The sequence below is a fragment of the Camelina sativa genome, chromosome 15, assembly GCF_030686135.1.
Source record: "Camelina sativa cultivar CO46 ecotype springtype chromosome 15, ASM3068613v1".
Lineage (NCBI taxonomy): Eukaryota > Viridiplantae > Streptophyta > Magnoliopsida > Brassicales > Brassicaceae > Camelina > Camelina sativa.
Window position 1 is genome coordinate 13,283,137 of NC_141894.1, and position 144,179 is coordinate 13,427,315.

Consider the following 144,179-nt stretch of genomic DNA (forward strand, 5'->3'; position numbering starts at 1 on the left):
CAGTGTGTAACTTACCACTAGTGATGGATACTCAAGGGAGAGTGTTATAAAATTAGTGTGATTATCCATCACAACAAGTGTCTTCATTCATGCATTGCATATAACACTTGTACACCACTTGTCACCAACTTCTCTACCCTTGTCTTTGTCTCCTCCCTCTATAAATAGGAGTCATGTAGAAGAGAAAAATAGTGAAAAGTCTTTGTATCTCTCTAAATTTTTTTCTAGCTTCTCTCTAGTTTTCTCTCTCAAATCCATACACTCATCTCTCTAGATATCTTCTCCTTTGATTCATCTTTTAATAAACATCTTGTTGCCTACAAGTTTAAAATATAGTTTACAACATTATATGATTTGCCCCTGTATATTGGACCAAACGAAAATATTCATATAATCACAGTGACAGAAAGAATTGTTATAATATATTTTGGTTATAATTGAAAACCTTTTTCACCTTGACAGATTAAAGAAAGAAAATAATCAGAGCATTGCTCCAAAATTGAAAATTCAGTGTGAAGGTAAGTAAGAAGAAGGGTAAAAAGAGATCACAGTCACAAAAGGTAAATTTACGGACCACGACCAGAGACAAAACAGAAACAACCAGGTCTCTGATCTTCCGGGATCATTCCGCCACCTTTAGAGGTGTCAACAGCTTCAAGCATCCTCACCACTTCCTCCATTTCCGGACGCTTCTCCGGGTTTGCTTCCCAACATCTCTTCATTATGGTGGCGAATGATGTTGGACAACATCTTGGAATGTCCGGTCTCAAATTCTGTTTAAGACAACAACTTTACAAATTGAGAAACCAACATGGATTACAAATGAGCAATTTAATACGTCTCCCTTGTTAGTTTAAAACCAATAAAACCAAAAAAAAAAAAACTGAACCGAATTAAATCGGATTAAAAATTCCTCTGAACACTTCCAAATGCCATAATTTTCCAAATTTCATAAATTTGAAAGATTGAGATCCACTGACCTGACGAACAACAGCAGAAGAGACATCAGCAAAGCTGAGATCAGGATAAGGCATGTCACAACAATAAATCTCCCACAAGCATATCCCAAAGCTGTAAACATCGCATCTTCTGTTGTATGGCTTACCATCAAGAACCTAATCAGAGTAATTTTATATTAGACTTTGAAACCAAAACTAATTAATACCCACATTTTGTGAACAATGTGACCTCTGTTTTTGTGTACCTCAGGAGCCATGTATCCAAGAGTTCCAGTTTCTCCAGTCATATCCTTTGGATTCTGAGCTTCAACTCTAGCTACCCCAAAATCAGCAATTTTTAAATTCCTCTGATAATCCAAAAGCATATTCTCTGTTTTCACATCGCGATGAACAATCCTCTCCGAATGCAAATAACTTAGCCTACAGAAAATGTGATCATCATCATTATTAATTTAAATCATAAGTTTCTTTCTTGGAGTTGAAGAATGAGTTCTATAACATTCATACCCTCGGGCAAGATCGAGAGCGAGTTGAATCACGATTTTAAAAGCGAGTTTCTTTCGCCTGTTTCGGAACAAATACTGCTTAAGAGTTCCTCCAGGAAGATACTCCACAACAACACAACAAGCTCGCTGAGGCAACGAGTTCTGTGTCTCAGCTGATGAAGGTATCTTCAAATTCGTTGTTCCCATCGATGCTCCCACAAACTGTTGTTATTATCCATATAGACTCATTCAATACATACAAACACGCAAAAAAAAGATCACTAAAAGGAGGTTATTACTATTACCTTTGTGACATTAGGATGGTCAAGTTTGTGCCAAACCGCAACTTCTTGACGGAATGAAGCACGAAGAGCAGAAGTCTCAGCCGCTGTAGCGTAACCATCTTCTCCCCAATCAAGCACTTTCACTGCCATTTTAATACAAAGCAAACACTAAAACAGTTACACAGAAAGTACAAAAAATATTCTCATTCATAATCAAAAAAGTCTTCAGATTCTCACCTGCAACATCTTGGCCATCATAGATGCCTTTGTAGACAATACCATAAGCACCACGAGCAATAACATTCCTCATCTCCAATTTAGCCAACTCGATTTCCCACTCTTCTTTAGGCTTAGGGTTCTTCTCAATGCTTCTTGACCAAACCCTACTGAGATGTTTCTCAAGCTGGATGTCCAAATTCTTCAAATCGATCTTGTCAGCTCGGAAAATCATGTCTTTCTTGCTGTTGTTCCCAACAGCTCCTCCTCTGTTTCTGAGGTTGTTTTCCGGTGAAGCTTTTGTCTCGTTTCTTGTTTCCATCTCTGTTTTGCTTCCTTGTGAAACAATCTCCAAACACACAGAGACACAACTCAAAGCAACCCCTAAAAATTCAATCAGACTTCTTGGTTCAAGTAATCACCAAACACAACCCCAGAACTAATTAAAATTTTCATCATCATCAATTTCGTTTTTCCTAAAAGAGAATTTAGCAAATCTGTTAAACAATGATTAAACACAAAAAATGATCAGAGAGGCTAATTTTTTTTTTTTTTTTGTAAGAATTTTTTAAATAAAACTATTACACCAACCCCAGCACACGTTCTTCTGACACTATAGATTCTAGTATGACATGAATACTTTTTAAAAAAATTCCACAAGCTAAAAATTCTCTTCAATTATAGCGTTGAAATTCAAATTTTTTTTAGAAAATCGAATACCAAAATGTGAAAGGCCAATAATTCAACAAGAAAATTTATATTAGAAAAAAAAAGTAAACCCTAAGACACCGACGCGTTGGCCACTATTATCATTTGACCCAAATAATTTATAAAATTTTCTATATTATCGTACCCAGAAAACGTCACAATAAAAATAACACTAAAATTTCAGAAAAGAAACGTTATCATCATCCACTAGACCATGCAAAAACACACAAAACCTAAGAAAAACAAAATCTGAGAATTTTTGGTATAGAAGAGGAGATTTGAAAGAAGGGTTTTTACACGATTCCTTCTCCGAAAAACAACCTCAGAGAATATATTAAAACAGAGGATCAATGAAAGGAGAGATCTGAGGAAGAGAAAAAGGAAAAAAAGAATCTAAAGAGAGAGCCGAAGAAAAAAAGGAGTTTTAGGAAACGAAGAAGGAGAGGCTGAGAGTGAAAGACGGGAAAGAAAGAAATGGTTTAATTTTGAGTCAAGCTTGTTTTAAGGAGACGTATTTTGCTAATTGTTGACCAAAAAAAAACACAACATATACAGAGAGAAATTGACCTAATTAGGCAAAAATAAATACATATACAGAAACAATTTGTGGAAAAAAAAAAAAAAAAGATTTATTCGTTTCTATAATTGCAATTTTTCAAAACCGTTGAAAGTTTTATTGATTTTATTTGTAGTCCAAATAAGTCTGTTAGTGGGAACGGTAAGATTTTTTCTTTCCTTTTTTTTAATTGAGAATTTATTTGTATTTTAATATGGGGTGCAAATAACGAACCTTTAATTCTTGGAATGTCTTAACCAAATTTTTAAATTAAGTTTAGAATGGTTCCTACGGATTGAGAGCTTTGCACTAGAATAGTGGAACAAATGCTTTGTATGGACTATATAGAAAGTCTACACAATAATGGAAGTCATACAGTACAACTTTAACAACCATTTTTACTGCATTTTCTATTGCTGTTTTATCAACTTAAATTTGCAGCATACTGTTCTTTTTTTGTGGGGACCTTTTTATGTCCTAGTTAAGCTGTATAAAGTTTACAAAAAAAATCAACAGAAATTACAGAAAATATTAGTTCATAACTTCATACCGTGTTTGTTTTCTGTTCAAGTACTCTATAAATATATTTATATACTAGTGCGACTGTAAAAGTTAAAAGTGGCTATTGATGTAATTGAAAATATATATTTGTATTTTTCTCTTGATAATTATATGGAATCAACTTCTCTAAAATTAAACCATTAATTGGCAAAGAAAAATTAACATTAAAATATGATCTCCTCGATTCTTCAAAAAAAAAAACAAAATAGAGAAAGAATACAAAATCTACATTAAAAATCACAATTACAATACTAGAGCAAGACGAACAGAGATATATGTGTCAATGTAGCTTATACTCTACTGAATATCATGATTTTTGGCTTAATTTTAGGATTCTTCTTAACTACTGAATGGACTTGTGACAAGTTACAACAGTAATGCGGTGTAATACTAAAATTTCACGCTCAAGAACCATTTTCTACAACAATTATTTTATAGCATAATAGTTTTTTACAATATGAATAAGTCAAATTTGTTTACTTTTTTGAATTAAACGCTTTATAGTTCCTAACTTTCTATTATACCTATTTTCTTTTATCTCACATACTCATAGATATACTAGATTAGACCCGCATATTAACACGGATATAAGAAAAATATGTGAATTTATAAGAAAAATATTTGATTTTTTTTTAACTGGATTTAGAGTTCATACATTCCATATTTCATATTGCAATACAATTTCTTTGTATACTAGGAGATATCCCGTGCTTAAAGCACGGGTCTACATTTTAAAAAAAAATTATAATATATTAAAAATTATTGTTCTCTTTCTTAAAAAAAAATTATTGTATATGAGATCATATTTTTAATTGTTCTATAAATCTATATATGTATTTTTTAATACTAATTTTTTAGAATATTATAGTATTTTAGTTTTTGAAATATGTATATTACAGTTTATATTGTTTGTTTATTGTATTTGCATAGATATTTTGTGAAATATGAAGTAGTAATTTTAATATTTTATCAACTATATAAATTTAGTTTTACCAACCCACCTATGTGGATTAAAACACACATTTTTCCATATATTGAGTAAGATATATATTCGTTTATAAAAATTCAAATCACAACATATGCAGAAAAAATTATGCATATTTATTAATCATAAGTATTATATGAAAATTCCAAACAATTTGTAAATAAAATAAAAGAAAAATGATAGGAAAATCATAATTTGAAATCTTAATAAAATCTTTGAAATCTAGTTATTAAAAATAATTTTATTGTCTACTTGGATATAAAATCTTAGTTTTTGAAATTGTGATTGCTTTATATTTTTAAAAAAATATTTAGTAATTTTTGTCCATAATTTTATTAGAGAGAAAAAATAATTTTTTAACTAATAATTATATGTATTTTTAAACTAATAATTATATTTGATTTCTCAGCATTTTTATTTTTTTATTAATCATATTTATGTCATTTATTTATTAATCTTAATAAAGTTTTTCTAATGGCAATTGAATGTAATTTTTTACACATTTTAAGGTTAGTTTCATATTTGTACTTCTCAATTAATATAGTAGGATTACATGATAATAATTTAGATTTTAATTCTACGCACTCAATCCCAATGAGTAACATTTATAGTTTTCATATAAAAAAATGTGCATTGTATCAAATTTATATCTTACTTATTATTTTTCTAAAAACTAAAAATTAGTAAAACATAATTCTCAAAGAAAAAACTGAAAACTAATTTTATCTCATATTTGAAAAAGTAACAATATCTTAAATATATTTGTTTCATATTTTGGAATCTCATACATAGTAGTTTTACTTTTTCTCCAACTAATTTTAAATAAAATTATACTATCATTATCATAAATTAATCAAAAATTCAAAAATGTTTTTATGAGAAAATTATTTGTTTATAAAAAGGTTAGTATCTAAAATCCTGTTTCTTTTAGGATTAGTAATTGACAGTAAAATTTATTTAATTATGGTATTATAGTAATTAATAGTAATTAATTGTATAATTTTCTTAATTCTTTTTCTTATAGAATTAGTAATTTAAAATTAGAATTAGTATTATTTTATATATATATGAACTATCTTTTATATTTATTAAATTTTTTAAATTTTTAGTTTTTTTATAATTTACAAATATGTTAAAACAAAGTTTTTTATATATAACACATGAAAAAATCTTTAATTGTTAAAATTGACACGTGTCGCGATCACATGAGTTACTAACTTTGAAAACCAAAGTTTATATGATAACATAATATTGAATACACTATCAAATCATTCACCGATTGAAAAACTTAAGAAAATTACATTAATTTTAAATTACATTAGTTTTTAATTTTACTTGGAAACAACTAAAGCAATAATGTTGTGAGCTTTAGAATTGGTAGACTAACAAAACAAAACTTGATTGACAATGTGTTCTTGATGTAACCGGTTCAAAAAGGAAGATTTGATTACATCTTTGTTCAAATGGGAAGATTATTTGCTAGTGTTTTTTTTTTTTGGGCAAACTATTTGCTAGTGTTTATTGTCAGGATTTGACATATAAATAGTAAACTTTGTGAAATTAGATATTTATGAATCGTCTAGAAAAACTAAAACTATACGTACTCTAATACAATAATAAATGTGTCTTGCTCACATTCAAAAATAAGATAAACGTACAAATTTACCACATAGTTATATATTATACCACAACTATATGCGTGCAAGATATTACTATCAATTTTTAAAAATATAATATATTAGTTAAAGTTTACTAGTGGAATTTCTTCATAAATAAGTATAAGTCATACACTACAAATTTTCAATTTAACAAAAGATATAGCAAAAATATTAGAATAAATCTCCAGATTATACTAATATTTTTGGCTAATTTAGTGATTTTACTAGCACTCATAATAGCTTATCTTATTATATAAATCTTAGTATTTAAAGTTAGTAATTCATATAATCGCGACATGTGTCAAGTATATCAATAGTATTTTGATATGTGTGAAAAAAAATTTTTTTAATAATTATAGGAAAATTAAAAAAAAATCCTAAAAATAAAAGGATTACAATTAATATTTTTGAAAAGTATATAAAACCAAAAGTAATCTATTATATAGGAAAGTTATCTATTAAATTACTAATTTCAATAGGAAAATATGTGCAATTAATAAGGAAAATATTTACAATTTAATTACAATTAATAAGGAAAATATTTGCAATTTAATTGCAATTATTATTTATTATAATCATATAGTAAAAAGAAATTTATACAGAAAAGTATTAAAGTATAAAAATGTTTAATGTGTTAAAATTAGTGATTAACATAATATAAAGAAAATAAGATAATCAAAATAAGACATTAATGTAATTTTCTTAAGTTTTTCAATCGGTGAATGATTTAATAGCGTATTCAATATTGAAAAACTAATGTAGTTGTCTCCTCTAGTCTTTTCAAGGCTTTTTCCGCTGCATCAACACGCTTCTTTGCTTTCTTCTCCCAAATAATTGTTTCATCAAGCCTAATGACATCAACAATAGAACTTTCATCAGTGACGCCCTCAATAAACGTTCTAATACATGTGGCTGACTCAAGTTCAGAATCATAAGCGCTCTTTAATATCATTAGCATTTTTAAAGTGAGATGCCTTCGGTAGATACAAGGCAATTGAGAGTTTCCTGTTTCTTCATATGGCTCTGCTTCGACTGCATACTCATCTAGATTTTTGTGATCATCAACCACATACTTTTCATTCATCACAATTAACTTCCCACCTCCCTGGTTTGTTTTTGGGATCTGAAGGTCTAAATGTGTCACAATCCAATGCATTTGACTAATTATAAGAGTTAGAGATAGATTAGGAGTGTTTAGACAATACTTATACCTATTTTGTCCTAAAACAAGTTAAAAACGATAAAACAGCCTAAAGCCGACAAAACATTGTTTAGAATCAGTAAACAACTTTGTTAGTGTTTCTAAGGTCAAAACGTGTCACAATAGAATTATGAGTGGTTAGAAGCCACCTATACCCATTAAAAATCACAATTACAATACTAGAGCAAGACGAATAGAGATATATGTGTCAATGTAGCTTAATACTCTACCGAATATCATGATTTTTGGCTTAATTTTAGGATTCTTCTTAACTACTGAATCGACTTGTTACAACAGTAATGCTGTGTAATACTAATGTTTCACGCTCAAGAACCATTTTCTACAAAAATTACTGTATAGAATAATAGATTTTTGAATTTTTTTTTAAAAAAATATTCTACTTAAATAGCAATATGAATAAGTCAAATTTGTTTATATTTTTGAATTAAATTATTAGTATATTGCTTTATAGTTTCTATTGTACTTTTTTTTATCTCACATACTCAAAGATGTATAAGCTATTATGAGTGTTAGTAAAATCACGAAATTATCCAAAAAGATTAGTATAATCTGGAGATTCATTATAATATTTTCATTATTCCCGACTGGTTGGTTATGTTGCATTTGATATATATTTTCTTTACACTCTTTAAGTTAATTCTTTTTCAATTTTCTCATTTCCTAGGCTACTGATTTTTCATTTTTTTGTCAAAAATTTTAATTGATTTACACCATCGTGTTACAAGGAAAAACTATCAAAAACATATATATATATATATATATATATATCAGTATATAAATACAATAAATAGTAATTTAAGCTAACAAAAATTAAAATGCTCAAAAACATCATATTTCTATTAAAGATGACATCATATTATTTTTTTAGAAAGTCTGATTAAATGTCATAGGTAGGTCCATATATTTGCCTCTTGTAAAAAAAAAGTATAAAGAAGAAGAAGTGAAAGAGTACGATACGTACAAGGTTAGGTACCATCTTAATATTCGTTGGTTCGTGTTTGTGTTTTGTCGTGAAACGAATGAGATAAGGTTTGACATCTTTGTGTATCTATTTGCGAATTTACGACTTTGTCGCCTCTTTCATATATTATTTTTATGCTTTACAGATAAGATTTTCAATTTAAAATCAACAATGGGTTCCCTTCTTAAAAATATTCGCAATCACAGTGATGATTACTAATAATAATACAGTTATGTCGGACGTACATGAATCCAGCTTAAAATCCAGTTCCTCCATTTTCTAAGTTATGTATTTTAGAACTTTACATATATAAATGTTAGTATTTTTGTCGTTGTCCACTAATAAATTGTCCACTAATAAATTAAAAATTAATTTATGAGTTTTTTCTAGTGAAACTGCTTTAAGCTAGATTTTGTTTCTTATTACAACTTTTCGTTGACAACTGTTGTCTAGATAATGGTAAATAATCACTAAAGATTGTATAAAATGTTTTGCCTTACATATGTTTTGTCCACTCGTACGTAAACAATAAAGCTTTGTTTGACGTCTGAGTTTATACGTTAATAGTCTAAAGGCCCATGCAATGTTCACTTCAAAGTCCAGATTATGAAATGGGCTTTTCTTTGTAATATCAAAACTGTATTTCTTTTTGTCAATCTTAACTATTGAGTTATCAAAACCACATCCTCTTCTCTTGTGTTTAAAATAAATACTTTATCAAATTTACCTAGGAGAGTCTAGTGTGCAGAAAATAGTATTATGGATAACAAAGTTGGCCAAGTACCATGACTAGTATATAAGATACATTCTATTCACTTACTACGAATTAATTTTGGGTTGGAAGTTGGAACCCAAACTCAAATTTAACAAATATGACATCTTTTGTTTCGAAATTTTCCGTTCCCACTTAGTCTCGTCATTGTTTCATTTTGGTCTCACCCCTTAAAATGGGACAAAAATATGCCAATTATATTCAGAATAATTACGTCCCAAATTTTCGCTTGCCCACTTCTAACTACTAAAATCTTGTACGAGGTGTGGAGGCAGGAAAAGACAATGGTATGATTGTTCCAAAAGATAAATATGAAACCAAGCTTTGTTTGTTTAAGTATACTTCGCAAGTACATAAGTCAAAAGATATAAGACTTGCTTTTCAATTGTTAGTGTTTTACTTACGAAAAACAAAAAAAAACAAACAGAAAGAGGGCGAGAGTTGCAGTCTTGCAGAAGTGCACCACATAAAAGTATAAAAGGTTTAGTTTATGCACACTAATAAGTGATGTAAGTAGCCTAGTGGTCAATAGTTCGCCCCATGAAATTTGAGGTAAAAGGTTCAAATCCCCAATTGAACACTATTGGGTTTTTTTTGCACCCCCTCAAAAGATTTGCTGGATCCGCCACTGGTCAGAACCCCAAGGTCAACCAAAACAGTCAATAATTATTTAAGCAATGCATAAAAATGAAAAATGGGAAAAATATATGAAAAAAGAAAAACTGTATACAACTTAGATATTAAGAGAAATGGACATACAAATAAGTATATGCAATAAGATGAAAGAAATGAATTTGTCGTCTCATACTTGTCCCAAGTCCAATTATTATGGCTCAAGAGAAAAACCAAATAACAAGAGCACAAATTCATTCTGAAAATCCAAACAACGTCGTTTGTTCTGTTTTTTGTTTTTAACGTTTGTTATGAGTTGTACACTTTCTCCTTGTAATATTCGGTGTTGACATCCTACAAAATGCTTAGAATCGAATATGAATTATATATGGAGTATATAATTAGAAAATATTGGGATACAATCCAAGTCCTACATCTGAAGTTTGAAGGGACTATCATTAATATATAAAGGGTTATGATCAATCTACTAATTGCCAATTAGTTTTTAGTTAGAAGCGCAAGATAGACCCAAATTTAACATGGTATCAGAGCCCAAGGTTAAAATTCTGGTGGACCTAGAAAAGTGGATACGGACATACCTCTTGTTAACCTGAGTAATGGGGCCCAAGAAGGGGTTTGTTATCGGTCCAAGTGAGATCGGTTCGAGATGGAGTTATCATCTCGAGGAGGCGTGTTAATATCCCACATGTGGTCTTTGGTTTGAAGGGGAGATTGTTGGGATACAATCCAAATCCCACATCTGAAGTTTGAAGGGACTATCACTAATATATAAAGGGTTAGGGTCAATCTACTAATTGTCAATTGGTTTTTAGTTAGAAGCCCAAAATAAGCCCAAATTTAAATAAAATATATAGATTTCAACAATATATATATAGCTAGTGCTAGTCTCTTGAGTGCTAAAAGTTAGATTGACTAGTTACCCCCAAACGTAACACTAAACATGGGATCAAATATTTACCGATTTGTACATCATAGGACGATATGTCATCATTTGAACATGTTTACCAAGTTCACGATTTAAAAAAGCAACAATGATTTAAAGTGATTGTATAATTCAGTTGGTTTTACCAAATTGATCTAAGCCCTGAATTGACTGACTCTCACTACATACAATTTCTAAGCTATAGCTAGTCTTGATTTTGACATTAAAAGAGCAATTGATCATTCAAAAATAAAAATATTACATAGGCATAGATGTGATTGAAGGATCGTACATCGGATACTTCTTGAATTTAAAGTTATATAATCCGGATTTAAATGAATTTATATGTATAATAGATGCGTGAAAGATAACAAAAAGAATGAGGAGATTCTATGGTACAAACACAAAGGCTAAATGATGACTTTGGTAAATTGGCTTTGCTTATGGCCATTTGTAGTAAGCAAGAGAATCTTTACATTTAAATTCATTAAAAACTAATAGTTGTTATCTTAATTAATATCTGAATATTCCGTTAATAAACAACCTGACATGCACAAACAGTTCATGGAACAGCTTTCCCAATCTCTTTTAACACCTGATTTAGTATACTGTATACTCAGATAATATTTAAAGACTGACAAAAAATACATAGAGATATCAATCAAAATGGTACGTATGGCCTATATATTAAGAAAAGAATCCTGAAAAATGCATAGTTTTATGTTTTTGATATCACTTGATGTGTCATGTGGCACGTGACAGTGAAGTAGCAGCTTGAATGAAGAATGGTCGACATTATGATTATCGCATGGAGCCCTTTTTGGCAGAGGAATTGCTTTTGGTTCTATCCGTATCAATACTCCGAGACTTATATATATTATATAGTTTACTTTCCTCTGCCATAAGTTGTTAGTATTTGTTATACTCAGTAGACTGATATTTTCTAGCTAAGTTCTTCACATCATTTAATCTGGCCGGTGAAAAATATTTAAGTATCACCTATAAGTCTATAACTGATCAATCTCTATACAACAAGTCTACAACAGTCAGCTGCTTGTTAATTTGATCTACGTACGTAAAGTGGAACTTGCATAATTACATTAGGGAAAATGTTCAAAGTGACCCATAGCTTAAACGGACAAAAAAATGAAATATATTGTATACATCAACTAGCCGAGTCATCTAGTGACTCATGGCTCGACCTAGTATTTGAGTATGTCTAGAAATAGAATGAAAGAAATACCATCATCTAAGAAAGATGTGAGATCGATGTTACCGAGAAGAGATCTAGACTGGACGTCCGAAGGTTGAACCTTGTTTGGGTCCAGATACATAAATGGTCTGAACCTGAAATTTAATCTTCATTGTCTTTTTATCGTGCAAAATGAAAGGTTTTCTAAAGAAATTATATGATCCAAATATGTATTATGCATGAAGTAATGGCTAAGGGTCGGATATTGGCTTAATGTCAACAGTTTTGATTTGGTTGAATAACGTTTGGGCGTTACATCTATTCGATAACATTGATTGCTCACTGAATCATTTTAATTTTAACTTAGCTATGTCTTAATTAATAATATGCGCACTTATATGAATAGTTAGAATATGAGTTCGAAGATAGTTTTTTGGTATCTAAGTAAGTACATATATAAAATCGCTTCCTAGAACTTATAGATACAAAATCCTTTCTAGTTATGAGAAAAACTCGGCTATTTTGTATTTATAAACTTCATTTGATGGCTAAAATTATACGCAACGTTACATAATCATTATTTAGCTAAAATTATACGCAACGTTAGTCGTGAATTAAAATGAATAAGCAAGTAAAATATCATTTTTCCATCATTCAAAAGATAATTTTTGTGGTTCCATAGATTTCCTTTCTATATATCTTACTCACGTCCACGTACAAATGAAATGGACCCCCTGCTGCGAACGTTTGGAGCATTCGCTTTATGGCGTCACGGGTAAGACATTTTTTTTTCTGGCTATGAGAAATAAATAGCTAAAACTATTTTTTTTTCAGAATATAGCTCTATATATATACACGCTCTCATTCACAGTTCAGAATCGGTGCGTAATAACTGTAATCACAATTCATCATGTATACTAGTTATTATTATATAAGAGGTGACATTAACTTTTTCAACAACTCTTTTACACGTAGACGTACGTTAAAATAGTTTCGTTCCAAGTTGTTGTTAGTTACCAACATACTTGGACGTTGAGGCCATTCACTGTTCCTACTATATTAAATTTACATGGTACATTGAGGCCATTCATTGTTAAACATGCAATTATATATCATACACTATGCAACGATTTTTCTTTTTCTTAACGATTTTATAAGTTGTTTGAACTATAGGTTAGAAAACGGGAAAGATATTATATGTTATGATAATATTCCATGCAATTTAAAAGGCTTGAATATCTGCGAACGTTACATACAAATATATAATTCAAAAGAAAGAGATGTTACTATTGAATCATTATCACTACTATTACTTCGAATAATTGACCAATTAATTTCAAAAAATTTTAAGTATCATGATGATTACACATAAGTGCTTTCTCGTGATTACCAGATTAAGCGGCAATAACTTTAATTAAATTACAAATCTCCAAGCCTTGTAAGTTGTAATCTTCATCTCTGTAACGTGTGTTTTCTTTTCATTCCGTTCTAGAATTCTTGTTTAGTCCAACACTTAGTAGTATATCATTTATTAATTATCACACTTGTGTATTCTCACGAGATCCTTATAATCATTTGTTTATTTACCACCATTACATTAATCGAGCACACTAATTATTAGTATTTTTTTCTTTTCACAGTACGATATGTTGACACCGTTAGATGATAGTAGTATTTGGAAAAGAGAAATATAAAACGTGACAAAGTCAAATGATGTGATAATAAAACCTTAATTTCGATTAGGTATCTCAACAAATCACACTGTTGATACGGTCAAAATATATTAAATGTATTATCATGCAAAACAAAAAAGATTAATTTAAGTATGTTTATCAACAATGACAAGTAGTCAACGAAGTTAGTAACACCACATATATAGAGATACAAAAAAACGAACAAATAAAACAAGAGGAATTTATCTTTATTCTTTTCTTTATTCATTCATCTTTGTAATGCAAACAAAACAGAAGCAACGAAAAGGAACTGTGTAATTATTGCAGTTTCTTATTTTATTCCTTTTATTTTTTCTTTACAATCAAAGAAGAAAAAAAAAAAGCAAACATCAAGGTGATGTCCGTTACTTTATTAAAGACCCAAAAAAAAAAAAAATCGATACGATATTTTTTTTTTACAGAGAGACCATTGATTCTCAAAGAGACGTGTACGTAGAGAGAGGTGTATATATTAGAAGAACAAAACATAAAGAAAGAGAAAGAGAAAGAGAGAGAGAGACAAGTAGTGACCTTTTTTGGTTTTGTGTTTGGTTTTGGTGGCCTTTGTTGGATTTGGTTTGGACTATCTTCACGAGATACTCCTCATTTTCCCGCCTCTACTCTCCTTTGAATCTCTTCTCTTCTTCCTTACCCTTTTAAGTGTAGATAGAGAGAGATAAGAAAGTGAGTGAGAGGCGGGACTCCAAGAAGTAATGTGTATGTGAGTGATTGTTTTGTTGTTAAGAGACAAATAAAAAAAAAATGGATACACCGGAAAAGAGTATTACCCAGATCGGGACTCCAGTTTCTAAACTCAAATCCGAGGTTTTTAATTCAATACCCATCTCAAAGTTTCATGCTTTCATTGTTTATCTGGTTGCTCCTCTGTTTCTGTGATGGTTTTGGTGTGTCTGTTCGACTTTGTAACAATACCCATCTCAAAGTTTCATGCTTTCATTGTTTATCTCGTTGCTCCTCTGTTTCTGTGATGGTGTTTTGGTGTCTGTTCGACTTTGTAACAATACCCATCTCTTAGTTTAGTCAAAGATTCAGTTTTTATGTTACAATCGTAATCGGTTACTAGAATCTTAAAAACGGTTTTCTTATGATTTGGTTGTTTGATGATTTTGAAGATGCGTTTTTTTGAGATCAAAAGTGTGTGTTTTTGTGTTAATGATGCAGGATTCGCCAGTGTTTAATTATATATGTAATCTCTCTCCAATCAAGACTCTCAAATCAATCCCAATCGCTCAAACTTTAAGCTCTCTCAATTTCACATCTCCACCTTCTGTTTTCACTTCTCCTCATGCTGTTTCTCACAAAGAGTCTCGTTTCAGAAGGTTATAATCAAAGTCTATGTCTCCTTTGAGTTATTCTTAGTAGTTTTATACTCTTTTTCAAAATTCTTGATTTGGAATGTTTTTTTTGGTTTGCAGTCAAATTAACAAAGATGTGGTTGCTTCCGTTGGAGAAGAAGTAAAAGAAGAAGCTTTAACTGGAAACGAACCGTCACAGAACGTTAAGAATGATTTTAGTACTCCTAAGGTGAGTAATGATGTGAGAGGAGGAGGCAATGGTAGTTGTGAAGATGGTGGAATGGATCTGCTGAAGATGTGTGACAATGTCAAGAAGAAAAGTGATACTCCAGATTGGGAAACTCTTATTGCTGCTACGACAGAACTGATCTATGGCTCACCTAGTGAGTCTGAGGCTTTTAGTTGCTTGATGAAGAGAAGATCTAACTCTGGAGCTCGTGTACGTGGTGGTGGTGGTACAAAGTCAACGTTGGAGGAGCCAGTTTCAAGTACTGTTGTAGCCAATAATGAAACTGAGTCCTTTGATGTGAGTAAAGGTGGTGTTGATATTGTATTAGCTTTTGGTTCTTGATTGATCATTTGTCTCTGAAAATGTGTTTCTCTTCTTTGTGTGTGTGTGTGTCAGGCAAATTCGATCTTGCATCGAGGCGTGAGAAGACGGTGTCTAGACTTTGAGGTTCCAGGGAATAATCAGCAAACATTGGGTGAATCTTCATCAAGTTGTGTAGTACCTAGCATTGGTCTGCATCTAAACGCTATTGCAATGTCCTCTAAGGACAACAATGTTGCTAATGAGTACTCATTGTCCGGTAACATTAAAGTCGGTTTGCAAAGTTCTACCTCTCCGGTTCTTCACTCGCAGCAAGATGCAGGTCAAGCTGTAGAAGAGTTTCCAATATCTTCAGCTTTAGTTGAAATAAATCCAATAAGTGCCAAGAAGAAAAGGCAAGTTTGTTCTGAAACTTGTTACAAACAGATTAATGGTAAATCTTTTTTACTTTTTTCTTAACAATCTGTTGGCACTATACTGTGCAGGCGTAAGTCTGAACAATCAGGAGAAGGCGAGGCGTCGTGTAAACGGTGCAACTGCAAAAAATCTAAGTGCTTGAAGCTGTAAGCTGAATACCCACAAATCCTATTTTAATCTTTTGTTTTCTTGAAATAGTTTAATCTTTTTTTGGCTGAGTCTCTTTTGATGTTATCACTGTAGTTACTGTGAATGTTTTGCTGCTGGAGTTTATTGCATAGAGCCATGTTCATGTATAGATTGCTTCAATAAACCTATCCATGAAGATGTTGTCTTGGCTACTCGCAAACAGATCGAATCCCGCAATCCACTTGCATTTGCTCCTAAAGTCATAAGAAACTCAGATTCCATCATTGAAGTTGGTGTAAGTGTTTCTCATTTTCATTTTTCTTATCAAAATCCATTTATTTCTTTGAAAAGGTTATAAAAAATGTGCATTGGTTCACAGGATGATACAAGCAAAACTCCAGCTTCAGCGCGACACAAACGAGGCTGTAACTGCAAGAAATCAAACTGTCTGAAGAAATATTGTGAATGCTATCAGGTAATGTCATTAAATTCATACACATGTGTGTAAGACTTGTTTCATTGGGTTAGTTCTGAGTTTTGATATATTGATCCTATAGGGTGGAGTTGGCTGTTCCATAAACTGTAGATGTGAAGGATGTAAAAATGCATTTGGCAGAAAAGATGGTTAGTCTTTTTATTCTTTACCTCTAGACCTGAAGGCTCTTGATCTTTAATGATTTGACAAAGTTTACACAATCCCTGCAGGATCTTTGTTCGAACAAGATGAGGAAAACGAAGTTTCTGCCAAAAGGGTAACTGCGAAAACACAACAGAATGTTGAGTTGTTCAATCCTGTTGTTCCACCTTCAACACCAATACCATTTAGGTAAAGAAACGATCTCAAAACAATCAATGTGTGATCCTAATTAGCTTTATCATTAACCTTTGAATTTTAATGCAGGCAACCACTGTCTCAACTTCCCATCTCATCCAACAATAGACTACTTCCTCCAGTAGAACATTTTCATCATGGAGCTTCTGGATCATCTTCTTCCGGGATATACAACATCAGAAAACAAGACATGAGTATGGTTTCTCATTCAAGGATTGAGATAATCTCAGAAGACATTGATGATGACATGCCTGAGAATCTTCTAAACCATTCTCCAATGACCAACATGAAAGCTGTAGTGTCTCCCAACAGAAAAAGGGTGTCTTTGCCTCATCTTGATTCATCGGAGGAGACACCATGGAGAAGAAATGGTGGGAGGAAGCTGATACACTCGATCCCAACGTTTCCTTCTCTTACTCCACACCATTAGAAGAATTCTTTGAATCTTTAAAAATTTTGTGTGAAGAATGTCAACGTCTAGTTGGTAGTTTAATTTAAACTGTTACCCACAACATACGCAAACTTTTGATAGATTAACACTAGCGCGCAGTTACGTTTGTTTCGTTGTGGAACAAAAATGTGAAATTATTTTTCTTTTTCAATATGTTCACAACATTCGTCAACCATAATCATATGTATAAAAATAGAAACAACAATATCTTTAGGCTTACATTCAACATCGATTTTTTAAATTTTGTATATTAATATTTATTATCCGATTTTATCTTTTACAGAAACCATAATTTTCACTCAAAATTTCAATTCATTTTAATTTTTAAAAAAAATCTTTTAATCGAAATTTTATATTTGGCACATTATAATGTTGCACAAAATCCTAAAACATAGCAAATAAAAAATAACTAAAACACACTACTATTTAATTGGATATTCCTTAGTTATGTAAAGATTAAATCTTGTGAATTCTTTTATAATATTCATCATTTAAAAGATTTTTTTATCTTGCTAAACAATATTTACTCGATTTGATATGACACCTAATTCTATCATCACCCATTTATACAAGACACAAACCCATTTTTGAGCACAAACTCCAACCTCTTTACGAACTTGGAGATGACATGTTTCACCAACCTGAAAATTCGAAAGTGAAACTTAAGTTAGGGCGATTGGTTGCGACTCCTATTTGTAGCTGTAGAAATTTTGATGGTGAAGACTTTGACTATAAGAAATTTGGCTGCATAGATTTTGATTGTAGGTATTTTGACTGTTAAAATTTGATTGTTAATAAAAAAAATTTTAATAGCTCAGACTATTATTTTTTTATTAGTATAGTATGATATATCATGATAAATATTAATCGGTATGTAACATAATGACAATTTTTTTATATATAAATAAAAAACTGTAAGGAAATACAGTGGTGATGATTAAACTAATAATTTTGTAAAGAGAAATGAATGTCTAAAGGAAAAAAATGATGACAATTAATCTATAAAAAAAATTTGTGAAAAATATATGTAAATTTGAAGACAGTTTTTAATTATTATGGGGAGAAGAAAAAATGATTTTTAAAATTTGTTGGTTTTAAAGCGTTGATTTTGGTGTTTTAAACAAAAAGGGAGAATAAGGAGTGAAAAACATAAAGTGGCTGAGAGAATTAAAAAAAAACAATTAAAGTCATAAAAACTTAATTAGCAAAAATAAAACTGTTAAGACTTTAACATAATTTTAAAGCATTAAAAGTTACTACCAATCAGCCTCTTAGTCACCAAATCATAGTTAATTAACAGTTTTGGTATATCTATAATAATCTGATTTTGGTTCAACTCCTTGTTTTCTAACATTTTAACGGTTTTCCAAAGTCAGCACTCTTCTCGGAATGGTTAAAAAAAAACACAATCACATACAACCGTCTGAAGTCTAGGGTTTTAATAATATGAACCCTCTATATTCCATGTACAGTATCAAATCCATATAAAACAATTATAACATAGTTCTTATATAAATAGATTAAATTTGTTTTCTAAAATGGTCGTTTCACCATAGTATGCAATAGGTAGTAAAAAACTATACATTTTCACATCTTCGTATTTACATCTATCGATGCATATATAATACCACTTTCCAATGTATGATATACGCACCAGTCTTGTACATTTTGATATTTTTAAACGTGAGATATAAGCAAATATAACATGGAAGTGTCTTAAACACCCTTTTGATAGGTAAACTTTGTTATTTAAATCAACATTTTTGGTTTTGAAATATTTTTCTTTCGTTATTTTGAATCCTCATATATGATTTTTAATTATATTTGTTTGATTTAAGATCAATGAAATTTTTTTTAAAAACTCATACATGAAATTTAATCATTTCCCAAAGTATAACCACGCTCAACCGCTTTCTCGTGTGGAACAGGGCCTGGGCCTGGGCCTGGGCCTAGTACTGGGCCTGGGCCTGAGTGTTAAAGAAGGTGCAGGTAAGGGTAAAGATGACGTCATATAGTGGACTAAAAAAAGAGTGATACTGATATAATTTGGACTTTTATCATTTTTCCCACACAGTGTTTATACGCTCTTCGTACTGTTTCGCACCGGCGCGGACATTTTTTTTTTTTTTTTGTTCGAATATCCAACAACAACCCTAGATATATTATAACAAGAGAAAAAAAAAAGAGAAAAACCAAAATCAGTGTCTTTATTGAGGCAATGTAGATTTGATTCTTGCTGGAAAATGGACAAACCCCAGAAGAATCCTACTTCTTCCCAGATCGGAACTTCAACTCCCAAATCCAAATTCGAGGTTTTTTTTTTCCTCTCCTTCTCTGCTCAAAGTTCACTCCTTTCGTTGTCTTGCATTTTTCTAGTTACGAAGATAGTGTTGTGTTTTCTGGGTTTTTGTTTCAGGGTTTTGCAATTGTTTCGTTGGGTTTTGTCAAATTTCATGAATTGACCCTAAAAAAGTTCTCTTTTTTGTTTCCGAAATATCAGAGATTTTGTCTTTTTTTTTTTTTTTTGGGAAAATGCAATTTTTTTTGTTGTGGTTTGCTAATTTTGTCTTGAGTCTAACTGTATGGAATTGGGGTCTTCTAATGTAGGATTCTCCAGTGTTCAACTACATAAGCAATCTCTCTCCCATTGAGTCGGTCAAATCCATTTCCACTGCTCAGACGTTTAGCTCTTTAAGTTTCACTTCTCCTCCTCCTGTTTTCACCTCTCCTCATGTCAATTCTTATAGAGAATCCAGATTTTTCAGATGGTAAGTAATCGTTTTTCTTTGAATAACAGAAGCTCTTGTTGTTGTTTTAGTAGGATATGTTGTTTACTGTATTGTTGTTGTTGCAGTCATAACTCTATTGATCGTACAAAGCCTTTGGAAGATCTAAATGGATCTGTTTTTAAAGAAGAAGCTGTAGTACCGGTAATTGAAGATCTAAACAAAGAAGCTCCTTTCGAAGATGAAGAAGAAGAAACTTCTGTTGAAACGTCTTCTGAGCTGCCACAGATCCTGAAGTCTGACAGTCAAACTCCTGATCGTAGTGATTCACCTTGCACTGATGATGTTACCTTGGAAGCTCCGTCTGACAATCCTCGGGGAGAAGGTGGTTCGTCTTCCGAGGATGTCAAGATGGGTCTTGAGAAGATGCTTGATGTTCGGGAAGCGAATGACACTCCTAACTGTGGACGTTTGATCTCAGATGCAACTGAGCTTTTAGTGTTTCGGTCTCCGAATGATTCTGAGGCTTTTAGGTGCTTGGTGGATAAAATATCAAGTTCGGAAAGACGTTTCTGTGCTGGTGTCAAGTCGACAAAGCGGCCTGATATCAACAAAGATGTTCCAGCTAATGGATCCAGTAATGAAAATGAGCCTTCGGCTGTGCTTCCCAATGAGGTAAATGCAGGACTACATTTCGAAATGGATCTCAGATGTGAGTGTTTAAGTATCTTTGGGATCTTGATTATACTGAATTGGTTATTTTGCGTTGTGTTTTGTTTGTGCTAGTCTGTCTTTAGCTTGAACCGTGGTGGCATGCGAAGACGCTGCTTGGACTTTGAGATGCCAGGGAAGCGGAAGAAGGAGATAGCTGATGATCAACAATCTGTGTGTGACAATAAGGAGGCTGGTGAATCTTCCTCGAGTTGTGTTGTACCTGGTATTGGTCTTCATCTAAACTCTGTTGCATTGTCCGCAAGGGACAGTAACATCAATGTCGTACATGACTATTCCATATCTGGAGAGATTCAAAAGAGTTTTTCAGGCTCTACCACTCCAATTCAATCCCAGGACACTGTGCAAGAAACTTCGGACCAAGCAGAAAATGAACCTGTCGAAGAAGTTCCCAGAGCATTGGTGTTCCCAGAGTTGAATTCTGGCAGCCTTAAGAAAAAGAAGCAAGTTATTTTTTTTTAACAAAAGTTACATAACAGATTTGTATATCTTCTTTTTTTTGTTTTTCTTATCAGTTGGCATAAATGTGCAGGCGTGTGTCTGAACAAGCTGGAGAGGGTGAGTCATGTAAGCGATGCAACTGCAAAAAGTCAAAATGTTTGAAGCTGTAAGCTGCATACCCCTAGCTTAATTCTTGCCTGTTTCAAATATTTAAACTGAATTGCCTTGAAGTAGTTAACCAATTGTTTGAGTCTCTTCTCTCTCTGCAGTTACTGTGAATGCTTTGCTGCTGGAGTTTATTGTATAGAGCCATGTTCATGTATAGATTGCTTTAATAAACCTATCCATGAAGAAACTGTCCTGGCTACCCGTAAACAGATTGAATCCCGAAATCCACTTGCATTTGCTCCTAAAGTCATCAGAAGCGCAGATTCCATCATGGAAGCTGGTGTAAGAGCTCTTTATTCCATCTTCTTATTCCCTTCTCCCCCTCTCCTCTCTGTCCTCCATTAATCTGAGTGATGACACTTTTATCTTGCACAGGATGATGCAAGTAAAACTCCAGCTTCTGCACGGCACAAACGCGGCTGCAACTGCAAGAAATCAAACTGTCTGAAGAAATACTGTGAATGCTATCAGGTTTTTTTCATCATCTATTCATCATTGTTCTTAATATTCATTTGTGTAGGTTATATTCCCATGATCTGATTTAGATACTTGGTTCCTGATAATCTTATAGGGTGGAGTCGGATGTTCCATAAACTGTAGATGTGAAGGATGCAAAAATGTATACGGCAGAAAAGAAGGTAAGCTTCCTTGCTCAACTTTTAATTACTGTCTATTTACAAAGTCTTTGATTTGACATAATTACAATCTCAGGGTCTTTACTTGTTATCATGGAGAGCAAACAAGAGGAGGATCAGGAGACATATGAGAAAAGAAGAGCAAAAATCCAACACAAGATCGAGGTGTCAAGAGAAGTGGAGCAGAACCCAAGTTCTGATCAACCTTCAACACCACTGCCACCATACAGGTAATTAATTGTATCGAGGTTTCAAACAATATACAAACAAGACAGCTCCTGAATTGCTGTAACATTTGTTTTGCAGACATTTGGTGGTTCATCAGCCGTTCTTGTCTAAGAACAGGCTGCCTCCCACACAGTTTTTTATTGGAATGGGTTCTTCCTCTTTCAGAAAACAAGACAGTGATTTGACGCAGTCACATAATGAGAAGAAGCCTATTGATCCCGTGACTGAAGATAAAACAGAGATTATGCCTGAGATTCTCCTCAATTCCCCTATAGCTAACATCAAGGCCATCTCTCCCAACAGTAAGAGAGTTTCTCCCCCTCAGCTCGGCTCTTCGGAATCTGGCTCAAACCTAAGGAGGAGAGGTAATGGCCGGAAGCTGATACTACGGTCTATTCCAGCATTTCCTTCTCTCAACCCAAATCAGTGAATCAAAACTATTTGGTTAAGCTATGGAAAAAATTCTTTGTATCTTTGTAATGTACCAGATCGTGTTAGCCTACATGCCTGTTTCCATAACATAAGTAACGTTCTTGTAAGATACTTTATTCCAGTAGGTAGTATATTATCACATTCTAGTTCATAATCTTCCATAAAGAGTATCTAAAAAATAGACTTTGAGAAACACTAAGTTTGAAACATTAAAGAGTCAAACCAGATACGTACACATTAGCAGAAGCTACAAGGTTTTACTAATTTGCTCTAATAAATATTTCAGAAACCATTCCACAAGTACTCCTAGAGTCAGTTCCATGATTAAAGTGAAAAATAGATAGTGACTAGATAGATGCTGTTACGTTATTATCCACCCTACTCTTCATTACCCGACGATCTCATACAGCCGCAGAAACGATTTTTCTTCTTTCTTGCTGTCCTTTTGCCACCTTTATGGATAATGTCTCTCAAGAGTATCACTGTCCTACTCTCAGAGAATTTTTTCCTTCCTTTACTCTTTGATGCTCCCTCTTCAAGCTTTAGCACTGTTCGCTCAATGTTCTGCATTTCTTGCTGCAACTGCTCAATCTTCTCAGACCCATTCTTTGACTTCTCTATAACCACTTTTCTATATATATCTCTGGCATCTCCGGTCTCCTCAATTTCATTCGAAAGAATCTCATTTGTGTTTGTTAGCTGAAAGATGGCTTCCTCCATTTCTTTCAGCTGTTTCTTCACTCTAGCAATATCAGGGTTAGTGAACTTGCCTGGCTTCTCGTTCATCTCCAGCTTGGTTTTAAGATCTCTTAGGCTGATTCTGAGGCTTGCCAATCTTCGAGAATCAGACAAAAGTCTCTCCAAAATCTTTGCATTGTCCTCAGTGCTTCTAGATAACTCTAGTTTGTCAACAACTCCAACCATTTTCTCAGACTGTGATTCAATGGAGGGGTTCCTGCTTCTGCGATGAAGACGGGGGATGAGAGGCTTCTTTGAGTTTTTATTGGTGATCAGAGACTTAATGCTGGATTCTGGTTCAGCAGATTCTTCCCATAATTCAAGCATCTGGTCACTAGAACCACGACTAGTTCTCCGGCTTCTTCCATAGAACGTCGAGTCTGCAACTTGATCAAGGGGAATGTCTTTCATCAATGAACCATTTTTCAACTCAGTCATCGCAGGTGATCTAGGCTGTCTGATTTCACCTGAGAATTGGTCCTCAAGTTCAATCTCTTCATACAGCTTGCGGTCTCTGCTTCTGTGAGAAGAGTTTCGTCTTCTCAGCTTACCACGCCTCTTTTTTTCCTCAGCAACTGCTTTCTTAATGGTTTTGATTCTTGTTTTCATGTCCTGCAAAAGCACAAATCCACTGTCTAGGTTGGTACTGCTATGTCCTTCTTCTTGAGAGACTGCTGCTTCTGGATGTTCATCATTCTGAACGCCCTGAGAAAATTGGAAGATATTAAGAGGTGCATACATGCAAAAAGGCACAGTTTCAACAAATGGAAGCCACTAACGTGGTCAGTAAAATCAGTCAATTAGTAAAGGTAATCAAGTTTCATGAACCGGTAAGATGTCATATAGAAGGAATGGGAATAAGTTTACCTCGCTGTGACGATCAGCTGGTGCAGGGAGTTTCAACAAAGACAGGGCATTTTGCTCAAGAGACCTGACATCTTCTGCCAGAGATGCTACCACAGGATCATAGGCAGACAATTGATTCTTCAGCTCAGTCACTTCATATTCCAAGAATCCAACTGTTTCTTTTATTTGTGTTATCTCTGTGGTCTTTGTAACAGCTTCATCTTTGAGATTTTCACAAACTCCAGTGAGTTCTTTAACTTTGTTCTCAAGCAAGACTTCACGGACAGCTGAAATCTGTAGATCAAAGTAAAAAGATGTTGCTTCCGCATCCCAAAGTCCAAACTCATTGCTTTTCTCCTGCAGCTCTGAACTCAAGAACTCCTCTCGTACTCTGTGTTCTTGGATTTCTTTGTGTAACAACTCTACCTCCGACTCCAAATTCTCCTTCAAACTGCGAAGGTTTTTAATCTCTTCATCCTGTCTCCCAGTAAGGTCACACAGTTCAGTAATCCGCCTCTCTAAATTTCCCCTCACTTTCCTAGATTCTTTACAGTCTTTCCTGAGCTCTTCAACTGCTTCATACAGTTCAGCATTTACAATATGTGTAGCCTTGAGCATCTCTTCAGCTTCTTGGAGCTCCATCGCCTTCTGTCTCAAGATTTCATCTTTATCTAAAATTTGATGATCTAAGAGATCATTTAGCTCACTGGCTTCTTCGAGGCTTTCCTGTAACTTTTCCAGCTTGCTATTAAGCTCCTGACTGTCCACCTCTTTCCCTTTTAACTTCTCCTCCAGTGTCTCAATCTTCTGCTTCAGGCCAATATTGATGTCTTGTAAACTAGACAAGTTTTCAGCAAAAGCGTCAACCTGTTCAACTTTTTCAGACCCAAAGGACTGGTAAACCACAGACATGCTGTTCAAGGCAAGAGCTTCCTGAAGAACTGCAACGTTTTCTTCTTCAAGTATACACATCTCACCTTTAAGTTCTGAGAATTTCAGAAGCAAAGTTTGGTTTTTGTTGAGAGCATTTGAGTGATCTTGATGCAAAGCTATGTATGACTCATGCAGACTCTCAAACTTTAAATGCTCAGTTTGTAGTTCAGCTCTTAACTCTAGCTCCCGCTGCTCTCTGTCGACCAGTTCTGATTTCAACTGCCGGTTCATCTCCAATAGCTCGAGCCTATCCTTTTTCAGCATTCCATAGCGATGTACTATCGTCTCCAGATCTTTCTCTACAACACGTTTCTCTGATTCCACTTTCATGCCATCTGATTGGAACTGTCCAAGTAGAGATAAGAGCACAGAGTTCTCAATCACAAGTCGCTGCGTCTCATATTCAGCGCTAGAGAGTGAACATTTTAGTTCTTTAATGTCACCCAAGACACGTGAAACGGGGATTCTCTCTTTTGCAACCTTCTGGTCAGCTGTCTTACAATCTGCTTCAACTTGAAGTGCCTTAAACACTTGATAAATTGCACCCCTGAAGTTATCAATCTCATGCACCAAAAACTCTGCTTCCATCTGTTGCTCAAGATTCTCGCTTTCCAGCTCAGCAATGAGTTTCTCTGAAAATGTTGATGCCTCAGCATATTTCTGGCACTCAATCAGGAGAGAAAAGTTCTTCTGCTCCAAGTCTTCTATAAACTTTTGCAAGATGAAGATCTCGACTTGCGCATTTACAGCTTTGTCAAGCTCTTCCTCAAACTCCTTTTTCCTTGAGCGACATTCTTCTCGAAGAAAACTCACGTTGCTCTGAAGATCAGCCAATCTGCTGTCAGTTGATCTTTCGTAACTAGCACGCTCTTGCTTCTCAGTGGCAAGTGAGACTCTTAACTCTTCCACTTGATGATTCTTGAATTGTTTTTCCCTCTGCAGATCAGCATATTTTCCTTCCAATTCAGTGTACTTCTTCTCCAAAACTCCTAGCTTCTCCTTAACTGCATTTAACTGAGAGAGAAGAGAATCTCTATCTTTTATAAGCTCGGCCTTATCGTTTTTGAGCAACTGGAAGAACTCTTCAAAGCATTTTGATTTCTCTCTAACACCTTGTAGCTCAATGTTTGCACCAGAAAGGGATGTCTCCAATAACGAGTTCTTTTCCAAGAGCTTCTGCATATTCTCAGTCATGATTTGCAATTGAGAAAGCAGATTAGCTCTCTCAGCAATAAACTCAGATTTCTCTCGTCGTAAAGACTCACATCTTTCTTGCAGATCCTTCGTCTTCTCCCTAGAACCATCTAGTTTGGTGTTTGATTCCAGAAGCAATTTCTCCAAAGAAACATTCTTCCTTAGAATGCTATCCATTTCACGCAGCTTCTCAGTAAGAGCATCTTTATCATCTCTCTGGTGGTTACATAACTCAGTCAGCTTTGAGTTCTCGTCTTGTAGTTTCCTCACAGAGCAGGCAAGTGATTCGGGATCAAATCCTGCGAGCTTCACTTGCTCCATTATCGTTTGATACCTCCTATTCAAGCTATCAATTTCATCCTTCAGACGACAGACCTCTTCTTGAAAGGCACTGCTTTGGTTAGTCTGTCTTGCAACTTCTTCCTCAAGTTTTTCTTTTATCTCCTTCAAGCTATGGATCTCACCTTGCTGACTCTCCAGGGTGATCATAGAAGAATCATTTAGTTTGCTTAAGTTTAGATTTTCTTCTTCGACTGAGCTGATATCCCCTTCCAACTTTTGATTACGAGTCTCTAAGTCCTTCAACATGCCGATTCTGCTTTGAAGTTCTGAAGTGAGAACCTTTTGTTCCTCTTGGGACTGAGAATACACGCTTTGCAAACTCTTAAGGCTGGCTTCGATTTCTATAAATCGAGAATGCTCATCTTGGATTAACGATTGAAACTTCTCAAGCTCGTTTTGCTTCTGAAAAATCTCTTGATCCTTAGCTGCTAATTTGTGTGTTAAACCATCTGCTTCTAGCTTCAAAGTTTCATTTGAGCTCTCCAAAAGAATACACTGGTCCTCTACAGTCTTCAGTTTTGCAGCTCCAGCCAAAACTTCACTACTCAGTCTTTTGGCATTGTCTTGAGCATGAGAAACTTCTTTCTCTAGCATAGATATGGTTTCCAGACACTGATGGTACCGAAGACTCAAACCATCCTTCGCTTCATTCACCTTCATAAGTTCATGTCTCAACGCTTTAATGTCATCTTCTGCTTTTGCAGCCTTATCACTAAACATCTGAGCATTCTCTTCGGCCTCTCTAACCTTCTTCTCTAGCGCAGATATCATCTCTAGGCATCGATTATATTGAGCTAAGCCAGCCTCCTTCTCAGAATGCAATCTACAATGCTCTTTCTTGAGACTCTGCACTTCTGTTTCTGCTTTAGTTGCTCGGTTGGTGAACCCCTTCACATCTTCTTGTACTTGAGCAAAATATTCCTCCAAATCCGCTATTTTCTGCATGGATTGATTACATCGGAGAAGCGCAGCATCCCTCTCGGCTTCAAGTTTTGCAAGGGCTTCTGAAAGTATCTTAGTCTCAATCTCAGCTTTGCTAGAACGTTCATCAAGTCCATTAACATCTTTTTGAGCAACCTCAAGGTCTTTCTCCAGTTTGGATAATTTGTTCAAGCTCAGCTGATACTGAAGATTCAAGGCCTCCTTCTCAGCCCCAAGCTCAACCAATGTTCTCTTCAAGCTTTCAACTTCTGTTTCAGAACTTCCTAAGTACTCAGTCAGCTGACTTAACCCCCTTTTACTCGTGGCACTGTCCTTTTGCAGGTCTTCAGAGTCGTAAAATGGCTGGTTTCGTGGTGGCATTTTCTCAGGTGTACGTGGCTCAGAACAAGACGATGAAGCAGAATCCTCAAGCATGTCGAAAGGCACTTGGTTAGGGAACGCCTCAGCCATGGTTTTATGTGCATGGCGGAGCTCCACAGTCGCATGATCGTACCTCTCTGCTAACGCACGATAAGCTCTGTAGAACTCTTCCACCAGTTTCATTAGCTCTGGACGTTTCTTGTAGTACATCTCTGCCCTTCTTGCAAAAGAATCTGCATCTTCTTCGATGAGTTTGATCATTGCCTTCACTTTGGAATCCATATCTGCATCATGCAAAAGTTCAATTCTTTTTACCGTTAAATAACCGTTTAAGGAACAAATCAATCACCAAAAACTTTGAGGAAGAGAGAGAGAGAGGCACCTGAAAGATTCTGTTGAATCCATTTAGAGTTTTTGGGAATGTGACTATCCCACCACCAGGAGTATAACCGCCTGGACTCAGAGTGCAACACAGTAGCCATGACACCGGCTGCTAGAAGCACAAAGAGTGGTTTAGACTTCACCCAAGGGTGGTCAAGTCCAAGGTAAGGATTCCAGGCCAGAATCAATCTCTACTAAATTATATTCCAAACTGAAGAGCTCTTTTATCTCTGTCTACCTCAGGCTTTCACCTACAAAACTGAAGCAAACAATGCCACATTATAAGAGGAATCAATAGAACAAAACAATGCCACACTATAAGGGTCAACAGAAGCAGACTCAAGATCTCTAACTTATTATGGTCTTTAGAATAAGGACTACAAACACTGAATCTTGAGAGAAAGCAAACAAAAATTACATTCCAACACATACAGATACAAAGAATCTCCAAAAAAAAAAAAAGTATTAGTCAAAAATACTAAATCAAGAGATCACTTAACAACAATGTAGTAATAAACAAAGCATCCAAGTAAAACCAGAAAAATCAAACAACAGAGGAAAAAAAAACCAAGACTTTTTTTGGTTTAGTGAAAGAAAAATAAAAATAGAAAACTAGAATCAGACTAGACACCAACCGCAACGTTTGTAAGAGGCTCAAAACTGCAGATTTAACACACACAAATAAAAAAAATGTAACACTGAAGAACCAAAAAAAGTATAACTTGTCGAGTTTTTTTTTCAGATCAAATTTACCAGAAAAGAGCAAATGGGTAGCTACAGAAACTCAAAAAGATGGAGTCTTTCTTAGAGAGTAGAGACAGATAGACAAAATGACTCGCTGAGTAGATTGGATCCAAAATGTACAAATCGGAAACGAGACCAAACAAGTATCTTACAAGTGAAGTGTCAGAACAAAGAAGAGATATCGAAGTAAGAACAAATTCTAATAGTACGAAAAATGCAAAGCCGAGAGAGAAGAAGAAGAAACATACCGAAGGAAGAGATTGAGAGAATGGCTGCAAAATGATAGTGAAAGTCATCTCATTGTCTTCTCTCTTTCACACTCCAACAGCTCTCTTTCTCTCTCTCTCTCTTTGTGTCTTCTGCAATTATATTCTTTTTAGATTTGGAAAACTCTTTTTTGTGCGACAAAAATAAAAGATGAGAATGATTTGACGCACAACAGTAGTTTAGTTTCTTTTCTTTTTTTTTTTACTACTATATAAAAATAGTTTTCTTACCCTTTTTAAAATCCTCTTTTTAGCTTAATAATGAATGAGATTTGTTTTGGAAATTGCAACGTTGAATAGTAATGATATTAATGAGAATTAATTAGGGGTAGAAAACTTATTTTTTTTTTTTTTTTTTTTTGTCCATAAAAAAGTGACTTGCAACGTCAACAGAACCATAAAAAGTGAATATAATGTAAACATGGAAAGGAAACCAAAAAACAAAAACAAGATCACACTTGATACTGAGGTCAATCGACCCTCCAAGTGGAAGCCACAAAGACAGAGAAGACTGTGTAGCTGCGGTCCTTAGTCGCTCTCTCCAATATCTCTTCTAACTTGGTCATGGAGCCAAGCTGGTCCTCCCAAAGAAAGATATGACTGAACCATTCCCTCTCTTGTCACACTCTTGGCGATAGCCATAGCAACCTTATTCGCCGAAACCGCCACATGATGACACTCCCAATATTCAAAGCTGGACAAGAGTTGTGTGATATCCTGCAATATGATGTTATACCGTGGCCACTCCCAGGATTATTTATCGCCTCAATCACTGCAGTATTGTCCATCACCATTTCAACCCGAGGAATCTGTAAAATCTGCAGAGCCTCCAAAACCCACCTAGCAACTTTCAATCCTGCTAAAAGCGTAGTTTCTGTCTGTTCTAGAGCCGTTCGCGCATGGAACATGACTTGACCTTGACTATCGCGAACAATCCAAGCTCCTCCCACCGCATTAAATTTTTTTCCCCAGGAGACCGCTATATTGCATTTCAGAAGACCTATCCTCGGTTTTCTCCATTTAACTTCGATAGCCTACTGGTTAACACTCGGCCGATCACTTAACTTATTTTCTATAGTCTGAGCCGCAAACCAGTGTGATGAGTTCATGAACGCTTTATCCACCATCTCCCGAATATCACCATGTTTCCCCTGGAAGATCACGGTGTTCCTCCATTTCCAGATTTCCCACAGCAACCAGGGGATCATTCGTTTAATTTCCTCGGGCACTTTGTCATCCTGGAAAAGGGATGATAGATATTCCCAGTTCTGCACCAAGTTATTCTCAGAGAAGCCCGCAGCCGGCATAGGAACATTTGCAAGCGCAAAGGCCTGGCGAGCAACAGGACACACAAACAACAAATGGCAGATTGTCTCCTCATTATGGCCACAGACTGCACATCGAATATCCACGGCCAATCCCCGTGATGCGATGCGTTCAGAGACAGCTAGGGCACCAGAGAGCATTCTCCACAGGAAGGTCCTAATCTTCGGAACCGTTTTGATTCTCCATAGCTTTGCCTTCAATGTTATTAGTTTGGTCATGTCTTCCGTTTTAGGCTCATACAGAGAAGGCAAAGTACGAACCAACCAATAACCACTTTTGACCGTATATGCTCCTGACGGAACATAAGGCCAAATGTAACTATCCCTCTTTGTCATTGCAGTCTCCATAGCGAGAATTTGCTTAGCATCGTCAGGTGGGAAAAGAGCTTGGATCTTTGCAGTATCCCATTGGTCACCATCAGGATTCCTCAGCTCTGCTACCTTAAGATTGACATTGAAAAAGGTCTCCAGCCTATAAGGAGCTCGAGGGTGCTTATCAAATATCCACTTATCCTTCCAAACAAAAGTATCCATGCCATCTCCAATCGTCTTCATGAGTCCTTGTTTCAGGAGATGACGACCATGTATTATGCTCCGCCATGCATATGATGGTCTAGACCCTGATCCGCATTCTAAGAACGTTGAACGTCGGAAGTACCTACTCTTGTAGAAACGAGAGACGAGGGATTCCGGATTGTTGAGGATTCGCCAAGCCTGTTTTGCGAGAAGCGCTTGGTTAAAATCTCCCAAGTCTTTGAAACCTAGCCCACCATCACTCTTAGACTTGCACATTGTAGACCAGGCTACCCATGCTATTTTTCTTTGTCCCTGACAGCTACTCCACCAGAACTCGCGCATTGCACTAGTAATCTTTCGGCAAAGGTGTTTACTCAGTCTGAAGCACGACATGGCGTATACCGGCAAAGCCATTGCTATGGACTTGAGTAAAACTTCTTTTCCCCCTAATGACAAGGACTTAGCATACCATCCATGCAATCTTTTCTGAAGCTTATCACCAATAAAGGCTAGGAGAGCCGTTTTAGAGCCGCTAAAACACTCCGGGAGCCCCAGGTACGATCCGGAGCCACCCTCTGTTGCAATCCCCAATGTCTGTTGGACCATCGCCTTGGTAGCGTCTGGTGTTTTACTACCAAAGGTTATCGCAGACTTCTCGAAATTGATCTGCTGACCAGACGCTTTACCATATAGATGCAAGCACCCCAGGATTTCCTCACATTCTTCCTTTCTTGCACGACAGAATAGAAGGCTGTCATCAGCAAATAGTAAGTGTTGAACGACAGGGCAATCAACATTGAAGCTGAAACCTGTGAGCTTCCCCTGTGATCGCTTTCGGTCCATGATGTGGATCAAAGCCTCGGCACACAGTATAAACAGAAAGGGCGACAGAGGGTCACCTTGCCTAATGCCTCGTTCTGGTGAAACAAAACCGAAAGCACTTCCATTGATTAACACCGAATAACTAACCGTACGGACACACATCATGATCCATTGTATCCACTGAGTACTGAAGCCCATGCGAAAGAGAAGGTGCTCAAGGAAATCCCACTCAACTCTGTCGTAGGCCTTCGACATGTCTGTTTTAATTGCAATGTGATCCGAATGAAAACTAGCATGCGTACGCAAAGCATGTACCATTTCATGTGCGAGGAGAATGTTATCGGAGATCAGTCTCCCAGATACAAAGGCTCCCTGAGTTTCAGAAACCAGAACTGGAAGGAAGCGTTTAAGTCTGGTGCACAATACCTTTGATACAATCTTGTAAAGGACTGAACAGAGGCTAATCGGACGCATATCCTTCATCTGATTGGCATTGTCTTTCTTAGGGATCAGACATATCTGAGTGTGGTTCCAGTCCTGAGGAAGCACACCAGAATCAAAGAAGGCTTTAATTTCTGTAACAATATCCGCTCCAACTACTGACCAGTACTTCCTGAAAAAAGCCCCTGTCCAGCCATCAGCACCCGGAGCACTGTCTCCTTTTATATTAAAGGCCGCTTGCTTGATCTCTTGAGCTGTCACTGGAGCCACCAATTGTTGATTCATCTCGTCCGACACACGAGGCTCCATACCCTCCAGTAGCTCCTCAAAATTACCCGGGGACGACGAGGCAAACAAGTCTGTAAAATATTCCGCGGCTATACTACCCTTGGATCCTTCTTCATAGCACTCAAACCCATTCTTGTCAAGTAAGGAATTCAGCCGGTTCTTTAGACGTTTGTACTTAACACTTCTGTGGAAGAAAGCCGTGTTCTTATCACCTGATTGAAGCCATGACTCCCGACTTTTCGACCTCCAATAAGTCTCTTCTTCTCTGAATGCCACCGAAAGTGCCCATTTAAGCTGACGCAACTTCTGGAAGTTTGGATGCACCTTCGTAGCTTCCTCTTCTAAATCTCGCCGCAACAATTGAATCTGAGTTTCTGAATTAGTCACATGAGTCCTTTTCCACCTAGATAAGGCTTTTCTACAGCGAGTCAGACCACTGAGTACGGATTTACCCTGAGAGTCACCTTCCCGAGACCATTGTTCACGAATAATCTTCATTGTTTCAGGCTTGTCGATCCATCTCTTGTCAAAAATGAATCTTCCTCTATAGGTGTTATTAGCTCCTACCAGTCTTGTTATTATCGGTCGATGATCTGAACCCAGCAGGTCTAGATACTCCGTTATAACACGAGGGAAGAGGTTGAACCAACCACTATTCCCAAAGCTTCTATCCAGACGACACTGGACCCACACACTATCTCTTCTACCACCCCATGAGAGTTTATTCCCACAACTTGGGATCTCCTTTACCCGACTGTTTCTCGCCATAGTTCTAAAAGGGTAAAAAGAACTTTCTGGTCGTCTCGGGCCTCCTAATTTCTCTGAATTATCCATGATTTCATTAAAATCACCTGTAAGCATCCATGGATCATCACGTTGCAAACCAATACGCGTAAGACGCTCCCAAACCTCCTCTCTCAAATGTCGAACTAGATCACCATAGACGAAAGTTATATAGAAAACCCTTGTCCCTTGACTTATCCTTGTATCAATCAACCGGGCATCAGACTGTAAAATCTCCACTCGATACAAATCTTTCCAGAACAAAGCCAAACCACCACTTAACCCAACAGGATCCACTATGTGAACTTTGTCATAACCCATCCAGTCCTTCACCCCCATCACATGATCACTGGAGTTTTTAGTCTCCAGGAGGAACAAAAAGTCCGGATAATGCTCTCTACGCATTTCCTTCAGACGTCGAACTGCCGAGGTGCTCCCCATGCCTTGGCAGTTCCAACTGAGTACACTCATTGAGTACTGGGTGGTTTCTGGAAAACCACCAAACCCGATTTCTCAGCAACAAGCTTCACCTCCGTACCTGCAATCACATTCCCCAAACTCGGTGAAGAAGCACCCTCCGCCACTCCAGAAGGCTTTCCTTCTGTTGGCGTATTCACCACTGATACGGTCTTAAGCAATTTGGAAGACACTTCCCCATCCTCTATTGCTTTCCTTTTAGAGATAGGACCACACATCTGCTCTTGGCCTCCCTCCTGCGGTCTACTAGACGAAATACTCCCGGAAGTGGTCTTCTCATTCTTGGACCGCCGCTTCCAGGAAGACTGCTTTTTCTGGGATTGCCGTTTATTAACATTAAGGGAGTTGGTTATACCCGCCAGTAAACCCATATGGAATCCCGTGACTCCAGCTTGCTCCATCCCCAATGTGTGATTATTCATAGCCACCGGGTTAACATTACCAGCGTGAGTATCACTCACTCCCAGTTGTAATCCTGAAGCACCCGTTTGTTCCCCCATCATGTTGGCACTCTGCAAGGCCACCGAGCTCACAATGCCATTCTGACTATCCGTCACTGCAGTGTTCCCCATCTTACCAGGTGCTTGCGGCGTTGCGTTTCCATCTCCTACATGTTGATACCCGAAAACCAGCCCTTTCCCTTTACTGATCTCCGGTGTTAAACGAGGTGGGGCTTCCAAGCGAAGCATTGACCTCTGAGCCCGAGTGTCTGAGGCTATAGCATCCAGAGTAGCCCTTAGAGTCTGTTCCCGTTGACTTGCCAAAGCAGGATCCCCTGATACCAAGAATTTCCTCATCTCCGCGAGAACCTCTGGGACAACCACATTTGACCGGATCTCTACAGCTGTTTGCAGAGGTGACTGAAGCATAGGCATAATCGTGTTTGCCAGATCTTTGGGATACAGGTTATCCCGTGTCGAGGCTTTCCGAGAAACCTCCAGTGCAGTTTGCGACCCTTGCTTCTCCTTTTGTAGGAAAGGGCACCTACTTTTATCATTTGTAAGACGCAGACAGTGGAAACAAGATTTACGGGCCCTTTCGTACTCAATACTCACCCACACAATCTCTCCCTTGGGCAACTGGACTGATTTCATCTTGATCAAAGGGTTCGAGGCATCAAAGATTATCTTAACCCTCACGAAAGCGTTGTACTGAGACCGCTCCGGGTCAAACGCCACTTCCTTCACATACCCAATCCTTCCTGCTATCGCCTCAATGGTCTTAGGAGTGAGAAAGTTGACTGGAATGTTACTTAACCAAATCCAGACCGGAAAAGTTCCGAGGAAATTCGCCGGAGGAGATTCGACCCATCGCTCCAAAATCATCCCCCACTCATCAAAAGTCCAGAAACCCTTTCCCAGAACCCTTTCCATATCACTTTCTAATTGAAAGATGAATTGGAAAGTATCGTGGGAGAGAGCAATACCACGAACTCTCTCATAAACTCCCCACACTCGCGGCATCTTCATAATCATCTTCGCCATTTTCTGACACTCTGGGTTCAACAGCCTCCCTAACAAACTCAGCTTACTCTCAATCGCCACTCCGAAATCTCCTTCTTCTGTAAGAACAACTGGTGAGTCATCCGCAATCGACATCGATCCCATAGCTAGATTTAGGCTTGCCTCCATTAGCAGAAGAAAAACTCCAATCACTGAACGTGTAGAGAGCCAATAATGTAGATCTTGTACTATCCACGATGAATGAAAGAAAAACCCTAAATCTGCCGATGCAAATTTGGGAATATTGCGAGGATATTCTCTCAATATCCATCGAAGCTTAAAGATTATGGAAATCTTCCGATATCCCACACAAATCGCAACCCTTTGTTGCCTTTTTCCGGCTAAAATAATATTTTTCCGGCTGGAAAACCTCTCAATTAGGGTTAAGTGAAAGACTCTTAAAGAAACCGAGGGTCCTAAGCGAAAAACCATTTTGAAATAATTCTAGAAAACTTACTTCAGAGATTTGAATATTTTTTAAAAAAAAATTGGTGTAATCAATGCAATTAAGAGAAAATGATACGGTCGTTGTGGAGTTTTTTTTTAAAAAAAATTTTGGAGTTTTTTTTAATTTTACTTATTGCAATCGTAATCGGAGATTTGGGGATTGTGTCGAAGTTTGTTAACTTGTGATTATCATTATTCAAAATTTCAAAGTTATTAGTAATCTTTTTTTTTTTTGTGGAAATGACTTTTGTAATAGCGGATTAGTTTGTATCGTCTAGTGATTTGTGCAACGAAAGATTAGGTGACATTAAAATGTAGGTTGAAAAATTAGAGATCTGAATCATGAACGTAAATGACAAGTCTGTCCTTTAATCAAATTTGTGTTTTTTCTTGGGTTTTACAAAAGGTTGGTCCTTTAACCTGTCTTCTTCTGCTGAATTTGACTGTGAATTAGTTTTAAGAAAATACTATAGTTTTAGGAAGGTAAAATTGTTTTAGTTTATGCATAATCTTTTGTTTAGTCATACACACTTAAGTAGATATTAGAATAGAACACATTTACACAGGATTGTGAAGACGAAGTCTTCTCTACCGTTTACTAGATTGGATCCATGAAAAAGATCTCTCTATTAAAATGTTTTTTTTTTGTTAATTTATAAATTTGGAAAGAGTACAATCATTTCAAAGCTTGTGACCCCATGAGATATGTTCTGAAAATAGCATGATTAAAATTTGTGCATACATTAAATAAATAAATCCCTCAAAAGAAATTAGTGTCTTGATATTTCTTTAAATATATCCACATGTATAATAGTTATGGAAAGCCACCCTTTATAAAAATAGTAGTACAATTAATAACGTTTCTTATTTATTAATTGAAATACATTTGGTAAGTATGATGACGTACTATTTTGATTATTATTACAGTAGTACGTATTAAAAACAATAGAGAAGTTAATAAAAAAAAGTAGAGAAATATAAAAATATGTGACCGACATCTATTTAACATGCCGATGATATATATAGAATGCAATCTTCCATCTAATTTAATTATAATTCTCATCTATTAAAATCTCTTTATTAATTATAGAGTACTACTTTTCATAAATTAGCTAGTTAACGTCAAGCCACTTTTATAAAAAGAGACACGTTGAAGAACTCTTAAGTTCGTGTTGTTCACGTGTATTAGCTTTTGATATATTCTTAATAAATCCATTAGCGAAGATGTAAGTAACCGATCAAATAAGCAATGTTGTATCTAATGTTTCCAACTAATTTAATTACTACTGTCAAAGTGAACTTTCATCGCATGCATAATGATATACCGGTCCATGATGTTTTGCTGCGTGTGTTTTTGCTTCCAAACGAATTCTTAATAAACTTTCTTACATTATTACTACACTGTTCTCACATGCTATTGCTAACCATACAATATAGTCGCTCAAAACAATGGAAATAGAATACTAACTAGTACTTAGTAGTATTGTTACGGCCTAACCAGATACAATAAGAAAGACATAAATTATTTGTCAATTTCTTACGAAATGGACAAAAGAGTAACACCTATAGTAATATTTCTGAATAGCAATGAGAAATCACGATAGCTTTTTGGTTAATTAGATGAAAGGATGATTAATTAATATATATTGCATGATATTTGGGGGTGGTATGGGCATGATATTGTTCATTTACCATTTATTTATATATTTTATTTATATATTTGGTTTAAGTATACAATTGGATTTTATTTATATTATTTATAGTTCTTCTTACTAGCAAAGTCGGAACTTTCCTTTTAACGACATAGCTGAATTAATAATATCTAAGAAAATAATAATTTGTCATATATACATGCTTAAACCAATGAAAGATCATTGTTTGGTTACCGCAATAAACATGCCATGTTAGTAAATTCAATAATGCCATGTCATTTTCATTCTAAGAAGCCAAATCCCACAAACATGATGTTGATATATATCGTGTGTTTTACGTGGGAATGCAAAAGAATTAAATCTCTTAGATACTTGTTTAAAACAATCAACAAACGTATGTATCAATAGTGAAAAAAAAAAAAACAAATAGTATTCGTAAACCCGTGTGTATTGGCTCATCCATCCACTGCTCGCAAACTCTGTGTATGGACCATATTGGTCGTTTGGATTTTGGCTTTATTCATGATGGATTTGCGATAAACTTTGTATCAATACATTTTTTTCACCCTTGAGATTAATCGGGTGTTTCACCAAATACTAATTTTTGTTTTTTTTAAAGGATTTGTATAGTGATGTTGGCCTATATATGATAATAAGATGGATTTTTGTTGATAAAAGATGTTCTATCTTCACTTGTGGTCCAAACCTAGCTACCACGTTTATATAAAGATAAATCCCAAGTTCCCAACTCTCTAAACTCGGTTAATCTTTTTTGCACGCACATTATAAGCCCACCAACAAACATCAATAGCAATATCTTCAAAATCACAAAAGAGGATAACCAAAGGGGTCATCAAAATCTCCTAAAACAAAAGGAAAAAGAAAAAGGAGTCACCTGAAAGAATGAAAAGGTGAGATGTCTTCAAAGTGTCCTACGTTAGAAGCAAATATATTGTTTTTTTTTTTTCCTCTTTTTGGTTGTTAAAAGAATGCTCCCAACATTTGCAACTCTATAATTCTGTAAAGTCCTCTTATAACAAAAAGAAAAATAAAAAAGGCAGAAAGATTATGGGGCCAATGCATGATATATTAACATCCTATAATGATTATTGACATCCACATGAGATATTTAAAATATATTTGTGCATATGTTGTATATGTATCTAATAATATGATGAAGTTACAAATTAGGAAGGCAATCTGTCTGTAAAGAGTATATAACCGGTGGGTGAATGGTCAATGTTTTAAGATTGATGGTGAAGTGTCATGGTTTAAAGGTCGCGTTGTCGGTTTGGTAACAACACATCAACTTCGCAGTTTGCAGTTTCCACCAGTTTTGTCTCCTTGAATCACTCTTCTTCATTTCCGGTTTATTATGAACCATTCCCGGTTTTGGTTTCAGAACCAATACCAAATTGCTTAGCTAGATTATTGGGTTTCCGTTGGTTAGTCCAAACTCCAAATCAATACCAAATTGCTTAGCCAAAGCCCAATAAGGAAATTTCACTTTTTATGGTTGTACGTAGCAATGAATTTTCTTTAGTTTACTCAAATGGTTGTTACTGATTCCACCAGAAACACGGTTTACAAACTTTTGTCAACCATTGGCACATTTCCCAAATATGATTTTATTTGTTTGTAATATGAAAATGAAGGCACATTTCATTAATTAATTATATTCTATCTAATTTAAAAGTAGAATAATTTGTAAACTTTTGTCAGCCATTGGCACATTGCCCGAATGTGTTGTTTTACTAATTGTTTGTAGGATGAAAATGAACGAACGGCATGTTAGTTAATTCCATCTATAAAGTACATCTATAAAGAAAATTTTATCTAAAAGATCATGGGTTTTTATATTTAAAAAAATACACAATTAATTCATATAAAATTTAACAATCTCCTTACTAACATACTACCGATAAACTTGGTCTAAGTTCGGAAAAGTCATTGACTCATGGCAATATAATGGTTTAAGAATTTACCATTTATGGTTCGAGTTTTTACTGTGATATCAGATATGGTTAATCAATGTTAACGTTTTTTAATAACAAGTGCATTTGGTTGGTTGTCAAAAAAAAAAAAAAGTGCGTTTGGTTCTTTCACATATTATATTAAGTTTTTCTAAAACCTGACATTGGAATTCCCAATTATAGGAAAAGAATCATACGTTTGGAACTTAAATTATCCTTTAAGATGTGCGCTTATAAAACAAATAATCACATGCAAAGATAAAAGTAACAATTCGGAATGAGAAACCACGGATTGGGCATAACAAACCTCTTTACCGATGGGCGATGGCCATGTTAGTGTTTTAGTTTTAAATGCTTTAAAAAGTAGGCTTTGCAAAAGCGGTTTCAAATGAGTTAAACCCACGAGGACAACGGATAGACCAACAATGAGGGTTACGGAAGGGGTTTCCTAAATTGCTTTAACGTCTTAAGGGGAGAGAAAAAAAAAACACCTAACTCAAGGGGACCGTTTGGGATTCTTGGTGAAAATTAAATGTACAATGGGACATGCAATTACTAGAGACATGATTTCTTGTATTGTCGGATTGAGGAGACTTAGCTACTAGTACGAGAATGTAACCGATGGGAAAGAGAAAGAAGCGACTCGTGATCATATTTGAAATAGTAAATGTACTACTATTTAATAAACTTGTCGTCTCGCCAGGTCAAATTACAAATATATCTCACCTCAATTTTCATTTAACTAAAATATTTTTTAACAACACAAACAATTGAAGCTCATTCAACTTTTTGAGAATTAAATTCTAAAGAAAATAAATAATAAAACAAGAACAATTAAATGAACACTAGCGTTACATAACGTAGAACACAACACCTAAACAGATGGCAGTTTCAACTTTCAACTATTGCATCCCACTAGGTCAAAAGAAGCCTTAGTCATGCACCGCCGCGTGGAAGATCAACAAGGAGGCGGTGGGTACACATACGGAGGCGGTGGCGATGGTGACCGATACACATATGGTGGCGGTGGTGGTGGAGGCCGATACACATATGGTGGCGGTGATGGTGGGGGAAGATACACGTATGGCGGCGGCGGTGATGGTGGCGGCGGTGATGGTGGTGGTGGTGGCGGAGGTGATGGTGGTGGAGGTGATGGTGGCGGCGGTGATGGCGGTGGAGGTGGAGGAGACGGTGGTGGAGGCGGTGGACTAGGTGGAGAGCAGCCGAAAGATCCACAATCAATAGGATGAGAAGCAAAAGATTTGCATTCAGCGGGAGACCGTTGCATTGGCCTTGAAGGTAAACAATTTTGACGATCATCAAACTCTTGAAGCCTTAGACAAACCGGTGGCTCACCGGAGAAGAAGTTATACGAGTAAGTGAAGTTCTCGAGTCTTGGTAACCGACAGATACTCTCCGGAATGTAGCCGGAGAATTTGTTATGAGCTATGTTCAACTGCTCCAAACTCTTCATATTACCAATCGTCTCCGGCAAAGAACCCACCAAGTTGTTGTAACTCACGTCGAAAACCGTCAACTGGTTAAGCAAACCGATTTCCCGGTTTAAACAACCGGTTAGCTGTGAGTTCGAGAGAATGACCTCGTGCAGCGTCTTCCCCATATTGTAGAAACTTGGAGGTACACAAGATCCTTGGAGATCGTTGTTGGCCAAGACAAGAACCGAAACTGGAGAGTTACCTATGTTTCTCGGTAACCTAAACCGGAATTTGTTGTCGTTAATGAAGAGAGCGTCGAGGTTTAGGTCAAAAAGTTGGCTAGGAACATCTCCTTCGAACTCATTGAACCTAATGTCGAGAAACTTCAAAGAAGGTAAGGAGAAGATCACGGAAGGAAACTCACCGCAGAGTTTATTGTTGCTGACGTCAAGCTCATGGAGAAGCTGGAGACATTTTAGAGTTTTGGGGAGTTGACCTTCGAAACGGTTTGAATTGATATGGAACAAGGCAAGATCGGTTAAGAGACCAAGCTCTATAGGGAGATAACCGGCGATATTAGCATGGTTTAAGTCTATACCAGCGACGGTTAAGACGTAAGGGTTATCTAGAGCCGGTGCACAAAACACGCCTGTGTAGTTACAAACATGAGGACCACACCAGTTAGAAGTGAAGCCGTTTGGGTCAGAGGTTATGGTGAACTTCCAAGCTTGAAGAGCTGCGAAAGCTTTTAAGAGCCTTGGGTTTCCGATTGGAGGAAGGAAAGGAGCGTGTGGGAAGCACGGGTAGATCGGATGAGTGATGTAAGTGAAAGCTTGAGGAAGAAGGAAGAGGAAAATGAGACCAGAGGCCAAGAACCGCCGCCGGAAAAAGAAGGTTTCTTCTTTCATGAGTGATGGATGATGACTAATGAGAGAGTTTTTGTGAGATGGGTATTGTGTTTTTGGAAATGGGACTATGAGGTTGCATATGTATACACAATTTGGGGTGTAACCACTTCCCTTTGAAAAGTTATATTTTGATATGTTGGAAAAATAATTGTAGATGAGAGACATGAGAGAATGGTTATTATTGAAGAGTCGGTCTTTGTTTACATGTGTGTTCAATTCTTATTAATATTTTATAACGATGATTAATTCAACTGTGATGATTGATAAGTTTTTGATATAAAGAAAATAGATATATTGGGTGACAGGGGAGCATTGATTTGACTTTCGTTGGTTTGGTAGAGAAGGTCAGAATTAGCAAAGAATGTTCTTTATAATACCTTAATCATGCATCATCAGATCATCTACTTACATAGTTACATTGTCTAACCTGTGTGTATACATACGTATCTAACCAATTCGACTTCTCTCATATATCAAATTCGATTAAGTATAAACACTTCTACAGTATAAGTTCTACTATGCAAAGGTTAAATTGAATTCTCCCAAAACTTTTTTCTTACATTTTTGTGGATATAAGATAGAGTCCAAGGTCGAACCTGCGAGCGAAAACTCTTTAAAATTGAGGTTACCTGCTGCTGGCCCCCATGGATCTAACAGCTTTCATGGCTCGTTTTATTATATTGTTTTTTTGTTTGTTTTATGAAAAAAACAAATAAAGATTGGTTTATTGAAAGAAAATAAAATAAAGTTGCTTTTGCAAAAAAAAAAAAAAATTAAATTAAATTTAAAGCCAGAAATCATTGTAACTCCTGAATAAACCATTAATGACAATATTGGCATATGCACTCTTGAGCTACATGTGTTAGAAGAACTGTTGAACAGTAAACAAATTTGAAATTAACAAATACTAAGTTTTTATCAAAATAAAGAAAAGGCTCTTAATCATATAATAAGTAGGTCTACGACAATTGCCTTGTTTCTTCGACACAAGCTTTACTCCGTTAACACAATCCAGCATACAAAGCATATGTAACTATATTATGTATACATTCATAGTTTCATTCGATGCATTAAGTAAAATAATCGGATGGTTGTTACTTGTTAATTACCACCAGAAACACGGTTTCGATAGCTTTTAGACCATTCTCTATATTGTCTATATAGTATTAATTTTCCTAAAAAGCATGAACACAAACCAAATGTTGATACTGTGGATTGGGACAGAAACAAAATCTCCTCCTTGATCTTTACTTTAATTAAGACAACTTGATGGTCGTCTCTAAGACTATCTTCTTTACTACTTGTGATCTATGTTAAGAAATCCATACAATTTTAACTAAGAAAAGTTATTTAAATAATTTAATATAAGCTCATTCACATGATTAATAATCACCTCAGGATCGTAATGTTTTTAGGTTTCATGTACTGAAATTATTTTGAGGGTTGGCGTGTAGTTTAATATCGAAGCTTTTGACTTCCGTAAATACGTATGTATACGCAACTATTATTTATATTTTAGTTACCAAGCCACTTGAGATTTTTTGCTTATCCGAATATTTCTTTAAAATCAAGTTCGATGGCTAAGCTAGGTCAAACATTTAATTATCACAATATTTGATTAACTACCAAAGATTCATACTGACATCACATTAATCTATAACACAAGTGTATTTGATATAATCATATAATCTCCACTTGTTTTTTTTTTGATCAAAATCATATAATCTCCACTTGTTTGTGGCAAAATTTAATTTTGTCGCTACAAACTAAACCTAAGAAGTAAGAAAAGTTGTAACGTTTTCAGCGATAGATTTTTGGTTTTTGTCAGCTCACTAAATATGCATAGTAGTTGATCATTCTCAAAATAATTGCTTCAGAACCCATATGTAAAACAAACCATGCGCTAATTTTAGATGACAGTAACTGTCTTAATAATTGACTCGTTTTGTAGTTGTCAACAACATACTATAGAAATAACAGTAAATTACGTTGATTAAATTAGTTTTGTAGTTGTTGTCAACTATACTTTTTTTTAACAACTGATCGCTAATTTGAAAAAAAAATAAAAAATGCTGAACTTTAACTCAACCAAATGAATAGCCGAAATATATATGTTGGCCAGCTAGTAACCCTAAAACAAATCACCGAGTTAACGTACGACTTTGTAGGTCATTGGGTGATAAGCTGCATGTCACCTCGATGCTTTTAAGATCACAAAGATCAACGATGGTGATATAAGAAAGCTCTAATTAAGGCCATGAGAACTTCTAATTAGAAGCATGAGACGCGCTCCGAGCCATGTGCTTCTCTAAGTGCTCAATGGCTTGAACTTTACTCTCTTCTCTAAGTGCATGATCTTCCACACCACCGACGTACTCAATATACACAGATTTAAGTGACTAACTGACTATGACGTCGTTTTTTTATCCCCACTCACTACAAGATTGGGATGATATAGTTTCAAAATTTGTTATGCAAATAATCTGTAGCAAATATTTGTGACGGTTACTTACTAATTAGTGACAAAAATTAAAATAAACTATTTTGTAACAAATTTGTAATTTTTTTTTGTAGGATATAGTGACAATTTAGCTACAAATAAAGTTTATAGTAAATTGTTACTAAAATGTAACAATGTTTGTGAAACAAATATACTCACAAACAATATATCCTAACAAAATTTGTAGTAATTAGTTACTAATTATTCTCACAAATTATAATGTAGAAATACTTTTAATTTTAAATTCTTTTAAGTTTGCAACTATTAATTATTGTAACAAATGATACAAATTGTTACACAATAATTATGATAATTAGACATATTTAGCATCATTTTATTAAATGATGTGATTATTAAATTTTAGCATCATTTATTTTTGGTTAATATCATTTGTGTTAATTTTAGCATCATTTACTAAATGATGTCAAATAAGTTGGGATTGATTTCACTGGAGATCTGCCGGATGAGTGTTTCAGTTTGTCGGAGCTGGAGATCAAAAGCGAAATCACAGATCTGGGAATGGAAGAGTTCGCTCGGAACTATCCCCGACTGGATCTGTTCCTCTCTCTCGCCGAACTATCACTGTAAGTTCACTTCTTCGCTCTGATTCTCAGATTCAATTTGGATGTCTCACTTCTCAATGTTGTTTGGTTTCCTAATTAGGTTGAATTTGGTGAAATATTCTCAGTTTGATGAAGCTTAAATAATCAGAATTAGGAAAATCTTTTGTGGTTATACTTTCGATTCTTGTTTGATGGCTAGCTAATTTTCTCACTAATCAATGTCTTGCGGAACGTTTTATGAAAGAATTAGATTATTTTCTTTGCTGTTAAAGTCCATATATGTGCTTCTCTCTCTATGTAGTTAGTTCATATATCAGTGGTTCATATCAAAGATATGACAGGATACTCTAGAATATCTGATTGACTTATATTAGGAATGTATAGTTATTGTCTAACCTAGAGTCTCTTTCTCATCTCTTGTATATAAACGTCCTCTGTATCACCTTGTGAATATATCAATCAAGTATTCTCAACATGGTATCAAGAGCCTAAATTTTTTTTTTTTTTTTTACGCCTCCCCTCCTCAAATTCTCTTCTCTCTACATTCCTTCTCTTCCTTTCATATTTCTTTTCTCTTATTCCTCTCCTTACCATGGCTGCTGCCGAAACAGTTGATGCCACTCAGTCCCCTCTTAATATCAACATGTCCAACATCAACAAGCTTACTTCCGTCAATTACATGACCTGGAGTCTCCAGATCCATTCACTGCTTGATGGCTATGGTCTTGCAGGCCATCTCGATGGGTCCTCTGTTCCACCAGATTCAACAACCACTGTCAACACTCAGGTCATGATTAATCCTGACTATACGAAATGGTGTCGTCAAGACAAACTTATTTACAGCGGACTCCTCGGCACACTTTCCCCATCGATCCAATCAGTTGTTTCCAAAACCAAATCTGCCTCTGAGATGTGGAATATGGTCGGGATTATACAGAAACATTTAGCCCAGTTGTAAAGGCTACCACAATTCGTCTGGTCCTTGATGTCGCAGTTTCTCGAGATTGGCCAATTCAACAATTAGATGTCAACAATGCCTTCCTTCAAGGCACTCTCACTGAAGAAGTTTACATGGAGCAACCCCCTGGCTTCATTGATTCTGACAATCCTTCCCATGTATGTCGCCTCCGCAAAGCAATTTATGGACTGAAACAGGCTCCGCGTGCCTGGTACACAGAGTTACGAACCTTCTTACTAAGTCTTGGTTTTCAAAACTCTCTGTCTGATACATCGTTGTTCACTCTCAAACAAGGTTCCCAGTTCGTCTACTTACTGGTCTATGTAGATGATATTTTAATCACAGGCAACAGTAAACCTGGTATTGCTCGTATTCTCAAGCTTCTTGCTGATAGGTTTTCGGTTAAGGATCCAGAAGACCTGAATTATTTCCTTGGCTTGGAGGCACATCGGTCTGCTCATGGTCTTCATCTCTCCCAACGAAAGTACACTATCGACCTGCTTCATCGCTATAATATGCAGAACGCTAAACCCGTCTGTACACCCATGGCATCAAGTCCCAAGCTTACGCTTCGCTCTGGTCAATTCCTCAAGGATCCGACATCCTATCGACAACTAGTGGGAAGCTTACAATACCTTGCTTTTACGCGACTTAATATAGCTTATGCGGTTAACCGTCTCTCACAGTTCATGCACCAACCAACAGAGGCTCACTGGCAAGCTGCAAAACGGATTCTACGATACCTTGCCGGCACTCCAACTCATGGTATATACTTCTCGGCAAAGAATCCACTCACTCTCCATGCCTTCTCAGATGCGGACTGGGCCGGCGATTCAGATGATTACACTTCCACTAATGCCTACATCATCTATATTGGAAGTCATCCAGTCTCTTGGACAGCCAAGAAGCAGAAAGGCGTTGCGCGTTCCTCAACGGAGGCAGAATATAGAGCCGTGGCTAATACAGCAGCTGAGCTCAGCTGGGTTTGCAACGTTCTCACTGAGCTAGGGATACCGATACCTCAGAAACCGGTTGTGTATTGTGACAATATTGGAGCCACTTTCCTCTGTGCAAACCCGGTTTTTCACTCCCGAATGAAGCATATCGCAGTCGACTACCACTTTGTCCGTGGCCAGATACAACAAGGAGCTCTTCGGGTCGCTCATGTCAACACACGTGACCAACTTGCCGATGCACTAACAAAACCTCTACCACGTCCCCGTTTCTTGGACCTCCAACACAAGATTGGCGTGGTCAAGACCCCTTCATCTTGAGGGGGCGTATCAAAGATATGACAGGATACTCTAGAATATCTGATTGACTTATATTAGGAATGTATAGTTATTGTCTAACCTAGAGTCTCCTTCTCATCTCTTGTATATAAACGTCCTCTGTATCACCTTGTGAATATATCAATCAAGTATTCTCAACAGTTCATTTGGTTATTTTTCTTGTTTTTGGATCCAAATATGAGCAATTTCAGAGAGATGGGAAACTCTTAGAGGTAACTGTGTCATTCTACTTTTTTTTTTTTCTCGGCTTTGAGAGTTCATCAAACGTCTTACAATATTAGTCCCTTGCCTTCTTATTGTGCTCTTTTGTTTAATTGCCCAGTGAATGGTTCATAAGCGGATCAACGAATGCAAAGGTAAGAGAACACATCTTTTATCATTATCTTCATGCCTAGAACACATTTGGAGCATATGCATATGAGCTATATATATTTTTCTCTGAGAAGTTTGTGTAAGTGGCAGGTACTTCAAGAAAAGGGTATCCGTATATGGGATGGGAATGCGTCGAGAGCCTATCTTGATGGGTAAACCGTTCGGCCTTTTTTCTTTCAGAAGTTGAAATTTTTTGGCCATCACACTGATATATTGAACACTTTTTTTATATCAGTATTGGACTGACTGAGAGAGAGAGGAAGGTGACTTTGGACCCGTTTATGGATTTCAATGGAGACACTTTGGTGCTAACTGAGAGAGAGAGAGTGATAACGTTCAAATTTTCACTACAAAAGAGCAAATTTATGATTTCGAACGTCAGTCATCATCTATTGATATTTTGTTGACATTATGCAGATCTTGTTCCTGGTGATTTTATTCATGTGATTGGAGATGCTCATGTTTACAGAAACCATGTCAAGCCTCTGCAAGAGCAACTTGAGAACCCACCAAAACCTTTTCCTGTGAGTATATATACGGGACACGTGAATAAACATGATCACTGATTCTTAGTCTTGTTTGAGTATTATGAACTACGAGATTCTTTTCCTGTGGAGGGCTGCTCTCTGGTGCCATTTCTTGGCCATCTTGAGTAATTTCTCAGCGTTGATCATCTTAGAGAGCAAAAAAAAAACACAGATTTGTAAGTTGTGTTGTAGTGTAGATCGAACTCTCTGAATGAATGAAAGTAGTGACTGATGAAGAATGCTATAAGCTTTGTTGCATTATATAGAAGGAGAAACTCTTAAGAAGTTTTTATATATATTTAAGAGCAGCCAAATTAAGTAGACAGAATCACATGCTTATGTAGTTCCTTGTCCCAAAATTAGTAACCAATCATATCTGCTAAATCAACACTTGTGGATTTAAATTATTAACAACATGACCATGTGGGTATGGGTGGTATATGAACCAATGTTACAAAAGACATTTGAAGGTGAAAGAAAGATGTGGAGATCATACCATGCGGGTCCTCTCATGTTCTCTCAGTCAGAGATGAGATTGACTGAGAGAACGAACCATTAAACCTTAAAAACCTTGAGAAAATTTTGGAATACCGGTTTTGGTAAAAGTAAACCAAAATAAACCGAAATGAACCGAAAACCCTATTAGCAACAACCTCTTGAAATCAAACTGCCTCTATATAAGTAAGGCAGTCGCTGCAGACAACCTTCATAAGTCAAAACAGAGAGAGAGAGAGACTAGAGCGAGGGTCCTCCTCTTCAAGTTCGAAGTTCGAATCGTGTCTTATTCGTGTGTTTTTTTAGGGTTTTTGTGTCAATCTTATTGTATGTCTATTCGGTTGTGTTAGTGGCGAATTAGGTGTTGTTTGTGTATTTACTGTTAGCTCAGATTTGAGGAAAGTGATGATAAGGAATTGTCGCCCCAGTCTTAATATGCATCCATTACGATGGAATGTAACGTGGTGATTGACTATTTTTGTCTGATTCTCTCAAATTTTTTAATCGTGTTTTAAAGCTTTTTTGATGGATATGATGAGATGGCATTAATGTTTTGTGACACCCAGTCTGATCTGCTTCGGCAGAGTGAATGATTTGCCATATTTTCTGATCCAAATTCATTTGTTTTAGTGTTTTCAATTTTGTGAATTTGATTCAAAGTTTTGGTTTTTATCGGAGGAATGAGGATACAATTTCCATACGTCTGCAAATCAGAAATACAGTGTTGATAATATGACATGCACTACCATCTGACCTCTTCTTTCTTCTTGTGTTTTCGTTTGTTATTGTTTTGAGTTCTTTTGTTCTCTGCAATCAATGATGAAATTCTGTCCAAATTGAATGATTATACAATGATTATTATAATCACTAGATCACCATCTTTCGACTGAGATTGCTGTTTTAATCCTGTTTTGTGCTATTTGTGTGATGATTTTGCCTATGGTATCTGATGTCCAAAGTTGATTAAAAAATGTGTTTGGACATTTCGTTTTTCTTAGGCAAAAAGTGAATTTTCAGGCTTTGCGACACTGTTAGCTTCTTTTTTACCATAAGCTACCTGTTACTTTAATACCTGTTTACATCTATTCTTTTATCAATCTTCGGTTTTGTTTTGGTTTTCTAATTCATACTTATGTTATTCTTTATCATCTTTTGTTTTATTGTCTACTTATGCAGGTGTTCCTTCACTTGCTTGGATGATCAGATTACTATGAAGAACTTTTTCAATCTCTTAAAGCACATATATTTTTTCTGTAGTTGCTTTGTTGTAAAAGATGTTAACAAGTTTTTAAATGTAAATATCAGTGTTTTATGTCTTTAATTTCAAAGAAGTTTGGTCAATTTTTCATATTAAGCAAAATATACGTATCAAACTCTTATAATAAAAGAGTTTCATCGACCGAGCATTGGTCTTTCATAGAGAGATGGTTTGGCACTACGTAATGCCATTTCCTAACAGTGGAGATGGTGGATGTTACAAAAGTGATTAAGCAAGACCAGGTCCATTAATGTATCTCAACCTGTTCACAATGGGATGAACTTCTTTCTACAGTACTGGTTGGTAATCGTCATATTTCAAAATAATAGAAACCAGTTCTTGTCCAATATATATGCTTTGATCGAGAGATGGGTAAAGTCCATTGGTTTAATTGTAGGTTACATGGTTTACACGGTTTAGTGAACCGAACCGACCTATCTACTTGTAATTGGTTTAATTGTAGCTTAATTGGTCTTGGAGAGACTTCAGCGGCTATAACCCTAAAAGAAATTGGTGAGAAAGAGACGTTCTGAATCTCCTTCAATTTCTGGGTTTTTAGGAAAGCGAAGATGAAGAAATCATCACCTCCCTTGTCGATTGAGCTCATCCTGGAGATAATCTCGAGATTGCCCGGAGATTCAGTCGCGAGGTGTCGTTGCGTGTCGAAGGAATGGGCATCAATGCTCGCTACTCCGTATTTCAAGTCCTTGTTTCTGACCAAGTCCTTGTCTAAGCCGCGGCTCTTATTCGCCATCTCAGACGACGGAAACCCCAGAGGCCGTGGCGCGTGGTGCTTCTTCTCGTCGCCTCAGCTTGAGGATCCTTATGAGAAATCATCCTCCTCGACTCTTGTATCAGCCGCTGAGTTTCACGTGTGTAAGTTCTCTGTATGGGATATAGAGATCGATCATTACAGTAACATCAAGTACTTCTCATGTGGCTACAACTCTGGCTTGATCTATTTCCATGGCTCTCGATCCCAAGGTAAACCTTTGATCTGTTACCCAAACACTGGACGGTACGCCATCTTACCTGAACGCTATACTTACAGAAAACACTATAATTATAGAAAGGCCTATAGCTTTTTTGGTTTTGATCCGATTGGCAAAGAGTACAAGGTATTGTACATGGCCTATGCCTCTGGTCCTGGCGATCATGCCCTTCTTACATGTGGAGCGCCTGCAGATATGAGGTGGAGAAAGATCGAATGTTCCTTAAAACATGAGATTAGAAGTGATGGGGTTTGCATCAACGGTGTTGTCTACTACTTAGGTAACACCAAGGGTTGGGTTGACCCGGATGGTTATGTGATTGTTTGCTTTGATTTGAGGTCTGAAAAGTTCAGCTTTATCAACGTTGAAAGGTTTTGTCGATTGGTCAACTTTAAGGGCAAGTTAGCTATGATTTACTGGGAGGATGATTTCGACTTTTATGAGGCTGCTACTTCTGATTCGGATATCGACAAGTATTTGGAAAAGAAACTCGTCGCTGATGCCAATAATGAGTTGCATGTTTGGGTTCTAGAGGATGTAGCCAAACAGGATTGGTCCAAACACACCTACACTTGGAGTACTGATAACATCTTCTTCCGTCGTCACGTTTCCATTGCTGGAGTCACCGCTTCTGGTGAGATTGTGTTTTCCATGCGCAAGTATACCTCTAAGAAACCGTTTTATGTTTTCTACTTCAGTCCCGAGAGGAACATTCTCCAACGTGTTGAAATCCAAGGTTTTTTTAGTCAAGGGTTTAAGAATCCTTGTAGCGTTCGCACCTTTGTTAACCACGTTGAGGATCTTCATGTTGACGATTTACGACTGCTCAACCGGATTTATGCTCCATTTGACGAGACAGATGATTCAGAATCAGAATCAGATACAGATGAACTTCTTTAAATGGTTCCTTTGTTGTTGAACTGGCATATTCATGTGGATGATCTGGTTACTATGAAGAACTTATTTTATATCTTGAAGAACATCTCTACTCTCTAGTCTCTAGCTTGATTGTAAAGATTTTCTAAGTTTTAGTTTTAAGTTTCATTGTTAAAAGCATCCAAAAGGTGACTCTACCTAGTTGTAACTCCAACTGATGCAGTTTAATTCAATCCTTTCCTAACTCAACATCGCCAGTTTTTATGTCCTAGTGAAGAAGTAGTAATCAGAGTAAGCCTTAGTACACTTACTCAGCGTCTTTTGGACTTCCACACGCTTAGTGTTAATTCCTTCCTTTGTTCCACACTTAGCTCTCACAATGCAATCTTTAGCAACCGTGACATATTTCTTGCAACCACCTCCATTGATGAATTCGCTACACCTTTAATTTTAGTGCAGCAAGAAGGCTTTGACCTCCTCTAACATCACTTATTCACCAGTTTTCCTCGCCGCTGCCTGCTAGAACCGGCTGATATTGAGCCTCCATACACTTCATCAGCATCATAAAACATTTAATTTCGTCTTCCACATCGGATTCTTGCCAAGCCGTCGGGAACACGAACTCTGATTTTTTTTTTTTTTTTGAAATGTTAATTTTATTAATTAACAAAAAGAAAAATGTTTACAATAGTTTGGTAGGAGCTTGTAAAAACAGAGCAGAGCAAGTCTTTTAAAAAACAGAGCACAACATTAACGTCTCAGGAGGCTGGTCCAGCGATCCATATAAGAGGGCTAGCGTCATGTCGTGACCAATGGAGACTTTTCAACCGGAGAGTAACCTCGTCGGCGATCATATCAGTGATTGCATGGTAGCTGCGATGGCACACGTATTGTGGATACGCCCATTTCGTTCTCTCCAAACAAAATATATAACAGTTTGGAATAGCATATGGAGGAGGAGAGTGAACTCTGTCTCACGTGTCCTCTCTTGCTAGGGTTCTTTTTCATTATTGAACTTGTATGGTTTGTAGTTTGTAAGGTTTGAACTTGTATTATATATATATATTTTTTTTAAAACTTGTATTATTTTGGACTAAAATAATAACTTAATCACTACAACAAAATAAACATATCTCATTAAAAAGTTAATATATATTGTAGATTTGATTTAAATTTAATACATTCAAAAGTTAATATATATGTTAGATTTTTTTTTTGACAATAATATATATGTTAGATTTAATAAATATACTAGATGAGGACCCACCTGATGTGCGGGTTTAAAGTTTTTTATAAATTAAATTAAATTTAACAAAAATATATTAAAATTTGTTGTATGTTATTTCTAAATTTTGTTTTGTTATAATACACTGATTTATATCCATTTACAAATCTTTTAAGTATATAACTTTTAAAAGTGTGGTTTTTTACACCTAAATATACTATGTATTACAAATATATTCTTTATCACTACTTAGAAAATGTCTATATGAACACATTAAGCCAACTATTTTACTTTCACTTCTGTATAGTTTTTTAATTACAAAAATTGTTGGCTCAAACAATATTTTGAAAAAAATATATTACATAATATACTAATCAATGATGATGTATCATCACAATAATGTATGACCACCATGGAGAAAACCTCGGCTCCGCTTTCATCCTTTATGGAGAGAACGTTGCGTCCAACCTCCTCCACCTTCCTCTTTTGGGGAGATAACCTTGTGTCCAACCTTCTCCACCATAGAGAAACTTCGGATCTGCCCTCCACCTGTGTGGAGAGAACATGATCACGTCTTTTTGCTATCTCAAAATAGCTTGCTCCGGCAACCAATCAAATTAAAAACATTTTTCTAACGTCACAAAATCTTTTGATAGTAACTAATATTAAATTTCTCAATGTACGTGTCTTTGACACACCATGATGTAGCCTCCGTCTCTGTAACGCCTCAATCGTTGCTTAGTGAGCCCATGTCCACTCAGTCCATGGGCTCACCTTCCTAAGTTGCCCTTACATCTATTCCCGGCCCGTGGACCGACCCATATTCGATGGGCGGTTTGTTACGTCTGAGAGACTTTAAAAACATGTTTAACGATCCTACAAATCAACAAATGATCTTTGCCTGTGTTTTGTCCTCACTCTCACAGTTCCGACAATCACTTCTAAGAAGGTCACCCATCATGAAGTTCTCTCAGGACTTTTGACCAAAAAAATAAGTGCATTTTGGTGACATATGTGGCCAAATCAATTCTTTTAAACCTTTCCGCAAACATAGGTGTTACAGTCTTTGAGCTCCTATGGATCTATCAACAATGATTTATGTTTTTCAAATCTATTAATCTATGTTTGTTGTAAGCTAGTATTTGATTAGCCTATTTTATCCATCCATTAGTTTGATGAGCTTCTACTCGTTATCTCTCTCTGGGATTGAATAAATAATGATAACAATTATGTTTTTTTGTTAAAGGGTTTTCTTAATTAAATTACTAAAAGTGTACAAAGAGCAATATAGAACCATTACAAGCAGAAAGAGAAAAGAACTAGTATAACTAATACTAGGAGGACCAAGGATCCAAAAAAGGAACTTTGAAAATAAACTTAAGCTCTTGCAAGTATCAGTAAACCAACACAACTTTAAGAAGTCCAGCAATGAAGAATGGAAATCCCACGTTTTAAGCCCAGCTGAGTCATTGTGTGACACTTATCCTCCATGGTAGAAAGAATGATCTTTGTAAGAGCAACTGCAGATAGCGAGATACCATCATGAAACCGCCGATTTCTCTCTCGCCATAGTTCATAGATCGCACCCTGCCAACCTTGAAGGAGAGCAAGTTTTTTGTGCTTCGAAACTGAAGACCTCGGCAGCCAAAGGAGAATCTGATCCCATAACACCGGAGAAGTAGAAATCTGGAGCTTATTCGTTATCAAACGCCGAACCTCAGCAGAGAATGCACAGTTAAAAAACAGATGATTTCGTGATTCATGGCCTAACCCACAAAGGAGACAATCTAACTCAACATCATAACCCCAAGTAGACAAACGATCAAGAGTAGGATTACGATTGAGAATGAACAACCAAGTGGTTATAGCATGTCGTGGGATGACAGCTTTGTGCCAAACAAGCGGAGCCCAAGATTTATCAGATTTTGAAATCCTAACAGCATTCCACACAACTTTTGAAGAGAAATACCTGTAAGTTATACCATCAACAGCCCAAACCGGAGTATCATTTGAAGTAGACATGGTAATGGTAGAGAGGAAAGAGTGAAGAAGAACTTGTCTCTCTAATCTAGCATTAGGGAGAGACCAACCATCTTCAAATCTCAATTCAGCCACAGTTGAAAGTAGAGGGATCCCTAATAGACTGGGACCGTCGGAGCCTAGAAAATGGTAGAGAGAACCAAAAGGAGTCCATGGATCCCACCAAAAGAAGGTAGAATCACCATTGCCGATATTGATGCTTAAAAATTTAAGAGCTAAGGGACAAAGCTTAAGTAATTTTCTAAAATTCCAAGAGTAAGCGACATTTTTCTCATTGAGCGCCCACATAGGAGATTTAGAAAAATACTTACTACTAATCCATGCCACCCACAACGAACAAGCTCTAAAAAACAACATCCATATAAGTTTCAAGGCACAAGTCTCATTCCAACTACTAATGTTCCTTAAACCAAGACCACCCTCTAGCTTAGGGAAGCAAATATCATACCATGACACTTTGGCGCCCGAGGGAGAATCGAGCTTGCCTCGCCATTGACAAGAGCTGCACAGGCTATTGATCCGCTTAATAACTTGCTTCGGAAGGAAGAAAGCACTAGTCCAAAAACAAATAATGCCCGAAATAACAGTAGAGATAAGTGTTAACCTTCCTGCTAAACTCATAAACTTGTGAGTCCATGAATTTAATTTCTTTCTGATTTGAGACAACAAGGGATCACAATCCCTTAGCGAAAGTTTTTTCGAGCATAAAGGAAGGCCCAAGTACCTGACTGGAAGTGAGACGTGCTTCAGATTGAATAGTAAATGCAGCCTTTCCAAACTACTCTCACTTAAACCGGAACAAAACATGGAGGTCTTCTCAATATTCATTCCCAGTCCAGACATTTCCTCAAAGTCTGAGAGGACTAACATAACTCCTCTCAAAGAATGCTCAGAGCCCTCTAAGAAGATTAATAAGTCGTCCACAAAACAAAGATGAGTAAGCTTAAGATCCTCACAACCAGGATGGTAACTGAACAAACCTTCTTCTGCTGCTTTGTTCAACATTAGAGATAACACATTCATTATCATAACAAACAGAATGGGGGATAATGGATCTCCTTGGCGCAAACCTGTCTTTCCTTTAAAAAAGCCTGAAGAAACCCCATTAAGACTAACACTGAACGAGGGAAAACAGACAACATGCTCTAATCCACTTAATGAAACCCCGAGGAATCTTATAAGCTTGAAGAGAGCCAAGAAGAAAGTCCCATCTGACCGACATGCTGAAAAATTAGACCAACCAACCAATCAATGTTGAGAAATTAGAAGAAATTAATTTGGCATAATTAAAGAAAAAATAGAAAATTATAAGCACAATAATATATGAATCTCAAATAATTCAAAGATGAAAATAGAAATTAAATAAAACAATCTAAAAATACTAAAATAAATTTTAAAATACAGTATTAGGAAAAAAGACGCATATATTGACATTTTTTTGGTCAACATAGTAATCTTACATATTCCCAACTGAAAAATGAGAAATTAGGAGAAAATTTTGGTTTTAAAAATAAGAAAAATTTACCTTCCCATTAAAAAAAAGAGAAATACCCTATATTAGCACCAATCTAAGTTTTTCTTCCAAACATAGCACATCCTCTTAAAAATTACAAAAATAGCATTTGTGAATATTAAGATATAATTATATTAGAAAAATACCAAAATAAATGACGATTTTGCAATCTCTCTACCGTCTTCGTCGTTGTGCGTCATTGTCTCCAGTGGGCTCTCTGACGGCTCCAGTCTCGCTTTTGAAATATGTGATGGCTCCATCATCTCCGGTGAGTTATAATCTGTCGAGTTAGAGAGCGAGATCGAGATCGACAACAATGGTCGTTCCAAGACCATCAATGTATCTGGATCCGACGATGCTCCTTACAAAATCAACAACGGTGGTGGTTCAATTGGCAATCACACGCAGGAACTTTGTCTGCGACACCAAACAAACTCTCAATCCGATCCAATCCGATTACCACATGTCTCAATTTTGAACCAATTAGTTAGTCTCCCAGCTGCTTACAAGGAGCGATTCGTTCATTTGGGTGAGAAGAAGACCAAGTACTCGATCATCATCGGCGGTGAAAAATTTGGATGCGGACTGTTCTCGTGAACTTTGGTTTGTTTTGGTGCGGTGGGGATTTAAAGTAGTGGTGGCTCAGTCTTATGCTATAGTCTTTTTCAGAAACTTTGTGGCTACGGTGAGATTTATCCACTGGATTCAGAAGTTAGGCATTGATTTTAGTAGTAGTAGGCATTGATTTTGAATCTTCACTCTTTTTTTTTTTTTGTCAAAACCCTTTGCTTCATTCAATCAAAATTTAAAATCGTTACAAGTGCAGAGAATGAGCAAGAGCCAAAGTTTGAAACAAAACAAGAACAATACAAGAGGCATTCCCCAATGCCAAGAGATGAAAAGAAGAAAACATCAATTGTAGGATCCAAGAGAGCTATGAACCAAGAGCTTGGAAGTCTAATGGCACATGTGAGATCAAGGTACAATGACAGGCCATCCTCGAGAGCTTCAAAGGACAGTTGAGTGGTCACGATCATCTGACTCTGTGACGTTGAAAAAGGAGTGATATGCTCAAATTTATCCTAGAGCTACTCTCTCAAATTAAGAGATCACTGCAGTACTTAGGGGTCGAATTCCACAAGGACTCAAGACTACACAATAAATTATAGAGTTTTTCAATTGTGCTAAACAAACTGATTTAAATAAAGAAAAGCAATGCAAAATATTATATAAAAGCTGTTGTAAATTCAGAAGATCAAAAAGCTAGGTCTAGAGAATTTTTCAGGAAATTATGAATTATAAATCAATCAATAAATTAGGATTCAAACAATTAAGAACATATCTAGAACTCTAAACACTTTTGTAAAATAAATCAGTTCTCACTGCAAATATTATCTAAATTTAAAACCAGAAAATCCAAATCTCTTTGTAAAATTCTAGGTTAAAAATCAGCAATAAAATCAGGTTTAGATTGTTCACAAAATTATTAAATCAAATCTCTTTGCAAGAAATAATTTTGCTCATCAAAAGGTTTTATCAGGAAAATCAATTATATTCTCATATCAATTTATTTTCCTAGAGTATTAATTCTAGATGGCCAATCAAGGATTAATATGAAGAACAACCTAAGATGAAGATCTAGATAGATAATGAATCCTAAATAATCAGATCTAATAATTCATAAAATCCCTGTGAAAAACCCTAAACCTAACAAGCAAATTACTCAGACATATTCAATGAAGAACAAAACATGATTCTGAATAATAAGCAATTGAAATTAAAAGAGTAAGGAAGGAGTTTAAGAATTCTTTTCTCAAAGCAGTTCAGATCTCTCTCACAAAAGCTCTCAAAATCTCACAGGGTTGCAGGAAAAATAAAACTTGATAGAATACAACTTAAGGGTTTGGAAAACCTAAAAACACTATTTATATGTCCTAAAACACGTCAGGGACTTATGTTGCAAATATGGAAAACTTTGGGGCAGATTTGTAAATTTTCCAAAACTTGGGTCTTGAGTCGGCAGAGATGAGTGTCGATCGATGCCTCCTATCTTGGTGTCGGTCGATGCTCCTGCTTTCATCCGAGACCAAATTGATTCTTCAAGATTTATGCTCCAAAACATCCAAATTGCTCCATTTTGCTCCTTCCATGCTAAAAACCTGTAAAGACTCAAAAACAATCTAGAAAACAAATCAAAAGACTCTAAAAGACTTCTTATATCATGGTTAAAAACCACAAAAACCATGATATATCAACTCCCCCAGACTTAGCATTTGCTTGCCCTCAAGCAAAACAGAAACTTAGACATGTGAAAGAAGTTTGAAAACTGGGAACTCACTCAACTGCATAATGATTCTTATTTGCACTCTTCATTTACCTGACTCAAGAACTTACTATTTATACTTAACTATTATAAGCATCAACATTCCTTACTCAAATCCCACAATCCTTTGGAATCTCTGAAATCTCCATTGTCATCTCATTAGTCAATATTAAAGCACAAATAAGGTGAATTCTTACCTTGGGTGTATTGATCAGTGACACATGGACTCTCTTCAGGCCAAGACATTCTTCTTACATCTCCTTTCCTCTCCCTTTTCTCACTTCCATTTTTTTTCTTTTCTCTTTCTTATTTTTTTTTTCTTCTAATCAAAGGTGTAAGCGAATACCGGGGTCATCGGTAATTTACCTACCTCTCGCTTCCAAGTTTTGTGTGATCATTTGACTCAAGAGTAGAATAATGAGGTCACTGGTAATTTACCTACCTCTCTAAACTGATCAAAATCATCTCATCTTTTATTCCTTTTTTATATTTTTGATCTTCTTTTTTTTTTTTGTTTAAAGCACTGAAGGGAAGAGAGAGGGGAGACATACTTTGAAAAATTGCATTGTCTTGTATGGCCTGAAGAAGAAGTCTAGTCCACTGATTTCCAACCCCAAAGTAAGAGATTAAGTCCGGTTAAAATCCTGATAAAGGTTGAGACAACGTTAGATCAATCAGATATCCATTGAATAAGGGCTTTCAGGATTGTTGATAAGGCTCATAGTCTTTCTAAGCTTCAGTTCTGAGATCAAGCATAAACAAATAATCATTAGAGTGTTAGCCAAATAAGAGAAATCATTAGTCAAGATCATAATTCCCAAAGATAAAAAGAAAAATTTGAAAAATTTGACTCAAACTTTATGGTTTTGACTGACACAACTGAAACTCAAAAACAGAAAACATAGTTAGTAACTAACCTCCCCCAGACTTAAACAACACTGTCCCCAGTGTTATCAAGTAAGAGGAAAGCAAAAATAGAAATAAAATAAACAAAATCAAAATCAAAAGAAAAAGAAAAACCTACCAGTGGGTTGCCTCCCACTAAGCGCTTGTTTTCAGTCATTAGCTTGACTTTATTGGAGCTCATGCATCCGGGTGGATCAGAACATGGCATTGAGGTCCTCTTCATCCAAGGTGGTGTATAAGCTTTAGGTGCATGAGGCTTGCCAAGGATGTTAGGAACAGGACCAAGGCGGGACTTAGGTATGGAATTGCTTCGCTTATGTCCTGCAAAATCATCAACAGAAGAAACAAGCGCTCTACGATAATCTCGTGGCTTGGTTAACTGCAAAACAGTTTTTATCTCTTTGAAATTCTTGTTGATGATAGGAGGAAGTTTAGGAGAAGAAGATGCATACCTTTGCCTTACCTGAGGACTCTGGAGGGTGGAATGGGAGACTTTCTGTTTGGGAACAGGTTTCTGACTTGGAGCATCAGTTTTAGACAAGCTTTGTCTCGGTCTTAGAGGGGTGTCGATCGATACCCTCATGGTGGCATCGATCGACACTGAGCCTGATGCTCTTGTTGCAGAAACTTTTTCAACAGAAAAAGTCTATCCATCAATAGTAGGAGCCCTCCTCAGCTTATCCATCTCAAAATTCAAACTCAAACCATCCACATTCAGTGCTATGTGTCCCTTCTGCACATCAATGATGGCACCAGCTGTAGCCAAGAAAGATCTTCCTAAGATGAGAGGATCTTTAGGCTCTTGATCATACTTCAGCACCATAAAGTCAGTAGGAATCATGAAGTTGCCAACCTTAACTGGAATATCCTCTAAAACACCTTCAGGAGTTCTTCGGGAGCGATCAGCTAGGATTAGAGAAATCTGAGTTGGCTTGAATTCTGTCATCCCAAGTCTCACAGCAACAGAATGTGGCATCAAGTTGATGCTAGAACCAAGGTCACAAAGTGAGTGTGCAAACCTTCCTGTGGAGATAGAGCAATCAAGTACAAAGCTTCCAGGATCTGGTAACTTCTTAGCAGTCTTACATTGAATGATTGCACTCACTTCCTTAGAGACAACCACCTCTTGCTTCTTCTCTTTCTTCCTCTGTACAGGCTGGTTCAACAGAATTGCACTGACATCTTTTGTAAGAAATGCTCCTTCTTCAGGGCTCAAACCATTGGATACCATTCTCCTCACATACCGCTTAAGAGGTGGTGAAAGCTTTACTGCATCAATTAAAGGCATCTCAATCATCACCTTGTCCATCATTGCTTTGCATCTAGCTTCCTCCATCTCTTGCTTAGACTTTCTTGGCTTGGGAAAAGGAACCTTAGGCTTGTAGACCCTTTCAACTGTTGGAACCTGAGATTTCGCAGCTTTTGGTTCCGTCTGAGATGAGTGTCGATCGACACCCAGGTGGTGTCGATCAATGCCATCATCTGAAACTGAGAGATTGGCCGATTTTTCTCCTTGTTCTACAGAAACAATTTCACCAGCATCTTCATCTCTCACTGATATGGCATTGCAAGCATGTCTAGGATTTGACTCAGTTCTTGCTGGAAGATAATTCTCTTGCCTTTTGACAGACCCAGCAGTCTGTGCAACTTGAACCTCCAGCTTCTTAACATGAACATTCAATGCTTCTATCTTCCCATTCAGTTCAGTGTAGACATTGTCAATCTTCCCATTGAATGTCACTGTCAATTGCTCCTGTCCTTGCAAAAGCTGCTCAAGCATGGCTTCCATTCTACTCTCTGAAGAATTCTTAGGAGGTGGAGACTGATAAGATGAGTTCCCATATGTCCTTGTATAGCCATTGTTCTGTTGTTGCTGCTGATACTCTGGCTTGGAAGTGTAGCCTGAAGAGTTCCCACTGTAAGGCCTATTGCCTTGCTGATTTCCAAACCGCTGTCCCTGATTCCCATACACATAGTTCACATCTTCCTCTTGGTGTCCTTGATCAGGTTCTGGCTCATATGTCTCAACCTCAGCAGCAAAATGAACAGATTTCTTTCCCATAAGGAGATTATGCACTGAATCCAGCTTAGCATTAACAGAAGCTAACTGGTTTGAATCAAATCCTCCATGCAATCTCTTCCTTTTAGCATCTGCTCCCTTAGTGCTATTGCTAGAAGCCAAATTCTCAATCAAAACTTCAGCATCTTCTGGCATTCTTGTCTTAAAATTCCCATGACTTGCAGCATCCAAAGCTAACTGATACTTCCAGTCACACCCTCTGAAGAAGATACTCAACAGTTGTACCCTTGAAAAACCATGGTGTGGACAGTCCCTCTGATAAGCTTTGAATCTCACCCAAGCTGCCTTGAAAGCTTCCTCTGGTCTTTGCTTGAAAGTGGATAACTTGACTCTCAACTCATCTGACATTGCATCATCATAAAAATGGTTGAGGAAAGCCACTTTGACTTGTTGCCAAGATGTCAAAGATCCAGCTGGCAACTGCTTCAACCACTGAGATGCCTCTCCTGCAAGTGAGTATGGGAAGAGCTTGCAGAATATGAAGTCCTCAGTTACTCCATTAGCCTTGATACTAGTCACCAGATCCTCAAAATGCTCAATGTGATCCAAAGGCTTCTCATTAGGCAAAGCAGAGAAAGGTCTCTGCCCAACTAGTTGAAAGTACTCGGGCTTCAACTCAAAATCATTCCTCTGAAAAGGGGGAGGAACAATAGCAGACCGGTTCTCATACACCAGATCAGCCCTATTGTAGTCAGCAATGGTCCTGATCAAGTCCCGGTTGTTCTCCTGTCGTCGAACTGGGTTCTGTACGTGGTTGGCAGCTCCACGCACGTCTGCAGGTGGGTGTCGATCGATGCCACCTGGTTGGTGTCGATCGACACCGTCGACACCATCAGCTGGTTCGTCGACAACAGCAATTTCAGCAATCACATTGCCCTCAGCATCAATCTTTTGGCCCTGCTCATTGCGCAAGTGGCCCTCTTGATCCCTCAAAGCACCATCCTCATCTCGCATCAGAATGATTGGGTTAACCATCTTCAGAGATTTGGCTGCTTTTCGGTTCTCACGCTCAAGTTTTCCCAACTCTTGGTTTGAAAGCTTCAGAATTGGACCAGTCTTGTTGCTCCTTGTGTTAGGCTTATTAGGCATACACCTGAAACACACAAGAGAGAAGAAAACAAAAGCGTGTTAGTTTGAAAATAAAAAGAAAAAATCTAGACAAAATCAAAAACTCAAATCTAATGGTAGATCAAAGAGTCCCCGGCAACGGCGCCAAAATTTGATATGCTCAAATTTACCCTAGAGCTACTCTCTCAAATTAAGAGATCACTGCAGTACTTAGGGGTCGAATTCCACAAGGACTCAAGACTACACAATAAATTATAGAGTTTTTCAATTATGCTAAACAAACTGATTTAAATAAAGAAAAACAATGCAAAATATTAAATAAAAGCTATTGTAAATTCAGAAGATCAAAAAGCTAGGTCTAGAGAATTTCTCAGGAAATTATGAATTATAAATCAATCAATAAATTAGGATTCAAACAATTAAGAACATATCTAGAACTCTAAACACTTTTGTAAAATAAATCAGTTCTCACTGCAAATATTATCTAAATTTAAAACCAGAAAATCCAAATCTCTTTGTAAAATTCTAGGTTAAAAATCAGCAATAAAATCAGGTTTAGATTGTTCACAAAATTATTAAATCAAATCTCTTTGCAAGAAATAATTTTGCTCATCAAAAGGTTTTATCAGGAAAATCAATTATATTCTCATATCAATTTATTTTCCTAGAGTATTAATTCTAGATGGCCAATCAAGGATTAATATGAAGAACAACCTAAGATGAAGATCTAGATAGATAATGAATCCTAAATAATCAGATCTAATAATTCATAAAATCCCTGTGAAAAACCCTAAACCTAACAAGCAAATTACTCAGACATATTCAATGAAGAACAAAACATGATTCTGAATAATAAGCAATTGAAATTAAAAGAGTAAGGAAGGAGTTTAAGAATTCTTTTCTCAAAGCAGTACAGATCTCTCTCCCAAAAGCTCTCAAAATCTCACAGGGTTGCAGGAAAAATAAAACTTGATAGAATACAACTTAAGGGTTTGGAAAACCTAAAAACACTATTTATATGTCCTAAAACACGTCAGGGACTTATGTTGCAAATATGGAAAACTTTGGGGCAGATTTGTAAATTTTCCAAAACTTGGGTCTTGAGTCGGCAGAGATGAGTGTCGATCGATGCCTCCTATCTTGGTGTCGGTCGATGCTCCTGCTTTCATCCGAGACCAAATTGATTCTTCAAGATTTATGCTCCAAAACATCCAAATTGCTCCATTTTGCTCCTTCCATGCTAAAAACCTGTAAAGACTCAAAAACAATCTAGAAAACAAATCAAAAGACTCTAAAAGACTTCTTATATCATGGTTAAAAACCACAAAAACCATGATATATCAAGGAGTCAAAGCATCGATATCCACCAGGGTGATAACCCGCAGTAATAGGTCAGCTAAGATTCCGGGAACTATGGTTATGTAGTCGGTTAAGGGTTGCTTTGATTCCCAAAGCATAAGGGTTGGATCACTTCGGGAAAACGCAATAGATACTATTTGGTATGGGATCCTTATGAAGGGGGTTGCTAGGAGAAGATGCTTGGAATCATCAGGTGACCAGCTTAACTGGTATTCGTCATTGAACATAAGGCGTTCAAGATCAATAATACCGCTTTTGCTAGAGCAGATCAAAGAACAGAGACCAAAGATCCGTCTATCTTGATAACCAAACCTCAAAAACCTAAAGATAGCTAAAGCCAGATTCCAAGTAAGATATATGTCTAACCAAAGCAGCACTATTGTTACCTTACTCCAATGGAGTCTTCGACCATTGAGCAGAGGTACGCGGCACAGGGCTTGGCGATGGTTAGACATGGACGATGAAGAGGTGGACTTGGGCTTGCTAATTACACCAACTTGAGAAGAATAAGTGGGCTTGGATCGTTTTTGCACTAATGGGCCTAATTTGGGACCTAGGTCCACTAGGGAAAACCCTAGGTTCCCAAGAAGAAGCCGCAAAGGATGGTGGTACTGACGGCCGCCCGTGGTTTGTGGAGAGGTCTGCGATACAGGGGAAATCTCCAAAGAGTGATAGATCAGCGGGAATCTGCAATGGCCGTGGCAAGATTCGTCATTGGTGACTAGGTCCACTGGGGAAAATCCTAGTTGTTGAACCGATTGTTGAGATAGAAAGAAGCAAAGACGGCTGTCCAAAGATGGCGGAGAAAGCAACTCCGGTGAGTGAGAGGTCGGTAGAAGCAGCCGGTGGTCTTGGTTTGAGTTGACGAAGAAATCTAGGTCCACTGGGGAAAATCCTAGTTTCATAAGAGATTGCCAAAGTAAGAGGTGGTTAACTATGTTCCCTGAGATTTGCGAAGAGATACTCTTCTGTAAGTGATAGATCAGTGGGAGGATACGGTGGTCTTGGTGTAGATCGGGGATAAATTTTATTGGGTTTTGAAAAGAGTTAAAAAGGGGAAACAAATGGGGAAGAAGCTTAAAAAAGATCGGACTAAAGAGAACAAGAAATTGTCGAGCAGGAGAGAGGACGAGCAGATCCTGACGCCGGCGAGCAGAAGCCTCACCGGCGCCGGAAAACTTAGATGGGAAAGTCTCCTCGATAGTCGTGTCTGGGAGCGATGAAAAAAGTTTTTTTTTTTCTTTTTGCAAAGGGATAATTCCGTAATCTTCACTTTTTGACTTGATATTTTTTGTGATATGCTTGAATTTTTTGTTGTCTCTTTGGGTTTAGGTTACAAAAGTTGCTCGAATGTTGGCTGCAAAATCTGATATTGGTGTGAAGTGGTGTACAATAATGGCTCTTTTAGATGGAGGGACGTTAAGAAGGAACAAAAGCTGGCTAATTGTTGGCTTTGGATTTTATTAAGTTAGATAGATTAGGTTACTCATAATCATTTCTTTTAAAGGATTTCAATCACTTCTTCTTGTGAATTAGTTCAGAAAATTTAACTTCTTTTCAGGCTGAGTCACCATCAATTTTGCTTGCGCAATCATGCCCATGCCTTTTTATTTTTTTCATGGAAGACATCATGAATTAAAAGGATCCTTCCTAAACATCACTAAATCCTTCATGAATAATTTTGTTTGCATCCAGCCTGGTGTTTAACCTATATTAATGTTTATTGTTATAGTTACAACGAATGAACAGATTGACTCTCTTACAAAGTTCGTAAAGGCTTCAAATTCGAATCATGGTAGTTGCCAAAGAGCTCACCTTTTTATTTTTTATGAAAGCCATCATGAATATAAAGGATCCTTCCTAAATATCACTCAATCCTTCATGAATAATTTTGTTTGCATCCAGCCTGGTGTTTAACCTATATTAATGTTTATTGTTATAGTTACAATGAATGAACAGATTGACTCTCTTACGAAGTTCGTAAAGGCTTCAAATTCGAATCATGGTAGTTGCCAAAGAGCTTACCTTTTTATTTTTTATGAAAGCCATCATGAATATAAAGGATCCTTCCTAAACATCACTCAATCCTTCATGAATAATTTTGTTTGCATCCAGCCTGGTGTTTAACCTATATTAATGTTTATTATTATAGTTACAACGAATGAACAGATTGACTCTCTTACACAGTTCGTAAAGGCTTCAAATTCGAATAATGGTAGTTGCCAAAGAGCTCACCTTTTTATTTTTTATGAAAGCCATCATGAATATAAAGGATCCTTCCTAAACATCACTCAATCCTTCATGAATAATTTTGTTTGCATCCAGCCTGGTGTTTAATATGTACCGTGTACGTATTAATGTTTATTGTTATAGTTACAATGAATGGACAAATTGACTCTCTTACACAGTTGGTAAAGGCTTCAAATTCAAATCATGGTAGTTGCCAAAGAGCTCACCTTTTTATTTTTTTATGAAAGTCATCCTGAAATTCAAGAAATATTTCAAGAATTTAATGAAATCCTTCTTGAATTTTCTTGAAATTAAAGAGAACATGTAGCAAACTCAATCACATTTACCTCAACAACTTGTCTAATAGAAACATGTGACAATCTTATAATGCTGAAACATCATACAAGTACCAAAACAATATAGAAATGTTTTCACAACCATAACCCTCATTGGCATCCAAAATGAAGGAACAAGTAGGGTGGACTGCACATATAGCTTGGAGAGCTTCTATGTCAGCCTTAAGATTCTTCCACACCTTGAGCTTCAAGGTTTCAAAACCTTTTTTCTATATGTTAAATCCATAATCGAAGCTTCCGCCGTAGAAACAATCGAGATCTGAGCATAGACCAACAAACAACTTTTAGACCCACATCTATGAAAACACACACAATCCTGCAAGCAATATTACCATTCTACAAACAATTCAAATTAAAATTCCATCTTCAAAACCATAAGTGCAGTGTTAAGTGTTAACACATATAATCTAAGTAAGACTCTATTGTTATTTTACTTTTAGAGCACTTCTCAGTACGTATAAGCATTATGAATCATGCAGAAAATTAAAAAAAAAAAAGGAATTTGTACCAGCAAGAGCTAATGTTAGAACCGAACTGTTATGTCGGTGGTAATAGTACTTGAAGCTCCGCCAAATAGTTTCCACAATGGCACTCCTACACTCTTAGCTGTTGCATCAATCATAGCCACCTCCATCCCACTACTTACCTAAACCCAATTCAGGACATTTCTTATTTTTTCTTCCTTGATAGCAAGATCAAAGCCAACTGCAAACCCAATATTCCCAAACTCAAACTTAAATATTCAAGCTTTTTTAGGATTGTTTAAATCACAACTACACAGATGTCTGACTGAGCTTACAGAGGCAAATTCGATGACCAGGGAGTAATCTCCCGATCTCTAGTAGAAGACCACCAAGTCTCATCTTTGGTAACTCCATCCGAAACTCACAAACTGAACAGATCGACCCATGATTCGAATCTCAATGATACTAATAACAAAGGAGGAAATGTACGCACTGGAGAGAAGAGAACCGGAGCCTGTTACGGAGATCCGATAATCCGATGAGAGAAGCTTCTCGAAATCAGACTTGTCTTCCAATTGAATCATTTTCGAAAACTCGTAACTGGGGATGTCACCAGACATGGCTGCTTCAATTGATCGCCGACGATTTTGTCGAAGCTCCGATCTCCGATCAACAACGAGACGGCGATGGTTAGTGGAAGAGCGACGTAGAAAGAGCGTAAAAGAATTGTAATGAATTAATAATTTTAGTTTTAGTATTTAATTAGAGGATATTTTTGAAGAAAAAGTTAAAATGAATTAGATCTAATTTTGGAAAATAAAATAATAGGTGCTAAGTTTGGAAGAAAAAGTTAAATTTGTGCTATTTTTGAGAATTACCCTAAAAAAAATTCCAATTTAAAAAGTTGAAAGCAGTATTTTTGAATAAATTATTTAAATATGAGATGATTTATGTTTATATAGAAGTGAGTATTTACAAAATTTTGAATTAATAATTAACTCGATATTTCCCTTAATTCTATTTTCTATTATTTTTTGTAGAATTAATGATTTAAAATTAAAAATAAGTAAATAATATTAGAATTTCAAATTTTATGAAATATATATATATATATATATATAATCTCTTTATAATTATTTATAAAACTTTGTATTATTTCATAAATTCTGTAATTTTTGATAATTATCTTTTTACATTATTAATATTTTTTAAAACAAAATATTTTATTTTTGTTGTAAGCAAATTCTTATATTAAATATTAACTTTTACACATGTCAAAATCTGAGATTGATAATTTGACACGTGTCATGATCCTGTTAATGACTAACTTTGAAAACCCAACTTTATATAATAAGATATTTTTATTTATCTTTGAATTTTACAGGTTTTGAAGATAAATCCGGAGAAGAAACATATAGATTCTTTTGTTGCGGATGACTTTGAGCTCATTGGCTATGATCCCCACAAGAAATTAGTGTTTTTTTTTTATTATGTTATTTAGGAGTATCACTACAGTTTTTAGGAGTATTCTTATTTAATTATGTTTTTAAATTTATTTTGTAATACAGTTTTTTTTAAATGAATTTTTCATAATAATAATTATAGTATTTTTAGTTTAATATCATTTCATTCCAAAAGTAAAAGATTATTCATAAAAATAATTAATAAAAATATAAATAATTTGTATAAATATAATTCATCGATAATCATAATTTTGTTACAGAAAGCTAATAGTAGGTTATATCTATTTGTTACATTATTGTTTGTTATTTTTTGTAGCTATAAGAGTTACAGATAAAATGTAGTTATATGTAACTATTGGGGACACATATTATTGTGAGAATTTGTAACTAACTGCTACAAAAATAGTGAAACAAAATTGAAGCAAATTATCATTGTTTTATTTGTGACAAATTTGTTACAATTTGCTACCACTATCTTATTTGCAACCACCCTATAGGCGCAAACTATTTTTGAAACAAATTTGTAGCAAATGTAAATTTGCCACAAAAAAAGATAAATAGTTACAATTTTTTTAGTAACTATACAAGCAAAGTTTTGTTGTGACTTTTCTCAAACAACGTGTCAAGCCATTGGAAACTTAGACCAACACTAAATCTTGGGAGCTCTCCAACGACAAATCAAATTTGATCTCCTCACCTGTGAGAACTGAAACCGAAATTCTCTTTCCAAAGTGTTTACGAACGGAGGAGCTCACCACCGTTCAAATTCTGAACTAAACTGAGAGTTTTTGAGTGCTAAAATAATGTATATTATTGCTCGAGCGTAAAAGTTTTCGATCCCGTGTACAATGGCCCTCCTTACGTATTCATATTAGTTCATTACATACAATCAATGCCTAGTTAATTCTCTACGCGAATCTCGCACCCTAATCAATCCGATTAGTTGCGGAACTCTTTGACAAAGTCCGAGCTGCGAGCTGATTTGTGGGATGCCTCTCCGTGTTCCAACCTATTCATTGGGCTTGGTGGACCGATCAATGCTACGTCTTTGGCCCGTTTAGCGTGTCCGGCCCAGGCCTCTTACCCGTTATCCAAGATGAACAATCGTGGGTACAATATCACCCATCACACGAAAGTCCAAACCAAGATCCCGTTCGTCGCGAGTCCAATACCTTACTAGCTTGTCTATTATATATCTTTTTGATTTCGATGTTTGTGTATTTACCGTATAATGTATGCTATTTATAAATTGACCAAGAAAACAAATTTCTCTAATAGTACAAACAAAAATTCTTTGAGGATATATATATACAAATTTCTCTAATAGTTCACCAAATTCTTGAAAGGTATTTATATTTATCAATCATACCTGAATTCTTAAATCTACAATTTAATTTGACTTTTAGTATAGGAGTGCTTGATTTCCGTATCTATGAAGGGCATATATATACTATTGTTTATTTGTAGAAAAATGAAATCAACCAATTAATATTAATGTAATGATCGACAAAAAAAAATAAAAAAAAATATTAATGTAATGATCGAGAAATCGATTAGCAATACAGCACTGTCACTCGTGCTTATTTCTTAATATAATAATCGCGGATCGTAAAATACAAAACACCACACACACAGACATTAAATGAAAACAACAAATAAATACGGCACAAACACACACTTCCAGGATTATTTATTGGTCATATATATACCTTGTAAATATATTGGCACAGTTGCTGAGTTGCATCAGATCTGGCCGCTACGAACCTCACTATCCATTACTATCGTGGTTTGACTACCGAGCTTGCGTGCGACCACCACTGAGTTGACAACTGCATTGGTCATCGGGTGATAAATAGTCAAGACCTCGAAGCCTTTAAGATCACAAGAATCAATGATGTGATATAAACAAGCTCTAAGGCCATGACCACTCCTAAGCATGAGAAGTGATCCAGGAGCCATGTGCTTCTCCAAGTGCTCAATGGCTTTACCCTTTGCATTTTTGTCCAATCCAACAAGAGCAGCCAAGAAAACCAAGTCGTAGTCACTTAAAACCTCTGGTCATTTTGAGTAAGTCAGTGGTGTGGAAGATCATGCGAGTGGAGAGGTCAGGGTCACGTAGATAAGACGGGAGGCGAGGGCGTTGGCTTGAGGGTCGATGTCAAAGTTGTGGAATATCGTGTTTGGCAAGTGGATTTTAGCGAAGATGATGGACAAGAGGGGATCGTACCCGATCCCACGAACGCAATCTTGGTTGGGAGATGAGTCGTGTGTTGGGTGAGGAGATCGTACTCGAGCTTACTTAGGTTGAGGTAGTTGGCGTAGGTAGGAAGCTATCTATGTGGTTATGTGGGTCTTCGAGAGATCCCTATATCGTGGAGAAGTGTTGCACTAGATATCCGACGGCTTCTCCACGTAGCTTGATGAGATTAGATCTCATGTCTTGGACATCCTGGCTCATCTTTGAGAAGTCGATTTGTGTATCCGTGGGCAAGCACATTGTCATGAGCTGTCCGAATAAGGTATCGACTTCCTTGGAAGGTTTTAGGCTCTCGAGCTTCAAGATTTTTTCGTACAGTTTGGTGATTTGAGTCACAAATTGATTCTCTGGGCAAGCCATGTCGACAATATTTATAAGGGATATTTTGATATGTTTAGAAAACTTATGTGTTGTGGCCTAAACCTCGTACTAGCGCCCCTTTATATACTGGCACAATGGATTGATCATGTCATCTGGAGATCTATTTATTTTCTTTTATATATGTTACTAGGTTTTACCCCGGGGTACACCACAGGTTTATTATTTTGTTGATATGATACTATAATGGTTTAGAGGTGCTTGTAGTCGATGGTAAATTGAATCTATATATATATATATATACACACTGTAGGTAGAGTTTTGTAGAAACTCTTGATTCGCAAGTTGAGAATATACATTTTACGATTTGTTAGTTATGATTTAGGAATGAATGATATGAAATATTCTTATTATGATTCTCAATTGATATTATTGGATTAATAGTGTACATTTAAAGCTAATAAGATATAACCAAATATGTAATTGTTTATTAAACGCAAAATTAGGTATTTCCTAAGATGTATTCATCTTGAATTAGTTGCTATATTATAGGGATGTGATTAAGAAGGTCTGATTACATAATTTGGGTTATCAATTCTTTTTGTCAAACTCAGCCCTAAAAATTTGGCATGCAAATTAGATATTTCCTAAGATACAATGAGCATTAATTGACATTAATTGGATGTAAATAAGTACGCTATGGATTAAAAATCGGCCCTAAATATTCGAAAATCTTAAGGAGGATCAAGATAATGGAATCGGTTATAATTTTAGTTAAAAACCTGACCCAAAGTTGGCAAAAAGTGATGGCACCCTATTGTACTCCAAAAATGTTTTTCATGCCCTATATGTGGATATACTTGTTTGGTTCCAAATATCCTAAGACAATTTTTAATATATATCCGTTTATAAAAATTCAATTCACATCATATACAGAAAAAATCTAAAATTTTATTAACTTTATGTATTAAATAATAATTAAAATAAATAAATATACGATTAAATAAAAATGAAAGGAGAATTAAATTTTAATCTAACATATTGATTTAAATTAGATAGGTAGATTTTAGGAAATTAATATTATCAAATAAGAAAATGATTGTGTTTGGTTGTAAGAATTGTAAAAAATTTAGTTGGAACTTGTTTGGATACAAAGATAAGAGAGTATGTCACAAAAATGTATTCCAAAAATGTTAAGATAGATGCACAAGAGAAAGAAATCTTAACAGACTAAGTTTCATTATCTTCGATTGTCTCTATAATACCTTGTTGGACGCTAACCAGACTTGGAACATAATTAAAAATTATTGGGTACCATGAATTACTTGTAGACTTGACAAAAGGGAATTCTGCGTAACATTCATGGTCCTGTCCAATAATGTATATCATCTGCTTCTTCCTGCAGGTCTCAAAACCTGCATTACAATACACGACCACTTTCTTCTCCACGTCGATTAAAAATGTCATCGAAAACGGAAAATAAGCATCGTGAATGTATAAATCCACGGTAAAGGATTTCCTCCACAACACAGCAGCTTCAGTCGTAGCAATTTTATTGGTCACCCATATGTCAATCTTTGATGAATGAAATCTCCGATATAAGAATGAGAGTTCTTCTTCTTTAACAACGGATAGATCCATAAAACCTTCAGTACTCTGGAGTGGCAGGAGACCCAGACGTCTATATCTCTCCGTTGTAAAATCAAAACTAAGTAATGATACAGAATTGTCTCTTTTATGTAAAGAAATAAAATAAGTATTCCCCTTCAAAGACGCGCCATCAAGTGTGTAACAGTCTTCGAGAGTGAGGTCATCAAGAACCTTCCATGAATCAGAGCTAAGCTCATAAATTTCAGATCCAACAACTCCTTGCTTTGGGTCGTCATTATCAATATCACCATACCTCAATATTTTTTGTAGCTATGGAAAGTTTTTTTGTTTTCGTAACCTAGGGAAAACATAGAGTTGATCATGTTACCAGTTTTGAGTTGTATCCATCTGGTTTCCCTCAAACACGGATTCCACACCAAGAGTCTATCGTTCTTGGTGGTGCATAACAACAAACCGCTGCAGTGAAAAACATGGATTATATCGACTTGTTGTGAAATAGAATAGGAATCCTTTAGGCCAAGTGGACCCTTAAACTCTATAGTTGGAGGAGCAACGTTGAGATTGACGCTCATTAAAGAAACCTTAAATTCCTTTATTATGAGAACCAGAAACTGCTTTGAAGCTTTACAAAAGTGCTTCTCAATGAATCGTGGGTCTTTGTATAAAGCATTCCACTTTTTGCATGTAGATCTTAACCGTTTCAGAGATGCGGCTGGAAGCCTACACAGTATTTCTTCGACCACATCCAGCGGTAGATAGGGCATCATCTCCCAGGAGGGTAGTAGAAATCTGCCTCTTGGCTTTCTAGGTACGTAGAATTTAGGGTATTGAGTTTTTCACCTTTTTCGATGGAGAAAACCTTGTCTTAATTAGCTATACCGTGGGAGACAAGACAACTTTTTCTATTTTGTTTAAGTGCTCTTTCTTTTTTCCTCGATCTGTTTATTAATTTTACATTTTTTTTTTGGTTGGCTATTTCTTTCCTTTTTTTTTCGTCGAAAAGTGATTTATATTGATGAATTGATAAAGTCTGCATACATTTGTTGAATTAACCAAGCTGGTGGTCTAAAACAGTCAAAATAAAATTGGCAATTAAGACAACCAAATTTTGCTAACAAATGAGCTACTTTGTTACAACATCGTTTAGTGAAGACAAATTGAACAAATTGGAATCTTGATTGCCACCATCTTATATTTTGAATGATGCCTTCAACAGTACACCGCGTGCCTATTTTTTAATTTAAAAATTAAACATACAAATTTTATTTATTTATTATTTTTTTTTGCTTTGTTTAATATGTCTAAGATTGTATAATTTTACTTTGATTGTTACTTCTAGGATTTAACCCGCATGAAAATTTGTTTTTTACATAATAATTGTTTAATCAACTTAATTAGATATGTTTAATATTGATAGAGTAATTATAGTAGAATGTGTAGGCAATACCCATTATGACAATAAACTTTTGAAAGATTATTTAATTATTGTATTTAGATCCCGTTGTACACGGGATTGTTATATTCACATGTTGGAAAATTACTTAATTCTTTAATATTTTTTTCTGCATATAGTATTGTTGTTTTTTTTTTAATATTGTGCATATGTTAAATTGGAAAAGAGGTATTTGCACACATTTAGGTTTATTATCACAAAGTAACATTGCTGATATTACTCATAGGACTAAATTTGATTTAGTCAATATATATATATTGTGTAGCAGAATATAGATTTTAGTCAAACATGTATCATTTGGGGAGGTTAAAACGTAAATATCAAAAATACATATAGTATTGTTGTTTTTTTAATATTGTGCATATGTTAAATTGGAAAAGAGGTATTTACACACATTTAGGTTTATTATCACAAAGTAACATTGCTGATATTACTCATAGGACTAAATTTGATTTAGTCAATATATATATTGTGTAGCTGAATATAATTTTTAGTCAAACATGTATCATTTGGGGAGGTTAAAACGTAAATATCAAAAATACATATAGTATAATAAAATCATACAATAGTTTTCTGTTTTTTATATCCACATCAATTGTTCTAATGTTTTAGAAAACTTGAAAGATGAGATCAAATCAAAAAAGGAGGATCGTACATATTTATGAAATTGAATTTTTATTTTACTTTTTACAAAACTATTTTTTTTTAAATTAAGTCCTTAAAACAAAAGAAAAATCTATGAAAATGAAAATGAAAATATTTTTTGGAAAGTAAAAGATTTAATCTCCTTATGGTGATGTATTCTATATCTCACATCAACATAGAGATTCTCCAATGGAGAATTCCAAATATCTCGTTAGAACTATATGTAAAAAAAAAAAAACAGTTATATAGAAGGGAAAAAACTAAACACTGAAAATAAAACAAAATATGAGAAGTTTTGATATATATAAAAAGATGTTCATCACCATGATATTCATGAGTTATGATGACCAAGATGATAGTCTTTTTGGTTTAGCTGGTTAAGAAATCTGTAGCATCATTTTTAAAAAAAAAATAACAGGTGGGATTAGCAAAATTTTAGTATAGTTTAGATCTAAATTCTTTCTTTATGATGCATCCAAAACCCAATTTGACCATAAAAAAAACGCAAAAAAAAAACATATATACCTTATGATCCCACTTTTATTGCCATGATTACAATTATTACAATTGAGATGCAGACAAAAACAATACGAAATATATATATTAGTGATGTTAGATTGTGAAGAAATCTATTATTTTCTAGCATAGAAGAATTGAAAAAAAAAAAAACTAATAACAAAGTGGTACGACTGAGGTTATTTTGTAGATTGACGTTCATAGGTAATTTATACTGTTAGGTGTGATATCAAATCCAGTAAATACTGTTGAGCAAGCAAAAAGATTTTTCAAAATATGATGATTTTTTTTTTTTTTTTTTTTTGTCAACAAATATGATGATTATTATGAATCAATTCAAAAGATTTAATATTTACATAAAGAAACGTCTAATTAAATAGCCGTGTCTGTTTAAGTTATTTTCTATTTACTGTATTTTAGGATTTTGTAGAGATATTGTAGAAATATTTAGTTATTAATATCTTAATTATTTCTTTTTCTTTCACTAAAACATTTAAATCTTTTAAGTTAAAAAAGAAAACATAAACTGATTTGTAAAGATATTTTAGGAATAATTGAGTTTAGGAATATTGGTAGAGATAATTTAGAAACTTAATTGAGTTTTTTGATTTTTTATTTATTGGTAGAGATAAATTAGGTATATTATCAATGTAATCGATTTTGACTTTCCAAATTTAACTTATAGTTTTTTTGTGCAAATATATAGGGATCAAATTTGTAAATAAGTTTTCAAATAAGTTAAACTTAAAGGGTATAATACAAAATGTACTTCAAAAATGTATATAAATATTTATAGTAGTATGAGAGGTTTTTCAGTTATTTTTGGTCAAACATCATGGAAGTGTATTTATATATACCATAGGTTTTTCAGTTATGTTTAGTATGGATATTTATTTTTGGTTACATTTCAAAGAACAAATATACCATAGGTTTTGTCTGTGTTTTTTTTTTTTGTAAAACACAAATTGTATTGCAATTAATACATTAAAGTGTATTTATATGATGAAATTTTTTTTAAAAAAAAATTTCAAACATCATGGGAGTTACATTTTAAAGAATTAGTATGCAATAAATTGTGTTAATGATTACTATTAAAGAAAATAAAATATCATATTGTTTTATATCTTGAAATTATTTTAGAATAAATTGATTTGATCTTTTGCACAAAAACTATAAAACTAATATTATATTTTTTTTTAACAAATATTTATGATAATATTTTTATAGCTTGAAATTAGTAAAGAATTTAATAACCATGACATTCTATTTTTTCCAAAATTATGATATTAATATTTAAATTTTTAATTATCAAAAATTTATTTTGTCTAGAATTATAATATTAATATTTAATTCTTTCTTATTTGAAAAATTATTATGTTATGGTAATTATATAAAATATTGACAAATGATATCTATGCAAAATTATAATGTTATGTTAATTATAGAAACTATTGATAACTGATATTCCCTATATATAATTACTAAAAGAACATTGCATGACTGTCAATATATTTTTTAGTATAGAAATATCATTTAAATTTAGTGAAGATGAAAAATATGTACTTTTAAGAAAAATAAATTAAAATAATTTAATAATTGAAAAGTGAGGACAAGTGTCAAAAATATACACTGCCACATGTCGCCGTGTTATGCAAAGTTAGGAGAAAACTTTCTCATATTATACTTCCTCCGTTTCATAATATAAGATGTTTAGAGAATTATTTTTGTTTCATAATATAGGATGTTTCCAACTTTCTATGCAACTTTTAGATTAATTTTATATTTTATATTATGCAATCTTGGATATGACTGGTTAAACTTTTTAAAAGTAACTTTTTCTTAATACGTGTGTTTCTACTAAAACATCCTATATTTTGAAACGGAGGGAGTATAAGACTAGATGAATATCCGTGCTATGCGCGGGCTTATGGCTTACCGTTTTTAAACAATTTTGCTACTAATTTGTTTTTTTATGTAGAGTTTATCTATTTTCTAATTGTGGAAATCTTGAAAAATATAATTTTGATTTTGATATTTCTTAATACTTCAAATAGGTTTTTTCATTTTGCAATTGAATTATTAGATACATGCATGGACAACTTTGTTTTGAGAGCTTAAACATTTTACAATTCTTGTCTAAAACTTCTAAAAAAATATTCCAAATGAAAGTTTGATCTAAGGATGCATATTTTGTAACAAAGAGTTTTTTAGCTTCTGAGTTATATACTATGAGATACTAACATTTTAATTTATCAAGTTTGCAGCTTGGTTAACTCTTTTAATAGATATAATTAAGATATACATCTTTCTTTCATGTTAGCTCTTCAATTTATTGAATATAACTCTAGAATTTCTAGATTGCTATTGTTGGAAACGATTTTTGTAAACAACTCTCCTCCAGTTTGGGCAACCAATCTAGGAGTTTTATTTTAATTAATGTTTAGGTTAAAAAACAAAAAATAACTCTAGATTTTTTTTTTTAATAAGAATTTCATTTAATTTTCTTTTGACAACTTCTAAATATTAGAATATAAAAATCCATTCCTCTTTGTCTCTGTATTTTGCTAAACCAACATTCTACAATTTTATTCAATTATCTTCCATTTGATAGTGAACAAAACTCCAATCTTCTTCAAAAAAATGTTTTTTTTAGGGGAAAAATTTCATGAATTTCTCTACAATATTAACAAATATCTCTATCACTGCTGCAACTCTTCAAACTATTGACAAAATTGTAACTCTTAAACCATATATCCATAGATTCATGGTTTACGTCAAGAGGAAGAAGGGGCTATTTGATTCAATCCCGATGTCTTTTTTGTCTTTTGGTGGTGCATCTACTTTCTTGGAACATATTATCAGCCTCTCTAAATTTTTAATGTAAATATTGAAACTGTTTTTGTGATATAAAAAAGAATAAATACATTTTGTTTTGCAATTGAATTATTAGATACATGCATGGACAACTTTGTTTTGAGAGCTTAAACATTTTACAATTCTTGTCTAAAACTTCTAAAAAAATATTCCAAATGAAAGTTTGATTTAAGGATGCATATTTTGTAACAAAGAGTTTTTTAGCTTCTGAGTTATATACTATGAGATACTAACATTTTAATTTATCAAGTTTGCAGCTTGGTTAACTCTTTTAATAGATATAATTAAGATATACATCTTTCTTTCATGTTAGCTCTTCAATTTATTGAATATAACTCTAGAATTTCTAGATTGCTATTGTTGGAAACGATTTTTGTAAACAACTCTCCTCCAGTTTGGGCAACCAATCTAGGAGTTTTATTTTAATTAATGTTTAGGTTAAAAAACAAAAAATAACTCTAGATTTTTTTTTTTAATAAGAATTTCATTTAATTTTCTTTTGACAACTTCTAAATATTAGAATATAAAAATCCATTCCTCTTTGTCTCTGTATTTTGCTAAACCAACATTCTACAATTTTATTCAATTATCTTCCATTTGATAGTGAACAAAACTCCAATCTTCTTCAAAAAAATGTTTTTTTTAGGGGAAAAATTTCATGAATTTCTCTACAATATTAACAAATATCTCTATCACTGCTGCAACTCTTCAAACTATTGACAAAATTGTAACTCTTAAACCATATATCCATAGATTCATGGTTTACGTCAAGAGGAAGAAGGGGCTATTTGATTCAATCCCGATGTCTTTTTTGTCTTTTGGTGGTGCATCTACTTTCTTGGAACATATTATCAGCCTCTCTAAATTTTTAATGTAAATATTGAAACTGTTTTTGTGATATAAAAAAGAATAAATATATGAATATGTCTCTTTGCTTTTAATGAGGATAGATAGGTGTCACTCTCTCCACTGCTGATGTGTCACTCAGATGGAGAGAGTTGGACATCTTTCATAATATAGATTATCAAAAATTTATTTTGTCTAGAATTATAATATTAATATTTAATTCTTTCTTATTTGAAAAATTATTATGTTATGGTAATTATATAAAATATTGATAAATGATACCTATGGAAAATTATAATGTTATGTTAATTATAGAAAATATTGATAACTGATATTCCCTATATATAATTACTAAAAGAACATTGCATAACTGTCAATATATTTTTTAGTATAGAAATATCATTTAAATTTGGTGAAGATGAAAAATATGTACTTTTAAGAAAAATAAATTAAAATAATTTAATAATTGAAAAGTGAGGACAAGTGTCAAAAATATACACTGCCACATGTCGTCGTGTTATGCAAAGTTAGGAGAAAACTTTCTCATATTATATAAGACTAGATGAATATCCGCGCTATGCGCGGGCTTATGGCTTACCGTGTTTAAACAATTTTGCTACTAATTTGTTTTTTTATGTAGAGTTTATCTATTTTCTAATTGTGGAAATCTTGAAAAATATAATTTTGATTTTGATATTTCTTAATACTTCAAATAGGTTTTTTCATTTTGCAATTGAATTATTAGATACATGCATGGACAACTTTGTTTTGAGAGCTTAAACATTTTACAATTCTTGTCTAAAACTTCTAAAAAAATATTCCAAATGAAAGTTTGATCTAAAGATGCATATTTTGTAACAAAGAGTTTTTTAGCTTCTGAGTTATATACTATGAAATACTAACATTTTAATTTATCAAGTTTGCAGCTTGGTTAACTCTTTTAATAGATATAATTAAGATATACATCTTTCTTTCATGTTAGCTCTTCAATTTATTGAATATAACTCTAGAATTTCTAGATTGCTATTGTTGGAAACGATTTTTGTAAACAACTCTCCTCCAGTTTGGGCAACCAATCTAGGAGTTTTATTTTAATTAATGTTTAGGTTAAAAAACAAAAAATAACTCTAGATTTTTTTTTTTAATAAGAATTTCATTTAATTTTCTTTTGACAACTTCTAAATATTAGAATATAAAAATTCATTCCTCTTTGTCTCTGTATTTTGCTAAACCAGCATTCTACAATTTTATTCAATTATCTTCCATTTGATAGTGAACAAAACTCCAATCTTCTTCAAAAAAATGTGTTTTTTAGGAGAAAAATTTCATGAATTTCTCTACAATATTAACAAATATCTCTATCACTGCTGCAACTCTTTAAACTATTAACAAAATTGTAACTCTTAAACCATATATCCATAGATTCATGGTTTACGTCAAGAGGAAGAAGGGGCTCTTTGATTCAATCCCGATGTCTTTTTTGTCTTTTGGTGGTGCATCTACTTTCTTGGAACATATTATCAGCCTCTCTAAATTTTTAATGTAAATATTGAAACTGTTTTTGTGATATAAAAAGAATAAATATATGAATATGTCTCTTTGCTTTTAATGAGGATAAATAGGTGTCACTCTCTCCACTGCTGATGTGTCACTCAGATGGAGAGAGTTGGACATCTTTCATAATATAGATTATCAAAAATTTATTTTGTCTAGAATTATAATATTAATATTTAATTCTTTCTTATTTGCAAAATTATTATGTTATGGTAATTATATAAAATATTGATAAATGATACCTATGGAAAATTATAATGTTATGTTAATTATAGAAAATATTGATAACTGATATTCCCTATATATAATTACTAAAAGAACATTGCATAACTGTCAATATATTTTTTAGTATAGAAATATCATTTAAATTTGGTGAAGATGAAAAATATGTACTTTTAAGAAAAATTAATTAAAATAATTTAATAATTGAAAAGTGAGGACAAGTGTCAAAAATGTATGCTGCCACATGTCGTCGTGTTATGCAAAGTTAGGAGGAAACTTTCTCATGTTATATAAGATATTCATACACAAGTAACCAAAAGCGGGCATACACACACATATCGGCATGAAATAATATTGCATTTCTCTTTAAGGGTCTAAGCTTTTTTTCTTTTTCTTCTTTTTTTTTTTAAATTAAATTGTTGCATTAAATACTTCATCTTTTGTTTCCCTTTTCCATGGAAGTCATTTTAGGGTCTTCGAATTGTTTCTCACGTTGGACAGTACGTAAGAAACCAGTTCAGGCTTATTTCTCTCTAATATGTCTCACACGAGGCATTCCCTTTTATAAGGAGGAATCCATGTGATTTCCATTTTCTTGGTCCATGTGATTTGCAATAAAAGTTAGGGTGTATTATGAGTCTAGGACGCAACGAATCACGCTATCAAACAATATGTTCGGTTATAAATAATTTTTTTTTTGCAACAGTTGGCTTCCGTTTCAATCATACATAAAATATATAATTGTCTCATATGAATTTTGTGTACCGAAACAGAATTCACGTATGAACTATGAGGCTCATAGTATGAGCAACCTTTAACATACATAAACTAATGAATTATACATAAGCCAACAATTGGTGTGAAGAAGAAATCAGATGGAATTGGGAGATCGTCTTCTATTTATTGACAGTTGTTGAAACAACTTTCTTAGTTTTGGTCAACACATGTATACTACGAATTGGAGTGTTGTTCTTAGTGATTCTACACATTTTCGGGATGTTCATTGGATTCTACCGCAAAGCAAATTGCATGTACATGTCTATTTCAAATGCTCTACATGAGGATTATTGTGTATCTGCTTTGCATTACTAATTAATACTTTCAGATGTTTACGAAAATAACAAAGAATTAGTTTACCCTCATACATTTTTAATCTTAAATCAAGTGATCTTTCATTACCTAATTGGCAAAGATACAGTAGAACCTCTATAAATTAATACTCGGTAAATTAATAATCTCTATAAATTAATAAATTTCTCCGGTCCCAAGTTGGGACTAGTGTAATTTTGGATACTATTCGATAATATAATAAAATAATAATATTTTTGAAACTCCTTTGTAAATATATGGTCCCATCAATAATATAAATTAATAATTATATAAAATTATATAAATATATGTATATATCTACATATTAATTTTTATTAGAGTTCATTTTTAATATTTTTCTATATAAAAATCTTTGAGTGCTATCTTCAAAACATGATAATTGTTATTTTCATTGAAATTGATTTTATAAAAATATTAGTTATAAAGATTAAATCTTATTTTTAATATTATTTTACCAAATTAGGAAAGTCTCTCTATAAATTAATAATTATTAATTTATCGATAAATTAAAACCTCTATAAATTAATAAAATTTCATGGTCCCGACTTTATTAATTTATAGAGGTTTTACTGTACTTTGAAATTTACATGACAAGAAATTTCTGCATACACATAACCAATGATTTCTCTAAATTTTATATGTAGTACAGGAAGTACAAAATAATAATTTTCATAATCGTGGTTAAAGGAAAGGACCAACCTTAGGGACATGGTAGAGATTACATGTCGAACTTTTATGAGAGAACTTACCCATCCATCAGCCAAATAATCTATCACACCTGTTTTAAAAGAATTTCAGTTTCGCCCAAGGTCTAGCCCATCAAAATGGCCCAAATATTTTGTGATCCGATCCAACTTCATAGTGCCATACCCATATCTCTTTTCAATCACAATTCGCTACGTTACACAAACTAAATAGTGCATGAATATGTAGTACCATGGTGGACTACTTCTAATTATCACTTATCAGGGCTTCCACAAAAGAAATACATTTCACGCATATAGCCTCTTTACGAAAAAAAAAAACAATGCTAATAATTAAGCTTCCTTCAGAAAATATGATATCGTTATGTGTGCATGCATATTTTTGCAATAGAAGTCGTAACAAAAATCTTGTATAGCTTCTAAAAACAATACTTATAAAACAGTTTAAAATGATAACACATGAAATAAATTCGAAAGGGTGAGAGAACATTAGTATCCACATCAAGAATTCTACTCTCTTTCTTTATAACCAAATGAGACCAATTCTGCTGAGGTTATCCCTTTTGTCCACTACCGTTACTCCTCCACTCGCTGCCGACCACGTATTATCTCGTACCTTTTTCTGTAGCTAGCTCTTCGGTCCGGTCCAGAGTCCAGACCAACCATCAGGTGCAGCAACAAGATTGTGGGTCCGTCCTTTGCCGTTGATGTGAGCCACGTGAGATTGGATCATGTTATTTTCTCTCACCACAACAAAAACCAGTGTGTTAAGGGGTTAGCAATTTAGTTTGATGAGTTGTTAATAACTTTTTTTTTTTGGACAAACGAGTTGTTAATAATAACTTTTTTTTTTTGTCATCTGGTAATATTAATAAAACTGGGTGGAATACATTGTGATACAATTTAAGCCGGCGGAAGACAAAATTTCCCCGGAATCTAAAATCCAAAAAAAGGAAACAAAGCTGGCAGACGAGTATAAATCCCCGGAAGCATAAGATACACCAACTAAGAAAATAAACAAACAAAACAACTAATTTTAACTTTGGAAAGAGGATGAACCCAAAAGCTAAAAACATAGGCAATCTAGGCAGAACCTTTAAGAAATAAACTAGTCTCAAAACGCAAGGATTCTTCTTCTGAAGCTTTTGTAGCTGAGTTTTACCAAGGATGCTCAAGGCCAATCCAAAAATAACAATCACCACCTCCTATCAATATGAGAGCCAATCTCTCGAAACTAGAACCAAAAACTTCATAACCTGGCAAACAAGACTCGAACATTTCCGGATACGACGATGACGACTACAGCGTCTCATAACGTCTAGATAGAAGTCTTCAAAACGCAATCAAATCTAACCAGATTTGCAAAGCAAGACAATCAAATCTAACCAGATTTGTTAATAATAACTTATGCAAGCCTTTTTTTGTTTACTTCCTATCTTTTTTTTGTTAAAATGTTTGTGGCCTTGGGACAAGTAGCAGCAACGAAGGTTGACTCTAGCTCGCACCAGTTTTTGATTGACACTCATGACTCATGTCCAAGAAACCAATTTGAGTTGAATCTAAAAGAAAAATTGGAAGATATATTTACCAAAAATATATATGTATAGGTTTTCAAGTCTCATTATGTTAAATTTTCACAATTCTTTTTTTTCTTCTTCTCCTTCTTATATTCCTTGTTTATCAGAGTGTAACGCCTCATTATATTTTTCTTGTATTCCTTGTCTGTCAAACTACAACGCCAATCCATCAACCAGTTAAGAGTCCAAGTGCAAATTTTCATTTTCTAGATTTCCGTCCAATAGATTACTTTGCCATTTACGATCCATAAATTTGATTTATATTGCCAACAAAACAAAATTTATCAAATTAAAAAATAAACTAACATATGAAGTTTTAAAAAAATTATAAGAAGAGAGGATATATATAATATATATATAAGCGAACCACAGATAAAAAGCGTTGACCAAATCATGGTCCTAACAAATATACCAACTTATTTTAATGTTAACAAAGGATCCATGGAATGATGTACGTTGAGCACACCTTCCTCCTGCCAATATTTCAATAATGATGAATTTGCCACATTTTGCAGGTCACTCATGACTCATGAGGTCCCTTATCATTTATGTCTTGTTTCCATTTATCACTCTTTTAAGATAGAGGAGAGAAGTCAGAGCCTCCTTAAATTCTAATTTCTGTTCATTTGTTTAATAAAAAGTGAAATATTAGTATTGTTTGTGTAAGTCTTAAGTTAAATAGGACTGTTATTAATTCACATAATCTTGGTTCAAGTCATTCAGTGCAAATATCTTAAACACAAAAAAAGAAACATATTCCCTCTGCTTTTTTTTTATAGGGATTGTTTTTCAAAATGCCATTTTTGGCTCACCATTTTCCCATTTTTTTAATTTTTAACACTTAATAAAACTAAATATTTAGAATTTTTTTTCCATAAAATTCATACTTAATAAAAATACTATACCCTACAAGAAGATAAAACCAAATCAAACCAAAGATAATGTGTAAAATTGTGTTTTTAGATATAAGAAAATGACAAATTTAAAGGATTTTAATTAATGAAAAAACATTGTAGTATAAATTGAGATAAGGATGCAATTAAATACAAGAAAATTGACAGCTAAGTGAACTAATTAATTTAGAAGCAAAATTAACTTTAAACCCCTTATTTAACTTTAAAATCCTTTAATTTCATTAATTAACTTTAAAATCCTTTAATTTCATTAATTAACTTTAAAATCCTTTAATTTCATTAATTAACTTTAAAATCCTTTAGTTTCATTAATTAACTTTAAAATCCTTTAAGTTCACCTTTAATTAACTACTATCAGATTGTATCTTTTTAAGAGAGAGTAAAGCATTGAAGCAGAAGAAAAAATTGAAAGCACTGAGTGATATACATAACTCTCTCTCTCTCTCTCTCTCTCTCTCTCTCTCTCGTTGTCACTTATCACACACTGCAACCCATTCACATCTTTGTCTTCCACCTCTCTCTCTCTCTCTCAGTAAAAATGGAAAAACCAGTGTTTGCTCCATGGCGGTCCGACCCAGTTTCCCGACCACCGGAGACACCGTTAGAGCCGATGGAGTTTCTATCTCGCTCTTGGAGCGTCTCAGCTCACGAAGTCTCTAAAGCCCTCACTCCTTCTCAGCAACTCCTCTCAAAAGCCTCAATCGAAACCACCACAGTCATTCTCGAAGAGGAACAACAACAAAAACCCATCACCGCCGGCGAGAACGAGACGGAGGAGAATGGCTTCGTCTCCGGCAACCCTTTCTCCTTTGCTTGCTCTGAAACTTCTCAGATGGTCATGGATCGTATCTTGTCTCAGTCTGTAAGTTTTTTTTTATAACGCTCTTCTTAAATAAAAAAACAAAAAAACAAAAAAACAGAGCATTTACAGACAAAAAGACAGTTTTTTTCTCTGTTCTGTTCTGTCTCGATTCTCTTGATTTCCTCAGACTCATCGAAATTTCCAAAAGGGTCATTACAATTTCGTGAGTCAAGTACGATTTTAGTCTAAAGATCACATTTTTCTTCTTCTTCAGCATCATGAATCGATATGATTAAAACACAATAGGAGAATTTTTTTCATGCGTAATGATTTGTAATTATATAACATCCTTAATAAATCGATATGATTCTCTAAAACACTCACCTGGCTTTCATGGGCCCTCTACATAATCACAAAGTTTGGAGTTTTCTTGAAGTCAAAAAGCTAACAATTTCACTGTTCTTTTCTTTGTCTTCTTCTTCTTACAGATGATACTTTAATTTTGTTTCTTTTGCAGCAGGAAGTGTCGCCACGAACATCTGGTCGGCTTTCTCACAGCAGCGGTCCTCTCAATGGTTCTTTAACCTAGAGATCATATAATCTTCGTTTTTGGTTACTTCGATGAAACATTCTTTGATTTTTGTGATTACTAGTATTAAATTGTTGAAGTATTTTAATGTAAAGCAATCCTCTTTACTCGATTTGGTTTCTCGTTAGAATTTTACCTTATTTAGACTTTTGTTTTGAATGAAATAACTTAAAATTTGTTTTAATTGTGTTTATGCAGCAATTTTGCCGATCAAACAACATTACAAACAACTACAACACTCAGTTCCGTTCAACGGGGACAACTCCAGGACCTATCACTGCAACAACTACACAGTCTAAGACTGTGGGACGGTGGATAAAAGACCGGAGGGAGAGAAAGAAGGAGGAGACGAGGGCTCACAACGCTCAGATACACGCAGCTGTATCCGTTGCTGGTGTGGCTGCAGCGGTGGCTGCGATCGCTGCTGCAACTGCTGCTTCTTCCAGCTCAGGGAAAGATGAGAATATGGCTAAAACGGATATGGCTGTGGCTTCTGCTGCAACACTTGTTGCTGCTCAATGTGTTGAGGCTGCTGAAGTTATGGGAGCTGAGAGGGATCATTTGGCTTCAGTTGTTAGCTCTGCTGTTAATGTTCGATCGGCTGGAGATATCATGACTTTAACTGCTGGAGCTGCCACAGGTACTTTCTAAGTTTTAATAAGTTCCCAGCTCATTTGACATTTTGGTAAAATAATGTCTTTTAGAAACTGAATGTCTTATTTTGTTGTGTTTCTGGTGTAGCTTTGAGAGGAGTGGCTACGTTGAAGGCGAGGGCGATGAAGGAGGTGTGGAACATTGCATCAGTTATTCCAATGGAGAAAGGAATCAATCCTGGAGGTTGTAGCAATGTTAATGGTAATGGTAACGGCAGCATTGGCAGCTCGAACAGCAGTCACAGTGGAGAATTTGTAGTTGAGGATAATTTCTTGGGACATTGCAACAGAGAATGGCTCGCTCGAGGTTGCCAACTTCTTAAACGCACCCGCAAAGGTGAATACGCTATGTTATGAGTTAGCAGTGTGTCTCTTCTTTTGGTTTCAAGTGATGGTTTGTTTCTTGGATCATTTTTTGCTAACTAAAAATGTGGTATGGTTATGGCAGGTGATCTTCATTGGAAAATAGTCTCAGTTTACATAAACAGGCTAAATCAAGTAAGGTTTCTTCTTTTCGTGTGTCTCTGACTGAAGAGTTTTTTTGTATCTCTTTCTTTGAGCAATGGTATCAGTGATCTGATGAACTTTGAAGAGAGAAAAAAAAAAGATTAAAGAGAGAGATGCATTATTGGCGAATCAGTGGATAGTACTTTTTAAGTCACCCACATGAGTGTGATCTTGTTAAAAGAATACAAAAGAACACATAAAAAGAGATCTCATAGACCAAGAAAAGAAGAGAACATAAGGATAAAGAAACCACTTAAGTCATTTGATCTGCTTTAGTCTCTGATTAAAATCATTTCTTGGCATCATTCTTATGGTTTTGATTTGGTTATTGAACATGAAGGTTATATTGAAGATGAAGAGCAAGCATGTTGGAGGGACATTCACCAAGAAGAATAAAAGTAAGTGTCCGTATTATCCCTCTTTAACATCATTCAAGATTCTAATCACTTCAAAGACAGGATTAGTTTGATATTCTCATAGTAGTAAAGTGGAAGCTTTAGCTTTGTCTCTATCTACTAATACTGTCAATCGTATGAGAATTTAAACTTTGATGTGGGTCTAATTTGAATTTGGGGATTTGAGAAGAAAAGGAAAAAGAAAAGCAAAAGGGTTTTGTGGGACTAAAGTGATCTGAGGATCAGAACAAAAGGAGACGCCATCTTTAACTTTTTTTTTCTTTTTCTTGTTGTCTTTCTTTTGAAATGTGAATATCAAGACTCTATGTTACATTTTATTTGCCTAACCTTTTTTTTCTTCTTCTAAATTATTTCAGATGTTGTGATTGATGTGATAAAAAACATTCCGGCTTGGCCAGGCCGCCATTTGCTAGAAGGAGGAGAGGATTTGAGATACTTTGGGTTAAAGACAGTTCCGAGAGGGATTGTAGAATTTGAGTGCAAGAGCCAGAGAGAGTATGAAATGTGGACACAAGGTGTCTCAAGGCTTCTTGCTGTGGCTGCCGAGAGGAATAACAGATATAGGATATGAAGGGAGGAGTAGTAGTTTTAAGAGTTAAGGGGCCAAATTAGAGAACTTGGAGAAAGTTAAGGGTGCTTTTCAGAGTAATGTCTTTTGGTAAAGGTATATATTATATAGGATGAAATGGACCCTCTAAGGGTGGCTGGTTTAGCCCTGAGACCTAATATCCGGTATCCGGGATCCGATCCGGTATCCGGTGGTATCCGCTCCGGAAAACCGGATATCCGGTAGGACCGGATCCGGATCCGGATACCAAAATATGAAATCCGCTAAAACCGGATCCGAATCCGGATATCACAAAAAAACAAACCCGGATATCCGTATCCGTTTTATATTTATTTATTTTGTTTATTTTAAGTTTTATACTGTAACACATATCTATCATCGAACTTTTAATAATTAAATAATTAGAAAATGCTGAACGAGAGAGACTTGCGAAGAATCCTGTGTATAATCGGGTATATATAGTCACGCTCGAGAGGTCATATTTGGTCAAGTGGGCGATGTGGGATCTTTCAAACTCCTTTCTCTAATTATTTTGTCCCACATCGGCTCTAACTCACATCTCTCCTACTTTATTCCCTTATAAATATACACTCTCTCCTCTACAAAAATTCTATGGGCCTCCGAGCTTCAACAGATGGGCTTTATAGGGCCTATTAGTTTTATTTCAGAAGAATAAAAAGTTTAAATTTTAAAACATTGTTGGTTTATACCGGATCCGGATATCCGGCAGTTATTATATATTTGAGCGGATAACCGGTGACCGGATATCCGATCATCTTGAAGCCGAATTCGGATATCTGTTTCACGTATCCGGCGGATATGGAGCCGGATCCGGATACCCTAAAAAATACCGGATATCCGGCTCCGTCTCAGGTAGGCTGGTTCAACAACTCTTTGGTGTTTGTAATTTTTTAAAAGTTTATAAAGTTTATATATATATATATAAAAGTGGTAATCTGATGGGTCCATTTTCCCCACATATATTGGGAACATCAAAATGCTGATTTTTTTTTTTTTTTTTTTTTTTTTTTTTTTTTTTTTTGAATCTAATGTTAAATTATATTCAAAAGAAAAATAAACTGTTTTACAACTTGTGCAACTTTGTTTGAAAATACAAATTATTGAGAGCTAGTAAACCATCACCCTAGCAACAAGATTGTAACCAAAGCAGAAACACCTCATCGTAACGCCAATCGCCTAATTGTCCAATGGCTAAAAGTTGATCTTTGACTTGTCGATCAAGCCACTCTATCAATGCTGATGCATGCTTTGGCGTATCACCATGGCGACGCCCATTTTTTTCCCTCTAAATCGTGTATGTGACAGCTTGAAAAACATACCGAATAAAGAACCCCTCCACAAGTGGGATGTGAGGATTTGATATATGTTCAAGTAGAATAGACCAGTCGGTAATGTATTGTGCTTTTAGCAGACCTTTAGCAAGAGCTGACCAGACAGCAAAGGCATAATCACACGCAAGAGCTGACCTTTAGCAGATCTTGTTTTTGTCTTATGTTTGAAATTGAACATCACATTCTTCCAATCATGTATTCATTTTAATAATACCAGCTTAAAATGTTCATACCAGCTTAGTGAGATAGCATGAGTGATTCCACCGGAACCATGTCATTTAATAGATATGCTCACAATAATCGCATATGGATTCACAATTGAGTGATTAACGCTACTGTAACATCAGTAAGTACGAAACCCATGGAACCCAAACATATCAAATACTATTAGTTTCATCGTGTTATTTAACCTTGTGGTTTTTAATACTAATGGCATTTTGATGTAACTATTTACACTTTTAAAGGTTAAATTAAAAACGTATTTCCAAATCAATATTAGTATGATTAATAGTTTGTACAGTAGAACGTAATTTTGGGATCTCAAACGTGAATTGGAGAATTCAAATTGTGCCCCTCACCAAAAAAAAATCCTTCGGTGCGTCGTTGAAGCAGGCGTTTGACGGTGGTGAATGACCGATGTTATGAAATGTTCTGGCAAAAATGAGAATTTTATTTCAAAAATATTGTTTTTGTTTATAACTTAAAAATTAACTATTAATTGATGGATCTAGCATACATGACTATGAACTAACACGCGGTACACCGCAAGATAATAATTATTTAATATGTATGCATATTAATTAAAACAGTTGGTAGAAAAATATACGAAAATTATATAGTAGGAAAATGTGAAAGAGATAATTGCTATGAAAATTGAAGGGAATTGTTTCCTAAGAATATTTTCGAAGAAAAATGGTCATATTTGCCATTCTCGATTCCTACGATATTACCTACAAACTTCTTATGATCTCTTTTCATAGGAAATTTTTACAAAATTCTTACCGTTTATGATTTTTTTACTAGATAATTTGTAGAAAAATCGTAGAAAAATGGAAGAGAATCCTTGTTTCCTACCATTTTCATAAGATATATGCGGTAGAAGTTCGATCATTTTTTTTTGTAATACATGGCAATAAACTTATAAGAATATGAGATCAAGATTCAGTGGTATTGAGGTGTCTGATGATTCTTACTCTTTTGGTTGAACTGATTCATGAAGGTGAATTGCTAACAAAATCTTAATTTGACAATAAAAAAAGATGGTATGACATTATGAGAGTATTTTATGTGTTATGAAAACACCTATGTAAAGTATTTTACTTAATATTTTGCTTATATTTATCATATGTTTTGTTTATTTTTTGGTTAATTTTTACTTTCTCATATTAAAAACTAGAAGTCATCCCGTGCTACGCACGAATTTATCTTACATTGTTGTTCAATTTTAGTAATTTGAAGATTATTAGTTTTTTATTTATTTATTATTTTTGTGATTTTAAAAATATATTGGTCATATTAATTTTTTTCTGGTTCATTTGTTTGATGTTACTTGAGTTTTCATTTTATATGTAGTATAAGTATTAGAGTATTTCAAAAGAGTGTTTATGGTTTTTTTTTCTCTTTAGATTTTCCATACATAAAGCATGTGCATTGGTGAGAAACCCATTGAATTTCTCATCATATAATATTATTTTTTTAATGTAGAAAATTTTTGGAACTTCTTTCTAACATGAGAATTTGTTATAAATATCTTTTTTGAGATACCCCTTTTCAAAAATACTCTATTTTTTGAATATTTCCATTTTTGTCATCTTTTACACAAATTAAAATACGTTAAACTAATTTTAATATTTTTTTAAGGTAAGAGTTCTCTATTTTACATTTAGAAAATAGTTTTAATGGGGTAGGGTTTAGTATTTGAAGTTTAAAATTTAGTCATTTTATACATAGAAACTGGGTACTTTTGAAAATAAACAACATGAAAGAGTATTATTAAAAAGTGACATAGGAAAATGAGTATTTTTAAAAATGCGCTATTTGATACTAAGATTCCTAAAAATATATGATACGAATATACAATTAGCATATACTACTCACTATAGAAGTCAAATTAATCAGATATAATATAGAAATTTGCAACTCATATCATACCATGAGATAAAAACACATTACAAGCTTAACAACATTGTTTTTTAAACATATGATGATGGTAACTTACAATTTTCCTTTTTTATAATAGTTTAAAATACGTTTTTTCTTAAAGATGAAGACTAATAAGAAACTAAATTTACAATGGAAAGACTCATATGCATCGTCCAATAAGAAGAAGTTTTAGTCTGCTTTACCACATGAATGCCTAAAAGAAAAGAAAAATAATAGAGATTCTAAAATATAAGAAATGAACAAAACCTAACATGTTTAACTTATTAAATCATGATAGTTCATTTTTTTCATGATGTAGTAATATTAACACAACCAACAGAAACGACAACCTAAAGTAAAAATAAAACATGGTTCAAGGCCCGACCCATAGGCCAAGCAAGTGAAGCCAAGGATAGGGCATCAATTTTTCTGGGGCATATTTTAGACCAAAAGTGATCAACATGTCAATTAAAACCTAATGTGTACTCCACCACGATCTAGTGGTATCGTTGTAACACTTCAGGATCGAATCCACAGGGACCAAACAATTACACTATGAAATTATGTAGATTAAATATAGCTAAGACAAAAGAGGAAGTTTTGTGAATAAAGTAACTAATCAAAAACAGAAAGTAAATAAGTTGTTTCTAAATCAAAAAGGAAATCATTGGGTGCAGGGAATCAGTTAGGGGTCAGATTCACGAAATTAGATGATGGTTGGGATAGCATTAAACACCGTTCTAGAACTCAAATCACAGTTGTAAAGCTAACCTACTTTCGCAGCATTAACTATCTATGCAATGAATTCACTAAACCCTAAACCGTCGTTTGGATCTAGCAAAACAAGCAAGCAATAACAAGTTCAAGTTTGATCTGTTCACAAGGTGCCTTAACTTCAACTTTCGTTGGCTAAGGATCACCTTGCTCACCTATGTTCTTTTCAAGCAAATCAACAACACTTTTGGTACCCCGATGAATTAAACCTAAGATCTTAATCTAGGTGATCAATCTAGCTTAAGCATTAAGAACAACAATAGATGAAGAACTCAATAGATTAATCCCCAAGTCTAACAACCTATGTTTAGAAAATCATAATTCCCCTTTGAAACCCGAAACCCAATAGATAAACTACTCAGACATGGAGAAACAGAAACAGCAAATCAAAGATGAAGAAAACATAATTGAATTGCAAAAGAATAGAAAATAGGGTTTAGAAATCTTCTCCAAAGTGTCAAGAAGGATTAGAGATCTTCTCCCTTTGCTCTCAGTACAAAATAGTCTCAGAAAAATAAAGCTTATGTCTCTGGAGGCCGTGCCTCTAACTTAAATATCAAAATAAAACCCTAAAAGTCGGTTTAAAACAAATAACGAAAACTTGAGTCGGGTATGGGGACTGGTCGATCTCGAAAGGATCAGTCGATCCGGAACGTTTTTCTGCTCTCACTCCATCTGCTGACTAGCTCGATCAGTCTTCAACCAATTTAGCTCCAGATGCATATATTCACCCCCAAAACGCTCAGATTCCTTCCAAAGTCACCTAGAACCTGTAAAGACTCACAAAGGACTAAAAGGACTCTAAAAGCACACTTGGACCTAGGAAAAGACTCAAAACAATCCTAAAAACTACAATTAAAACCCTATAAAATACAGACACATCAATTCCCCCCGACTTGAATCTTTGCTTGTCCTCAAGCAAGAACGGACAGAAACTCAAGAACAGAGAAAAGGTTTGAAAGTGGAAACTCACATTATTCTTGGGAACTTCTTCTTTACACTCTTCATCACATCAAACTGAGAACTACTTTTTGTACTCTGCCCATGATTAGGATCAACACTCCCTACTCTGAACTCCACAGCCTTAGAGAACCTTCAGTCTCCCCATAGTTGTCTCTCTACATCAGATTAGTAAAATAGGTGCGGTCTTACCAAGGGAGTATCGATCATCGAACTGTTGACTCCTTCAACCTCTTATCACCTAAGACCTCCTCTTATGCTCCCTTTCCTCTCTCTTTTCTCACTTCCAAAGGATTGATTTCTCCCTAATTTTCTAGGGTATCATTTTTTTTTTTTTTATCAATCCTTTGCTCTTTTCTTGCGGACAGGTTTCCATGAGTTCCAAAAGATGCACGGGTTTACGCACAACCCTCGGTTCACTTCTTTTATTACCTATATCCTTTTCTTCTTTCTTCTTCTCTCTTTTTTTTTACTGAGTACTGAAGGGAAGAGAGAGGGGAAACATACTTTGCGAGGAGTTGCATGTCTCGTGAGGCTTGAAGGGAGGAGTCTTGTCCAATGTATACCAAGCCCCAAGGTAAGAAATTAAGTCCGGTTTAGTCATTGTCAAAGCTAGAGACAACTTCTGGTTCGACTTAGTGTTCTCCTTGGCGAGTGTCTTTTGGGGCGTGTTGAGACTGCTCACGTTCATTCCAAGCTTCATTCCAAATCAGAGGTACAAAAGTAATCATAAGAGTGTTAGTTCAAAGCAAAAGATTCCTAGGAATGATCATAGTTTCCCATTTTGTTTTTTTTTTGTTTTTTTAGACTCGACAAACTGACTCAAATAAAAGAAAAATCAAAGGAAACAACCACAGAAAACGACATTAGTAACTTGGAGACAGCCCTCCCCCGGACTTACTTCACACCGTCCCGGTGTGAAAGCAAAGCCAAGAAAAGAATGAATCCGACAAAGAAAATAAGAAAATTGAAAAAGAAAAAGAAAGGAAAAGAAACAAAAACCGGTGATCTCGCATCTGGTGCTGGAGTGGTGTTGGCAAGGGTGGTGATGGAATCGACCAATCTCAGGGTTGGATCGACCGATCTGCAACATTATTGAACTTGGAGATACCCACAGCAAACCAACGGGATCGGTCGATCTTTAAGGAGGATCGATTGATCCAAAGCTCCTGGAACAAAAAAAAAAAAAAAAATTCGCATCTTCTGCGTTTGGAACCTATTCCTGAAAACACTTAACACCAGACGTAATTTCACCGTAATAAATACTAAAAACAAAACCAAAATCCTAAGACAAATAAAAAGAAAAGGGTAAACCAGCACAAATCCCATGGGTTGCCTCCCATAAGCGCTTGTTTAAGGTCTATAGCTTGACCGTGGTTTCAGGTGTCAAGTGATAGGAGGATGAGAACTCATATCAGAACAAGCTCTCCAATTTGTCAACTTAAGCTCCAAAGTTTTTTTCAGCATACCATCCATTGCTTCTTGGCCTTTTTCTTTAAACTCCGGAGTAAGGATGGCTTTCACTTTAGAGAAAGGCCGAGATATTCCTTTGCACTTCACCTTGTACTCAATGGTGTCTTTAACATATTTCTGGGGTACCAAGGTTATGTGAAGATCTGGTATTACTCTCTCTATCTTCGGCTTATCTCTCTTCTTAACCCTCTTAGACCTTTTCTCAGAAGAATGAGTGTCTCCATCCAGGACTTCGTTGAGCTCATTCTTATCACCATTCTCTCCCATTGTCATGACATCCACCATCTTCTCATGTTCTACGACTAGACAAGAGCCATGTCGTACAGCTTCATTTGCAGTGATTGCGTTGTAGAAGACTTTATCATCAATGTTAGAGAAAGTGATCCTCTTATTAGGCAAGTCAACAACTGCTCCTACTGTTGCTAGGAAAGGTCGCCCAAGAATCAAAGGCATAACAGAACCCCCGCTCATTTCCACAACATGAAAATCTATAGCAACCAAACAACTCCCAACTTGAACATCTAAATTACTAATGAAGCCTTGTGGAGTCGTGGTGACAGCATTTGCAAACTTAAGAGAGACCTTAGAAGCCTTCATATCATCAATCCCCAACCTCTCTGCAACAGCCTTAGACATCACGTTCACACTGGATCCAGTGTCACAAAGGGAATCCTCAAAGTTCACTCCTAGGATGGAGCATGAAACAACAAATCTTCCTGGATCATCTAACTTGGGTAGTCTTTTCAAAGATGGAGTATGAATGCTCTTCTCTCTAGCCAAAAACGTCTTAACATCCACCAAATCCTTTTCTTCAACCACAACATCATTGTAAACCTTCTTAAACAAAGATATATGCTTTACTGCCTCTGTAAAGGGAATGTCAGCGATGAACTCACTTATAGCTTCTTTGTACCGACCATACTTCTTTTCATCAAGAGGTTTCTTCTCATGTCTTCTTGGAAAAGGAATTTGTGGTCTATAGGGCTTTGGTTCCACAAGAATCGATTCCTTGGTATCTGCATTAGGAACAACTGAGCTGGGTTTTCCCATACCTGCAACAGGGACCGACTGGTCTGGACGTGGAGCGCTTGATCTGAGACTTTTTGAAACTGGTTATGCGTCATCGACGGGATCGGTCGATCTATAAGGGGGATCGGTCGATCCAACTTCTCTGGGGATCAAACTCGAATTATCAAAATATATGGGATCGGCTGGTCTAGTCACAGGATTGACCGATCCCGTCTCTGCAGAAGCCAAACATGAGTTGATCACAACACAACTCAGCCCATCTTCAATCCCACCATGGAGTGTTATAGCATTGCATGACTCTTTGTTCTTAGAGCTAGAAGAAATAGCAGAGACTCTCTTATCAATGGAATCAACACGTGAACTCAACCTCTCAAATTTCCCATTCAAATCATTGAACATGCTATCAATCTTGACATTAATCTCAGCAGAACTTTTCTTATGGCCCTCCAACAGTGCTTGCATCATCAATTCAAGTTTGTTATCTTGTGGAGTTGTAGATGGGGCTTGGTATCCTTGGACATTTGAGCTACTAAATCCAGCACCTTTGTTATGAAATCCTTGCGAGAAGTTACCTTGTTGATTATACAGAGGATACACCTGATCCTGAGGATTCTCAACGTTGGTGCTTCTGTAGGAGAGATGAGGATGATTTCTATAATTTTGATTAAACCCATGAGTCTGATAGTTCCCTTGTCCTCCTACATAGTTCAGCTCCTCTGTCCCCTCAAAACCTGAATTTACTCCAACTTGCTGATACGCACCCGTCTGCCCGTCGCACATGTTGACAGCTTGCTGATCTCTCTTCAAAAGAAGGTCTACCTTCGCAGTGAGACTCTTAATAACATCTATATTCACGGAGCTAACAACACGCACAGAACGATCATACTCATGGCTATGATTGCTGTTACTCGCTGCAAGGTTTTCGATCAAGAGGTTTGCTTCAGCGGCAGTGTTTGTAGAAAATTCTCCTCTGCTGGCAGTATCGAGTGCCATCTGGTACTTCTGGTCAATTCCTCCATAGAAGATATTCATAAGGTTCTCTTGTGAAAAGCCATGATGAGGACAGTCCCTCATATACTCCTTGAATCTCTCCCACGCCTCACAAAAAGACTCTGCACCACCTTGTGAGAAGGTAGTGATCTTGCTCCTTAACATAGTTGATCGTGACTTAGTGTAGAAGTGATTCAGAAACTGTGCTCTACATTGTGCCCAAGTGGTTAGTGATCCTCGGTCCAAGAGGTTTAGCCATCTCAAAGCCTTATCTCCTAAAGAGAATTGGAACAAAGTCAACATGAGGTAGTCATATGGAACTCCATTAGACCTTGTCGTACTAGCCAATCTCTCAAAAGCTTCAATATGGTCTAGTGGGCTCTCTGAGGCTAATCCATTAAACACACGGTTCTGGACCAAATTGATCAGGCTATGCTTGATCTCATAATCTTGTCTCGCAGGAGCAGGAGGTTGAATCGCAGACCGATTCGCAAATAGCCTGTTGTGAGCATCTTCATCCCTCAAAGTAGTTCGCCGTGCTGGTGGGTTTAGCTCAGCCGCATTCTGCTCTCGTGGAGCCTGACATTGTGGAACAGGAGGAGGAGGCGGAATATTGACCTCTTGAGGGTTAGGCTGATGACCATCTGGATTCTGTCCATCCTCCATCTTTTCAGCTTTAGCTTTTGCTTTCCTGTTTTCTCGTTCAAGTAAGGCTAACTCTTCGTTTCTGCAGATTACGCAAATCAGTAGGCTTGTGGCTTCTTGTTTGCATGCACCTAAAACACAAGAGAAAGAACACAAGAACTAATTAGTAAATAAAAAGAATAAATCTTAGACTAAATTTAAATCTAGAATCTCAAAGGCAATCGTTTTGGTCCCCGGCAACGGCGCCAAATTGATCAACAGGTCAATTAAAACCTAATGTGTACTCCACCACGATCTAGTGGTATCGTTGTAACACTTCAGGATCGAATCCACAGGGACCAAACAATTACACTATGAAATTATGTAGATTAAATATAGCTAAGACAAAAGAGGAAGTTTTGTGAATAAAGTAACTAATCAAAAACAGAAAGTAAATAAGTTGTTTCTAAATCAAAAAGGAAATCATTGGGTGCATGGAATCAGTTAGGGGTCAGATTCACGAAATTAGATGATGGATTGGGATAGCATTAGACACCGTTCTAGAACTCAAATCACAGTTGTAAAGCTAACCTACTTTCGCAGCATTAACTATCTATGCAATGAATTCACTAAACCCTAAACCGTCGTTTGGATCTAGCAAAACAAGCAAGCAATAACAAGTTCAAGTTTGATCTGTTCACAAGGTGCCTTAACTTCAACTTTCGTTGGCTAAGGATCACCTTGCTCACCTATGTTCTTTTCAAGCAACTCAACAACACTTTTGGTGCCCCGATGAATTAAACCTAAGATCTTAATCTAGGTGATCAATCTAGCTTAAGCATTAAGAACAACAATAGATGAAGAACTCAATAGATTAATCCCCAAGTCTAACAACCTATGTTTAGAAAATCATAATTCCCCTTTGAAACCCGAAACCCAATAGATAAACTACTCAGACATGGAGAAACAGAAACAGCAAATCAAAGATGAAGAAAACATAATTGAATTGCAAAAGAATAGAAAATAGGGTTTAGAAATCTTCTCCAAAGTGTCAAGAAGGATTAGAGATCTTCTCCCTTTGCTCTCAATACAAAATAGTCTCAGAAAAATAAAGCTTATGTCTCTGGAGGCCGTGCCTCTAACTTAAATATCAAAATAAAACCCTAAAAGTCGGTTTAAAACAAATAAGGAAAACTTGAGTCGGGTACGGGGACTGGTCGATCTCGAAAGGATCAGTCGATCCAGAACGTTTTTCTGTTCTCACTCCATCTGCTGACTAGCTCGATCAGTCTTCAACCAATTTAGCTCCAGATGCATATATTCACCCCCAAAACGCTCAGATTCCTTCCAAAGTCACCTAGAACCTGTAAAGACTCACAAAGGACTAAAAGGACTCTAAAAGCACACTTGGACCTAGTAAAAGACTCAAAATAATCCTAAAAACTACAATTAAAACCCTATAAAATACAGACACATCAAAAAGTTTTAGGTCTTTTATGTAGGAACAACAAGTTTAAATAACATTAATCTAATCCTCATTTACCAACAATTCAAAAGATGAAATAGGTTTTTACATAAACCTAATAAAATGTCATCCGTATATTAGATATATCTACATGCATAATATATTGTTTCCTTATATAAAACTTAAACTTCTAGTTTTCTTTTTCAAATTTATAAAATAAATCTAATAAAAAGTTTCCATATGAGTTATTAGGCAATATGATATTTATTTTTGTATAAATGTTTAAATGGACATGAAAACATTGAAAAGACAAAGAAAAATGTGAGCAAGCAAACGAACTACTATATGGAAATAATTTTTATATTACTATTTTTATAAATTTATTTACAATAATAAAAAGAGTTTTTTAAAAAACATTGTCGTATGACATCCAAAATTGTCGGACCGGCCCATGCAGAGTAGGAAAGACATACATAAACACTGTAATGAATAAATAAATTTGTCAAACATTTTCACATAATTTTTTTCTTCGTAGAATTAATGCGAACAATGATAACATGCAAAAGATTTTAAAAATTATTCAAGAATACCTATTAAAATTTTGAAAGATTTATAAAAATAATATAATTCTTCATAGGAACCTAACGACTGAGATTAAATAATAATGACTGAATATTTGTGTTAAAAGAAGAGTAATTAGGGATTGAATTCTAATTTTATGGAAAACAGAATGAATTCTACTTTTATGGAAAAAGAATTGGTAAGATCTAATGAGGAATAAATGAGTAAGCAATTTGATAATTGCTTACGGAAAACATCCCACCATTAAATTATATAAGACTAAAGGCCAGAAACTAAGAAGGAATGGAAACCCAAAATTTAAAATTTGAGCCAAAAATTTATGAATTGATAAGAGAATTTTTGAGAACACATAAACATCCCACAATCTAACATAATCTAGAATCCTTTCTTGCCCATGAATCATTTATAAGATTGAAACCCATAAATCAAGTTTCACATAATTTAGAATCTGTTTATGCCCCTGAATCATACATAAGATTCAAACCCATATGTATCATTTCGAAATAAAGTATCATCAATTTTTCCTAGGATGAAAACACAAAAAGATAAATGGTGGTTTTAGATCAGCAAAGGCCTACAAATTGTTTTTATTGAAGAAAGAAAAAAGGAAATGTTGAGAGGTTTTATTTTGTTTTGTTTTATTGGCCAGTAGTTACTTAGGTCCAAAATACATATGAATTTAGTTAATTAAGTCCAAACAACAAAATAAGACAGGTGTTAGATAGATAAATGCCAAGTATCATCTCCTTAGCAAAAGTTGAGAAAAACCTTCTCATATTATATAAGATATATGTAAGAACGTGAACTTGCCATCCATTGATTTGCTTCATCAAACATTACAAACTCATGTAAATTTATTTAATTTCAGTGAGATTAAACATGCTTTGAGATCTAACAAAGTATGCAACTAGCTTTCACTTTAATAATACCAGCTTAAAATGTTCATAGCAGCTTAGTGAAATAGCATGAGTGCTTTCACCAGAACCATGTTCTCCAATAGGTATATTCACAATAATCGCATATGGATTCACAATTGACGCTTTTGTAACATCAGTAAGTCCGAAATCCATTGAACCCAAACAAATTAGATGCTATTAGTTTCATCAGGTTATTAACCTTACGATTTTTAATCCTAATGGCATTAATTTTGATGTGATTATTTACTTGATTATTTACACTTTTTTAGGTTAAATTAAAAACGTACTTCCAAATCAATATTAGTATGATTAAATAGTTTGTACAGCAGAATGTCATTTTGGGATCTCAAACGTGAACTGGGGAATTCAAATCTAAAAACCATGGAAGAGATATACACTAGCTCCTAATCCTGATATCTTCTTAATAATAATCAAACATAAAACCCAATGAAGCATTTATTCGAAACGTGATAAAGCCTAAAACCCAACGAAGAAGCCCAACTTTTAAGAGATGAGAGGTCTTACACCCCAATCAAACACTGCCTTTCCGCCATCAGTTTTTTGGTCGACTTGTAGTAAACACCGTATAGGATCAACTGGACCAATCCAAGTGCGCAGCCTATTCCGTTTGGTATCTACAAGAAAAAAGATATCATTACAGAAAATCAGTTGTGTACAAACATATAAAAATTTATTGATCATAATTTTGGGAAAACAAGAACTTCACTGCCATGTACGGGTCGAACGGAAGAAATCCGTAAGCCGTCCAAGCGGAAGCATTAAGTAAACCAGCTAGAGACAGACAAAATGGCATGAATTCCACACTTTTAGTTTCTATCACCATTTTCTACAAAACCAAAAATAAAATAAAAAATTGATTAGTTCAAATTAAAACGCATAAAATAATTTGGTCAGAAGTGAATTCAAAACTCGCTTACCATAATAGATAGAGGAGACATACATTAATGTGTTAAAGATACAAGAGACTATTCCAACACTCAATGTCCTCTGGGACGTTGAGTGTTGGAGAGTCAGTGCCGTTGAAGCAAGGACAGCTACAAAAGCGAGTTCAACAGCTAAAATAGCGGTTATAACCAGCCGTTTCTTTTTGCAGCCACAGAACATGAAAAAAATAACTAGGAAAACAATATTTGTGACGATCCCTATACCACTGAGCAAAGCGAGCAATGCACTATCAGGGTGCACCATAGGAAGGGCATAAAGCATACGAACCAAATAATTCATCAAAGCTGCCAAGTATGGCATTGGGGAGTATTCTTCCACGGATTTCTTTTTCACTATCCCAACAAATGTCGGCCTGAAGGAAATCAGATAGTTATAATATGAAAAATATTTATAACGAAAACAAAAGACATAAGTTTGGAAAAAAAACTTCTCTAAGAGAATATATATATATATATTTTTTTTTTTAATAAAGCAATCGGAAAGAATTCAAGATTTAAGAAGATTATAGTTTTAATAAAGCTAAAACTTACGTAGGGGACAAGAATAGACTGAGAGCACAGACGTTTCCTGCAAGCTGGATCATTCCAAGTAAAAAAACAAAAAAAAATTCAGTAGACAACAGAAAATGAGAGACAGAATTGTTAAGAATTTGTGAGTCAGAACTAACCTATTATCCCTACAATCTCCCGAATGAGGTTCAACTCTGAAGGAACCATATTGGATGCATGTAACAGAGGATGTTGAAGAAAAAATAAGATGAATATGAGGGATGATGAAGAAGGAGAAAAGAAGATGAATTTGAGGGATGATGGAGAAGGAGAAAAGAAGATGAATTTGAGGGATGATGAAGAAGGAGAAAAGAAGATGATCGGGCACAGGGAAGGCAACCCGTATTTATTAGCTAGTAAATTATTTAGTTTGGTGGCTACAAAAAGTTTGAATATTATTCTCTCCTTTGACATGATTTATTAACACCCTCTTAAAGTATTAATTAGAAAAATCTTTGACTAAAAGTTTTGTTTTACTGTCATGATTTTGTACCTTCTGAAAAGAAATATAACATATTTTCTACCCATTACAAAGGAAGTATCGAAATAACTCTGACTAAAAAGAGTTGATATATAAATCTATACTATTAAAACGGAAGCATTTTTAATAAAAATACATAGAATTAGACATTATTACAATGAAATGCCACTGAAATCAGAATAAGGATATGTATAATCTTTGAAGCCAAACAGATCGATATTAATAGGAAGCCAAACAGACTAACATTAGGTATATTGGTCGAACCAAAATTTAATGATATAACACTAAAAAATCGGGTGAAATTTTCTAATGTTTATGGAAATTGAAATTATTATACTACAAAAGCGCAATCAACAAGATAATAACTATCTAATTTTTATGGAAATTGAATTAAAAATAATAATAGTTGCCTAATATTTACGGAAATTATTTAAATTTGTTGCCATAAAAATCTGACTCTTAAATTCAAAATTACATATATGTAAATATATTTAATTTTCTAATATATTTTGAGATATTTCTGGAAACAAATATTTAATTTTAATATAATGATAAATATTTAATTGGGTAACTCATTTGTTAACATAAATAATGTGGTTAATTAAAGAAAACAAATATTGGATTTTCAAAAATGGAAATAAATAACGTTAGTTTTTTAAATTTGTTCAAAAAAAATTAAAATTACTTTTATGAATTAAAACAATAATTACGGAATTATGGACAAATTTATAGTAGTGAAGTTTGTGGACGAACAATTAGGAAATTTATACAATATTTTGGGCAAAAAATATCTTAACAACAAATGAAAAATACGAACAGATATCTTATGTCATACCATTTTCCTATATGTATAACGAAATATTTGTGTGTAAATCCTAGATTATCCTTTTTTGGTCTTCAATTTCGATAGCATATATATTTTTGTTCTATTTGCTAATTGAAGTAGAATCTAATTTTGAGTTTTTTTATTCTTGATTTTAGCTAATGGAGGAATGGAGCATGGAGACAGTTGTTTCTCCACCTTGTGTGTCAGTATCTCTTCAAAAATATGTACTTTGATCTATTTATTTTTGAATATTACTTAGTTTGTTGACTTGGTAGATTTTATATTATGCTAATTTTGCTCTTTATTTTGCATAACACACCCTTTGATTGAAAGAGTTTATAAATTTATAAATTTATAAATTGATTACACCACTCTTCCGCTCTTCTCAATATCATGATAACTTTTTTTGATGATTTTGTTTTAAGGTGATTTTTGTGTAATATTAATTTGTGTGCTTTGTTTTTGTAGATGGCAAACTTTGGTTCAATAATTTGGACTTGGGAATCAAACTCATAGGTATGTAATACACATAAACATTAAGATTCTAATTGTTGTTAATTTTTAATGTTTTTTAAATTAGCTAATAATTTGGTTGTGTTTATGCAGGGTCAAAGGTCAACATAGTCGAGAAGCCTACGAAACTGTCTCTTTTTTTTTCAAAACAAAATTGTCTATTAATTTCATGTTAATAAATCTTTATGTTCATACAGAGAATAAATGACTACTAAACCTGAAAATTATGTACAATTCCAACTCATCCTAAGACAAGGATCACACAAGAAGAAACTATGAAAATCATTTTATAATAGCTTGGCTGCAGTCATCAAACACACACAAAGATGTCCGTCTTTTTTTGTGAGATTAGTAGTGCGAAGAAGAAAGCATGTAGGTTAAAACATGAAGTAGTAAAATCAAAGAACTTGTGATTAATTTTATTGTATTTTGATTTTTCAACAGGCAAACAACATGTTGTATAGAAAATTAGTGTATCCATCCACACGTTTATTAATATATAAATCACATTTTTTGTTTTTTATTTTACCAAGTGTATAATGAATGAAGGAAAACAAAAATCGACTCCTAGAATATCAAAAGTTTTATACCCAATATTTTTGAAATCATTTTTAAAAGTTTCCGCAACATATCAGATTATTAAAATCGATACTCTATATATCTAAACTTATTTAATTTGATGGTATATTATTTGTTATTTCCAAAAACGACCATCTAATTTAATATGTTCAATAAAAAATCATCATTTATCTTTTATTTCATAAAAAAGTTTAACAAAAATACTAATTAATTCTGATTATAATAAATAGATCAAAAACAAAAAAAGTGAATTATTAATTATTATTTTTTTCAATTATGAAAACAGTTATTATATTTGTAATATATAATCTAACCACAATTTACTATTTAATAAAGTAGTATATTCTTTATATAAATTTTGGATTTTAGATCCATCAGTATCTCAAAAAATTGAAATATTATCGATTTTCAAAATATTAATTCAAAATATTTACAATGCTGAAATTTTGTGGATCTTGGTTCGTAAGTGGAAAAAAAAAACAATTTTTAACAGTTAAGAATAGTTTTAGTGGATTAATATCATAACTGCTACGATTATAATAAATTCTATGGTGAAAGGATTATTATTTCATTCTCACACATTTATAGCAAACTAATATAATTTTATGTTATAGATCCTATACAACTAAATGTATTTACAAATAAAACCCTCACAAACGTGAGGATCCAAAACACTTACTTATTTCCTTATCTGATAAACTAAAATATATAATATGAAATGTGTAGATTATTATTAAAACCACAGTTATGAGATGAAAAATCATATCTGGGACGTGATATACCACTTTTGTTTTACTATTTTCTGTCCTGAAATAGATGTACCGTCTTTCTCTTATTGTTTTTTTTTTAATGTAGTTATCTTTACGTATAATAAAAGACAAAACTGATCACTTTTTTAGTCTAAACCAAATTATAAACAAATCGAGTACTTAATTGGTATGAGTTCGGTTATATGAATGTTAACATTGCTAAAAAAAATATGTTTACAAACATAACTCCACACATATGTAATATATTATAAATTTAATAGCAAACTTAGCTTTTGAAATCAATCCTGCACGTACGTGCGGGTCTGAATCTAGTAGTGTATTAAAACAAAAACGTTTTTAATTTTCATAAACTTAACGATGTACATTTAATTTAAATATTTGTATAACTTTGTGACAATGGGCCTTGCTTAGTATAAAGACGAGGCTAACTTCGAATGTGTTCTACTTTGTGACATTGTCCTGTGAATTTTGTTTTCACACGTTTAATTTAATTTAGTTCTCTCGTTACATTGGATCAACCAAAATTATTTGAGAGTTAACTTGTGTAAAATTGATTGTTGATTTCCCAACATAAATTGACACTAACCAAAAAATCATTTTAATGCTGAATTATGATAATATGCAAGTTTCTAATGTTTTCAGTCTAAGTTCTCAACTACGAAACATGAATGAACAAACAACCTATAAGTTATATAATGAATGTAAAAAGTCTGCATACTCTTTCAAGAATTGCTTGGTTTGCACCATACTTGGAACATAAGACTACAACGGTTTTACTATACTAACGAAACTACATATCTAGAATGAAATCAATTTTGAATTTAACTCATTTTAAAATGAAAATTAACAAGAAATTAAATATTTTAAAATAAGAAAATCAAAAGCAAAAAAAAGTAAGTTTTATCACATTTTTCTTTTTGTTAAAACAGCTATGATCATATTAAAACTTATAACAACAAAAGAAGCCTCAAAGCCAACTATTTATAAAGAGAAATTTGTTAATATAACATACTAGCATTCTACCAAATTTAAATCTGGACCATATGCACATAGATTGACACTAACAAAAATCATTATAATTCTTCATCTTGTTCTTAAAAATCTTATAAAAAAAAAATTGATCAGATTATTGGAAAATAATGATTAGTGAAGATGCATATTCTAGAACAGTTCGATGTGTGGAATAGAAAGCTGCATTGGATCACAGACGCATGTGTTGCTGACATGAATGTGTGAGCTGATGTGTCGAAGCATGAGCGGATGGATGACAAGTCAAAGACTATTGTCATATTTGTGAGAAAGCAAGAAGGCAATGTTGGATGTGAAAATTCAAGAAATATTCTTCACATCAACATAGGAAAGAAGTTCTGGAATATGCATCTATGTTTAGGATCTTTTACAAGGATAGTCCTTAAACCTAGATGCAGGTTCTAGAACTAGTTCTTCTAGTTTTTCTCTTTTACTTTGTTGATGTGAATAATATTTCTTGAATCTTCACATCCAACATTGCTTTCTTACATACTCATAAATACGCCAATAGTTCTTGAGTTTTCATCCATCCACTCATGGTTTGACACATCAGCTCACTCATCCTTGTCATCAACACAAGTGTCTGTGATCCGATGCAGCTTCGTGTTCCCTACAACGAGTTGTTCCAGAATTGCATCTTTAATTAGGATTAGTGAGAAAAATGAAACATCCAGAATCTGCATCTTCAATTAGGATTAGTGAGAAAAACGAAACATGAGGAGATTCAACTAACAATTGTTGCATTGCATAAAAATATTATAAAAAAGTTCACTAATTGTTTAAGAACTAAGTTAGGTCATGAAGCTCTTTGTTTTGTTTTTAGGGCATTCAGAGTTTGTTGCCACACTTACAGCGCCAAGCTTCCGGGAAATACTCCAATGGCGTAATCTGACATGGTTGAATCGGAACGTAATAAAACTGCTTTACACTCACACGTCCCACACTTTGATTTCTGATCTATGATCTGACCCGGTAAACTCGACTCATCTGTCTCCTTGCTCACCGGTACAACCTCGACGTGGTTTAACAGCAAAGTTAAATCACTCTCTAGTAAATAGGCAAGAAGAACAACGAAGATGTTTTTTTTTTTACTTTTTCATTCTTCATATCTTAAGCAGAAAACATTTTGTTTCGAATTCAATTCATACTTTAAAAATAAAAGAATAAGACTATATATGCCATATAGATCGAAAAATGTTAAAGAGTTTATATGCGGGTTTATACCAAAACTGTTATAAGAAGCAGCGGCTGAAGATGAAAAAAAGAGAAGCAAAGCAAATACGATGAGAGTTGGGATCATTGTCGTGCTTACCCTTGGGCAAAAAAGGGAAAATGCCCACAGCCACACAAAAACAAAGGCCACATATTTATAAAAAGATTAAACTCATATGCTCGCCCTAAGCCTCCTCTACTCTAAGCACGGCACTGTTGGGATGTAACGACGGAGGATGACGACCAGAGAGACGACCTATATTGCATATTTGGAGAGTATCATTCTAAAACGTAAATGAAGTTCAAGTGAATTTCTTAATTCTCTGGTGGCCAGGTTCAAAGAGAAGAAAGTAAATAAAAGACATAAAGTTCGGCTTTGTAAATTGTGAGACTAATCATCTCGTTTCCTCTTATTGATGGCTCCTGCATATGGAAACTTCATTGGAAGCTTGATTGGCTCTTCTTCATATGTAACAAGTATCGATATGTTTTGATCACATCGACGATTCTCTAGGTTACTTTGTTGTTTCCTTTGGTATCCTGGAGATTGCTTGATTTGAACTAAACTTGGAACATGTAAGAGCACACAAGTGGACAACAATTTTTGACGTTAGGTTCTCCAAGACCCACTTGTTTAACGTATCCATCATCTCCCAATGATGTGAATCGTGTCCTCGCGATTCAACATTTTATCAAAAAACATAGCAACTTTCTTCGCCTCATGATCAATGAGTAACTCCCTTTTGTAAGTGCACTCGGAATCTCAGCACACACATTCTCCACATTTAGTGTCAAGAACCTAGTCCACAACACGTTTTTGGCCTCGATCTTAGTCGTAATCCAAACCTCAACATTATACTTGTAGCAAAACAAAGCCACAAGCTTCTCTTCTCTAACACAAGATAGAGTCAGGTTGCATTCTTCCATAGCTCCAAATGGCAGATAGAGTCAAGATTTGGGGTATGGATTCTTCCATAGCCCAAATCTCTCACTTGTAAAATCAAAACAGATTAAGTGATCAGCGAGTAAGCTGTTTGATTATATTTCCTTTTTGTAGCACACCCAATAAGTGTTTCCCCTGAGGGACACGCCACTCTTACCATGATTTATACGTCAGTGTGGAGTAGTGACATTAAGAGTCGTCCACTATTTATCTATAAACATCAAGATTTTATGGCAGCGGCTCTTGTTGTCGTATCCAAGAGCGTACATGTACCTGTCAGATCCATCGGGAAAAAAATATAGGTTCGATCTACCTCATTTGTCTCCAATAGGGATTCCAAACAACAAGCCTAAACTTTTTGTCTTCCAAGATGCATGACAATAAACCCTTACAGTAAAAGACTTGAGATATCTTGATTTGATGATCTAAATCGTCGTCGATCGTTTAGGCAAATAAGTTTACCTTTCTGCTCTATCAATGCATCTCCTCCATTCACCACGACTTTATATGCTCATTAAATAAAGAGTGTAATCCATCAACACGATCATCCGACACTCCCCTTCCCTTGTTGTTGTTGTTGCATCTTCACAAATGCGCATGAAGCTCCGATTTTTGAACAAATTGTCCCACTTTTTGCAAGTCAGTCTCACTGATCTCGTATACTTCAAGGGAACTCTTTAAACAATGTACATAAACAAATCCTCTGGAAGATGAGAAATTGTTACATCACATTTTTTCTTTTTTTTTTTTCTTCTGAGAGTTATATTCTTGTTTCGACTTGCGGCTGTGAATGAATAAATATACATATAACCCTGGCTATAATCGAAATTTGCATTAGTACGTATTACTTTAAAACTAGGCTAAACGTTTGTGTGTGTGTGTTTTTTTTTTTACATATACATGTGGTTTCTTTGCTTAAAAAAAGATAGTATCATGCATGGACCTTTCATTACATAAAACTCCTTCAAAGAAACGTGCAGAGGAATTTGTCTGAAAATGCACTTAATTAATAAGGAATGCATTTGTGTATATCTATACTAGTATTTTTGCAGCAGTTTTTGCTCAAAAATACTTTTGGAAAGTTTTTACATTTAATGCATTGAATTTAATATTAGTTACCAAAACTTCAAAATTAATTATAGGTAGGATTTTTAAAAATAAGAAAATCTTTGTACCTCATTCAAACATAAATATATGATTCCCTTTCATTTTTATTTTAATTTATATTTAAATTATCTTTAATTATTCTATAATATATTTAGTTAATAAAAATTATTATTTTTTCCTACATATGATGTAATTCAAATTTTTAAAAACGGACATATATTACTCAATAGATGAATAAAAAATACGAGTACAATATCCCACATCGTCTAAAAAAATTAGGCAATGGTTTAGAGTCATACAGTACTATATAAGAGACCAAAATGATTATGAATACAAAAGAGTAGAAAGCTTGATTCATCAGGCATTCAAACTTTTAAAAAGTTTATTTGGTTTATTCCGGTTCTTTATTTTAAAGTTTTTTAAAAGATTAAATATGAAAAATATTTAAAACTTTTAAAAAGTTAAATATGATAAATATCATACCGTAGATACACAATAAATATTAAAAATTAAGATGATATAGTGTGAGTTAAAATATCTCAGGACGGGTTATATAGCTGGACAGGTTTTATTGACAGTTACTCTGTTAATAAAAATAGCTGGACAGGTCGTTGATAATATTTTTGTAATATTTTTAATGTTTTACTGTACAATTTTTAATATAATGGAGTTTTATATAATAAGAGAAGGTTTTTCTCAACTTCTCATAATAACATGACATCTGGCTTATTATATAACTGACACATGTCCTTCCATTATTCTTATTCTTAAAAGCTATTATCTTTATGTTTTAATATTGGGCCTAACCAAACAAAACCAAATACAGGCCCACCAAATAAATCGACAGCTCTTACAAACGAACTTGTACTCACCTTCTCCACCATCGTTCCCAGCAACTATCACCTCCAATGTACCTTCTCTATCGAGCCTTTGTTGTTTTTTCTCGGTGTATACGCCACTGGTCTCCATCCTTCGCTGTAAGCTCTTTGGTCAGCTTCCCCGTGAAGATCTCTTAGATTCCATCGTAGTCATATTTATTGGATAATTAAATTTGGTCTCATATCTGGTTCCCTTTCATTGAACAGTAACTCACCATCATTTATCTTCTCTTCCCTCTGGGTTTTTCCAAAAAACTCTTTTCTTTGGTTTAGTTCTCCTACTTCACCACCAAATTCTAAATCAATTCTGGTTTAATGTCTGGGTCAAGATCCCAAACACCTATTTCAAGTTTTGAACTGTATATGTGTAACAATCCGTCCCGTGGACCCCACTAGCCTCACTGCTAGCCGCCCAAACGGACCCCAAGCTGGCCCTGCAGGGCATCGATCCTAGCTCCCTACTGTGCCATTGATTCAATCTCCAACGAAACATACAACACTAGTATCTAGGATTGTTGTTCGGGTCATTCATATTTGGGAAGTTCGAAACTTTGGAAGAAACAATATCTTACTAAGTCATGAATGTCTCCTTCTAGATGAAAATGTATATTATCTCTATTATTTTTGTTTAAATATTATGATTTTCTGTTTTTATTTATTTTTATTATGAGAAACTCTTCCAGAACCTACCAATGCACATAGTCTTATAGCTTAGTGAAGCTAGCAGAACTGTATTATATAGAAGCCATAGAATGGAATCAATGGATATTAAAGGCTCAGCTAAAATCTTCTCGAGATACAAGAAGGTAGATTCTTAAAAAAATGATTAACTAAATTTTAATTTGAATTCTCACTAAAATCTACACCATCCAGTTCTTATTAATCCAATTTCTAGAGAAAAATGTTGCACAAAAAAAACAAATTTTAGGTTTCTATATATTTTTAATAAGTAATTAATGACAAAATTGTAAACTTCAAAAAGAAAACTGAATATTATTGGTTAAAATTTGTAGAAAGTTGATAATCACAAAAAGGCACAATTTTTAATATTTGCATAACCAAATTTGAGTAACTGTCAATAAAACCTGTTAAAACCTCATTCAAGAAATTTAACTGTCAAAAATCTCATATCCTAAGATATCATGCATGGACCTTTAGATAGTATCATGCATGGACCTTTCATTACATAAAACTCCTTCAAAGAAACGTGCAGAGGAATTTGTCTGAAAATGCACTTAATTAATAAGGAATGCATTTGTGTATATCTATACTAGTATTTTTGCAGCAGTTTTTGCTCAAAAATACTTTTGGAAAGTTTTTACATTTAATGCATTGAATTTAATATTAGTTACCAAAACTTCAAAATTAATTATAGGTAGGATTTTTAAAAATAAGAAAATCTTTGTACCTCATTCAAACATAAATATATGATTCCCTTTCATTTTTATTTTAATTTATATTTAAATTATCTTTAATTATTCTATAATATATTTAGTTAATAAAAATTATTATTTTTTCCTACATATGATGTAATTCAAATTTTTAAAAACGGACATATATTACTCAATAGATGAATAAAAAATACGAGTACAATATCCCACATCGTCTAAAAAAATTAGGCAATGGTTTAGAGTCATACAGTACTATATAAGAGACCAAAATGATTATGAATACAAAAGAGTAGAAAGCTTGATTCATCAGGCATTCAAACTTTTAAAAAGTTTATTTGGTTTATTCCGGTTCTTTATTTTAAAGTTTTTTAAAAGATTAAATATGAAAAATATTTAAAACTTTTAAAAAGTTAAATATGATAAATATCATACCGTAGATACACAATAAATATTAAAAATTAAGATGATATAGTGTGAGTTAAAATATCTCAGGACGGGTTATATAGCTGGACAGGTTTTATTGATATTTATATAAATAAAAATATCATTAATTCGGTGTTACACGGGTAAAACATCATTTTATTATTTTGTTAACACTGTCGGTATCAGAGAATAGACATATCTAATTAAATTGATTAAATAAATATTATGTAAAAAATAAATTATATTGTAGTATTATATGGTTTATTTAACAATTATTATATAATTATATCATATTTAACCAACAAATATAACTTATAATTTAAATATTTTAGTTATAAATAATTTTGTCCCGCGGTGTACCGCGGGTCCTAATCTAGTATATATATATACTAGAAGTCATTCCGTGCTACGCACGGCTTTATTTTACATTGTTGTTCAATCTTAGTAATTTGGAGATTAATAGTTTTTATTTGTTTACTTACCAATGGTTATTTTTGTGATTTTAATAATATATTGATCATATTTTTTTTTTTGGGTTCATTTGTTTGATGTTACTTGAGTTTTCTTTTTATATATAGTATTAGAGTATCTCACCACATGGAGAAATTCTTGATTGCATAGTAGAGTGTTTATGATTTTTTCTCCCTTTACATTTTCACTACATATTAGAGCATGTGCACTGGTGAGCGATCCATTGAGTTTCTCAACATATGTAATTTTTTTTTAATGTGAAGAAATTTAGGAACCTCTTTCTAAAATGGGAATTTGTTAGAAATATCTTTTTTGAGATACTCCTTTTGAACATTTTCATTTTTGCCCTCTTTTACATAAATTACAATATGTTAAATTAATTTTAAGAACTTTTTTAGGTCTGGGTTCTCAATTTTACATTTAGGATATAGTTTTGATGGAGTAGGGTTTAGTATTTGGAGTTTAAAATTTAGAATTTAGTTATTTTATACATAGAAAATGATTATTTTTGAAAATGAACAACATGAAAGGATATTATTGAAAAGTGACATAGGAAAAATGGTATATTTGAAAATGTCTTATTTGATACTAAAATTCCTAAAAAAATATGATACCAATATACCATTAGCATATACTACTCAAAACTATAGAAGTCAAATTAATCAGATATAGTATAGAAAAATGCAACTCATATCATACCATGAGATAAAAAAGACATCACAAGAAGAAGTTTTAGCCTGTTTTACCACATGAATGCCCAAAAGAAAAAAGAAAAAAAAAAATAGAGATTCTAAAATATAAGAAAAGAACAAATCGTGAAATGACTTTTCTTGAGCATATTTTAGGCCAAAAGTTTAAGTCTTTTATGTAGAAAAAAATAAAAATAAAAATAAATTATAAGTTCATTTATTATTAGATTTTTTTTATAGGTTCCAAAAAATTTAGAAGTTCAAGTTTTATATAAGAAAACAGTATATTATTCATGTAGATATATCCAATTTACTGATAAAATTTTATTAGGTTTATGTAAAAACATATTTCATCTTTTGAATTGTTAGTGAATGAGAATTAGATTAATGTTAATTAAACTTGTTATTACTGAGATTTATAGTAAAATTCAATTTAGGAAAACAAATTTGAAAGTCTTATAAAACAGTTTCCATATTCAAAAAGTTGTAAAACAATAATGAGTTATTAGGCAATATGATATTTATTTTCGTATAAATGTTTAAATGAACATGAAAACATTGAAAAGACAAAGAAAAATGTCAGCAACCCAAACGAACTACAATATGGAAATGATGAAAATATTTTTTTATATTACTATTTTATAATTTTATTTACAATAATAAAAAGGATATTTTTAAAAACATTGGCGTATGGCATCCAAAATCGTCATACCGGCCCATGGAGAGTAGGAAAGTCATACATAAGCACTCTAATGAATAAATAACTTTGTCAAACATTTTCACATAATGTTTTTATTTGTATGCGAACAACAAACATGATAACCTGAAAAAAAAAATTAAAAATTATTAAAAAATACCTATTAAAATTTGGAAAGATATATAAAATAATATAATTCTTCATAGGAACCTAATAACTGAAATTAAATAATAATGACTGAAAATTTGTGAGAATTAGGGTTTGAATTATAACTTTTATGGAAAATGGAATGAATTCTACTTTTAAAGAAAAAGAATTGGTAAGATCTAATGAGGAATAAATGAGTAAGCAATTATCAAATTACTTACGGAAAACATCCCACCATTAGATTATATAAGATTAAAGGCCAGAAACTAAGCAGGAATGAAAACCCAAAATTTAAACTGAGCCAAAAATTTATGAACTGATAAGATAATTTTGAGAACACATAAACATCCCACAATCTAAAATGACCTAGAATCGTTTCTTGTCCATGAATCATTTATAAGATTGAAACCCAGAAATAAATTTTATACATAATTTAGAATCTGTTTTTGTCCCTAAATCATACATAAGATTGAAACCCATATTTAGATGGTGGCTTTAGATCAGAATGGACCTATAACTGGTTCTTATTGAAAAAGGGAAGAAGGAAATGTTGAGAGTATTTTTTTTTTTTTTTATGGCTAGTAGTTACTTTGGTCCAAAGTACAAACCAAAGTACAAATGAAACCAACCACAAACTGATATATAGTGGCTTTAGATTCTTAGGGACTGCATATGTTTCTTATTAAAGAAGGAAGGAAGGAAATGTAGATGTTTTTTTTAAAGTCATCCCGGATTTAGCCTACATTGTTTTGAATTTTAGTAATTTAGAAATTTTAGCTTCTTATTAGCTTACATTAACAACATGATTTTTTAAACATAGTAACATACAATTTTCTTTTTTCATAATAGTTTGAAATATGTTTTTTTTTTGGGTTTAACAACGAAGACTAACAAAAAGCTAAATTTACAATTGAGAGACTGATATGCATCATCCAATAAGAAATTTTTTAGCCTGCTTTACCACATAAATGTTCAAAAAAAAAATAGAAATTCTAAAATATAAGAAAGGAACAAAACCTAACATGTTTAAGATATTGAATCATGATAGTTCATTTTTTTCATGATGTAGTAGTATTAACACGACTAACAAACACAATAACCCTGAAGTTAAAATAAAATATGGTTCAAAGCCCCGCTCATAGACCAAGCAAATGAAGTCAGGATTAGGGCATCAAAATTTTGGAGCATATTTTAGACCAAGAGTTTTAGCCTTTTAGGTATTCTATGTAGGAAAAAAAAATTATAAGTTCAGTTGTTATTAGATTTTTTTTAAGTTCAAAAAAATTAAAATTTCAAGTTTTATATAAGAAAACAATATATTTAAAGATAAAGTTTTATTATTTTTATGTAAAAACTATCTCATCTTTTGAATTGTTGGTGAATGAGCATTAGATTAATGAGTGAATGAGCATTAGATTAATGAGTGAATGAGCATTAGATAAAACTTGTTGTGAATGAGTTTTAAAGTAAAATTTAATCTCGAAAAACAAATTTGAAACTCTAACAAAAAAAGTTTCCATATTTGAAGAGTTTTAAAATAATAATGAGTGATAAAATAATAATGAGTGATTAATCAATATAATATTTATTTTTGTATATATATTTAAATGAAAATAAAAATTTTGAAAAAACAAAGAAAATGTGAACAAGCAAAACGAACATATTTCGGTTTGTGGACATAGAAACTATTTTATTAAACTATTTTTATGATTTTATTTTTAATTATAGTAATGGTTTTTTAAAAACAAAATTGGTGTAAGACATATAAAATTGCCAGACCGGCCCAAGGAGATTAGGAAATACATACACGACTCTAATGAATATATAAATTTGTTAAACATTCTCACATAATTTTATTTCTGTGTAGTATTAATGCTAACAACAAACATGATAACCTGCAAAAAAAATATAAAAAGTTATTCAAAAATATCTATTGCAATTTGGAAAGATATATAAAAATAATATAATTCTTGAGAGGAACCTAATTACTGAAAAAATGTTTTAAAAGGAGAGTAATTAGGGATTGAAAAACCAAAGTTTAACTGAGAACCTGAATACATTTCTTACATAAGAATGAAACCCATAATTATAATTTTTAAATAAACTATAATCAGTTTTTTTCCTAGGATAAAATTACAAATTGATAAATGATGGTTTTAGATGGGAAATGTCTACAACTGGTTGTGATTGAAGAAGAAAAGAAGGAAATGTTGAGAGTATTTTTTTTTGTTTAATGGGCATGTAGTTAATTAAGTCCTAAATACAAATGAATTTAGTTAATTAGACCCAATCAACAACAAAATACAGGTGTCAGATAGATAACTCGCCAAGTGTCATCTCCATAGTAAAAGTTGAGAAAACCTTCTCATATTATATAAGATATAAGATATATATATTGTCATATATTTTTCCTTTTGTTAAAACCGCTATGATCATATTAGAACTTTAGAAAGAAAATGCCTCGAGCAAACTATTTTTTTTTTTTTTTTTGTCGTCTGATAAAGCCAAAATAGAGTTCACACAAAACTAATCAAAAGAGACTTAAAAAAGAAAGAGAAAAAATAAGTTTCTATAAAGAGAAAATTGTCAAAAACGTACAAGCATTACCAAATTTAAATCTGGACGATGACACATAGATAACACTACCAGAAATCATTATAATTCTTTAAATATTAATAAATAAATTTTGGAAATAAAAATAATGACTAGTGCAGTGGCAGGAGGTAAGTCCAATTATAGAATGCACCATCACATTCAAGATCGAGTTTCGGTTCGTACAAATGTAGAAATTTGGCTAATGGGCTGGCCAGTTGTGACCCAATAGTTGAAAAAAAAAAAAAAAAGATACATGAGGAGATTCAGCTAACGATTGTTTAATTAAGAACTAATTAAGTTAGGTCCTTGTTTTGGTTTTAGGGCATGAAGAGTTTGTTGCCACACTTGCAGCGCCAAGCTTCCGGAAAATACTCCAATGGTGTAATCAGAACTGGTTGAATCGGAACGTAAACTGCTTTACACGGCTTACAGTTACCACACTTTAATCTACAGATCGGTGGCACTGCGCCCGGCCCACCTAACCACTCAGTGCCGGCTTAAACATATTACATGCTCCTGGGCAAACTAAAAAAAAAATGCTCCTTCACCTATAGAAAAACTTACTGATTTTTGTTAGGTCTTTTTGGTTCATATAATTTTTTTTGTACCCTTTTCTAGCTTATAATTTTTTTTTTGCGCCTCTTTCTAGTTTACAATTTTTTTTTGTATGCCTCTTTTAACTTACAAATTTTTTTTATGCCCCTTTTTACCTTACAAAGTTTTTTTTTTTTGTATCTTTTAGCTTACAAATTTTTTTTTGTGCCCCTTTTTATCTTACAAAAAATGTTTTTGTACCTTTTTAACTTATAAATTTTTTTTTTCTGTGCCCCTTTTCTTATACGTATATACCCCTTTAATTTATGTACCCAGAGCGGTCGCACTGCCCGCCCTCCTAGTTAAGCTGGCACTGTAACCACTTCTGATCTACGATCCGACGTCCTGGTAAACTCGACTCATCTTTCTCCTTGCTCACCGGTCCAAGCCCTTGACCTGGTTTGACGACAAAGTTAACGCACTCTCTAGTAAATAGGTAAGAAGAACAAAACGAAGATTGGTTTTTTCACTTTTTTTCATTTTTCATATCTTAAGCAGCAAAAACATTTTTTTGTCGAATTCAAACCATAATCATACTTAAAAAAAAACAATATATATATATATAGATCAAATATGGATGGTAAAGAGCTTATATAGGCCGGGGGTCCATACCAAAACTGTGATAAGAGGCGGCGGCTGAGGATGAGAAAAGGAGAAACAAAGAAAATACGATGAGAGTTGGGATGTAACGACGGAGGATGACGTCCATTTTTCAGTACCGGTGAGGAGGTTTGTCTTTTAGGTTTAGGAATTTGAAAAAGAGTGATGAATAAAAAGAGAGAAAAGTACAGTATTAAGAAATGGACAATCTGATATTGATCGAGATCGACGTCGAAGCCTAAGATATATAGAATTCAAAAAGATCATAACATTTAATTGCTAAAATTTAATATTTAGTATAGGAAGTTTAGCGTTATCTCTAAAATATATTATTTACATTTGTATATCCTAGTAAATTCTATCCTAAATAATATCGATATAGGAAATGTATGTAAGTTGTAATATTATTTTAATGATAGCTTAATTATGTAAGGTAAGTTTTTATTGTTTTTCTGTCAAACAAAGATAAAGATAGACTAGTTGAGCAAGTAATGCGTGGGGATCAGGTTGGCCTTTCCGCATATTATTGTTAAACTTATGATTATCTTTTTATGTGTTGTTTACTTACAACTAATTTGGAAGAAGAGGCCAACATTATATGAACGGGCCTTAGCCCAAAACACATGCGTTTCAATTAAGTTAACTGATTACGCAGTTTGCACTAGTTTACATGGATTTAGTAAAATAAAAGCCATGAGTCAGCAGCATTAGCAAAGTGAACTGAATTAATATATCATACAGTGACACTGAGCTCACTCGTTTTGTATAATTGCCCCTTGCCTCTTTCAATATCTTTCTATTTTTCTTACAATTGTTAACTAACAGTAGGTATAAGAACAAAATATCTATGTTTCTTTCTAACTCATTACTCATAACCGTGATACAACATTAAAAAGTAGTCTGCAAAAATATAAATTGGAAGCGTGCTTGGTTTAAAAGAGGACTTTGTATCCCATGCACCAGCATCATATAATGATACATATTGTGTAGCAAAAAGAACAAATTTGGGCGTCCATTGTGTAGCAATTTTAAAAAATGTTTGTTCAAGTTCATGAACTATCTAACATGGTGAAATGTAATACGATGCTGATAATTATCGTTTCTCAGATATTAACCAGTAACATATATATAGCTGCATAAAAAGCAAACACTGAATGAGAAAATAGATTCTATTCTCAAAATTTAACTGCTTATAAAACGATCTACAAAAATCACTCACATAATATTCTATTTGCGTTTGTAGCTAGACCACTCTTCACTCAGTTGATAATCACCATATCGACACAATATATTTCGTTTAGTTGCAAATTTGCAACACAATTTAAATGTCATATCCTTTGACAATCAACCCTAATTAGAAGAAGAAAAAAAACAGAACATGAAAATTATTCTCAGTAATATCCACATATCTATTACAATGAAACTCGCTCATTGAGTGGCTTCACTGGGGTTGGGATCGAGTCATTGATGTCTCAGTTTGAAAATGAATCTTTTCTCTCTCCTTCTATATTTGGCATCAGGCATGCAAAAAAAGACTTGTCTTCAAACATCTAATATGACTGCGCTTCTATCCGGATAATGTTATTTGATGTTGTACCCTTGACTTTAATTTTGTTACACATGACCCACTGCTGGCTTCTTTCTCTTTTTTTTGGACTCAAGGTGGCTTTGGCTTGCGTGTGGTATAATGATTAAACAGTTTGTAATTAAACCCGATTTTTTCCAACATATTATAAATCCTTCAGATAAAATGATAGATTTTTTTTTTTTTAAACGAATTACTACGAGTTTAGGTTATTTCACCGTGTTTAGTTACTTCAGTCTTCATGAAGTAATATTTGCCAGTTTCTATCTAGCTAGGTTGATTCAAAACTTTCAGCTATTTGAGTAAAACGAATGAACTCATATACGTGTTTATTTCTATATAAATTGATTTGGTAATAAGAAGAATAATTTTAACATACTTTACTAGAAAAAAGTCATGTACGTTTATGACCAAGCTTTTGAATTAACAATCTTATTTTTATACTTGTAACGTACAAGGAGTAAGGACCATGCCTTTGAATTTTGGCGATTACTTAACGAAAGATATATATTTCGAGTTTTGCGAACATTAAAATATTCGAATATCTTAAACAATAAAGTGCATACAAATATCTAATTTCAGGAGAAGGAACATAAATATCTTACCTCTTTTTTTTTCTTCAAACCTTTTCTAGAGTGAGTCAACATTTCAATGTTATGTGAACATCATCAAAATCAACGAATAGTGGATCGGGAATAAAAAATAATGTAAACGGGAATGGACACGTGTCGACGTGGTTTGGTTTCACGTGTTTTAGGTAATCACACAAAGATTAATAATATGATTAGAATATGGATTAACCTAATGAGCACCCAACACGTATCCCTGCCTAGTTTTGGTTTTGGATGCTTTAGACACACTCACAAAGGGCGTCGTGTCACTTCCACAGCGATTTTGAAAGTTTCTCAAAAGCCGATAATGCTTTGCTAGCACTAAGACAAACAATAATGACGTATAATCTTTCTCCCTAATTAAAAACAAATCGTGTTTATGAATCTAGCCGTGGCCACGTGTTTGGTTTCCAAATTTGGACCCACTGTTTTTTATATACGTATCTCGTTATTTATTTGGTAGGTTATCGTTGCTACCAATTTTAGAATTTAGCTGTTTATTAATAGATATGTATAATTCGCTTGGTCGAGTATATAAATAATGATACTTTAGTTGGAAGATATTTACACCTATATCACCTCAAAGAAAACAAGATATTTAAGAAAAGACAGTAAGTAAGCTAAGTAATCGAATATGTGTACATTTGTCTGTTCACTGCTCAAAACGCGCTTGCGGTTTCGCGTACGTGTGTTACATATGGATGCGTACTTTGTGTTATATATTCACGTTCTAAGTTTAATACTACTATAATAGTAAGAGATTATTAAAATCCAAAAAAGGTAAATGTGATGATTATCTAGTTTTAACTTTTAATTCTGTGGGTATTTCCAGGTTGGAATGGTCTGATAAGGTGACACGATAGCACAATTAGAATCACTGTGAGATCTTATTCTTAATTGAAAAGTTTGGCTTTGATTTTGTTTCCTGAATATAAAAAATTATTGATCTATCATGTTAACGAAAAGGTTATATTGTATATGGGTGCGCGCTCTTCTTACTCCAGTGGTATGAACTAGGAAGCTGCCTTGTCATATTTTTGGATTCGATCTAAGCTTCCCTCACCTTTGTGGATTAAAAGGTTTTTAGTGGGACTCATGTTCCCTCCAGTGGGACTCATGTTTCCTTCGGTGTGAGGTTAAGAAATTTCAAAATAGGGTAAGAGCCCTGATAATGATTTAATTAAAAAAGAAAAGTACATATCAAAAACTTAACTGAAACATTAGTTCCCATATGTATGTAGCTTGGAAAATTCAATGGTCTAAATAAAAAATATGTATCTTATTATATAAAGTTGGGTTTTGAAAGTTAGCCATTAACAAGATTTTGATATGTGTCAAGTTATCAATTTCAGATTTTGACATGTATAAAAGTTAATATTAAATAAGAGAAATTTGATTACAACAAAAATAAAATATTTTGTTTTAAAAAGTAATTATCAAAAATTACTGTATAATTATAAGAAGATTATATATATATATATATATTCATAAATTGCGAAATAATAATATTATTTACTTATTTTTAATTTTAAGTTATTAATTTTACAAAAAAATAGAAAAAGGATTAGGAAAAATATACAGTTAATTATTAATTTTTAAATTTTGTAAATACTCACTTCTATATAAACATAGATCGTCTCATATTTAAATAATTTATTCAAAAACACTGCTTTCAATTTTGTTTAATTGGAAAAACTTTTTTAATGAGAAGGTAAATTTTTCTTATTTTTTTAAACCAAAATTTTCTCCTACTTTTTCCTTTTTCAGTTGGGAATATGTAAGATTAATATATTGATCAAAAAGATTAATATATGCGTCTTCTTTTCCTAATATTGTATTTTAAAATTTATTGTAGTATTTTTAGATTGTTTTATTTAATTTATATTTTCATCTTTAAATTATTTGGAATTCATATATTACCGTGTTTATAATTTTCTATTGTTTCTTCAATTATGTCAAATTAATTTTTTTCTAATTTCTCAACTTTGATTGGTTGGTCGTAAACACTTTTTTTTTTTGGCAAACATAATTGTTATCATTATTCATTCAATCCTAAAAGGAGATAACGAGTAGAAGCTCATCAACTTAATGGATAGATAAAATAGGTTAATCAAATACATGCTTACAACAAACATAGATAAATAGATTAGAAAAACATAAATTGTTGTTGATAGATCCATACGAGCTCAAAGACAGTGACACCATGGTTTGCAGAAAGGTTTAAAAGAATTAATTTGGCCACATATGTCACCAAAATGCACTTGTTTTTCCGGTCAAGGGTCCTAAGAGAACTTCATGATGGGTGACCTTCTTGAAGTGATTGTCGGAACTGTGCGAGTAAGGCCAAAACACAAGAAAAAATAATTTGTTGATTTTTAGGGTCGGTAAACAAGTTTTTAAAACCTCCCAGATATAACAAACTAACCATCGAATATGGATGGGTCCACGGACCGGGAATAGATATAGGGCCCACTTAGGAAGGTGGGCCTATAGACTGAGAGTGGACATAGGCTCACTAAGAAAGGTGGCGGTTGAGGCGTTACAGAGACAAAGGCTACATCATGGTGTGTTAAAGACACTTCCACGAATACATTGAGAAATTTAACATTAGTTACTATCAAAAGATTTTGTGACGTTAGAAAAAGATTTTTACTTTCATTGGTTTTTGGAGCAAGCCATTTTGAGATAGCAAAAAGACGTGAACATGTTCTCTTTACATAGGAGGAGGACAGAGCCGAGGTTCTCTCTATGGTGGAGAAGTTTGGACACAAGGTTATCTCCCCGAAGGAGAAGGTGGAGGAGGTTGGACGCAAGGTTATCTCTCCAAGGGAAGAAGGCGGAGCCAAGGTTCTCTCCATGGTGGAAGAGGTTGGATGCAAGGTTTTTTCCATAAGGGATGAGGGTGGAGCCGAGGTTTTCTCTATAGTGATCATACATTATTGTGATGATACATCATTGGTTAGTATATTATGTAATATATTTTTTTATTTAAAATATTTTTTGAATCAACAATTTTAATAATTAAAAAATATTCAGAAGTGAAAGTAAAAATAGTTGGCTTAATGTGTTCATATAGATATTTTCTACGTGGTGAGAAAAAATATATTTTTAACATAAAATATATTTAGGTGTAAAAGAATATACTTTTAATAATAACATAAATAAATATTTGTAAATGGATATAAATCAGTATATTATAACAAAAATAAAATTTATAAATAATATACAATCAAATTTTAATATACTTTTGTTAAATTTAATTTATTTTATAAAAATTTTAACCCGCACATCAAGCGGATCTTTATCTAGTAGATATATATATATATATATATATTTAAACATTATCTAACATTGACTGTAAAAATATTTGTTATACTTTTTTGAAAAAAAAATGTTTTTTAGAATAAAACAAAATACGAAGAAAAGTATCAGAACATGAGATAAACCATAAACATAAACACTAAAAAACACAAAAATATAAAACTACAATCGTCGTTCTTCTTCACTGTGATTAGGAAGCCAAACCGGATCTTCAGTTGCTAGGTAAGGGTTGAAACATTCATCTCTTCTAACGCTTTGAAACGGAGGATAAAGAATTTGAATGGTTCCAATTGTCACACTTCAAAACATTTTCATGGTAGTTCATCTGTCTAAATTAACTAATGAAAAAGGGAAACTATAGTAGCAAATATTCATTCAAATCTAACAACAAAAAATAAATGATAACAAAATAAGTCTACAGAAGAAAAAGAAAAGAAAAACTTTTTTGAATATATTTATAGTCGCTTTTCAATGATTTTCGTGAAAAGGATATATTTGTGTAAAATAAGAAAGGATCTTGACGGGTGTAAATACATGCACAATACTTAATATGGACCAATCAGAAGACAACACGAACACATCTTAATTAAAAGCTATTAAACAAATTCATGTCTATTTTGCTTAGAAAAATACAAATAGTGACTCATTAGGGAGTGGAAAATATCTCAGGATTTGCTTTTAGCTCCAACATGTCAAACTATCTAGATGCCAACAACACAAAGTGCAAATTTTTTTATATCTAAACAAAAAACAACAATTATATTTCTAATAGTAAAAGAGAAAAGGGAAAAATTAAACTATTATAAAAAAGTATACAAAAGAGGAAGGAATCCATCATCAAATGCAATATAATACAAACTTGTTTGCTTCCTTGTCTCTCCCTCTGTCTCTCTCTCACCTCTCCTATCCTCTCCATATATACTTCATCTTCACACCCCAAAACTCCAAACACAATCTCTCTATCCCCCCCTCTCTCTGCAAATTTTCCAAAGTTGCATCCCCTTTTCAATATTTACTTCTCTCTAATCCAATTCACATTTTCTTCTATTGCTAGTTAAAATTAAACCCACATCAAAAAGTCTAAACATTTTTTGATTTGAACCATACTATATTACCATGGATCCATCATTTAGATTCATTAAAGAGGAGTTTCCTACTGGATTTAGTGATTCTCCATCACCTCCATCTTCTTCTTCTTCCTCTTACTTATATTCATCCTCCATGGCTGAAGCAGCCCTATATGATCCAACAACATTGAGCTATCCACAACCAATAGAAGGCCTCCATGAATCAGGGCCACCTCCATTTCTGACAAAGACATATGACTTGGTTGAAGATTCAAGAACCAATCATGTTGTGTCTTGGAGCAAATCCAATAACAGTTTCATTGTCTGGGATCCACAAGCCTTTTCTGTCACTCTCCTCCCAAGATTCTTCAAACACAATAACTTCTCTAGCTTTGTCCGCCAGCTCAACACTTATGTAAGTCCTAATCTCGACATATACCTATATATATAATTTTTTTTGTGTACTTTTGTGTGATTCTCACGAATCTGAGAAGATCTATCTACTAATTCACACAAAAATTCGTGACTAGCTACAACTATTGGGTCAAAGATTTGATTTCTGTGGACTTTTCCATATGGTGCAGTCAAAAAAAAAAAAAAAAAAAAAAAATCGAGTTCTTGAGACTTGGCTTTTGATTGGTGTTTTTGATATCAGAGTGGTTAATTAGTGTAATTATAATATATATGATTGCTTGAAGCATTCGTTAGTTTCTATATATAAATGCAAGTGGGATCACTGTTCTCCTAATTTTTTTGAGACTTATAATATTTTACAGCCCACTTGTATGTCTTTTTGTTTCTAGAGATCTCTTGAATTCTTGAAAAAGAGTTTATACAAATGGTCTACATTGTTTGTTAGAAATCTCTAAAGGAGAGATCTATAGAACATTTTCATTTAGATGCCATGCGACTAATCTTTTTATCATCTCTCTATATAAAATACACGAAATGGAATATATAGAACTATTATGGTCGCATAAAATACACAAGATAGAGGATGAGATGGTTAGAGTTGATGAAATATTTTTTGGCTTTGTGATGTGAGTAAAAAAAAAATTAAACGTGTTTAAAGTTAAATCTAATCATAAAATGATGTATATAGGGTTTCAGAAAGGTGAATCCGGATCGATGGGAGTTTGCAAATGAAGGGTTTCTTAGAGGGCAAAAGCATCTCCTCAAGAACATAAGGAGAAGGAAGACAAGTAACAATAGTAACCAACTGCAACAACCTCAAGGTTCTGAGCAACAATCTCTAGACAATTGTTGCATAGAAGTCGGTAGGTATGGCCTAGATGGAGAGATGGATAGCCTAAAGCGAGACAAACAAGTTCTGATGATGGAGCTAGTGAGACTGAGACAGCAACAGCAAAGCACCAAGATGTATCTCACAACGATTGAAGAGAAGCTCAAGAAGACGGAATCAAAACAACAACAAATGATGAGTTTCCTCGCCCGCGCAATGAAAAATCCGGATTTTATTCAGCAGCTTATGGAGCAGAAGGAGAAGAGAAAGGAGATCGAAGAGGCGATCAGCAAGAAGAGACAAAGACCAATCGATCAAGGGAAAAGAAATGTGGTTAATGTGGGAGACTATGATGATGAAAGTGGTTATGGGAACAATGCTGCAGCCTCCACCTCGGCGTTTGTTGATATGAATCAAGAAACATATGGAAACACGTCTCAATACGAGATGTCGGAGTTGGACAGACTTGCTATGCACATTCAAGGACTTGGAGATCATTCCACTAGGGAAGAATTCATGAATGTGGGAAAAGGAAATGAAGACGAAGAAGAAGATCAACAACGAGGGTGTCAAAAGGAAAAAATGGAGATTTATGGTGAAGGCTTTTGGGAAGATTTGTTAAATGAAGGTCAAAATTTTGATTTTGAAGGAGATCAAGAAAATGTTGATGTGTTAATTGAGCAACTTGGTTATTTGGGTTCTAATTCACACATTAATTAAGAAGAAATTGAAATGAAGACTACTTTAAGCATTTAAATCAACTTGATTCCTATTAGTAATTCGGTTTTGTTTCAATTAAGTGAGTCTACGACTAACTTATTGAGTTTGGGGGCTCAATCCTTTTCAGCTTGTTTCATTTAACTTAGTTTTTTGGAAATAAAATTGTTTTTTATAAAAAATATAACCATAAAAAAATACTTAATAGTATATAGGAATGGTGATACAAAACTAATATCTTAAGTTTATGTATTATCTGTTTTTTTTTTTTATTAACTCAATATCCCAGTTTTGTTATAGTAAATTGTTTTGCAAGGTTGGCAAATCAACTTGCAATACGTACTGTTGTCAACTTGAGACTCTAGAATCGATAATCACATGTTTCTCCAATCCAAGCAGTATCTGCCCACTCGATTGGAAGCTGCTCTATAGTTGATCAATTGTATATTCGTTTGATTGAATCCTTGTCGAATCATTGATTTCGTGATCAAGAGATTCCTTATAGAACACCGTGATTATGGTGCCTTAACATCCATATTCCATAATAACCTCTTTTACGGTAGTTTAAAACACTAATTAAAGTTGTGTAACCAACTTCTTCATCACACACTGTTAATCTGCATACATTGCTTAAAGCATTAGTGTGAGATTATGTACACAAGTTCGTTGTTAAAACTACATGAAACTCACTGTATAATAACTAAAATGAACTTCTCGATTATTGTTAGGTATCATAAAATTAAAATTAAAAATTGGTGAGTACTTTATAAACCCAATGTCAAAGTTCTAAAACCAATTTATGTATATATATATTGTAGTGTAGAGTGTAGACGATATAAATTTACTGGTTTGCAATTTGGCATCATTGCATACTATTAGTATTAAATATATAAATATTAAAGATAACCGTACCGGTCAGCTATATGTGGTGGACCTAATGGGTGACACCAATATTTTAAGAAATCCCACAAAAACTCAAAATCTTGTCGCTCTAGTAATTTAGAAAAGAACAGAAAAATCAATTGATGGGTAAGACCTTTGTTGATTCATAATTTTTTATCCACTTATTAAGTCACTTGGCTTATTAAAAAATATAAAAGACATGAAACACGGCTTGAACCGTGTTTGTTTTTATATGTTTTTTGTTTCTGTTTTGTTGACTGAAAAAAAAAAAAAAAAAACACGGCTTAAGCTTTTCATTTTAACACTTTTCATTATGATATATATATTGGGATTTACTTTTAATTTTCACGTTTGATTGGATCGAATCTTACAAGCACCTTCGAGGCTTCTACCTTCTTGTTTAGTAGTAGTATTTCTTTTAGTAGTAATAATTTTTGTCTTTCTTCCTCGTGTTGCGGAAAGGGCAAGCTATCTATCCACTGGCTTTTGATCTTGTCACAACAATCATTATCCGAATATTTCCCGAAATAGTAAACCATCAGATCCAATTTTAGTTTTTCACTTTTTCTCCTTATGGGTGATTATCAAAACACATTTAGAGGTTAATAGAAAAAACACTATATATTTAGTACGGAATAAAAATAGGATAACATTAACATTTCAATTGCATCAAAGATTGCTGTTCGCTGATAAATCTAAATTAGCCAAAGAAATTAATTAGGAATTATAATATATGTTTAAAATTTTCACCTTAATGGGATCTAGAAAAGCACTATACACTCTTTTTTGTTAAAAGCACTTTTGTGTTCTTTAAAATAGAAAGATATCATGCGTATATTAAACATATAGGATGTTGTTTTATCCAATAAGATGTTAATATACTGATCTTATGCTAATTATTTAGATGATACTGGAAAAGAAAAAAAACTCTTTACCAACGCCTTATTCTTACAAAACAAAAAAAAAAACCTTTCTAAAAAAAATTTTATTTTATTAAACAAACCCTAAACACTAAGCAAAAGAAAAATGAGACAGTGAACGGCGCATTATCAAAAAATACTAATAAAAGATTACAATTAATTACTATATAGTCGAAAAGAACAAAATCTATATTACAAATTCACTACTAGATCATGTATCTAAATTCACAAAGCATTTAAAAACCCAAAGAAAAAGAAAAGAGGGATGAGTCATGACTCATGATTATTTAAGGAATGGACAAAAAAAGCAAACGACATTGGTAAGTGGGAGTCACGTAAATTATGTCTGTTGGATTAAGATTGCGAATGCACGTGCCCTCTGCTGTGTTCTGTTCTTGCCTCCCCCTTCATCTTAAGCTTCTTCATTACTACTAGATAACATTTTTTCAGAAGCTTTTTATTAGATTTTGCCCACACCAGAGAGATTCACACACTTCTTTTGATTACTTTATAACTTCTACTGATGTCAAAAACTCTTTATCATCTCACGTGAAAGGTATAAATATTTTTACTTTTAAAGTGGACGTACGTAGGAAATGAGGGCTCTCCAACGGAGCTATTGGCCCAATTAATTATATGGAAAAATGGCCCATCTACTTTAACTTGATCTCACACTCACGCACGCTCGTTTCTCTTTAAACATTAACCACACTACATGTTGTTTCCTCTTTTTATCAACCACTCACTATGCAGTGTTTTTTTTGCTCATTGTGTTACTGTTACTGTTGTTGATATCCTGATAAATTAGCAAAACATATGTTTCTGTTTACATGTTACTCTTCATGGTCAGATCATTATAAAGTTATTTTGGTTAATCTCTTGTATTAGAATACCCAAAAAGTTGTAAACGTTGAGTCCATGGTCTCTTCTTCAATGGGAATAAGATTTTATTGTCTTTCAAAATCGGGATTATGAGATTCATTCAGTTAAAAGATTCCTTGATAGACAAACTAGCAAGTTGTTTGTTTAGTTTTCTTGTATTTCGTGTTTTTATTTTGATTTGTAATGCTTGAATGATGGTCAGTCATATCACTTAAAGAAATGGTAAGAAAGACCAAATTTGTTCATATATTATATTGTCCTTCCCCCCTTTCCAGATCCTATATATTGGATCGCTCACGCTCACCCTCACACTCAAGTTGATTTCAAAAGCATTTTCCTCACTTTGTTTCGTCGGCAAATAATAAACGTTTTTCTTCAAGAATTGTAAATATATGTTTTTATTTAACTAATGAGCATTAAATACAATAATTGATGATAGTTGGCGAACTCGTGTACTGTTATTTGTTAGGTTTGCAATTATGATAGCCGACCACATATCATATCAAATTATGTGCACATTTTGTATGGTTATAAAATCTCTAAATTTTTGAACGTTTTGATTTTAGTGAACATCACTAGTTTTAAAGTGCTTTAGAAGTTTAAAATGTCACTAGTACATAATTTATAAGACACACCTAATTAACACATATCACAAACTTTACAGGAATACATAGGCAAAATCGTAATAAAACATCCTCCCGAATACGTATTGATCAGTCCCCTTAAACGAGGGTTCCGCCCTTGACGAACTCGGTGAAGGCCAATGCGACCAAACCGAGCATAGCGAACCGTCCGTTCCAAAGCTCAGCGTCTGACGTCATGATACCTTTGGACTTTGACTCGACGGTTATGCCCTTGAAAAGTGGCACAAGCGACGCAAGTGTCAAGATCGCTGTAGTACCAAGGAACCACGAGACTCCACCGTCGGAGATCTGAGACAAAACGTTTTCACCTTTAGATAGCTCGACGGCCAAAGCCGCCACGAATCCAACCATCGCTAAACGTCCGTTGATCCTCTCTGGTGCTGGACCGCTGAACGCTAGCAAGTCGGTAAACTTGGTGCTCACCTATATTAACCACACCAATATTATTAGTATCACTAGAGATATATTCTAATAAAGGTTGTTTAATATGTAAGTAATAAAGAGGATCCTTTTGTCTATGCATTGCTCTTTTGTATAAACATGTGAACAACTTATTTCTAGAACTTTTTCTGTTTTAAATATCAAATATGTGAATCACATTTTATAATTTGATGGCTATTAATTAGCTAGCTAGAGGTAAATGAAACAGCTCTAGATAAATATATACTATTTTTTGCAAAAAATCTTCTAATATGTGAATTGAGGACAACATATCTAAACTTTTGAAACGAAAAAAAGTACTTTTGAAACGAAAAAAAGTAATGAGTAGTTTCGCAATTTGATAAACATGGGAGGAGATAATATCTATGGAACTATTGATACTTAGTAATTCAGAAAAAATAAAAGAAAAAAAAAATTGATACCTTAGGTTTCATAGGAGGAGGAGGCGATGGTGACTTAGGCAACGCCGAGGTAGAGGGTGTAGCTGTAGAGTCTTCCTTCTTGGGCTCTCCCTGCAAAACTCAAACAATAAGACAGTCAGGATTTCAAAGTTTTATGGTTAATAAATGTGTATTGGATTAGGAAAGGGGATGGAGTGTGTAACGTACCTCAGCCATGCACCTTACTCCAACTGGATAATTCCTCTTGAGGTTAGAGAAGCTACCGGCGAAGTGCTCGTTGGTGTTGATCTTGCGAGTGGTGGTCAATCCACCGGCGAAGACTGACTGCATGTTGAACGACGCTGTTGCCATTTCTAAAGCTTGTGTGTGAGAGAAAGAAGAAACTTGTAGTAGCTTTAACTGGTTATCACTTGTTTATTTAACTTTAAAGTAGATCTTGAGAAGAAGAAGATTGATATGAGTAATGAAGGATCATACGTATGTATTTATAGGACCGGGGTGATCAGAAATGATAGGTCATTAGGTCGAGTTGTTTCCTGAACTTTCTTTTTGTTATTACTTATTTAGCCTTTTCAATATTTGACAAGTTAATATAATTTGTTCGCACTTAATAAATAAACCAACGGTCAAAAACATAACACATGAACGATATTAGTATTTGGAAGGTTCAACGTGTAAGTCTTTTCTTTTGTCTCAACTGTGTTTTATTCATCAACGTGTAAGTTAAGAGACCAAAATTCGAATTTTTCTATTTCGACTTTAATTGTGGTGGCTATTATAAGTTAATGTTTTTTTTTTTTTCATGATCCTCTAGCTATAAATAAGAAAAATAAAAACACACGGAAAACGATCTTAAGTTAGTTTTAATTTTTCGATTAAATATTGTACTCTAACACGTATCATATTTAATATATATTAAAATTAGTGATGTTTTTCTTGTTCTTAATTCTTAATAGGAATAGTGCACCTCGATATCAAAATGATTCTATGCAAAACTATTATGCATGCTTTGTTCATTACTCATAGACATGCTAATTATCTTATTTGGATCCTCCTCACAATTCCAAGATTTTTGGACACCGAACTTATTAGTTAAACTGAAACGTGCATTTGGCCGGTCCAAAACGAAACACGTAGGCTGAAAAAGTGGAAAAGAGGAAGCTGCGATAGTTAAAGGAACCACGTTGCTTACATTGTCCCCACGCATAAATAAATTTAACTTTTGAAGGAAAAAGAACAAGTACTCATCGACGTGGTCTCCTTCTTCGTCACCAGCTTCTTCTCACTTTTTTGGCCAACTGGGATTGGTTAAAGCACGTAAAATAAGATTCTCTCCATTAACCTAAAAACATGTGGCTCAAAACAAAACTCAACATTGCTTTCGTTTCTAGAAAGATTTTTTTTTTCATTCATTACACATCTCTTTTGCTTTTGGAACTTAGCTGAGTTGGGATCCAGTCCAGACAGGCCCATACGTACCTCCGTCCAAGTCCGTGACTGTTCTCTCTCTTTGTCCCTTTCTATGTGGCCGATCGTAGCTCCGTTAGTTTTTTCTTTTTCTTACGGTTATTTCAAAATTTCAATAACTTTAAAATTCATACCTCTTTTATATGAATAAAAAAGAAGTAATTGACATTTTGATGGTTGTAAGTTCTTTGATGGCATGGGTGAGATTTGGAAAGCTTCATTGTTATTTTCTTTTCTTTCAGTGGTAACATCAAGAAAGGAAATATGAATCTTAAACATTTTTCCCAATGAAAAAAAAATTATTTCTTAGAATTTAAAAGTACTTTGGCATTGTTGACTGACTCAATATAGAGAAGAAAATAATTTGTAAAAGTAAAGACTGATATATTAGCATAATTTTTTCGTGTATTGTTTGTGATTTAGGTGGTGTTATCATCAAATTAACCACTCCAAAACGAATTGAAACCGTCATGTCTTGTGTTATAACAAATCCAACCGAACCGAACCAAACCAAAATCAAATTTTAAGTAATGTCAATAGTTATATTATTCTGACCCATTTATTTATAAATTATACTTAAATCATTAATATAAATATAATACTAGTACTTTTTTTTATCTCACTCTTTAAAATAATGAAGACGAAAAACCGTTGACCATTTCTAAAAATCTCACAGTTCATAAACCGGTTTTAATGTCCGGTTTAGTAAGCTAAAACGCAATAAAAATTAAATCTCTTCTCTCTCTTCAGGGGAATGATCTCCACTTCTTTTGTAGGATGCTTGATTTCAGTTTCATATGTTTGTTGTATCCATCGCATGCCTGAGAATTATGTCTTTGTGTCTGTCTTACTACGCAGTGCGTAGCGTAACGAGGATGTTGTTTCTGAATGGTAATGTTAATGTCCTTTGTCCTTTTAAACAGGCTAGCTAGCTTAGGGCTATACACATAAATTTTAGGAAGTCTTTCATATCCTCGTCTGTTTTAATGCGAGCGTGTGGTAGTTTCTCTATTTCTTGTATATATTTTAAACGGTCAATATTATTTATAAGTATGACCACTGATGTATTCTTTTGTTACGCCTTCTTCTTCGTTCTCATTCACAAATCACATCCCATTGTACCTTTATCCCTTCCTTAAAACAACGAGCAAGTCTAAGACCTTTTGAGTACTGTTTGCGGCTTACTAGTATATGTGTCATTGGTGAAGGTAACCATCCAGAATTTTTTTTGAAAGCGAGCTTAGTTCCTGAATATGGTAGAGAATTTAATAAAGTAAAACACATTTTATCTTATACATTTAACTCACAATTTAATATAAAACTGAAAAAAGCATTTCCAATTGTACCACAAATAAAACACATTCAATCATTTAAATTTAACTCACCCTTTAATATAAAGCTAAAAAGGTTCAATCAAAAAAATAAATAAAACACATTTAATCATATACATTCAACTCACACTTTAATATTACAATTGAAATAAAATAAAATAAATATTTCCAATTAAACCATAAATAAAACACATTTTGTCATATGAAACTAAAAAACTATTTCTAATGAAACCACAAATAAATACATTCAATCATATAAATTTAACTCACACTATAATATAAAATTGATAAAATTATTTCCAATTAAACTATACATAAAACACTTTTAATAATATAAATTTAACTCACATTTTAATATAAATCTAAAATAAAATAAAAAAAATCAATCAAAACATAAAACACATTTAATCATATACATTTAACTCACACTTTAATATTAAAACTAAAATAAAATAAATTTGCATTAAATTTATTTCTCCACTCAATTTTATTCAACACACAATAAATTAGAATTAACTCCCATACTTTTTAATTTCTAAACTGTAACTTTCATCACTTCTCATCCTTTAAATACTCATTTTTCATTCTTTCATCCTCTTTCACTTCATCTTAGATATTATACATTTTTGTGTTTTTTTGTTGGTTGGTTGGTTGGTTATTGTTGTATGTGTTAAAAAAATGAAATAAATATTATTTTAAAAGTTTGATTATGAATTGAACTCAAACTTTAATATAAAACAAAAAAAATATTTCCAATTAAACCATAAATAAAACACATTTTGTCATTGAACAAATAATTTTTTTTCAAATAAACCACAAAAAAAAAATTAATTTTACTCATGACTTAATATAGAAAAAAAATTAAATAATACACATTTAATTTAACTCATGGCTTAATATAGAAAAAATTCTCCAATTAAATCACAAATAAAACACTTTAATCATAGAAGTTTAACTCACACTTTAATATAAAGCTCAAATAAAAAAAATCAATTAAACCATAAATAAAGCACATTTAATCATATACATTTAACTCACACTTTAATATAAAACTGAAATAAAATAAATTTGCATTAACTATATTTCTCTATTCAATTTTATTCAACACATAATAAAGTACAATTAACTTTCATACTTTTTGTTTCTAAATTTTAACTCCCATGACTTCCCATCCTATGAATACTCATTTTCTCGTTATCTTTCACTCTTTCTTAAATATTATACATTTTTGTGTTTTTTTGTTGGTTGGTTGTTGTTGTTGTATGTGTCAAAAAAACAAAATTTAATATTATTAGAAAAGCTTAATTCTAAATTTTAACTTTAGATACTATATGATATGTATCTTACATTTTTTTTTTGAAGATACATCTCTTTTTTCCCTAAAACAAACATTTTCAAAAACACTATATTACAACTTACATACAACTATCTTAGATTTTAAAATTAAAAAGTTTTCTCTAATGGCATCTATGCTTAATTGAAGTCCTACCTTATTCTTATCTCCAAACTAAATTACCAAAGATTTCCATAAAATATAGTAATATCTAAACTCTCCTAAACTCACACTTTAATATAAAGCTCAAATACCGACAAAAAAAAACAATATCAGTTACACAATCCCATATTCCAACAATCCACATTTCAGAAACATAGCCAATTTTTATATTATCTTTCATGAATACATGCATCTATCCTATCATTTGGACCAGCTAACCCACAACCACTCAACGTCTTCTTTGAAAGTGAATACCACAATCCAAATGCAACAAAAACATTTGATATGGAAGCTGTAATATAAGACCTATAAATAACACAACGGCAATCCACCCAATATGAAGAAGGATAATGTTCAACTTGTTTTCAAGATCTACGAGGAACTCAAAATATCAACACTCTATTTTACAATCACAAATTCCACAGTAAATGTATTGCATTTTGGTTACATCACAAAATAACATGTCCTAATTATAGAATACAAATAGTATAAACTATAATACAATTTAAATTCAATAAAGACATCAATAATATAATAATTTAAACTTTTAAAAGGTTTTTTAAATTGTTCATAATTTAGAAAAGGATAAGCTGATCATTTAAATTTAACTATATAGTTAATGAATACAAATAAAAAAATTCTAAAACTCTAATGAATGACTTTTAACCAAAAAAAACAAAGTTTCTCGATACAAATAGACTTTGTTGGTATGATCTTCAAATTGTAAAGTTTCTCGAATTTTTTTTTTTAAATTAATTTAGTTCTAATGACTTTTAACCAAAAAAAATATTAATACAATAATCTCATGCAATGACTCAACCTAGTATAAAAATAAAACCGACAAGGATGATGAGAAAGAATTACAAAAATTATAATGATAAATTAACCTATGAGACAAGATAAACAAATCATTATCACTTTTCCAATGTATTTGTGCATATTCTCGACAAAGGTATATCCATCTCTAATGCCCTTCATATATTTTTTTGGGTACATGTAAATTCCTCTCGTTGGCTGCATTTCGAATGGGTAAGTAATTGGGATTGTAAAATTCTTCAACACATACAAGATATCTGGCTCCGAGAGCTCCCTGTTTCTCCCATCACACTTCGGATTCTCGCTGTAACAATGAGAATCACATATCAGATTCAAACAAAATCTAAATCAAACAATCAATCAAGAAAATTTTTGAATAAACTAGAAACTAAATCAAGAAATTACTAGAAAAGATTCAAACAAACTCTACCTGTGATAGCATGAATAGCAGCAGGAGCAGGAATATCATTATCCCAAAAGTTGTCATTAATGGCTTCATCAATAAAATCATCACCAACAAATGGAGAAAAGGTAATATGATCAGCAACCTCAGATGGAAGTGGAGGAGCCGGAAGATTCTCATGAGGGCCGATGGAAGTGAGAGATAAACCAATGTTTGGGTTGAGAGATTGACCTAGGAAAACACCACCAAAAGCCAGAAGGGGAAGAGTGCTGAGGGGAGTTGGAGCAAACCCTAAGCCACAAGGGTGTAGAGGAGGAATGAGAGGAGGGTTCAAGGGAGTTGTACCAAACCCTAAGGCACGATGACTCGAAGGAGGAAGGAGAGGAGGGCTGAGAGGAGCTGGAACAAACCCAAGAAGGCCTTGACTATGGCTAGGGCTAGGGCTGAGAGTGACAAGAAGAGGGCTCAAGAGAAGGGAAAAGGAATTAAGAGGGCTCAAGGGAGGACGAGCAGAACCTATTTCGGTGAAATGATCCGGCGGCACAAGAGCTTGAGGATGCACTCCAGTAGGGTTCCCTTGTGAAGCATTCGGCCACACAGGAGCTTGATAGGCGAAATGATCAGGCACAAGAGCTTGAGGTTGAGGATGTACTCGAGTAGGGTTCCCTTGTGAAGCATTTACAATAGTGATGGGTCCTGTGATGTGAATCCGTATGCTTCCGCTACTAATTCTAAGACCGCTGTCGTTCCCATACGTGATCGTCGTAGGACCCTTCATTTCAATGTTAACAATATCTCGATCCGTCTCCTCCATTTCTTTGATGTTTTCTTCTTTCTTTCTTTTTTTGTTTTGTTTTGTTGGTTATGTGTTTCCCAATAGGAGGCCGTCGGGGAGAAGATGAAGCATTAATTAGGTCAAAAATAGTTAGTGAGACTACAAATTCTGGACTTTAATTGTGAGCCCATGAGGAAAAAAAAGAAACCGGTCTTCAATTTGACAGCAAGCCGAGATTGTTGCGGCTGAAACGAAATGGTGTTGTTTCAGTTAGACTTGCTTTAGTTGCATATCGAGAAGACTTTCTCACTATTTGTGTGAACCATGAGTTCAATATTTGCCTCTTCATCCACCATTTCCCTTAATTTTATTTATGTGTTTTACCTAATTTGAATCACTGTCTTGTACTCAATCTGTACAATTTGGTTATTTTATTATCTTTTGCTAATTAATGGATGGTAGGTTGCTTTAGTTCTCTTACATTCTCAACAATTTGTTCAGAAGATATTTTATAGGTGGTGATAAAGAGCATACTTTAACAATAAAATAATTTTGGGTGTTAAGAACATATTTTTAATGGTAAAACATAGAGTAAAATTGTATATGCTTACTAATTAGATGTTGCTTTGATGAACTCTTTGCATGTAAAATATGTGGTATAATGTTTTTAAAGTTTGGCAATAATAATATTCGTAATGATGAGTATTTAGGAAAATTTTTGGTGGGATATAATTTATCTTTAAATTATTGTAATAATTGTTATTATATATTAAATATATATAAATATAAATATGTGTATGAAGGTAAATACAAATATGATTTTTTCTCTAACTACAATTATTTATATATTTAACTTAGAAAATAAAATTTCTTTTTATATTTTTAAAAATTTGTTTAAGATTTAAGATTTATTTTCTACAACAATTTTTAAAGCCGTACATCGTGCATACCCTTATCTAGTAATTGTATAATGTTAACAATTCTATTATTCTGCTAAAAAGAAGAAAAAAAATCATAAATTTAGACTGATCATAAATATATACTAATGATTGGGGAGTACACTTAGGGATAAAAAAAAAAAAAAAAATAAATATATATATATATATATAACATATATACATGTTGCCAAACAGTCCCATTTGCATAAAAATAAAATAAAAATTAAACTTCCCTAAAACAATGATAACAACCATTAAAGAAATAAATAATTAACTTTTTATAATTGGTTATAGATTTCGTATCTACTTTTTGATATGGGTATAAAGCATAAATAATTAATTTCGAATATATTAAGGTTTCCAAATAGTTTTCTAAATTAAATATTAAACATGTATAGTTTTCTAAATGAAATTAAAGCCAACAAGATTACAAAAAATATTATAAGAAAAACGAAATTATTTCTATTAATAATTCCTTGAATTTATATGTTTATTAAAATTTTATAAAATAATAAGAGTTTCCGTAATTAATAACATACCAAAAATGTAACTATTATTTAACAAGATTTCCATAACAAATGAATCTAATTAATTTCAAAGCATTTATGAAAATAACTTAACTTAAATTTAAATAGATGATTTATTTTAAGAAATCTTGAAATAAAATCAGTAATTATTTACCAAATTACTAAAATTTATGGATTATTTCTAAAACTAACCTTATATATTTACTCATCGTTATAATAGGAAAATCAAGACAATTAATTCAAAATCAAAATCTAATCATCCATATAGATTCAAACATATTTTATAAATACTTCAACTGAAAACTAAATAAGTTTTTAAAAGATTTTATATAGATTTTTTAGTTTTAAACGTAAAAGTAAAAATGTTTACTCTTTCCAGCTTATAAATAGAGAAATCGACCTAACATTCACATACATATACAGTTATACACCACTCTAGCACTATTTTTATATCTCTTTGTTTTGCAAAAAAAAAAAAATGTATTTGTATTGAGTTTGCATAATATACCTTGCTAACATCTGCTATATTATATTTTTAGTTCGCCAATACTATGTATTATGTCCAGTTTATGATTTATGATTCTTATGATTTGTTGAATTTATAATTTTCTGTCGTGTATATAAACATATATAAATCAAGATTTTTTTTGAAAGCATACATTTTCTACCTAGAGATTGTATAGAGAAGATTGTAGTATGAACGGATGTCGGATGTTCATCCAATTGACATAGCATCTGCAAAATAAGAAAATTACATTTGATTGCTTAAAAGAAGTCCATATTTTTGATATGAATCCGATAAGTCACAAAATACTATATTAGTGTTTGTTTTCTTTAGTTTTTATATATATTTATTTAAGAAACCTCAGTAAGAAATTCTTATTAGAGTATGTAGTTGAGGTTTGCATTAACATTAATTAACTTTTGAAACCAGCAAATACAGCAAGGAGTACGTATACATAAACTATATAAGTACAATTAATCCTCAATGACTATATTGTAATCAGCTATATGTATTAAATTATACTATTATTTACTTATTTTTACAAATATATGATGTTAACAGTTTTTATTAAAATGACACTATAATTTGGGATGTATATGGAAAAGAAAACAGAAAAACACACATGGCAGTAAAATTTTATAACATGAGCACCTTGAAATTTGTTTTTAAGTCATGTTATCTTTAAAAAGTCTATTAAAATTTTCCTTGAAATTTGAGTGTTTGAGTGTTAATCTCAATACTTTTTAAAATTTTATAGACTTTTAAGTCATGGTTACCTTGAATCTCTAATGAAACATTCAAGGTAACGATGACTCATAGTATAATTCAAGTATAAAAATTTCTAATCCAAATCTTAAAGTACTGATTAACACTCAAACACCCAAATATTCATAAACCAAAATGACAAAATTTTGGATTAATGACGTTATACTATATAAATATGTTTACACATACTAAATAAATAATTTTAATTCTTGACATGTTCTATTAAAGATTAAATTCAAAATAAAATAAAAATAAAAATGCATAAAATATGTTCTATAACAGCTAAAAGTATTTAAGAAAACATAATCTAATATAGGTGAAACATATATAAAATAGTAAGAATAAAGAAGTCAATTAATTTTGTAATATTTTTATTAAAACATATGATATATAGATATACTATGAATTATATTTATGTTTATTTCATACGGGAGTTCTAAAATTTATGTTTTCGTCCGGTCCCCTCCCGTTTTCAATCGGAAATACAATTTTTCCCCATATCTGGAATGTCCCATATTGAGAATGCTTTCTGTTATGCAACGGAAATTTGAGAACGGATGTAGTATATAATGGAACTTGACAAAATGAAAAGAAAGTTACGGCCATCCTAAATATTTGTATATGTTTCAAACGGGTTTTCATCGCTGTTAGCGGTTATATATCCAATTTGATAATTCACAAATTTAATAGAATCTAACCAATTATTTATTTGATTTAATTTGTTACCAGTCCAACCGTTATGTTGTTCCAAATTTTAAGATACTTATGAAATCATTATTATTTTAAATTTTAAAACATTAATAAACCAAACCAAATATCAAATTAAAATTTCAATTAGTATAAATTTGATTATATGTACAAAATTTATTTTGTTTATAAACATAACCCCACACGTCCCAACCTAGTACTAATTAAGTAGTATTTTTTTTTTTTAATCTCAAACTCTTTAAAGTAGTAAAGACCAAAAACCGTTGACCAATCTCAAAAATATCACGGTTTCGTTATAAACCGGTTGAAATTTCCGGTTTAGTCAGCCAAAAACAAAATAAAAAACTTCCTTCCTCTCTTTTGTCTTCTTCATCTACTCGGCGAATTTTCTCGAGAATACAAAACTGAAAATTTTCTGATCGAAGATATGAAGAAAAAAAGATGGAGAGAAGACAAGCCAAGATCCATGTCTTTGTATTGATTGGTCTGAGACTATTGAATTCGATCAATCAAATCAAGCGAAGATCCATGTCTTTGTATTGTTGGTTCGTTTTCCGTTCCTTGATATATTGAGCATTGTTGTCATTGATGCAATGAGAAAAATGTGCTTTGTTGTGTGATGATGATTCTCTTCTTATATATATATCTCGTGGCATTGAGTTTGTGCTGTTTTGTGTGATGCCCTTGTTCCTTGTCTTTTTGTTGTATGGTTATCACAGAACATTTGGACCCGGTAAATGTTAAGATAGCTGAGCTGAGAGAGGCTTTGGAATCTGTTGTTGCTGAGCAGAAGTATTTGAAAGCACGTGACACTCGTCACCGTCATAGTAAGTCTTCTCCTCCGTTCATCTTATGCTCTCTGTTTCTGTTTTATCCCTTTTTGGTTCCAGCCTCAGACCAGTCAGTAACTGGCTCCGAAGCAGTATAACAATATAGTGAATTTGGAACAGAAAATATGTTTCTCAAAATAGATACGTTTCCGACAGTATGCTCTAAGAGGTTCCTTACAAGATTTTCTCGCTTTTTGACTGTTGAGTATTGAATTGGATTTGGTTGCGTATTGATCGAAGGTTTGATCTTGGGACATGGGAGATAGAAGTTAGAATCTTTTTTTTATTCTATGTTTCTTGATTATTGGATTGCTTTTTCTCATGTGCGATATATATATGGTTTGGTTTCCTGTAGCAAATTTCTGTAAATATCAGATTTGAAATAATTTTTTTTTTTAAAAACAACTAAAAGGGTTAAAAAAAAAATTCTGACTTGGGTTTGTTGCTTGATTTCACTGTTTGTAGAATAAATTTCATGAGCTTGTTTACTCATCCTACTGTTGGTACTTGGTAGCAATGTTGAAGAGCTTGTCTACAAGAATAACCGCTTCGAGGTACTACTGCACTCTTTCTTTATTTGTTTCGAATCTCATATTTCTTAGGTTCTGTTTCAGGTTTGAATCTTGGGATGTAGGTATAGAAGTTTGAATCTTTATGGCTTTTCCTTGAATTTGCAATCTTTTGTTGTGTTATTGTCTTGACATGATTGATCTAGAAGCTCATACTGTTGAACGTCGTTTTCATATGTTTGATACTTGTGATTTATGGTTTCATATAGCAAATCTGTGTAGATGGCTGTATTAGTCTGGTTTGTTTGTTATCTCAGAAGAACTATTTGTTATTTCTTCGTGGCTTAGTTTTTATGCAATTGTCAAAGCTATGGTCACTGATGAAACGATCTCTGTTTTATGGCCTTTTACATGTGTTCTTGTATGCCAAAACTGAATTGATGCATATAAACGTTACTAGACTTATAAATCAGACGTCTTTGGTGCATAGAGCTTTGAATCGTTTCCTTGATGCTTTGGAAAATTGAAGATTTGATGCGATGTTACTTATGATATGTTGTCTTTTAGGTTTGGGATCTTGGTGGGCAAGATAGACTAAGAACTTCATGGGCGACGTACTATCGTAGAACACATGCTGTGATTGTGGTTATCGATAGCACAGACAGAGCTCGAATCTCTTTCATGAAAGATGAGCTCGCTAGGATTCTTGGTCACGAGGATCTTCAAAACTCGGTCATACTTGTTTTTGCAAACAAACAGGATCTGAAAGATGCGATGACTCCTGCTGAGATCACGGATGCACTTAACCTTCACAGTATCAAGAACCATGATTGGCATATTCAAGCAAGTTGTGCGGTTACTGGAGAAGGGTTGTATGATGGGCTCGGTTGGATTGCCCAGAAAGTTACCGGTAAAGCCACGAGTTAAGGGAAATGAGAAACTGAATCAGAGAGAGAGAGAGAACTCATTCTTCTTTGTTTCTTTTGTCTGCTTCAGCTGTTCTTTAACACTGTATCCTCTTGACTTTTATGTAACAAGCTTCAGTTATTTTGGATTTTGGCACTGTATTGTTTGTAAATTATGAGACATATGTGTTGATATCAATAGATTTAATTTATCTGCACAAATGAATCGTTTTTACAAAATTACAGCAATCAAAAACTGTCTGTTAAATGTGCATTAGAGAATGTTCTACATTACATTTACTAGCTAAAGTGAGATTCTCTCATTTGTAAGGTCATTCTTCCGAGCTCATAAACCCTATATAAGCTTTGAAGGTACTACACATACCAAAGTCACTTTTCTCCACAATCACATGAACATATTCTAGTAGTAGCAAATAGTAGGTGCTTAGTTATTATTGTTCAATGGTGACAAAATACGATAAGGTAACACAATACCAAACTCAAAATCC

At 33.6% G+C, this 144,179-nt stretch overlaps 11 protein-coding genes, 1 long non-coding RNA gene, 5 other non-coding genes and 6 pseudogenes across 19 annotated transcripts; 11 read left to right on the plus strand and 12 right to left on the minus strand.

The window, feature by feature from the left end:
- Positions 1-367: 367 nt before the first annotated feature.
- Positions 368-3,326, minus strand: LOC104746740 (serine/threonine-protein kinase 54). The gene is made up of 6 exons (XM_010468265.3): positions 1,966-3,326; positions 1,750-1,871; positions 1,467-1,666; positions 1,205-1,379; positions 981-1,115; positions 368-773 (listed from the first exon to the last, which is right to left on the minus strand). The coding sequence occupies exons 1-6, from the start codon at positions 2,264-2,266 to the stop codon at positions 567-569; spliced, it is 1,140 nt and encodes a 379-aa protein (XP_010466567.1). The 5' UTR covers positions 2,267-3,326; the 3' UTR covers positions 368-566.
- A 10,694-nt stretch (positions 3,327-14,020) lies between these two features.
- LOC104746741 (protein tesmin/TSO1-like CXC 3) lies at positions 14,021-17,672 on the plus strand. The gene is made up of 10 exons (XM_010468266.3): positions 14,021-14,651; positions 15,009-15,166; positions 15,263-15,668; positions 15,768-16,087; positions 16,178-16,255; positions 16,353-16,533; positions 16,618-16,713; positions 16,796-16,862; positions 16,944-17,064; positions 17,140-17,672. Exons 1-10 carry the CDS (start codon positions 14,589-14,591, stop codon positions 17,498-17,500), a joined length of 1,851 nt encoding a protein of 616 aa, XP_010466568.1. The 5' UTR covers positions 14,021-14,588; the 3' UTR covers positions 17,501-17,672.
- A 1,887-nt stretch (positions 17,673-19,559) lies between these two features.
- Positions 19,560-23,034, plus strand: LOC104748450 (CRC domain-containing protein TSO1). The gene is made up of 10 exons (XM_087488123.1): positions 19,560-19,833; positions 20,129-20,289; positions 20,376-20,922; positions 21,034-21,422; positions 21,512-21,586; positions 21,690-21,870; positions 21,964-22,059; positions 22,160-22,226; positions 22,300-22,453; positions 22,530-23,034. Exons 1-10 carry the CDS (start codon positions 19,765-19,767, stop codon positions 22,879-22,881), a joined length of 2,091 nt encoding a protein of 696 aa, XP_087344249.1. The 5' UTR covers positions 19,560-19,764; the 3' UTR covers positions 22,882-23,034.
- A 33-nt stretch (positions 23,035-23,067) lies between these two features.
- Positions 23,068-29,775, minus strand: LOC104746743 (protein NETWORKED 1A). Its single transcript, XM_010468267.2, has 4 exons — positions 29,612-29,775; positions 28,621-28,878; positions 24,489-28,522; positions 23,068-24,326 (listed from the first exon to the last, which is right to left on the minus strand). Exons 2-4 carry the CDS (start codon positions 28,718-28,720, stop codon positions 23,262-23,264), a joined length of 5,199 nt encoding a protein of 1,732 aa, XP_010466569.1. The 5' UTR covers positions 28,721-28,878; positions 29,612-29,775; the 3' UTR covers positions 23,068-23,261.
- A 10,789-nt stretch (positions 29,776-40,564) lies between these two features.
- On the minus strand, positions 40,565-42,397 carry LOC104746744 (leucine-rich repeat extensin-like protein 6). The gene has a single exon (XM_010468269.3). The coding sequence runs from the start codon at positions 42,362-42,364 to the stop codon at positions 40,814-40,816; it is 1,551 nt and encodes a 516-aa protein (XP_010466571.1). The 5' UTR covers positions 42,365-42,397; the 3' UTR covers positions 40,565-40,813.
- Positions 42,398-49,304: 6,907 nt separating this feature from the next.
- On the plus strand, positions 49,305-49,395 carry LOC147926581 (small nucleolar RNA U31b). Its single transcript, XR_015583361.1, has one exon. It is a non-coding gene; the product is annotated as a small nucleolar RNA U31b (small nucleolar RNA).
- Positions 49,396-49,433: 38 nt separating this feature from the next.
- On the plus strand, positions 49,434-49,519 carry LOC147926582 (small nucleolar RNA snoR4a). The gene has a single exon (XR_015583367.1). It is a non-coding gene; the product is annotated as a small nucleolar RNA snoR4a (small nucleolar RNA).
- Positions 49,520-49,579: 60 nt separating this feature from the next.
- On the plus strand, positions 49,580-49,665 carry LOC147926583 (small nucleolar RNA Z195/SNORD33/SNORD32 family). Its single transcript, XR_015583358.1, has one exon. It is a non-coding gene; the product is annotated as a small nucleolar RNA Z195/SNORD33/SNORD32 family (small nucleolar RNA).
- Positions 49,666-49,714: 49 nt separating this feature from the next.
- Positions 49,715-49,803, plus strand: LOC147926584 (small nucleolar RNA Z196/R39/R59 family). The gene has a single exon (XR_015583359.1). It is a non-coding gene; the product is annotated as a small nucleolar RNA Z196/R39/R59 family (small nucleolar RNA).
- Positions 49,804-50,635: 832 nt separating this feature from the next.
- LOC104746747 (F-box protein At2g16450 pseudogene) lies at positions 50,636-52,276 on the plus strand (annotated as a pseudogene). The gene has a single exon (XR_015581413.1). The product of XR_015581413.1 is annotated as an F-box protein At2g16450 pseudogene (transcript).
- Positions 52,277-54,489: 2,213 nt separating this feature from the next.
- LOC147926585 (uncharacterized) lies at positions 54,490-57,405 on the minus strand. The gene is made up of 2 exons (XM_087486968.1): positions 56,957-57,405; positions 54,490-56,520 (listed from the first exon to the last, which is right to left on the minus strand). Exon 2 carries the CDS (start codon positions 56,324-56,326, stop codon positions 54,671-54,673), a length of 1,656 nt encoding a protein of 551 aa, XP_087343094.1. The 5' UTR covers positions 56,327-56,520; positions 56,957-57,405; the 3' UTR covers positions 54,490-54,670.
- A 7,122-nt stretch (positions 57,406-64,527) lies between these two features.
- Positions 64,528-65,451, minus strand: LOC147926586 (uncharacterized). The gene has a single exon (XM_087487109.1). It carries the CDS (start codon positions 65,449-65,451, stop codon positions 64,528-64,530), a length of 924 nt encoding a protein of 307 aa, XP_087343235.1.
- Positions 65,452-66,781: 1,330 nt separating this feature from the next.
- Positions 66,782-68,425, minus strand: LOC104746745 (uncharacterized). Its single transcript, XR_760956.3, has 5 exons — positions 67,931-68,425; positions 67,640-67,836; positions 67,123-67,390; positions 67,003-67,028; positions 66,782-66,872 (listed from the first exon to the last, which is right to left on the minus strand). It is a non-coding gene; the product is annotated as an uncharacterized LOC104746745 (long non-coding RNA).
- A 2,376-nt stretch (positions 68,426-70,801) lies between these two features.
- Positions 70,802-71,675, minus strand: LOC104748451 (nicotianamine synthase 1 pseudogene; annotated as a pseudogene).
- Positions 71,676-72,863: 1,188 nt separating this feature from the next.
- Positions 72,864-74,011, minus strand: LOC109129098 (putative F-box/kelch-repeat protein At3g22730 pseudogene; annotated as a pseudogene).
- Positions 74,012-86,059: 12,048 nt separating this feature from the next.
- On the plus strand, positions 86,060-89,603 carry LOC104746748 (VAN3-binding protein). The gene is given in 7 exon segments (XM_087486969.1): positions 86,060-86,521; positions 86,979-87,067; positions 87,245-87,690; positions 87,792-88,040; positions 88,152-88,201; positions 88,551-88,608; positions 88,983-89,603. Coding segments are annotated over 7 exon segments (1,431 nt in total). The 5' UTR covers positions 86,060-86,197; the 3' UTR covers positions 89,198-89,603.
- An 8,369-nt stretch (positions 89,604-97,972) lies between these two features.
- Positions 97,973-98,079, plus strand: LOC147926587 (small nucleolar RNA R71). Its single transcript, XR_015583190.1, has one exon. It is a non-coding gene; the product is annotated as a small nucleolar RNA R71 (small nucleolar RNA).
- A 3,707-nt stretch (positions 98,080-101,786) lies between these two features.
- On the minus strand, positions 101,787-103,051 carry LOC109129273 (bidirectional sugar transporter SWEET6-like; annotated as a pseudogene). Its single transcript, XR_015581643.1, has 4 exons — positions 102,999-103,051; positions 102,441-102,820; positions 102,230-102,349; positions 101,787-102,137 (listed from the first exon to the last, which is right to left on the minus strand). The product of XR_015581643.1 is annotated as a bidirectional sugar transporter SWEET6-like (transcript).
- A 5,766-nt stretch (positions 103,052-108,817) lies between these two features.
- On the minus strand, positions 108,818-111,445 carry LOC109129099 (putative F-box protein At3g22940; annotated as a pseudogene).
- Positions 111,446-125,323: 13,878 nt separating this feature from the next.
- LOC104746749 (heat stress transcription factor A-6b) lies at positions 125,324-127,583 on the plus strand. The gene is made up of 2 exons (XM_010468274.3): positions 125,324-125,960; positions 126,648-127,583. Exons 1-2 carry the CDS (start codon positions 125,595-125,597, stop codon positions 127,506-127,508), a joined length of 1,227 nt encoding a protein of 408 aa, XP_010466576.1. The 5' UTR covers positions 125,324-125,594; the 3' UTR covers positions 127,509-127,583.
- Positions 127,584-130,770: 3,187 nt separating this feature from the next.
- LOC104746750 (early light-induced protein 1, chloroplastic) lies at positions 130,771-132,280 on the minus strand. Its single transcript, XM_010468275.3, has 3 exons — positions 131,904-132,280; positions 131,718-131,807; positions 130,771-131,277 (listed from the first exon to the last, which is right to left on the minus strand). The coding sequence occupies exons 1-3, from the start codon at positions 132,045-132,047 to the stop codon at positions 130,933-130,935; spliced, it is 579 nt and encodes a 192-aa protein (XP_010466577.1). The 5' UTR covers positions 132,048-132,280; the 3' UTR covers positions 130,771-130,932.
- Positions 132,281-141,867: 9,587 nt separating this feature from the next.
- Positions 141,868-143,892, plus strand: LOC104748452 (uncharacterized). Its single transcript, XM_010470091.2, has 4 exons — positions 141,868-141,910; positions 142,146-142,253; positions 142,737-142,810; positions 143,333-143,892. Exons 1-4 carry the CDS (start codon positions 141,868-141,870, stop codon positions 143,690-143,692), a joined length of 585 nt encoding a protein of 194 aa, XP_010468393.1. The 3' UTR covers positions 143,693-143,892.
- Positions 143,893-144,097: 205 nt separating this feature from the next.
- Positions 144,098-144,179, minus strand: part of LOC104746752 (peptidyl-prolyl cis-trans isomerase CYP19-1-like) — a 1,091-nt pseudogene continuing 1,009 nt past the window's right edge.

What these genes read in the sequence shown, in the direction of transcription:
- LOC104746740 (XM_010468265.3), bottom strand. Translation starts at nt 2,266, where the DNA reads ATGGAAACAAGAAACGAGACAAAAGCTTCACCGGAAAACAACCTCAGA. An exon ending in GCTCTCGATCTTGCCCGAGG is followed by an intron (nt 1,380 to 1,466) that starts GTATGAATGTTA and finishes CATTTTCTGTAG; the next exon opens with GCTAAGTTATTTGCATTCGG. An exon ending in CTTCTGCTGTTGTTCGTCAG is followed by an intron (nt 774 to 980) that starts GTCAGTGGATCT and finishes TGTCTTAAACAG; the next exon opens with AATTTGAGACCGGACATTCC.
- LOC104746741 (XM_010468266.3), top strand. Translation starts at nt 14,589, where the DNA reads ATGGATACACCGGAAAAGAGTATTACCCAGATCGGGACTCCAGTTTCT. An exon ending in AATATTGTGAATGCTATCAG is followed by an intron (nt 16,714 to 16,795) that starts GTAATGTCATTA and finishes TTGATCCTATAG; the next exon opens with GGTGGAGTTGGCTGTTCCAT. An exon ending in TCAACACCAATACCATTTAG is followed by an intron (nt 17,065 to 17,139) that starts GTAAAGAAACGA and finishes ATTTTAATGCAG; the next exon opens with GCAACCACTGTCTCAACTTC.
- LOC104748450 (XM_087488123.1), top strand. Translation starts at nt 19,765, where the DNA reads ATGGACAAACCCCAGAAGAATCCTACTTCTTCCCAGATCGGAACTTCA. An exon ending in ATTCCATCATGGAAGCTGGT is followed by an intron (nt 21,871 to 21,963) that starts GTAAGAGCTCTT and finishes TATCTTGCACAG; the next exon opens with GATGATGCAAGTAAAACTCC. An exon ending in AATACTGTGAATGCTATCAG is followed by an intron (nt 22,060 to 22,159) that starts GTTTTTTTCATC and finishes ATAATCTTATAG; the next exon opens with GGTGGAGTCGGATGTTCCAT.
- LOC104746743 (XM_010468267.2), bottom strand. Translation starts at nt 28,720, where the DNA reads ATGGCTACTGTGTTGCACTCTGAGTCCAGGCGGTTATACTCCTGGTGG. An exon ending in GATTCAACAGAATCTTTCAG is followed by an intron (nt 28,523 to 28,620) that starts GTGCCTCTCTCT and finishes TGCATGATGCAG; the next exon opens with ATATGGATTCCAAAGTGAAG. An exon ending in CAGCTGATCGTCACAGCGAG is followed by an intron (nt 24,327 to 24,488) that starts GTAAACTTATTC and finishes CAATTTTCTCAG; the next exon opens with GGCGTTCAGAATGATGAACA.
- LOC104746744 (XM_010468269.3), bottom strand. Translation starts at nt 42,364, where the DNA reads ATGTCTCTCATCTACAATTATTTTTCCAACATATCAAAATATAACTTT.
- LOC147926585 (XM_087486968.1), bottom strand. Translation starts at nt 56,326, where the DNA reads ATGATAATGAATGTGTTATCTCTAATGTTGAACAAAGCAGCAGAAGAA.
- LOC147926586 (XM_087487109.1), bottom strand. Translation starts at nt 65,451, where the DNA reads ATGAAACTAGGATTTTCCCCAGTGGACCTAGATTTCTTCGTCAACTCA.
- LOC104746749 (XM_010468274.3), top strand. Translation starts at nt 125,595, where the DNA reads ATGGATCCATCATTTAGATTCATTAAAGAGGAGTTTCCTACTGGATTT. An exon ending in TCCGCCAGCTCAACACTTAT is followed by an intron (nt 125,961 to 126,647) that starts GTAAGTCCTAAT and finishes TGATGTATATAG; the next exon opens with GGTTTCAGAAAGGTGAATCC.
- LOC104746750 (XM_010468275.3), bottom strand. Translation starts at nt 132,047, where the DNA reads ATGGCAACAGCGTCGTTCAACATGCAGTCAGTCTTCGCCGGTGGATTG. An exon ending in GAGTAAGGTGCATGGCTGAG is followed by an intron (nt 131,808 to 131,903) that starts GTACGTTACACA and finishes TGAGTTTTGCAG; the next exon opens with GGAGAGCCCAAGAAGGAAGA. An exon ending in CTCCTCCTATGAAACCTAAG is followed by an intron (nt 131,278 to 131,717) that starts GTATCAATTTTT and finishes TGGTTAATATAG; the next exon opens with GTGAGCACCAAGTTTACCGA.
- LOC104748452 (XM_010470091.2), top strand. Translation starts at nt 141,868, where the DNA reads ATGGAGAGAAGACAAGCCAAGATCCATGTCTTTGTATTGATTG. An exon ending in TGACACTCGTCACCGTCATA is followed by an intron (nt 142,254 to 142,736) that starts GTAAGTCTTCTC and finishes AAATTTCATGAG; the next exon opens with CTTGTTTACTCATCCTACTG. An exon ending in ACAAGAATAACCGCTTCGAG is followed by an intron (nt 142,811 to 143,332) that starts GTACTACTGCAC and finishes GTTGTCTTTTAG; the next exon opens with GTTTGGGATCTTGGTGGGCA.